The sequence below is a fragment of the Polypterus senegalus genome, chromosome 6 (genome assembly GCF_016835505.1).
Source record: "Polypterus senegalus isolate Bchr_013 chromosome 6, ASM1683550v1, whole genome shotgun sequence".
Taxonomy (NCBI): Eukaryota; Metazoa; Chordata; class Cladistia; order Polypteriformes; family Polypteridae; genus Polypterus; species Polypterus senegalus.
The window spans coordinates 182,515,654-182,637,549 of NC_053159.1; the positions used below are offsets into that span (position 1 = coordinate 182,515,654).

The 121,896-nt window shown below is 36.1% G+C and overlaps 9 protein-coding genes and 1 long non-coding RNA gene across 13 annotated transcripts; 9 read left to right on the plus strand and 1 right to left on the minus strand.

Annotated features, from left to right (window-relative positions):
* The first annotated feature begins 3,216 nt into the window (after positions 1 to 3,216).
* hoxd12a (homeobox D12a) lies at positions 3,217 to 4,733 on the plus strand. 2 transcript variants are annotated; one of them, XM_039757695.1, is made up of 2 exons: positions 3,217 to 3,979; positions 4,455 to 4,733. In XM_039757695.1, exons 1-2 carry the CDS (start codon positions 3,391 to 3,393, stop codon positions 4,691 to 4,693), a joined length of 828 nt encoding a protein of 275 aa, XP_039613629.1. In that variant the 5' UTR covers positions 3,217 to 3,390; the 3' UTR covers positions 4,694 to 4,733. The 2 variants fall into 2 exon arrangements, with proteins under 2 accessions (XP_039613629.1, XP_039613631.1); XM_039757697.1 differs by having other exon boundaries at positions 3,220 to 3,949.
* Positions 4,734 to 10,601: 5,868 nt separating this feature from the next.
* hoxd11a (homeobox D11a) lies at positions 10,602 to 14,186 on the plus strand. The gene is made up of 2 exons (XM_039757693.1): positions 10,602 to 11,748; positions 13,413 to 14,186. The coding sequence occupies exons 1-2, from the start codon at positions 11,142 to 11,144 to the stop codon at positions 13,643 to 13,645; spliced, it is 840 nt and encodes a 279-aa protein (XP_039613627.1). The 5' UTR covers positions 10,602 to 11,141; the 3' UTR covers positions 13,646 to 14,186.
* Positions 14,187 to 19,641: 5,455 nt separating this feature from the next.
* On the plus strand, positions 19,642 to 22,696 carry hoxd10a (homeobox D10a). The gene is made up of 2 exons (XM_039757692.1): positions 19,642 to 20,474; positions 22,080 to 22,696. Exons 1-2 carry the CDS (start codon positions 19,736 to 19,738, stop codon positions 22,352 to 22,354), a joined length of 1,014 nt encoding a protein of 337 aa, XP_039613626.1. The 5' UTR covers positions 19,642 to 19,735; the 3' UTR covers positions 22,355 to 22,696.
* Positions 22,697 to 26,776: 4,080 nt separating this feature from the next.
* Positions 26,777 to 29,390, plus strand: hoxd9a (homeobox D9a). The gene is made up of 2 exons (XM_039757698.1): positions 26,777 to 27,517; positions 27,846 to 29,390. The coding sequence occupies exons 1-2, from the start codon at positions 26,968 to 26,970 to the stop codon at positions 28,088 to 28,090; spliced, it is 795 nt and encodes a 264-aa protein (XP_039613632.1). The 5' UTR covers positions 26,777 to 26,967; the 3' UTR covers positions 28,091 to 29,390.
* A 3,948-nt stretch (positions 29,391 to 33,338) lies between these two features.
* On the plus strand, positions 33,339 to 34,550 carry LOC120531878 (homeobox protein Hox-D8-like). The gene is made up of 2 exons (XM_039757703.1): positions 33,339 to 34,025; positions 34,169 to 34,550. The coding sequence occupies exons 1-2, from the start codon at positions 33,602 to 33,604 to the stop codon at positions 34,456 to 34,458; spliced, it is 714 nt and encodes a 237-aa protein (XP_039613637.1). The 5' UTR covers positions 33,339 to 33,601; the 3' UTR covers positions 34,459 to 34,550.
* Positions 34,551 to 49,003: 14,453 nt separating this feature from the next.
* On the plus strand, positions 49,004 to 77,153 carry hoxd4a (homeobox D4a). Of its 3 annotated transcripts, XM_039757702.1 has the most exons (4): positions 49,004 to 50,739; positions 51,219 to 51,315; positions 63,972 to 64,049; positions 77,068 to 77,153. In XM_039757702.1, exons 1-3 carry the CDS (start codon positions 50,277 to 50,279, stop codon positions 63,994 to 63,996), a joined length of 585 nt encoding a protein of 194 aa, XP_039613636.1. In that variant the 5' UTR covers positions 49,004 to 50,276; the 3' UTR covers positions 63,997 to 64,049; positions 77,068 to 77,153. The 3 variants fall into 3 exon arrangements, with proteins under 3 accessions (XP_039613636.1, XP_039613635.1, XP_039613634.1); XM_039757701.1 differs by lacking the exon at positions 77,068 to 77,153 and having other exon boundaries at positions 51,219 to 51,817; XM_039757700.1 differs by lacking the exons at positions 63,972 to 64,049; positions 77,068 to 77,153 and having other exon boundaries at positions 51,219 to 51,892.
* hoxd3a (homeobox D3a) lies at positions 77,152 to 93,822 on the plus strand. The gene is made up of 2 exons (XM_039757699.1): positions 77,152 to 77,603; positions 92,830 to 93,822. The coding sequence occupies exons 1-2, from the start codon at positions 77,168 to 77,170 to the stop codon at positions 93,576 to 93,578; spliced, it is 1,185 nt and encodes a 394-aa protein (XP_039613633.1). The 5' UTR covers positions 77,152 to 77,167; the 3' UTR covers positions 93,579 to 93,822.
* A 1,425-nt stretch (positions 93,823 to 95,247) lies between these two features.
* Positions 95,248 to 98,030, plus strand: LOC120531879 (homeobox protein Hox-A2-like). The gene is made up of 2 exons (XM_039757705.1): positions 95,248 to 96,223; positions 97,121 to 98,030. The coding sequence occupies exons 1-2, from the start codon at positions 95,878 to 95,880 to the stop codon at positions 97,789 to 97,791; spliced, it is 1,017 nt and encodes a 338-aa protein (XP_039613639.1). The 5' UTR covers positions 95,248 to 95,877; the 3' UTR covers positions 97,792 to 98,030.
* A 2,397-nt stretch (positions 98,031 to 100,427) lies between these two features.
* LOC120531881 lies at positions 100,428 to 102,324 on the minus strand. The gene is made up of 2 exons (XR_005634176.1): positions 102,237 to 102,324; positions 100,428 to 100,519 (listed from the first exon to the last, which is right to left on the minus strand). It is a non-coding gene; the product is annotated as an uncharacterized LOC120531881 (long non-coding RNA).
* Positions 102,325 to 102,418: 94 nt separating this feature from the next.
* Positions 102,419 to 105,296, plus strand: LOC120531880 (homeobox protein Hox-D1-like). Its single transcript, XM_039757706.1, has 2 exons — positions 102,419 to 103,086; positions 104,063 to 105,296. Exons 1-2 carry the CDS (start codon positions 102,513 to 102,515, stop codon positions 104,377 to 104,379), a joined length of 891 nt encoding a protein of 296 aa, XP_039613640.1. The 5' UTR covers positions 102,419 to 102,512; the 3' UTR covers positions 104,380 to 105,296.
* The last annotated feature ends 16,600 nt before the right edge of the window (positions 105,297 to 121,896 follow it).

A 121,896-nucleotide genomic window follows, 5' to 3' on the forward strand; every position in this document is an offset into this window, starting at 1 on the left:
CCAGCTTCAACAGCTCCTACAACTTGACACTGCTCCGAGGGTACAACGTAGGCTATAAAAACGACAACCTCCGCAGCTCTTTAAGTCTTATACGTGGTTGCTTTCCGTGGAGGTTTTTTTTTGGTTATTTGATACGCTACATGGCATTATTGGATTTCAAATATAATACTTTATATATCGCGTGATGAGATTGGCACGCCATCTGTCTTTAATGTACATCTCTGTGTTCGTGCGTTTAAAATAAACACGCTTAAATCCAATAAAAGAACATATATGTTTTCTAATAAGTTATAAAACATCGCTGACTTCATTAGGAACGTAACATTTTCTGAAACAAAAAGGGAAATGAGTAAATAAATCGGTATTGTGATAGCCTGTAATTATTTCTATATGTACTTTTGCCAACATTCTGCTTTTATTTATTTATTTATTTTATTTTATTTGTTTTTCATTCACATTGCAAACAATTAGAAAGCAATGTTAAAGAGCATGCCAGGTGTGTGTTCAAGTGGTCGTGTTTTCAGTAATTTAAACATAAATCTATCATTTTGATTTTTAAATTGCTGAATACTAGATTAAAATTAAAATTCTTTGAAATCGCGCTCCTTTAATTGTATTTTACATGGAAATGTGGTTCCTCATAGGACAAAGAAAAAAAAAATCATAATTCTGCGAAGGGTTCTTTAAATATGAAATTAGTTATTTTGGGCTTTGAAAAGGTTCCCAGTGTGTGGACAAAACAGAAATCTTTACTTGCTGATCAAGAGAACCTGAACGCATGCTGTGTTGCTGAATGAAGAAAGAGTTCTTTTAAATTTAGGGGCCCGATGGTATTTTAAACATTTGCTGTCGTCTATTCGTGGCTGTTTGTGGAACCTGATAGGGAAGGTTCTTTCTGAAAGCTTCATCTGGATGGCTCTTCTGGGGACCGAAAATGGCATCGCTGTGAAGAACCGCTTTGGAGCCTTTATTTTTATATCATGAAATATTGATATGTGATAAATGATCATTTTAAATGATCAATGGTCGCCTATCAAGAAAAAGAAATGCCGAAAAAAGAAAAACCTTTTGTTAAACAATGGCAAATATGTGGGTGTTGTCTTCACTTAACAAATAAACTACGATCTTTTCTATAGAGTGCAATTACATTTATGTACATATGCATATATATATATGTATGTATGAATGTATGTATGTGTTGTACGAATGTATGTATTAATACAAAGAGTCCATTTTGACCATGCAAGCTTTTTTGCTCTTTGTATTATATATTTGGAAACGCCATAGTGACTCTCAGTTCAATGCATTTCACTCTTGAAAATCCTGATTCTAAAAGGGCACTTAACTATGTTGTGTGGACCCGCGAAGAGCAATTGCTTAACAAATGGCTAATAATTCCTGCTAAATGACAAACCATTTCAGTCTGTGAAGTGTTTTTTGAATGTAGAATTGGATCTTTGGGTTTTTAAAAAAGGTTATATTAAGCGGACAAAACAGAAATCTTTAATGTCTAGTTAGGCAAGATAATAAAGAAAACATTAACTGGACCTGTGAGACTGTATGCAGCAACAGTTTAAAATCACAATTTTTTTATCATCTAATCATAGTCATTTATGGAACCTGTAGGGAATCTTAGTAAACCAAGGTTCCTTCTGGAAACTTCATGCGGATGGTTCTTTAAGGAACCCAAAATGGATACCTGTGCCATCGCTATGAAGAACAGCTTTGCCACCTTTATTTTTAAGACTATATGGCATGATTCAAGAACGTGATTATAACCACTCATATTTACAATTTCTATGTTTTATAAGTTAGGATCAATGTGAGGATATATCTGAAAAATCACGCGCAATATATACAGCAACCATGAATACAACCATCACTCCAACATATTCCCACACTCCAGTCTTGTCTTGTCTTGTCTGTCGATCATTTTATTTCTTCAACAAAGCATTCAATATATAAAAGAAAACTGTTTTGGGAATTTATTTTTTATTATTTCTGTGTGTTGGTAACAATGTTGGATGATCTAAAATTTAAATAAAACACAGTTACTCGAGAAATTTGTGACGAACGACGTTCGTTTTAGAATTAAACTTTTGTATACACCAGAGACGCACTTGAATAGTTAAACATTGTATTTTTTAAGATACGTTTAATGTTTATGATTTGCATCAGAAAAAAAAAAACGGAATAAAATTTAATTCGCTACGAGTTTTTAATTGGATGATAGATAGATAGATAGATAGATAGATAGATAGAATCTTAAAAGGAAAGGTGCTAGAATGGCTCTCCAGAGCTATGGCATAGAGGAACCATTATTATCTCCCAAAAGACTCATCCACATGAAGATTCCAGAAAGGCCCTTTATTTATTTAGATCCGTAATAGAACAGTAAATGACCGCGAAGAGATGATACCAGATTCGTGAAATACCAACAAGTTTCTGATTTTAAAAGACTCTTGCTGAATTCAATACTACAGGCTAAGTCCAGGATTTCTTGATCTTTTAGTGTCCTGCTAGACGGCCTACCAAATATTAAATATGTATATATATAACGCTGTAGTACTATAGGGTGTTGTACCCTGTTAGCCATTATGAATGTAGAGAAAAGCCAAGCAAACCTTTAATTGGCTAACTAAAAAGATTCTTGTCCTAGTGTGTGTATATAAACACAGGGAGCTCCAGTTTCTGTATTACATCTCGCCTGAAGAAGGGGCCTGAGTTGCTTCGAAAGCTTGCATATTGTAATCTTTTTAGTTAGCCAATAAACGGGGTCATTTTGCTTGGCTTTTCTCTACATATAACGCATAAAGCATGAAGTACCAACTTCATATGCAAAGAACCGTTCCCAGAAAGAAACGGTGATATGTCAAGCAAAGGTTCCAAGAGGAACCATACAACCCAGTAATCCTAAAGTACCATTAAAGAACCAATATAGATAGATAGATAGATAGATAGATAGATAGATAGATAGATAGATAGATAGATAGATAGATAGATACTATAAAAGTACTGTAAATGTAAATTATATAAGGTAAATTGTGCAATAGATGGAAATGCATTACAAAAATGCACAGATAATTGAACCACACTGTAACAGATAAATTATACAATATATACACCAGATACGTACGGACAGACTGACACATACCTAAATTAAAAAAAAAAATCTTGGTTTAATATTTTCAATAAATCTTTTATTTTCATAATTTTGGAGCTTGAATGTTAAGAAAACTCTTAAGCGTAAAGCGTAAACATAGGTGGAGTAATTTTTCTACAGCTTTGCATATCACGTGTAGGATCCTTAGCCAATCGCCAGCTGCAATCTTCCAACTCCTGAGTAACCGCTAAAAGGGCAACAAGAAGCTGCTCAGCTGTTCCTCGGAAATGTGTGAGCGAAACATCCTTAGTCCTAGTTATGTGGGCTCGCTGTTGAATTTCCAGTCATCTGATTCTTTCTATTTCCCTGGCATTCGTGGAAATGGGGCCCATCTTTCAGGAATTCCACAGATTCCTTGTACTCGCAGAGATGTGTATCCTCTTCCATGGAGTTCCGCTAGTTCGTGCACATCCTCTACTAGTAGATCAGTGGCGGCTTACTCACAAGGACTGTTGGTGAGCTCAGTGCCACTCACCAATAATAACACCGGCAAAGGGCAATTGGACGAACCCAGTAAGTACTACTTCCAGGAAACAGGCAGCCTTAAATCAACGGAAAGAGAGACGTCGTTTTCAAGTCACCAAGAAAATGCATCTCCTAGCAGCGCTTCTTCCGCAAAGTATGATTTCTGTAATATGGATAACTGTCTGCATGCTACATCATCTCATCGCGAGGTACAAACCGCAAACCAAAGCACAGCCGAAGCTGGCAAGCAATCAATGAGCTTGAATATGACAATGCAGTCACGATCCAGTCCGCCTTGCAGCAGGGCATCCTTGTCAGAGGGTAGGACAGCTTACAGTGTTCGGCAAGAATGTTCGTGTGTTTATAAACTCCAATGTACTATGAAACTGTACTACGTAGTGCATGAGTTTGGGTGTGTGTGCGTTTGCGTGTTTGCATATTTTTGATGGTGAATATGGTGATTCTTTAAAAATGAACTCTATCTCTAAGTTAACCTTTACCTTTAAAGATGTCATATTTGTATAAAAGAGCAACATTTACTAAATCTATCTATCTATCTATCTATCTATCTATCTATCTATCTATCTATCTATCTATCTATCTATCTATCTATCTATCTATCTATCTATCTATCTATCATATAGTGCCTTTCATATCTATCTATCTATCTATCTATCTATCTATCTATCTATCTATCTATCTATCTATCTATCTATCTATCTATCTATCTATCTATCTATCTATCTATCTGTCTGTCTGTCTTGTTTTGCAGATAACCTATAAAGAGAATGTATATAATCGTGGATTTAATTTTATTTTTCTTTAGGCTTGCCATGGTGTCCGACCCAAGTAAGGTCAAGAAAGAAGAGAAAACCTTACTCCAAACATCAGATTGCTGAACTTGAGAATGAGTTCCTCATGAATGAATTCATTAACAGGCAGAAAAGAAAGGAACTCTCAGATAGGCTATATTTAAGCGACCAACAAGTTAAAATTTGGTTTCAAAACCGAAGGATGAAAAAGAAACGTTTAATTATGCGGGAACATGCACTTTCGATATATTGAAGCTACGCAGTTCTGGAAAAGAACGCAAAGACGTGTAAGATGGAAAATGAAAAATTGAAGACGATTGACATTATCGGTATATAAGCACAGCCTGCAAAAATATGAAGTGTATAAAAATATCGATGGTGTAAGCGACGAATGCATTGTATTATTTAATCAAGCATGCAGTCTGTATGTAAATATTTTTGACTTGGACAGAAAAGCATTCTCGTGCTGCTATAGAATGAAAATGTTTTTTTTTCTTTCTATATAATTATGTACTCTATCTTCTTATTCCTTTAGGTGTCTTTTTTAATTCAACCATAACAATAAAAACATGTATTAAAACCTCTGTAGTGATGTTGGATTTCATCATGAATGTGACAGATAGGTGTGCATATATAAGAGAGAAATGCTTCTTCATTTGCCTCTTAACCTCTTGAATTACTGATATTTCATTTGTATCGCGAACAACGCAAATACACATATGTGTTTTTATGTATTAGTATATTTGCATACCCATGTCTTCTTTTTTAGAATGGTTATCTGATTGCTGGTATTCAACAAAAATAATATTTATTCATATATTCAGATTACTTAAAAAAAACGGATAACTTTAATGATTAATGCTGCGGCATTGTGACATCAGAACAGCTTCAAAAGAAAGAAAGAAACTTGTTCAATTTACTTACTTGAATGTATGAAGGCCGACTACCAAAACTAAACCTTAAATTTTGACACATATGCTTACAACACCTTCGTCTACTGAATCGTTATCTCTGACTGGCGTATTTGCTGTCAAGTTCAAGTTAACTAACGATGGACTGCGCTTTTTACATGTTAGTTAGTTGTTCATCACTCCTTCTCTTCCAAGCATACACTTTGCTATCTTGGTAAAATGTGTTTATCAATATAGATAGATAATAGATATGAAAGGCACTATATAATAGATAGATAGATAGATAGATATTAAAGGCACTATATGATAGATAGATAGATAGATAGATAGATAGATAGATGTGAAAGACATTATATAATTGATTCGATCAAAAATAATTAAATGAGTGAAACAATAGATAGATGATTAAATAACTAGATCGGGAAAAAAAAAAAAAATTGTAGACAAAAAAAGTGATTAGAAAGTTAATTACAAGATTGGCAAATACAGATATCGAGGACCGTGCTGAAAGGGTGAAACAATAAAAAAATGCAGAATCACAGTGTTAAATGAATGTTTATAGTGTTACGGTTTTAAAAAAGTTTCCATATATGCACTTTGAAGTGTTAATTCAGCACTTGTGATTTTCAACAACTCACTTATTAATTTAGTAGAAGCAAACGGAGTGACTGTAAAGATGCTTCTGTAGAATACACCGTGCATACTGCATTTATTTGAAGGCCTGAAAGTTAAACTACTTTATAGTTAAAGCAGTTTTGAAAACTGTGCGGACATAACTGAGGAAAATATAAGTCCATGTTTCATGTTTAGCTGATTGAAAATGTAATAGATAAAGAAAACAATGTTATTGATTATAGAAATTCACAGCGAATTGACGAAAACATTTATATTAATGCACAGAAAGTTCGGTAACAGTATACTAGAGATCCATTTTCCGGATTTGTGTTTTTATTTGTGTAAAGAGCGTTTGCTGTTGTGGTTCGCCTTTGTGTAGAATTCTAAAGGAAGACTTTCACGTATAGGAAGTACGTAACAGAAAAAGGGGAATTCGACTTTTACACTACTGTAGGCTTTTTATGTAGCACACTGTTTTACCATTTCTTAAGCGATGCTAATATAAATAATGAAAAAAAAAAAAAAACGACATTTGATGCAAAAATGGACTAACAGTTGAAATGAAGAAGCTACGATTATGTTGAAAACAAGCCAACACAGTATTCATGGATAGGTGTTTATACGGGTGTGCAAACGATCTCACACAAGGATATAAATAAGAGTGCTGTATTCATTGAACAGCAAAAACAACATATTTCTAAAATTCGACACATGTGGGAGAAAAAAGTCACACATTAAAATAGCTTATTTGTTGCTAAAATGTTGTAATAGTTCTTTAAGCTTTAAGGCTTAAAGCTAAAGGTTTCTGAGTTTGAGAAACGGATAGACACACCAATCCAAAAGAAACTGAGCAGATGATCAAGTATACGGTAAATTCTGTGACGTTAAAGGCAATGTTTTTAAATTAATAAATAGATGTATTTATGTGTGTTCTATTTTCTTCTTCTTCTTCTTCTTCTTCTTCTTCTTCTTCTTCTTATTATTATTATTATTATTATTATTATTATTATTATTATTATTATTATTATTATTCGTCGCCTTATGCTGTTTATGTGACTAAATTCCATATTCGAGTTTTAATGAATTTTGGTACGTACTGCCTTATGTCTCGCTTTAGATGTGTACTATGAAATCTTCAATCGAGCAAAAAAAAATTTTGAAAATATTAAACCAATATTTAAAAAAAAAATGTAGGTATCTGTCAGTGTGTCTGTACGTCTGTCTATCTGGTGTATATATTGTATAATTGATCTGTTACACTGTGGTTCAATTGTCTGTGGATTTTTGTAGTGCATTTCCATCTATTGCACAATATACCTTATATAATTTACATTTACTGCACTTTTATAGTATCTATCTATCTATCTATCTATCTATCTATCTATCATGTTAACAATTCTTCCGTAACGTTATTTCCCGTAGTATATTTGAGCAGTTGAACTACAAATAATTTGAAAATAAAAACGCGGTATCCTTCAGGTCGTGTCTGTGTTGCACGTTTGAAAACCACCACTGAAAAAGCGGAAATCACAAGTAGGAAATCAGACACCGCATAACACGTGCTTATGTGTCCGCAGACAGAAATTGTTCAGCATGGCTTTATATGCACTTAAGGTATCAAAAGAAAAAAAAATGCAAATTGAGCAATGGAAAAGATTCATTCTTCACATATCCCAAGGAATCCTGGAAATATTTGCAGTTTGTTTTTCTTTGTGCGTTAAAGTCATTTTCCAATATAAACTATTCTGTAAACGATGCATTAAAAAGAAGACATGTTTAAAAATAATAAATCGTTACAGGTACTGTAAGAAAAATCAGATCACGACCAGTCTGTTAGCATTAATGTTTTCAAATAAGTTTGCAGTGAAAAAAAAAAACAAAAACCCGTTAATTAGACCAGGGCGATTGCACAGACTGGGTTTGTTTACAGCAGCTATCAATTTCGTGGTAACGTTCTCAGCCAAGTACCAAAGTTAAGGTCAAGTTAGTGTCCTTGTAGAATTTACATTAAGTTCTAGAAATCTATGTGGGGGGGATTTTTTTCCTTTGCTTTGCTTCTTTTTTTCTTAATTTTTTTTTTCTTAATCGAATATAAAACGACTAGCTTTCTTCTGCATGGATCATTATCTTGAATAAATGGTGGAGTGCTGAAAATGCCGAGGAGCGCGTTTTAGTAAATAATAAAACGCTCATAATATACATCCACGCAAAGTTTTAGTTGCTTTCTTTCGAATAATGAAAAACTATAGGATTTACATTAAATTAGAAAATGATATGTGTGATGGAGGCAGAAATACACGTTCAAATTTAATCATTTTATTATTATTTAAAATAAATCAATAAAGAGTTTCCATTACACTATCGTTTTCATCTATAGAATGCATTTTTATTTTTAATGAAACACACCATTAGTGTTCAGAAGACGATTGCTTAATATCTATCTATCTATCTATCTATCTATCTATCTATCTATCTATCTATCTATCTATCTATCTATCTATCTATCTATCAAAATATTTGAATCCCATTTTGCACAGAACTGTTCTTTTAGTTATAACGTTGCATATATATGTTCAAATATTTTTGTTTACAGACAGGACATTCAAATTCAGCACGTTAACAACTGGAGATGCCACTATAAATGTACGCTTTTCTCTAATTGCTTTTAGGAGAAAAGTATCTTATAAAAGTACGACTCTTTTGCAGTTACTTAATAAAGAAGCCCGGGATTTTTCTGAAAGTGTGCTTTACGTAAGTCGTACACTGAACAGGTAAAAAAGCACTCTTAACTCTCAAAATATTTTTCCACTCTAAAGACTTTGTGTTTAACTGTCTGTAAAGCTGAGAATCTGCGGTGTTCATTCTGTCAGGAAAACAATAAATACGCAAGCTCTTCCTTTGGTCTGTGTGCAATAAAACAAATTGTCTAGTGACGGATATCTGTGACTGGCCGACGGTGCATCGTCTGAAAAGCACAGACGTTCAAAGCCATGGAAGTTGCTTTGTACTTGGCAGTGTGAAGATAGCGATTGAACCTCGGAATGGGCCTTTGGTATAAAGTCTCAAAGAAGGTGTTTAGCGTCTCTCTTTGTACTTTTTAACCTTCGTGTCTTTGCCAGATTTGTAGCAATGGAGCTAATAATAATATATTCAACTTCGTCAAATAAGGATGACTTTGGTAAAGTACGCATTTCATCATTTTATAACTGAGAAAGTTTTAATTCGTTGTTTGAATCTGTCATGAATAAATGTGAATTGTTTGTTTAATTGCATTGATATATATATATATATATATATATATATATATATATATATATATATATATATATATATATATATACAACTATTTTAAGAGAACAGTCGAACTTTGAAACAAAATGTTATTTCATTTTTCGAGTCTTAGCAGGGCTATTTCATTAAGCAGTGTTCTTAAGATAAATTAAAATGTGATCTATCTATCTATCTATCTATCTATCTATCTATCTATCTATCTATCTATCTATCTATCTATCTATCTATCTATCTATCTATCTATCTATCTATCTATCTGTTGTTCCTTTCATATCTATCTATCTATCTATCTATCTATCTATCTATCTATCTATCTATCTATCTATTATAAACATTTTTACGTTTTACGTACAACAAAAAGTAATACTATTTCATAAAATGTGAATGAAAAATCTAAATCTAAGTCTTCATTTAATATAGACTGTTTTCTGTTAATATGACTGCAATTGAATTATTTCTCAAATAATTGTTTAAAATTAATTTTCTATCTATCTATCTATCTATCTATCTATCTATCTATCTATCGACAATAAAGTCCGTTACATATTTATGCATCTATACCATATATTATAATTTTTTACATGTGTATCTATTTTCAGTGTAATAATAATACTTTTTTCTATTTCTGTTTCTTATTGTTAATGTTTACGTATGATGAACGACTATAGATCATTAAAAAGCTTACAGGCTTAACACTTTGTGGAATAAAACAAAGAAGAGTGTAATAAATCGCATCACGTTATTTTCAGTTTCTATCTAATTACCCACATTGTTCTTTACCGTTATAATTTGCAAATGATATTGTTTATTACACATGACTGTAGCTTACTGCATGTGTCATTCATTCATTCTAGACATTTTTTTAAATGATATTTTTCTGTTTTTCCTTTTCTTTCTTTTTTTTTTGTTAAACACATTGCGCTACACTCTGTTTTTGCTATAGAAATTAATGTTGTTGTTCATAGATAAACAAGGCGAGTTGTTTTTGGCTCAAATCAAAATACTGTGATATGAAATGTGTCAGTAAATAACGATTTAGAAATCATCAATGATATGGAAATTTATATATATATAAATATATATAGGTCATATATATATATATATGGGTCATTTTGGCTTTTGTTTTTGTACTGTATTTTATTCTAAATTAACACTTAAAACTACAGATAACGAGGTTTTATTTTTTCCTTGGATGTGATTTTTTTTTTTTTTTGCCATTGCTCTGTTAGCATACATGGTGCACATTTTTTCCTCAACTGAGCTAGCGTTTACTGGCGAAACAAAGCGTTCCTACTTGCATATTTAAATTTCAACGTCCTCCGCTTTTTTTTTTTTTTTAGTCCAATCTAAATCTGAAACCCAAATGACGCCAACAAGCAAACACGCGGAAAAAAAAGGGCCAGCAGACTGGGGAATCAGCGTCTCTAAATGGTTCTCCAAATGGTTACTAGTGATGGGATTAGTTTTTGCGTGTACGGCGACTCCGGGTAAGATATTTTAGCACAGAACAGAAAATGGTGCAGGATGTGTTAGCTTGGCCTCGCTTGGTCTGAGTCAGTGTGCTTTGCCAGTGTTTGTTTAACGCAGACTGTGAAAATACCAGATATTTAGACTGGATTTCCGGTATTGCTCGGCAGCCAATAGCTTTTCTCCAATAGTATCACCTACACGCGCGTTTAAAGATGGTTCAAAATGACTGATATTGATATATGGTAATTTGCAACAGTGATCACATGACACTATTACCTCAAGAATCGATCAAGATGAATTGCGCGTCAGCTTACGTTTCCGATTTTTTCCCCCCTTTACGGATCCCGGAGTAATAGATGGACAAAGTTTAGCGCACAGCCCTGCCTGTTCCCTCTCAGAAACACAAAAGAAGACATGACGGAGTTTGACGATCGCAATAACTGTTCTTCAAATATGTATCTGCCGAGCTGCACCTACTACGTGTCTCCGCCGGATTTTTCCACCATGTCATCTTTTTTACCACAGACTACTTCTTGTCAAATTAACTTTCCTTATTCCACCAACATCACGCAGATGCAGCCTTTCCGCGAAGTTGCGTTTAGGGACTACGGACTTGAACACCCAAGTAAATGGCACTACCGAGGTAATTATGCTTCATACTACTCGTCTGACGACGTTATGCACAGAGATTTAATGCAGTCGACAAGCAGAACGGAAATGATCTTCAAAAACGATCCCGTCTATAATCACCACGGAAGCGTCAACACATCTTGCAATTTTTCCTCCAACGTTGGTAGAAATGGTGTTCTTCCTCAGTGTTTCGATCCCTTTTTCGAGGCTGCAAGCAACCAGCCGGAGAAGTCAAATGCTGAACACTCGAGAGAAAAAGCCGCTGGCGATTTTCACGGGGACGCAGTCTGTGTGAAAGAATCCACGGAGGAAGACAAACAAAGCACCGTGGAGAACGCTGACGAAGAGTCCTTTTCATCGAACTGTGCGGAGGAGAAGGGCAGCGGAGCAAGTAGGTATATCTGAAATTGAGAAAGGTTAGAGGACAAGTCCGGCACTTTGTCGCTCGGATTTTATGTGAAACTTTATAAGCATGCAAATGATTTTTATATACCCTGTAAGATTTGCTTTGCTGTTGTAAAACTATTTACGATGAGAAAACAGTTTAGGTGGGCTTACGGAATATTTCTAGGGCATTATAAATCACTTAACATGCCCTGTACCTGTTTTGAGCGCAAATAATTTCATGTAATAATTTCACCATTCACAGACCAGATTATTGAAAGCATTTCTTGTGTGCTAGCATTGAAAATCACAAGCGACATATACAATCATTTTTTGAATATATCAATCTGTCTACCTACACACACAAACATGCACTCACAAATACACACACATACTTGATCTCGGTGTTAATCGAAAGTTTATGACATGATATGCTCTGCAAAAAAAAAAGGCAATAAAATGGGACCGTGGGTCTGCGTGTTTCACTAGTAGATAGATAATTTCATAATTATCTTATCGATCAGGTCCAATTATTTACATTTATTTATTTTTTAATTTTATTGAAATCACACAACATTCAATACAATTAGATCAATTTTATAAAAATAGGATTGAATACAAATCAACCTCCACCCCTGAGAAAGAGGTTATTTACATTTATTTTGCTCTAACATATACAATTTCAAGCAATACATATCTATCTATCTATCTATCTATCTATCTATCTATCCATCTATCAACACGGATATGTGTAGATACATATTTTGAAAATTATCTTATTGATCAGCTCGGAATATTTGCAGCAATGCTTGTATGCTGATATGTAAGGTCGATCGTAAGCAATACGTCCAATGAAATATTTTCTAATATTAAATACCTGGAAGCACATGCAAGAATATACATCTATACGTACGTATGTATGTATGTATGTATGTATGTATGTATGTATGTATGTATATATATATATATATATATATATATATATATATATATATATATATATATAGATAGATAGATAGATAGATAGATAGATAGATAGAGTTAAAAAAATGTATTGTCACACATTTTGACAACTCGAAAAGTAAAGGTTAATTTTAAGATCACAATCAAAAATATGCACACATTCACACCAACACACACACGACTTATTACTGAACTGTCCTTTAATTGCTACACATGTCCTTATTACTGCAGTTTAACTGAAATGATATTGTTAAATATTTCATTTAAATATATATTTTCATAAAGCCACTGTAAGAACAAATAATAAAATGCTCATTTTATACATATACACATACACTCTCTCTCTCTCTCTCTCTCTCACACACACACACATACACAGACACACAAAATAGGTGAACACTAATAAAAATATATAAATACGAGAGTTGAAAAGTCAATAATAAGATACAGAAGGATATCGGAAACATTACAAAAACAAAAAGTGAGCTTGTAAAATAATACTAGAGGTGAATGAATTGGTTCTGTACGGATAGATAGATAGATAGATAGAAAGGCACTATATATTAGATAGATATAAAGTGTCATGTGTACTTTATAATAAACAGAAATTAGCGATGCTCATCTTGGTGTGAACATATTTTGCTGTGTTTTTTATTTTTTTCTGTCTGGTCTAACATCGTGCTTACAATTATTTTGCTCTGCTTCTAGCTTCTTCAAGGTCAAGAAAAAAGAGATGCCCCTACACGAAATACCAGATCAGAGAACTTGAACGGGAATTTTTCTTCAATGTTTACATTAACAAGGAAAAAAGAGTGCAACTGTCCAGAATGCTAAATCTCACCGACCGGCAAGTGAAAATCTGGTTTCAGAATAGAAGAATGAAAGAAAAGAAAATGAACAGAGATCGACTGCAATATTTCACAGGGAATCCTTTATTCTAACGAGTGAGGGGAGACGGAGGCACACGTTTCACCCAAAAAAAGGATAAATCGGATGGATTCAATTACAGTTCTTTACTCCTGCGGTGTCAGTTTCTGAGTGACTATAAGTGAAACTCACTATTTGAAGAAAAACAAAAATCACCATCTATGCAACAAAGTAGCTTGTGACATTATTTGTTCAACCCTATTACCTCAAAACATAAAATAAAATAAAATAAACGAAAATTCAAAGGAAAATTCTTCAGAATTACTCAGAAGAAAGCTCACTTGTTCTTTAAACCTGCTATATCGGAACTCTTTTGAACTTATAGAATGTTATCATTTGAAATAAATTAGTATTTTTTTGGTTCTCAATGTGTATTTTACATCCAGAACACTGATATGTCAGTTCAGCTATATTTATTTACATTTACTTACGCTGTCTTATTTCACAGACAAAAAAGATGTCTCATAATGTATTCTTTTAACTCTGTCTATTAAATTTTATATCATGGAAGCATGTGAACTTATGCAGTATATTAAAATAACATTTAAATAGGCAGCAGCGTCTTTTGAGTGTGCATTTTTTCGCACCGAGTTTAGCGCAAAACATCTTTAAACATGTGTAAAACCGTGTTAGCATAAAAAGCACATGGCTAAATAAATTAATGATTATCTATCTATCTATCTATTATATAGTGCCTTTCTATCTATCTATCTATCTATCTATCTATCTATCTATCTATCTATCTATCTATCTATCTATCTATCTAATCGCGCCATTGATTAATATCAAGTAATTATAAAGCATATACTTGGACGATTTTTTCCATGGCCCTAATATGTGTAAATACGGTACTGTCTGTATAGAGCCTTACACACTATGGACCTATCTAGCTACGAGTAGCTTGAATCTTTCTTTCTTTCTTTCTTTCTTTCTTTCTTTCTTTCTTTTAAAACACACATCAACAGTTGAATAACAAATAAACAAACAAAATAGATTAAATGTTTGCAATTACAAAGTTTATCATGCTATTACGACTGAAATTGTCACGGTTTAGGGCAGTAATTTACTTCTTTGTTTAATTTAACAATTCTATCTATCTATCTATCTATCTATCTATCTATCTATCTATCTATCTATCTATCTATCTATCTATCTATCTATCTATCTATCTATCTATCTGGTATATGTTCACCATTAATTCTAACGTAAACAAAATAAGGGAAAATAACGGTTACTAATATTTTCCTGACGGACTTACAGTAAATGTCGTAAATATGTTTGTACCGTCACCGCTATCCGGATTATTATTAACCAGCTAATGTTTCAAAATGTTTTTTACTTTGTCTTTGAACTTTCGTAACGTCAAGGTCATCCCCTTTAACCTTTGTGTACAACTTGGCGCCTCGTGGCTGTTCGCTTCGTGAGGTGACCTGCTCCAAATTGTGTACGCTCTGCTGCTGCGTTAGAGGTGAGAGCGGGTAAATGGCTCCTAAATTTGACACTTTATCTCTTTTAAATGTTTCTGGCACATAATTATACCTATTTTAAATTATCATGTGGTTTTAGTTGTAAACATATCCTTAATTGCAGCTTCAGTCCATCTTGGTAGGGAATAAAGTTGCGGAATAAAAGTACAATTGTTTATAGTACCTCATAATTATATCCTCGCAGGCCGTGCATACAAACCAGAAACTGATTTTTTTTTTCTATCGCGGCTTTATAAAGACCAGTTTCACTGTATTAAATACAAACAGTTTGAAGGATGTTATTTGATACATAAAGGGCTTCCTGAAACAATCATATAATTTCAAAGATAAACAAGAAGAAGAAGAACGTAATAATACATAAATAAATACTAATAAGAAGGTAACGTAGTTGCAAATAAACAAATAAATACATACATAATGGAGAAAAAGGCACAAACAGACCAATTAAGGTACATTTAAACCTGAATATTCTTTTCGTAATTTTAGAAATGCATTTCTTTTAAAAAGGCACTAGAAACTTTGTCGCTATACTAAAAGAAATTATCTTTCTTTTAACAGTTCTAATGTCACAATGCTAATTTTCTTCTTTACAGTTATGCATTCTTTCAGAAAGGTGAAATGTCGTCTCATTAAATTTCATTAAGTGTCGACAAAACAAAATCATTTGAAAGTTGAATAGAGAGAGATGAATATTAATGTTTTACGCATTTCTTTAATATATGCTTTGTTGGCTGGGATCCACGAATGCAATATTTTTAATCGCCACATGGTGGCACTTGTTACCGAAAAAGGCTGAAATTACACGTTCAGTTGTAGGGACTGGAATGTTTAAATTTGTGGATGGTGCTGCATCCTTGATGAAAATCCATTCGCCGGAATGAAACTATTAGTACGGGAATGATTTCACAAATAAACGCATCTATGGCTATAAAACGAGCTTCTTCAATAGAAATGTGTATATTTAAATATCTATAATTAACCAAAACAGCCATAAGTAACATCGTTCGCTATTTTCTGAACAAAATTCCAAAAGCAGTAAATGCGAGTAATGGTTTTAAAAATGAAAAATGAAATATATAAACATATGTATTATTGTATTGAATGTGCAAAACATACAGCATTATAAATTCAGAGACATTTCGATTTTGAATTGATAAATAAATAACTTAACTGAGCCGTTTCAGTTTAATAGCATTGGCCCAGTTTCTAGTATGTTGTACAAAGTTTTGATGTTAAATACTGGACATCTTCCTTCAAAAGAATAGGAAGGAAGATTAAATGGAGGAACTTGAAACGCTCGCTGTCTTTAATTATGTGTAAAGTTCTCTCATTGAATTATAAAGGTTTCTGAAAGTCTTACAAAATGTTGTATTTTTCCCTGTACAAATGCAAATTATATTTCGCTGAAACATTGTAACGTATGTTTTGTGTTTTCTAAAAAAAATACTAAGTGCATTACAAATATATATGAAATATATATAAACGGAACATCTGTATGCATCTGTGACACTGTCACGGAAAAGCAGCAACGCAATGGACTGCCTTTTGGAGTTTTTTATATTTAGTTTTGATTTTCCATTAAAAACATCTTCTCGCAATTTCGGCGTTAAGTAAATTATACAGCAAAAGCATACATTTCCTCTGTTTCTGTCAGTTTATTTCTATATCTATATCTATGTATATATCTGTATAAAATTACAGCAACTATATAAATTTTATTCCAATGCCTAAAAATGAAGTGGAAGTCTACTGATAACACATACGATTTGCATCTTTCACCCGGGATATTTATTTACTCTGTTATATAGAAGATAAGCAGACAGACAGACAAAAAGATAGATAGATAGATAGATAGATAGATAGATAGATAGATAGATAGATAGATAATGAAAGGACTATAGATAGATAGATAGATAGATAGATAGATAGATAGATAATGAAAGGACTATAGATAGATAGATAGATAGATAGATAGATAGATAGATAGATAGATAGATAGATGAAACGTCTAAATTTCTTTTGACAGACAACAGTCTTGAACTATAAACCAGAAGAACGTTTTTATTACATTCTAAACAATAAACTATACACGTTAGTTTAAGTTTAAAAAGAAAATATTAATTAGTGATCCAGTAGAGCAGTAGATTTGAAATAGAAAAAAGAAGAAAGTTTTTAGTGGAATTAGCATGTATAACTAATTTGTTTCTGTTAGAGCGAGTCTTATAAGAAAACATTATGTAATGATTCCCAAAATTGAGATCTATCTATCTATCTATCTATCTATCTATCTATCTATCTATCTATCTATCTATCTATCTATCTATCTATCTATCTATTCCCAAATTATTTTCGAGTCAATAGAAATCATGATTCATACTTTTATGATAAATAATTATAATCAGTTCTCGTTACGTATGGGCAACACAAACAGCAACAACAATAACAACAACAACAACAACAACAACAAAATAATAATAATAATAATAATAATATTCTTCGAAATTCAAAGGGCCTAAACAGGAGCCACGGAACTGAAATTGCCTCACTCTTTATTTAATTATTATTATTATTATTTTTTTTTTCTGAAAGTGCGTCAAGCTTTCAGCGGTAAGAGGAAATTGCTATGTTTTTTCTCAGTTTACGGATCTTTTCAAGAGAAAGTATAAAATATATACTGTGAAACTGCAGTTGTATTTAATCCATAGAGATCAGTACGCAAGATGTTGTTCATCGATAATGACTCAATACATTGCGCGTAGGGCATTTTAACCAAATAGAAATAAGTAAGACATGCAGAAGACTAATATTTATTTCTTTTCTTTTCTTTTTTTATCACTAGAAGACTGATTTCACGTATTCAAACGTAAAATATTTCCAGTAAAAATAAACATCGATTTTTATTTTTAATGAATGAATTTCTTTATTTTTTTTGTGTCGATGGCTCCAATGGCGCGTTGTTTACGGGTGGATTTGTAATTTATCTCTAGTAAGGAATTTACAGTAACATCACCAGCATATAATGAACACTTCAGAGTGTATACATGACAACAGTTCTCAATGCACACACCTTTCGTTGCTAATTTAACACTCTCAGATTTATTTTCACGATGATGATTTTGCTAGGTGAAGGCTTCAGATGGAGCTGGAAAAACACGCCAGCCTGCGATTTGTTTTCATTAAATAACTGCAACATGATTTTACTTTTCCGCAAAAGCGTCTTTTTTATTTTCAGTTCTTTTTATACAATGTTTTATTTTTAAGGTGGACTTTTGTATATGTAAATAATATTATAATTAAATAATTTATCCTTAACGAGTATTTTGAACTTATATCCTTATTACAAAAAACATTTCCTAAATAGAGGATCTGCCTTTTGTATTGTAAATTCAAAATATGTATCGTCAGACTTAAAACGAAGCAATCATTAACTATTACAGACTGAACAATTAAAAGTAAATTTGCGTACCAGAAATTGCTTTTATAATTTCGTTTTTTGTGTTAAAACAAAATGGCCTTTTAAGTCTACACATTTGAAAATCGATAATATAATTTCCAATAACTCATATAGCGAATACCATTATGCGAGAATGTAACTATTAATCTTATCCTTTACAAAGTCAACATTGATTTCTTAATAAAATACCCTCAACATCTAAGATAACTGGAGGTGTAACTCTCAGAAAAGATTCAAGACAGAGAAAATTACTAGGAAGCTGAGGAATGCAGATGAGAGTTTTATTGATCGGGCTGATTCACCTTAATACGTATTAATAAATTTAACCACCTTTCCTACACACACACACACTCGAAGTATGACAAAAGCAAATACTTTTAGCGAGTCTGTAAAGGAAATTTCAACACAAATTGTACTCGAGGCTGAGTTTACTTCAATTTAATCTAAAATATTTCTAAACGTTGATGAAAGACATTTATGTAAACCATAAATGACCGGTATAGCTATACACCTAGATAGATAGATAGATAGATAGATAGATAGATAGATAGATAGATAGATAGATAGTTTCTGTCTGAATGAAGATCACACACTGAAATAGACATTTGAGCGTATTATTTGCGGATAACGGTCCGGATATTTCCCCCAAAAGGCTTCGAACTGGTTTCTTGTTTACGAATTTCAAATTCCATTGAACCCAGAAACACACACTAAGATATGCTGCAGCCGCACACACACTCAAACACTCACACACACACACACACTGTAAAACATACCCCGTGCTCTTAATCTTTATTATTTTTTTTTTACACTGGACATGGATCCTTAAATAAAGCTCATCATTGCTTCTTGTTTCACGTGTTATGAAAAAACAGAGGTGCATTTATTCTTTTTTTTTTTTCCACAGCACATCATTACGCTGATCTGAAATCAATTTCAAGTCTGTGTTGTAGGTGTCGCTGTTGACCATTACTTGAAAGCCATTTCACGCAGCACCCGATCACGTGTTACGAAAGGAGGCTGCGTCTCAAGGCCATTTTCAAATTTCATTGGTTTGGCTGTCATGTGGCAGTGCAGAGGTATCCTGCATTACACTGGGATTGTTATGCTAGATATGTCAGCCTACAAAGGACATCTTTCTCCTCTTTAAAATCATCTCCAAAATGTCTTTTCCCAACAGCTCACCCGCTGCTAATACTTTTTTAGTAGATTCTTTAATCAGTGCTTGCAGAAGTGACAGCTTTTATTCCAGCAGCAGCATGTACATGCCATCCAGCACAGAAATGGGAACTTATGGGATGCAAACCTGTGGACTTCTACCGTCACTCGGTAAAAGGGGAGAAGTTAACCATCAAAACATGGGCGTTAATGTTCATTCTTATATACCTCAAATAGACACTTGGGTAGATCCGACCAGAACGTCTAGAGTTGAGCAACCAGCAGCTCAGCAGATGTCCACATGCACGTTTACAACTAACATTAAAGAAGAAAGTAATTGCTGCATGTATTCTGACAAGAGATCAAAGGTCAGCGCTTCAGAAATTCCCGCCTACCCGAATCTGATTCCCGAATCCTGTTCTATTGATAATCCCGAAATACCCGTTCCGGGATATTTCAGACTAAGTCAGACCTACGCCTCTGGAAAAAACCAAGAGTTCACTAACGCGGCCGAAACGAGTTCGAATACAATTCTGCAGCTGAATCGAATCAATCCCAAATTGCATCTGTTTCCTCACTCTGATGCGGAAAAGAAAATTAACGAAAATCCAAGTCACAGAGATTTAGCCAAGACACCCCCTTCGATAGAAAGTCCAGATTTAAAGACGAGTTTACCAGAAGACAAGAGCTGCTCTGCTGATGCGTCTGCGTCGAGCCCCGAAACAGCAGACAAGGACCCGAAAGGTAGGTGCAAAATACCGAGAGGACCGCCTGACGGTGGAATATGAGCGCGCGGACCTCGTAAAACCTGCTTTAAGAGCCTGAGCCGGCCGTCACGCAAAATGTAGTCTTTAATGAATGCTTCACATATCTTACATATCTTACTACCTGAAATACAAGCGCGAGGAGATTTTTAAATGATATTTGTTTATTGGCGTTTTTTTTTTTCGCTTGTCCAAAATATATAGTATAGTGAATGATTTGTGCAGCACAATTTCATCTTAATTCTGAATTCTGTTTGTTCTCTCTCTTTATAATTTTATGAATTCTATCTATCTATCTATCTATCTATCTATCTATCTATCTATCTATCTATCTATCTATCTATCTATCTAATCACATAATTGATTAATATCAAGTATTATAAAGCATACTTGGACGATTTTAATCCATGGTACTAATACGTGTAAATACGGTACCTACTATATCTATCTATCTATCTATCTATCTATCTATCTATCTATCTATCTATCTATCTATCTATCTATCTATGCTTGTGTGTATAGATGTGTATACGTAGATAGATAGATACATAGATTGAGAGATAATTTCACAATCTCCCGCTTACTTACTTATATTATACATAATACGTATACATAATATAAATATATACAAATGCATATACATGTACGTGTAAATATTGTCTTGAAATTGATGGTATTTTTTAATAAAAGCGGTTAATATCATGTATTTTAAATCTTATTTTAAAGAAGCTAGCTGCTAAATACAAATAATACTCTGGCAGTGCCTATTACCAGTATTTGCTGCATGAAAATCCTGATATATAGGATTATCTGTGTGGATTAAAACACACACATACAAAAAAAAAAAAAAAACTAGAAAAATACAACTTAGTAGCATTTTTGGAATTTTTTTTCTTTAGTTTTCTTCAGTTTTGTAGTTCAAATTTTAATTATACGTAATATTGAGTCTTTGGTGACTTCCTTCTTTACGAAAATTGCGTAAATAGCACCGGTCTGTACCTTTCTTGTAAGAGACTTGATAAAATGATATTTGAATATTTGAATAGTATAAGACTCTGGATGTAAGCAGGCCATTCAGGCCAACAAAACTAGGCAGTCCTGTCCACTTACTTTTTCCAGAATACAGAATAACTGTTGTTATCCATAGGCTTCCTTACATATTCAAATAACTTCACACGGTTAGTTTTCTGTGTGTCTGTGAGGTGTCCGTCTTAAGTCATATCTGTTTGGTAAGAATGATTTTTAGATTCTGTTGGCTTGCTTAAGTTTAAGTAATCAGCCTCTTAAAGAGTGAAATTGTTGTCTGTAGTAAAACAACACACAGATGCGATTCGTGCTGTTACAATGCCGTTTCCATTTTGTCAGGGCAAAGATGCTCAGTTGAAAAGTAACAAAGCTTGAAATCACGAGAATTTTACGGAATACTGCCTCAACTTTTACACAGGTTATGCCTTTACTTTTTCATCGTTTATGTCAGTTATATTTTCTGAATTTTTTAATTTCCTGCAGCAAAATCTAAGAGTCTAAAGTATAACCAATTAAAATGTAATATAATAAAGTTCTCTTTTTTTTCCCTTCTTAATAGAGAGTAAAACCGATGAACCGACGAGCAACTGGTTGACTGCAAAGAGCGGTAGGAAAAAACGATGTCCTTACACCAAACACCAAACTCTGGAATTGGAAAAAGAGTTTTTATTCAACATGTACCTTACCCGAGAGCGCCGTCTAGAGATCAGCAAAAGCGTGAACCTCACCGACAGACAGGTCAAGATTTGGTTTCAAAATCGCAGGATGAAGCTCAAGAAGATGAGCCGAGAGAACAGAATCCGAGAACTGACCGCTAATCTGACCTTTTCGTGAGTTTGAACTCGGCCATTTCCAAAAATCTTGATGGACATCATGTGTTCTTAGATGCACTGGGGACTTTAAAAATGGATTTTCTTTTTCATATTGGGATATCTCAACTGTCATTTGCCACTTTCCCGTCCGTCTTCTTTTCAAGCAGACTTTAAAAGTAAACTGTGTAATAGCTGAAATGTGTTTCACACAGGGTATGTGACGACTGACCTTTACTGTCTTGTCTTCAGTTATTGAAATGTAGTAGCACATATAACGGGATTTGTACTCTTATGTTCTTCTTCATTTTGGGCACAGTAATGTTACCCAGCTGTACTATAAGATAAGAGCTTCAAGTTTCATATATATATATATATATATATATATATATATATATATATATATATATATATATATATATATATATATATATATATATATAGTTGCAAGGAAAGAAACGAAATGAAGCACATATTTAATGGAAACATAAAACACTGCTCCTTTGAAGACTCCACATTAGTTAAAGTTAAAATATTTCATCCCTTTGTTAAATGTGAACCAGATATAGGATTATCTCTGTATAGTATATGTTGTAAATTGTTAATGTGCGTGCACATCTTGCATGGATTTATCGCATGTATATTGAAATAAATTATATATACATGTCTTCGTGTCCGAGCTATTGAAAGCTTTAATTCAAAAATAAACCTTGTCCCGTTCCAAATTTCATTATGTCATTTTCATTTAAACAAGCCAAATTGTACCTATAGGTTGATCATTTTGGGCATCTAATTGACCACTTTTGTAAGTCTCTTCGGATAAAAGCGCCTGATTAGCAAATGGAAATGGAAATGGAGATCTCATTTGAAGTATTGGTCTCACAGGACACACAACACCGAAACCCTGGAATGCACGCTTTAATAATAATAATAAAAAAAATGTACTCTTTACAAGAAGTTTATACAAACATTATATCACACAAATATCTCCGCGAGGTACTTTTCAAAAATCCACGAAGTTTATTATAAAAGAATTCACACAGAAAATTTGCCGTAACTGCTATAACGTAAAAGTAACTATAAAAAGTGTATTGAAAATGAACATTTAAAGTACATCATATATATATATATATATATATATATATATATATATATATATATATATATATATATATATATATATATATATATGTGTGTGTGTGTGTGTGTGTGTGTGTATGTGTTAATTTACTTGCAAAATTACATTTCAAAGTAATTCCATATTTTACATTTCACATTCACTTTAAAATTTAAAGATTTTGCTTGGTAAATAATTCCGATTTTCACTGTCAAGAGAGCTGGATTGGTCTGAATGTTATCACTACATAAAGTATACTTTCAAAATTTGTTACTTCTTTTCCAGTGTACAATATTAAACACATTTCTATTAGATACAGCTAAAAACTCACATTAATGAAAGTACAAACAAAAACATTAAAACGGAGCATTACATTTTAACAATCAAAAAAAAAATAAAAATCCCACATTGAAAGATAATTTAAAAAATCTCCTATTTCAGGCATATTTAGCATACAAATGCAGTTTATACAGAAAGAAATGTAACGTCACGTGTTTTTAGATGCAAATTCGAAGGCACAGAAATGCGCACGTAAACAAACAAACATATATATATGTATGGAACTGTAACACGTGTGTGTGTGTATATGTGTGTGGCATGTGAAGTTTATCAAACAGTTTGATTGTTTGAATCTTTTTATACGTATTTAAACAAAACACGCTAGGGCGTTGCACATCTGTTCTTGTTTCGCCCATAAACTGAAAGTAAAATTAATTTTAACTTGAATCATTTTTATTTGTGCAATTATAGATAGATAGATAGATAGATAGATAGATAGATAGATAGATAGATAGATAGATAGATAGATAGGAAAGTTGTCAGTGTTAAATTAACTTTTGTAATATTAAAGTGACCTTTACAAATACATAAGACGTGAATTCAAATAAACACAAATGCACACATAAAATAACACACATTTAGGTATAAATGAAGTATATTTATGTATACACGTTATCTATGTGTTCTCATATAGCTTGATTGTTTACATAACTTTTTGCCTATACACACAATACACATTATTGTATCGTATATATTTTGTAGTTTGGTGCTTAAAGCTGGTGTGAAATTGAAATTAAAATTGATTTAAATCTTTTTTTTCCCACTCAAGATGGATATAGCATAGTAAAAATGGCAGTTTTAAATTAACTTTTGTAGTGTCAAAGCAATCATTAAAATTGTAGGGTTACTTTAGATTTTGCTGAGAGACAGATCACATTATTAACATTTTTCTTAAGAACACTACATAACGATACAATCGTGCGAGCATTCTGGAAATAAAATAACACGATACTTCAAACTTTCGACTGTACCCTTAAATCAGTTGCGGTACTTTAACATTAACATTACTTGTAAAATAATAACTACATTTCATTACATGATTGTTTACTGCACAAATACAATTAGATAAACACTATGCATTTATTTATGACAAAGTTTCCAATAAAAAATTTTAAAGTGCTTTAATATAAATTGATCAAAGGATATGCATAATTTACCACATTCATCCTTGTATAATGAAGCTAGATAGATAGATAGATAGATAGATAGATAGATAGATATTATTACTACAATCTCATCCTCTTCCCATATATTTCCTTATTATTGCCCTTTGCCTGAAATAACACGTATTGCAAACACTTCATCTTAAAAATACAGTAACAGCAATCTTCATTCCCATTGCACATTTTTCATGCAAAGATCGTTGTTCAAAGTCCTTTGGAGTCAAAGAAAAAGTTAAAAAAAGAATAAAATTAAAAATAGATACAATTAGGTATGAACCAATGGCAAAGCAAAATAAGTAAATAACTTTTACTGCACTGCTTTGCACTTCTTAACGTTGCTGTTGTGGGAACAAATAATACGAATCTGTCCATTTTTTTTTTTTTAGTTTGTTTACTTTGTTTATAATTTATGTTCCAGTTAAATGAGACACGAAAATTTAAATTCAGGAGTTTACGATGAATTGAAAATACTTCCCAATTAAAGTTTACATAAAAAAAAAGGAAAAAAGGCGTCGAGAAAGATGTCTTAGTCAAAAAACAGGTAATGTATCATTCAAATGTCCACATTTGTATCAATTAATTTTGATGCTGGACACAATGCTCAAATTAACATTAACAATATACTTATTTTATTTACTTAATCCTCATCCATCAAGGAGTCTAATTTGCAATAATGAAGGAAACAGTCCACTGGCGCTGGAACACAAAGTCAAGCACAAGGTTCCTTTAAGAGTTTCTCTCGAATTATTAGTTCCAGAGCTTTACGCAGTGTGTACTCGCGGTCCGCTCGCCTGGTTTTGATTGCCTTTGTTTTTCAAAGTTAGCCTTCGACTTAAAACCATTTCTTTTTCCCCCAAGCAAACGCAATAGCAATGAGAGGCTGTCGGTGGTATCCCTAAAGGTATGATTTTGAACCGTTTCTGGTTTTAAGCATGTGTAGTTTCAACAGCGTGCAGTGTGCTGCGTAAGTATAGAGGGATTTATTTTGAATTGTCTATTAAGAAGTCGAAGAGCAATAGTCGCGTACACAATCCACGTATACGTGTGTACGTGCGCGCGAGTGTTAATTCTGATTTGAACATTCCATTGTGTTAAGTTAATAAGCCAAGAAAAATGCCACGAACGCGCCGAGCCAAACGTATCTTCATGTCTTTAAAATAAATTAATATGTAGAAATCCAAGGGCAAGATAGCCAGGTTTGGGTTTTCAGGCACGCAGCGTATTGCCACTGTATAAAACTACTTGGTTAAGCCAGGAGAGTCGGTTGTATTAAGGCTGCATTAATGCATAATCAAATGCACCTCATAAACCTTTTATTGATAGACATAAAAACATTACGGTGGTCGTCTGAAAAAAAAAAAGCCCAGTCGGTGCATAGAGATTTGTGTGTTCGTGTCAGATCGCGATGAAACAAGATATGCATTATCTTTACATTAAGAAACATTTAGAAAGTAAACAAATAGGTGTAATACGAATATTAGACAAAGCAAGAAGGGAGGCTTCTCTTTACGCGACTGTAAATTATTGCGTTTGGCTTTACGAGGAGCTGCAAACGCCCAGTTCATAAAAAACATATTTTACAAGCAGAGTGTGTACACCGTACATTATTACGAAATCTCGTTAGATTTTACACTCATTTGAAATAATTTGCTCAGAGCAGCATTGCCTGGGCGCTGGTTATGAAATAAACGGGAGCATTAATCTGTCGACGTAAAGAAATAGTCCCCAAACCCCCACTGTCTGCAGCAGTAAAAGTTCAAAGTGGCCGATGACTGTGAATAACTTAAACATGTGCTGTTTTATTTCCATTAATACTGTGTCGTTGATGTTCTTTGAATAAAACGTCGAAGTTAAGAATAGCTTACTCTGCGGATTGATTTACTCACTGTATTGGTAAATATCGTCACGTGACCGCTGTAACCAATGGCTGTAGATGTAGTGCAAAAAATACTATGATTGTTCAGAGGGAAGGTATCTATAACAGTGTAACCTTTTATATGACTGCGAAGGGATCCAAAAATGTCCACGAGTGGTACACTTAGTAACTATTATGTTGACTCTATAATAGGGCACGAGACGGAGGATGTCTATGGGACCAGGTTCGCTCAAGCAGCGCATAGCACGACCTCGAGGCCATCAGGTGTAGGAGACAATCCCGATTTTTCGTCTTGCAGCTTTGCACCCAAATCTGCCGTTTTCTCGACCTCCTGGTCCTCGGTTCACCCACAGCCCACTGCTGCAGTTTCAGGAATCTATCACCCTTACGTGCATCAGTCGCACCTCGCCGCGGCGGACAGCAGATACGTGCGCTCTTGGATAGATCCACTGTCCAGCTCCGTTTCGTTTTCCGGCTTCCACCCGAACAGCCGGCATTACGGAATAAAGCCAGAAACTTTGCCTTCCAAGAGAACTGAGTGCTCTTCGTATGATGTGCAGACGCCCAGCCTTTCAGATTTCACATGCGGCTCGTTTTCAGAAAACAAGGAGAAGGCAGCCAAAGAGCCCACCAGCACCGACATTTCCAGCAACAGTGAGTCCAAAGACGAGAAACAGCAACAACTTGACCCAAGTAAGTAAAAGAAATGGCTCTTTGATTTACAGCCTAGAAAACGTTCGGCTTCAGTGTGCAAGGCAGAAGGTTTTACAAACCTATAAAAGTGTCCAGACAGCCCGAAAAGCTACAAGCGGCTATAAAATAGCCATATTACGTATGCAAGTACACATAATCCTCCCAAACAAGTCAAATGGGCAGCCGTAATAGACAGGGATTTTCTTTTCTTTCATTTAATATTGCTAGACTCTAGAATCATTTACACCATCAGTACAACGCAGGTTTAACTTGCATTTTTTGTTAATTGATCTGATTCTGACATTATTTATTTATTTTACTCTTTCAGGCAATCCTGCGGCAAACTGGATTCACGCTCGCTCAACGAGGAAGAAGCGTTGTCCTTACACGAAATATCAGACACTCGAATTGGAAAAGGAGTTTCTTTTTAACATGTACCTCACAAGGGACCGTCGTTACGAAGTTGCTAGAATTTTAAATCTAACTGAGAGACAGGTAAAAATATGGTTTCAAAACAGAAGAATGAAAATGAAAAAAATGAATAAAGAAAAGGGCAGTAAGGATCAGCAATAAGAAAAGAAAAAGAACTTTTATTTGAAGAAGAAGAAAAAAAAAAAAAACCTCAAGAACTTGTTCATCTCTGTCGATACCAGTTATTATTATATATATATTTTTTTTAACCAGGGGCTCCTGTGATGATTTTAAATTTGAACTGGCTGCTCTTCCTTACTTATGTTTTTCTTTTTTTCTGCACGTGTTTAGCAGCTAAAATGCTAATGCCGCATTGGGGTCTGTTTTTGATAGAAAATGTATGTGTTTGCTATATTATTCAACATGTGGTGCCGATGTGTGTGTGTATATATATATATATATATATATATATATATATATATATATATATATATATATATATATATGCACATCGCCAAAAGATAAATTCTCTTTATTACATTGGGAACTGTATCAATTGTTACAAAAAAAAAAAATACAAATTATGGATAATAGTCTGCGGCACCATGAAGTACCACAATACCACTGGACTATGCTTGTTTTTAAACATACTTGTTGTTTACAATATATTTTGCCCCGAATCTGGACGTAAATGGCATGTAAAATTTTAAATAAAATAAAAAGCCGGGTATGTGATGGTGCTACACATGTTTACCTGCACACCCTTTCTTTCACTTGTGCCCGCTTTGTGTGTCACATACACTTGTCTTTGATTGGGTTTCTGTTGCTCTTTTTTTATTATTATTCCCGTTTATCACTGAGCAACGTCCATGTAAATTTCACGATCTCGAGTCTTGTTTCTTACATTTTGTCTTGTAAAGCTAAAACCTTACTGATAATTGTTTCGCCATTTTCAGGTACGACCGAAAACATGCATACAATTCATTACAATTAGAAATGTGTGCTGAAATTTACTATTCGTTTAATTATTTTCATGAATTAAACCAGCATCATTTGGTCTTCAATCTATCGATACTTCATTTTTTTTTCTATATGTAACAGTAACAGAAAATATCTTAATTGTCCACATTTACAAATAAATAAATTATATCTGTGGACTTGTCTATACGTGTTCCAATAAAAGCATTTTATGACCTTAATTTTGTTGGAGGGATGGGAATGGGGGGCTGGAGGGAGGGAAGGAAGGATTAGCCTATCATTTAGGATGTTGTAAATGTGGCGGATTCGAAAGCTGCAAGAAAGAATCTCATGTCTTATTGTACATTCATGAAAAAAAAAAAGTATGGCAATATATGTTGAGTGTAAAAAAAAGTAATTCTTGCATGGAAAACTGTTATGCATGCTTAGTATTTCTTGAAATATACAAATGAAATTAAACGCAGATAATATATTGTGTTCATTACGTTACCGTGTTCATTGCGTGGTGTTCACAGTTTTATTTACGCCCACGACTCAGTGTCAGGTTTATAATAAACACACAATAATTTATATGACAGTCACCGCTGTTTTTACATTAATTTAAAAGTCGTTTGTTTTATTGCCATTGATCAAATTTAGTAGAGGTTCCGTTACCCAGCAGAATTGTCTTTGCACACTTATGGAAACAATGACTTCGTAGACACACTTTTTAAGAGTACGTTTTATCACCAAGAGAGCTCATTTAACACGATTTCACTGGGTAGGTAGGTTTTTTTTTATTGATATTGCGTTATGTCCATGTATTTAAATCAAGGAAATGAATCAACAGCTAAAAACTAAAAAAAAAAAAAAAAAAAATACAAACAAGCAAAAACTCGCCAAAATGATAAAGTCATAAGTAAAGGGTGAAAAGAAATGCTGTTCTTTAAATTGTGATGTGCGAACAGATAAACCGCCGCGTTCAATGACCTTATTCTTAATGCTGCCGGGATTAGAGTGCTGCGAGGAAGCAATAGCGCGTCTTTGAGGCACTCTCAGTCAAAATCAGAACTGTGGCTGCTTTGTTTGGGTCCAATTCTGATAACAGTGGTTCTGAGCAGGAATGCTCTTTCACAGTCTGCGTTTATTGTTCTGTAATGATTTTAGAACAGGAAGGAATGGGGTTCAATAAAGTCATCGAGGTGGCTAGACGTCTGGCTTTAATGAGTTTATGGGTGCACGCTGTAAGTCCACTCTCCTTTGAAACCCACTCATTTGTGTGTTTGCGTATGTTACTGACAAACAAGAATGCTTTCACGTTGATAAATGATCTGCTATCAGGAAGCAAGGAGGAGTAAAAGTGCATTTTTTATTGAAATGTCCCCGAAGATGTCACGAGTGTAGAATGAGATTTGATATTCTTGTCAATAGTCCATGATCTTTCTATAGGGATTTGAAATTGTGGAAACCTGAGGTGAAATTGGAAGAACCTGAAACAAACTAACCGAGACATGTAGTTGAAGCAGAAACCCTGACAACCTTTAAGAAGGGTCTGGATGAGATATCGGGACAGCTTAGCTATTAACTAAACAAACGAGTCTTGATCGACCGAATGGTCTCCTCTCGTTTGTCATATTACTTATGTTCTAAATCAAGTATATTATTCTGAAATAGAAGACGCCTCAGCAGTTAAAAACGGTTGAATAATGAATGGAAGAAGCAGCAACTTCAGAGGCATTCTTGTCAAAGCTAGTAATATTACTACAGTTTAACTCGACTAAATGTCTTTTGGTTATTTTAAGTGAAAACGAGTGTTTGCTTATGTCCGCAGGTAAGTGCATTTTACATGTTACTTCTTATCTATCTATCTATCTATCTATCTATCTATCTATCTATCTATCTATCTATCTATCTATCTATCGTATTGATTTTATGCGCACATCACGTTGACAAGTTCTAAAAATGCAAGTATTTATACACATACACACACACACACATAGATAGATAGATAGATAGATAGATAGATAGATAGATAGATAGATAGATGCTTTATTTTCACGTATCAATTCATCCACATTTTAATCTCCACATTACCTTAAGGACTCCCTTGAATTTTAATTCAAATCTGTGCTTCTTTTGTGTCACTAGAGGGAGCCATTGGCCCACAAACTAAGACATCTGGACTGGCGTCAAATGCACTGATTACCACTCTTTGTGCTTCATATGTATTGAGGATAGTTATTGCAGAAAACAATAGCTTCATGGATTATATTTTTTTAAAAAACATTGTAAATATGTACATTCAATGTAATGATACTTTTCTCTCTAATTCTGCACATATATTCAATAAATAATGAAATTATTGTTGAAGATAATTGGTTCATGCATTACATTTTTAAACATTAAAAATCTGTAAAATCATTGTAGTGGTACAGGTTTGGGTGGTTAAATTCAATAATTAAGGATAATTATTGTAAAATGTTATTGCTTTCTGCATCACATTTTTAATCATTATAAATCAGTAAATTGGATGCACCTATGCAGTGTTTGTGCCTATTATCAATAAGTTAGGTCAGTTATTGAAAAAGACATTGCTTTCTGTATTACATTTTTAAACATTATACACCAGTAAATTCAATATGCTGCTACTTTTATTCTACGAGTCTTTATGCTTATACTCAATAATTAAGTACAATCATTGTTAAAGATGTCATTGTTTTCAACATGACATCTGTAAACATTACGATTAAAAAAAAATACAGTGTACGATACTTTAATTCCATAATTTTGTGCAAGTCAACAAACTCGTAGCAGGAACACATTTAATCAAAATAAGAACCAGATTCACATTCATTGGCCAAATATGCTTGCATACATATGGATAAACGTATTTTCTAGTTAAATGTAGTAACGAAATAGAAAGCAATTTTCATGACCATTTTCCATTATTTTAAATGAACCACCCATGCTGTTTCTGCATGTCAAAGCAGCCCTTATTTCGTGAGAAAAGCGGCTCTAACACATTAACTAAATAACGCTTTATTTTATGTTTCGCATATACCATTTAGAGATCACTTTGAACGGAAACAAATTCTTTTCATTAAGGAATAGATAGATAGATAGATAGATAGATACGTTTATTAATCCCGAAGAATATCCTATCTACAACCCCATATGGAAATATTCACCATGACCCTGCGATAGACCGCACTTCGATAAGAAAAGATCAGTTTACATTTTTGATCTGAGAATTTCAAATTTTACATATCAGTATTAGGCCGTTACACTGTTAAACTATGCGTACCATTATAGAGAAGTTTAATTTTACAAAGCAATTTGAGTTTCTAAAAATAAATTATGGAATAAAATAATATTTATTCTAATTGTTTATATTATTTGGCTGACGCCTTTATGCAAGCAACGTATAATAATCCAACCAAAATAAACAATCTACCAAAATCATTAAAAGTATACACATACATACATAAACAAACGAACAAAGAGACAAATAAATCCTCATGAGGTTAAACTAAGCCACAGAAGCCGTGTAGAAAGACTAACTCGGGTTCTTGCTGCATTTCCCATCAAGTTCGTTCATATATTTCCTGCTTTTTTCCCTTCGGGGTCACTTATTGAAATTCTAGATCCAAGTCAAGCTTCATGCTCTCCTGAGCTCCTCTTTTAGCATAAGGGCGTCTTCCAAGGGTGAAATAATGGGAAACGTATTCACAGTCATGATTTTCATTAGGTAGTAATTAACTGAACTATTTCTACGTTGGCTGTTTTTTTTTATTCACCTAGTCAAGGATGACCGTTCTTGTCCTATAATAATAATAATATATATATATATATATATATATATATATATATATATATATATATATATATATATATATATATATATATATATATATATATATATATATGTAGCTGTATATATTATGGTACTTTAAACTTTATTTTTTACATTATACTATTAATCACGATATGATGAGACCGAAGCGAATTAGATAGATAGATAGATAGATAGATAGATAGATAGATAGATAGATAGATAGATAGATAGATAGATAGATAGATAGATAGATAGATAGATAGATTTGTACAGAGGTAAATGGGGGTAATTTTAATGTCAGTGCCTTACGTTTGGAAAGTGCATTGCCCCAATTGCAATGTCTAGGCACAAATCCTTTATTTATTGCAGCATGTCAGCATGTCAAGGATTTTTTTTTTGACCTTGAATCTAGTCTCACCCAGCTCTTTGAGAACATATTTATGCACATAATTAGTTTAGCATGGCGCTATTGCGTCGAACGGCGCAGGTATTTTGACTTGTGTGGTTCGACTCCGGCAGTTGCATTGAATTGTGGTACAGCCGCGGTGATATATTAATCCGCCAATTATCTTACCCCAATCTGAATGCTTTTTTTTTTTTTAACAAAAATATATTCAGATCACAGCAGACGGGAGTAGTTTGTTTGCCTCGGGAACAGTAAATGTAAATCGAAGCTAAAGATTTCCCAGGCTGTGTGAACTTTTCATTCTGCTGTGATTAAAAGGCGACCGCCTTAGAGCTTTTGAGATTGCGATAATATTGCACACCAGAAATCCCTGGCCACTGGACTGCTGTAGAGACTATGAGTACAAACTAGAATATTTAAGGGTATTTCACGTGTTGGTCATTTCCAGTGGTCTGGAAAGCAGCTAGCTGACCAGATGAGTTCTTACTTTGTAAATCCCTTCTATTCCAAGTACAAGTCTGGGGAAACGTTAGGTCCGACGTACTACGACTATCCTTTCGCACAAGATGTAAACAGTAGGCACGCGGTGGTGTACAGCAGCGGAGCGAGCTTCCAACATCCTTCTTCTCAGGTTCAAGAGTTTTACCATCCTGGGGCCTCGACGATACCGAATGCAACATACCAGCAGAATCCGTGTGGGATCGCGTGTCACGGTGACCCCTCGAAGTTTTACGGATACGATAACTTACAGAGGCAGCAGCTTTTTACGACACAGCACGAGGCCGAGCTGGTACAATATCCTGACTGTAAATCGTCTAGCGGTCATACTGGCGAAGAACCAGATCATTTAAATCAGAACCCTTCGCCTTCTCAGATGTTTCCCTGGATGAGACCTCAAGGTTGGATTGAAATAAAATACTGTACTGTACTGTATAACGAATGACTATTAGAATTGATCGCAGACATCAGCTTTGTGTTGTGTCTGGTGATATGAGTCGGATACCTCTGTTGTCTAAAATAAACTGTATCTCATTTTTCGCAGCTCCGGGCAGACGAAGAGGCCGACAAACTTACAGTCGATTCCAAACTTTGGAGCTCGAGAAGGAATTTCTCTTTAACCCCTATCTCACCAGAAAGCGAAGGATCGAGGTATCGCACGTACTAGGTCTCACCGAGAGGCAGGTAAAAATCTGGTTTCAGAACCGAAGAATGAAGTGGAAAAAGGAGAACAACAAGGATAAATTTCCCTCTGCGCAGGCAGACGAAGGAGACGGAGTGAAAACGGAGAGGGACAGCTTTGAGCAACGCGAACAGGGGCAGGAGACAGACTGACTTTATTCAGCTATACGTTCTTTTAAAATTGGTTATCGGGTCACAGACATGCACTTGAATTTCTCATTAAAATGTATTGTGCCTTAAATGAAGCCACGACTAGGCCGTCCTTACAAATTTCATGGGTTGAATAAATATACTGAAGACCGTAGTGGTATGTGGTGTATTCCAAACGTGTTTGCCTTAAGCCTTAATATATATATATATATATATATATATATATATATATATATATATATATATATATATATATATATATATATATATATATATATATATATATCTGAAAGAAAGAAAAAGAAAATTATTAAAAAAAAAAAAACTTGCACCAAAAACATAATCATCCGAATGAACCCCGAGGACAGAATGTATTTATTTATAATTCACAATAGCATACTTGAAATTGCTTTATTTGGAAACAATGTCGTGCTTAGACTCTAAAGAAGTGAAAAAAAAACCCCCAAAACTGTAAAACCGTTAATTATGTTCTTTCATTGATGTATATGTATATTTCTATATAATATAATGCAATTAAACCTAAATTTCATGTTATTTTCACAAAGTGCCAACATATTCGAAATTTCATTTGTATGAATGGTAATAAATATATTTGGTAAAAGACGCTGTGCAAAGCAGATATAAGGAAAAAAAATCAAAAATAAATTCAGTGTTTTCTAGAAAAAATATATTCCAAATTAAATGATTTTTCTTTCTGTATGACCAGTATTGTTTCTCTTTTTTTCTAATATGTAATATTCTATACATTGAAACCAAATACGAAAATTTTTATTGTTGTTGGCAATTATCAAAAATTATATCTAATATTGTTTAAGACAACAACATGTTCATAAACAGAAATATTTTGAAGAAACTGAAAACATTTTGTACTCCTTAGTAAAAGAATAATGCTCTTATTTTTGTTATGCTCTTTATGTAAATGTTTTTATCTCTATACCATTCTTTTTTATCTATCTATCTATCTATCTATCTATCTATCTATCTATCTATCTATCTATCTATTTATTATATAGTGACTTTCACATCTATCTATCTATCTATCTATCTATCTATCTATCTATCTATCTATCTATCTATCTATCTATCTATACTTTCACGTGCCTATTTATTTCTTCCGCGTATTGGTTTACTCTATGCTTTACACTCTATGAATGCAACGGTACTAAAATGGCACTTCACTGGGTCGTGTGGTTCATCGTAGACCAATTGCATAACAAGCAACCATTCTATTAAGAGGATCTTTAGAACTGAAATTGTGCCTTTTGGTTTTGAATAAAATCCTCGTTTATGGATAAACAAGAAATCTTTAGTGTCCGGTAGTTGACTTAGCCAAGACCAAGAAAACATGAACTGAACTTGAGTGGCTGTATGCAGAAAGAACCTTTTTAAAATCATGAAGCGATTGGCATTTCACAAATTTGTTATCATCTATTCGTGGTTATTAATGGAATCTGTTACGGATCAAAATAAGTAAACAACGTTCTTTCTGGAACCTTTATGTGGCTGGCTCTTTTGGGAACTAAATATGATTCCCTTATAGCATTCTTCTGAAGGGCCACTTCGGCGCTGTTATATTGAAGAGAATGCGTAAATTTTGTATCTTTAATGTACGGGCTTTAAAATCTGATAAGCTCATTAGTGACTACTCTATCCTTCAGTATCTTTATATTTACTGTATTCATTAATATTTAAATATTTATTTATAATGTTTTCCACCTATTGCTGTATTTTATTATCAATAACAGATTTATATGGTAATCTTTTCTGTATTCCTTATCTATCTATCTATCTATCTATCTATCTATCTATCTATCTATCTATCAATTAAACAGTGCCTTTCCTGTCTGTCTGTCTGTCTGTCTGCCTATATTTATTGCAGGGTAGGTTTTAATATTTCATTTTTCTTTTTTTACCCTCCCGAAATTATTTTGTTTATTTAATGAACAATCGAATTTAGTCTCAAAATTAAATAATACATGGTGTGAAATTCATAGGATAATTTGTTACATTATGACATAAAAATAAAAAGAAAAGGCATAATAAATCATACTTTCAAAAAAAAATACATATATAAATATATTCCTTTTTTATTGTTTGTTTGGTTACTTGTATTTTAATAATGTATAGTTAAGAGTCGTCATTGTCCGCAGTCGTTTCGGGAAATATGGAGAAATCAGCCATATAAGAAGTAACATACGCAACCGTTATCATTTAGAAAAGAAAAAAAAAAAATCAGATTTCCAGCTGGCATTGATTTTTAGGCATCTCAATAAATATAAACGCAAGTCTATAAACATACACTCGCACTCTTTAACACGTCCTGACTAAAAAAAGGGGTTTTATAGGCTGTTAGAACCATGATTTTAAAAGTCATTGACGAATAATAACTTTCAACAAACAGTTCAGTAAGATGTTTTCGATTAATTCACTCTGGTTTACATACAGCTTTAGATTGGTGTGATTCATTTTCAAGAATAAATAAAGGTGATGGCAGTAGCGACAATGCAAGGTCGGAGGGATGTGTTAACACAGAGTCACGTTACCGCTAATATTTCTGTCGCAATTGCCGAATTTCCCGGTTAAGTATTCTGAGTATTTTCAGAAATGTTTGTCGCAGGCGTGTACATAAAAAGCTGCTTTTATATAAAGAAAATTAGAAGACTCGGGTCAGAGATATATATTTTTTCAATAGCATTTTTCAAAATCGTTGCTACCTGAATTATATATATATATATATATATATATATATATATATATATATATATATATATATATATACACACACACACACACACGATAAATTGTATCATTACTTTAAAAGACAAAATTGTAAAGTTCTATCTATCTATCTATCTATCTATCTATCTATCTATCTATCTATCTATCTATCTATCTATCTATCTATCTATCTATTTTGCGACTTAGCAGCAGCTGACACGTAAATTAAAGTTCACGGTGCTCTTTCATGGGAAAGTAGATGGCGTTTTCAACCATTCTGCTCCAACTCCGACAGGAATTGCAGTAAATTCCTTTTTGTTAGAAGAAAATTTACAACTTGGTAATGGACCTTTTTATGAGCAAGTTTCGCTTATCATTGGATAGCTCGAGTCATGTGCATGAAGTAAACGTCTTCATGGCTCTTTTCCTGATTTCCCTGGCGATTTTTTCCCTGCATTCCGCTGTTAAAGCGCCTCTACCCGTCCTTTTCTGTCCTCTCTCGCTTAATATTGCCATTTTTAGCGTCAATAGTTTAGCATTTTAAAGGACAGTAACCTGTACAACGACTTCATTTTGTTTCCGTCCGGCATCTTACCCACTCACTCCTAAAAGAGCATAGTTAGCTGTTTATTTGTCAAGTTGTCGATAAGAAATTTGCGACTTACTAATATATTTTTTGAAAAAGAGATAAGATAACATTGAAAATGGATTATTTGTGTCACTTCCGGACAATGCTGAAACAGCACTTTCAAGGTAAGTGTAACATTTACGTATTTGTTCTTCGCGTACGTATGTTCCAAGAAAGTTATATTAATGAGGAGAGAAATTGATTATTTAAGACTGTTTAAGGTTGAATGATTATTTCCGAAACTTATGTGAGTTTATCTTTAAAGGAAACTATATTTATTAGATCATTTTAAGGGCTTTACAGATGATGACGATGATATGATGGTTATTATTATTATTATTATTATTATTATTATTAGTAGTAGTAGTAGTAGTAGTAGTAGTAGTAGCAAGTTTTATTATTTTTATTATCTTACTTTGAAATATTTTGAATATCTTGCTAATTGTAATATTTTGAAAGTTTATATGCTGTTATAGTTTTGGAAGTAAACGTTAGCAATGCAATGTCAATGCAACTGAACTCCACAGCTGTCACCGTGCACTTATAGATCCTGTCCACATGTCTCCTTTATTTTTGGTGTTGTGTAGCACCGCTAGGTGTTTGATACTTCAATATTACAAACATGCTGAAGAATATCATTGGAATTATTTGTTTGGAAAAAGAATTGTCCAGTCAGTGAATTTGAATACCGTTTAAATCTAGTTAAAAATGAACATTTGGCATTAATGGCAAGCAAATATAATACGGAGGGCAAGGAAACCAAAGAAGTCTGAAGAACATTTAAATGAGAATAAATGGTCAATTTTGACTTGAAAAATATTACAATGAAAATGATTTTAATTTTCTTTCATGTGTGAATCTGAGAAAAGGCTTAGCATGCACACTATAGAATGCCAAAAATAAATGAGCACAATAGAACAGAGAAGGCTCACTTCCGTCTTTTCTTTGAGTGTTCGACTCTGTGTCTCCATCTTTGAGAGTCTCTAATCATACTGGAATATGTTGACACAAATGTGGGATTGCTTAAAGAATTTCTTGAATAAATTATTCTTTTGTTTAAAATGATTTGTGATCAAGTGTTTGTGGACTGCTATGCAAAATCTATCTATCTATCTATCTATCTATCTATCTATCTATCTATCTATCTATCTATCTATCTATCTATCTATCTATCATCTAAAAAATTGCACTAACTTCAAATCCTATTTAATTTTTGCAATTATTGCTGAATTATGCTGCTTAGATTTTTAATTGTCTGAAATCTTTCTGCTGATGAGTGTGTATTGTGAGAAGGATATTTTTCTTTTTGAAGGTTATTTGCTCGGAGTTTTGCTCAATTGTGTCACTTGCTGTTATTCTTTGATTATTTGAATATTTACAATTTTCTTTCTCTTAAACAGAACACGGAATGACCATTTTGTAAGGCTCTCCATAGCAGGTCCTCTATAAATATTAGAATGTGCACGTATACCACTTTAGCAAGCAATTTATATTTGCAGGTATTTTACTATCTTCAGGTTTACATCGAGAAAACAATGCAAAAGTACAAACTTTGCAGTTCGGAAGCACCACTTTAGTACTGCTAGTGTGAGATTTGCAGAACAAAGGCAGTATTTCACTTCCTTTTGGCAGCCAGCTGTTAAAGTATTTACAACCTTATATACTGCAATGCGGCAAGGGACGCTCCATGCGTGTTTGAAAAAAAAAAGGGAGGGGGTGAGTCACCGGGTACTTTTGTTTTCATCTTCTAGTACTTTTTTCTTTTTTTTTTTTAGTAATATTACTTTGAGTATCACACGATTGTTTGGACAGCGCATCTTTTGATGAAATTAGTAATAGAAGATTCATCTATTTTAAAAATGCAGTCCACTCTAGTCCAAAGTCAAACATTTTACAATATGTTAAATCTTTCTGGAAACATTTTACTGAAGTGACGTTTTAGGTTTGTTACGATAAAGGGTGTAATATGTTACATCGGAGGTGTACTCGCTGCCATGGTTTGTTAAATATAGATGTATATTGTTTTTCATATACAGTATTGGAGGTAGCCTAACCTGATTTCTTTCATTGCTACTCTCACCGTTCACGATGTTAAATTAAAGAGTCTGACCTGCGAATCAATTTGAATATTTCGCAGTTGACATGTATAACTCTAAACCCAGCGCGAAAGTAAAGTAGAAATAAAGCAGTTTCAGCTTCATCAACTAAATATTTATGATGCTATGGAGATTGTCCTTAGAAAGATGACTATTTGGAAACATATCAAAGACATTTAAGCGACAAAAGCACCATGGAGTTCAGTTATTAGGGAATAGATCGCAAAAAGACACTTTATGCAAAGATAGCAAAAAGTTACGAAATGTTTATTTATAGGATTGTAACAAGTGTACTTGATAAAAGAGCGCAAACCTGAAGAAAGGGTGGATACCTGAAATGTTACAAATAATGTGTTTTTCATAGCGCTTTATTGGGTTTTGTGGTTCCTCGTTGAACCATTTCTGGGCAAAAAAACATTTCGTTATTGGAAGGGTTCCTCGTATATGAAATGGGTTGTTTAAGCTGTGAAAAGGTTTCTAATATGTGAATAAAACAGAAATGTTTACTGTGTAGTAGACGACCTATACAGAATCCTAATAGAGGAAGAAAAACTGAACTTATTCTACGTTATTGTATGGAGGTAGAGACCTGTTCTAATAATAATAATAATAATAATAATAATAATAATAATAATTATAATAACAACGTAGTATTTCATAATCTGTTATCATCTGTTCATGAGTTTTTTATTACACCAGCTACGGATCTAAATAGAAGGCTCTTTCTAGAACCTTCATGTGACTGGTTCTTTTGGGATCAACAATGGCTCCCAACCATTGCAATGAAGTACCATTTGGGCCCCTTTATTTTGAAGAGTCTGCCTAATTTTAGGTTTCAGTCTATAATGTAATGTTTTTAGTCTCACGTCTGACAAGCTTGATTGTGCCTTTTTGAATCTCTCGGCGTACGTATAGATTTACTGTGTTTATTTTCCTATGGCATCGCTCTGAAGAACCACTTTGGCACCTTGGCACTTTTAGCGTTGGTAATCACAACGAAACAAATTACTCAGCTCCGGATAATCAGACCACCGCCTCTGTGTTTATTATACGTTTGCTTTCTCTCTTCACAGTGTGTGAAACGATTAAACACTGATGAGTACCAGCTTACTGAAATGCAAGCCAGATCCCTGCTGCTAAAGATATTTTTTGCTTTAGCAAAATTTAAAATCACATCTTGAGAAAAAAAAAAAAAACACACACACACACACACACATTTAGTGGATATCCAGGAGACGGCGCTGTTGGACAAGCATCCCATAAACGGGCATTCAGCGCTCTCGGTCACCTACTGCAGAGGACATTCAAGGAGATTTACGTCAGACAGCTGGATCACATGACCTTATATTTCATTTACTTCAATGCGACACTCGACGGATATTTCGTCTTAAAAATGCCGCACTCTTTATACATGCATTGTAGAATGAAACCTGATTACTAACATGAAAAAAAATAAATCATTGTTGTGACCGTGCCAGTTTCAGCCATAATAATGATATATACCTCATAATTGTACCCATTGATTACATTTTATTCTTTATTTTCATTGCAGATGCTTGATCTGATTAGAAAGAAAGAAACTCCTCGCAGATAGATAGATAGATAGATAGATAGATAGATAGATAGATAGATAGATAGATAGATAGATAGATAGATAGATAGATAGATAGATCGAAACTTTCAGTTTTAGTCTTTAAAGAATCATATATTTACGCAAAAATAAAATAACGAACAAAAACATGTTTTCAAATATGAAGTGTTAAATGAAAAAAAAACAAAAAAATAAAAAAAATCATCCATTCTTCTGTCTTCATAGATAGATAGATAGATAGATAGATAGATAGATAGATAGATAGATAGATAGATAGATGAGTGTGACACTATATAATAGATAGATAGATAGATAGATAGATAGATAGATAGATAGATAGATAGATAGATAGATGAACGTGTATTTCATGACTCTATATGAACAATTGTACTTATTTATGACACATATTGTATTCTGCACCATTGCACTGAAAAAGTTACAGGTGGGGCTGTCTGCCTCTCCACAATTTGTGCAGAGTTTGTTTGTTCTTCCAATGTCCGCATGTGTTTTCCTTTCGGTTCCCGAAAGGTGGCATATTAGCTCAGCTGGCTACCCTAAATTGTCTAAGTGCAACTGTTTGTGTTTTTAATGGACTGGCTCCCCATCCACTGCTGATTCCAAGCTGATTTAAGATGTAAACATTAATGCACAGTTGGATATCTATCTATCTATCTATCTATCTATCTATCTATCTATCTATATAATCAAGCAAAAAATATTCTACTTTAAATAATAATTAAAAAAAAATTATATTAATTTTAAGGACGACATTAAAGATGCGTGTCATATTCATGAGTATTGCTTGTTTATGTATAAGAAAATATAATCATACTATAGGAAAACATACATATACTGGAAATACATAAATATATTACTTTTATGTGTACACAGACACAAATGTTTTGATTGTTTTCGTGTGCGCTCGACTCTTTCATATGCAGCAGTACTCAATGCTCCTAAAGCAAAATCTATCTATCTATCTATCTATCTATCTATCTATCTATCTATCTATCTATCTATCTATCTATCTATCTATCTATCTATCTATCTATCTATCTATCTATCATATAGTGTCATATCTATCTATCTATCTATCTATCTATCTATCTATCTATCTATCTATCTACGGAGTCCTTTCTTTCTTTCTTTCTTTCTTTCTTTCTTTCTTTCTTTCTTTCTTTCTTTCTTTCTTTCTTTCTAATTACTGTTTTTCGTATCCACCAATCCACCCGCCTATCATACGTGTGCTTACGTAATATGAAGACAAGGGTCTTTGGGGCGGTCCTTGATGGGTGGGATGGCAGCACAAGAGTTTCTGCACATGTTGGACTCCGACTTATTTACTATTACAATGGTTTTGCTCTTCCCAGTACTGAAACAATATGCAAATAAGTAAATAAATAAATAAATAAATAAATAAATAAATAAATAAATTGGGGTTTATGAGTGTGCGCTGTCCTTTTAATCAAATGCAAGCCCTTTTCTTTTCCATATATTTTTAGTAGGTACACGTGTTGAAGAAAACACATTTTCTTCCAAAATTCAAACACTTCCAGAATCCCCTAGATATGGAAATTACCGGCAGCCGATAATATAGAAGTTTCGTTCTTGCTGTTGCTCTAATGGCTGTATTTGATTAAAATTACTTCTTTTATTATTACAGTTGTTCGGAGAACAATTTACTTTTGTTTTTGACCCTCCTGAAAAAGAAAAACAAATATACTTTGCGGTTTAAGAACTTTCTGTATATTTTCCCATCAGACTGATGCCCTTTTCTCCTTTTCTAATTGCACGTCTGTCCCCTCCTCATATTTATGTAAAGACACCCAAACGCCGCACTTTCTTCAAGTGACGCTGATAGCTTTTGTCTTTCCATTTACAGCTCGACGATTTTTTCACTTGTTTGTTCTCAAATCCCCGCCTGTTTTTCACGGAGTTGGATTTTATGGTTTTATTACTTTAAAACTTGCAGGTCCTGAAGGCTATAAATTAACATGATGTAAAAGTCCTTCACACATGGAGGACTACAAAAGCTTTTATCATTAAAAGACCGGAAACTTTTTTTCTCTCACACATGTCACAGTAGAAGTCATTTGCGCGATGTGTTTTCAACATGACTGCGTTTTTTTGTTTTTTTTTTTTCATCGTACAAGTAATTTTAATGTATTATTTATCAGTAAATAGATATGCATAAACACCAAACCTATAACAGATATATTCACTGCTTCTTTCTCCCGCTAATGGTGGGATTATGCATTCAGTTGAAAGCTACTACAGGCATGTCAATTCAACCATCATTACCGAGCAAGTTTTCAAGTTTAAAGGTTATTTATGGTACTATGGGGCCGCGCAATGAATGGCTGCAGAGAAGCACGTGATTCCATTAAACTTTGTTTTATGGCCAGGGAGTTGACAAGCCAAAATATAATTCACATTGTATATTAGCACACAAGTGCAGATGGTTTCGCATTTCGGAGGGATCATAGAAAATAGAAGGTATCTCATTTTGTAAGCTACATCATGGCTGTGCGTCTCCGTAAGCTCCTCGATCTCATCCACATTCAAAGTAAGTTGCTTCATACATAACTACGCGTGTGTATCTATGATGGAAAGCGAGATTGGGACAGGGATAGCAAGATAAAGAGGAAGCGGGTGTTTCTTTTGGTCGCTGTGGTTGTAAGGATAGCACAGTTTAGTAATGAAATGAACTATAACTATAGAGCAGTGATGCTGCTTGAAAAAGTATACTACACAGTAAGAGATTCGCTTCTGTCCTAAAATTTTGGATACCGTTTGGTAATGAGAACAAATTGCGCTATTCACCAGATTTTAGAGGTGCACGTGTGTCTCCTTTTTTGATTGGGCCAATTACCAAACGAAATAAGCGCATCTGTGATGGATATGACAGTCTGGGAAAATCATGTGCTTATGTTTTGTTGAATTATTATTTTTTTTTTCGTGGAGAAGGAGATGTTTGAAGAATTTACAATTTTATAAATTATTGGCTATGTGTGAAGTAAAAATTATAAATCAACAATTTTCCTAATAAATAAAAAATAATCTTCAGTTTTGGTATACTACAGTTCCTATTTCAACATGTTACCTTTATGTTAGCATTTGATTTTCCCTTGGTTCGTTACCTCTGTTTTTGACATTTTCTACTCCACTAATAAGCAAAACCCGGATTTATCTTCAACGTGTAATCACAGAAGAACCCGCACATTCAACTCGTCATTTAAAATATAACCATATAGAGAAATAAATCTATTAAAAGAATAGTAAATGCATCAGCTACGTCAGTCTTGTCGAAGATATTAACACGTTTTATTTAATGTTTGATTTTTTCTAGAAGGAAATGTTAACTTAATGCCAGGCATATAAGACTCTGCACATTGAACTGTTCCAACCTGTTTGTGTTTTCCTCATTTCGATCAATATAAAACGTATAATTCAGATCACAGAATGGCGTTCTAAAATCTAAATGATTTGTTATGTCCTATTCGTCTTATTAATCACAAAGTAAATAAGAACTGTAATATTGCAAAATATCGCTGTTTTCCTGTAGCGCCACCCAGCGAAGTTCATGACTTCACATACAAGTTTATGTAACATAATTAGATTCGTGTATTTGCAAATATACTTACATTTCATATCTTATTTAAGGTCGGGGATCTAATGTTAACATTCAATTTTTTCGATTGTTGGGGGGGTGGGTTTGGGGGGTACACTGAAGAACATGACGTATTTTCATATTCACATTTTCCCTTATGCTGAGCATATATTATGTTACACAACTGTGCAATATGGCGATTATTATCTTGCAAAATTTACAAAGAACTGGGCGGTTTTGAATTTAAAAATCATTCCAGTCTACTGAAGTTTTCAGGATTTGCTTTTGTACCTTTCACTTTTCCGATAGACACATCAGTTAATTTAGTTCACAATAATGGAAGAACATATTTGGTCTTTATTACAATCAGTGAAATTAGATAGATAGATAGATAGATAGATAGATAGATAGATAGATAGATAGATAGATAGATAGATCCAGTTAAACCTATATGCTTTTACATAAATGTTACCATTTCATAAATAAAAACTAAATTCAATTTTCGCCCCCTCTTTATATACAAAAAAGAAAAAAAAAGTGAACTGGTCTTACAGTTCAAATAAAGGGCAAAAATGTGAGTGAAGTGGAAACAAAAAAAGCCCCGCAGTTGGACGTTCGCATTTTCATATTTATTAGACGTGGTGACCTGCATTTCACCTTATTGCACGACTTGTTCAGACGGGTCAAAGCCAAAGAGCAGCGCGGACGAACAAAGGAGTTAAATTTTACCTTTCATTCAACTAGTTCCATCTTCTGATTTCGGAATTTCACGTAATGTTAAAAAGAATAATACGAAATTTGTGATATCATATGGTTTGTATTTCTTAAACCAGATTTATAAAATATATATTTTTACAATCTAACTACATTTAAATTATTTTCAATTTCTCTGCCGTCGACCGTCTATCTATCTATCTATCTATCTATCTATCTATCTATCTATCTATTATATAGTGCCTTTCATATCTATCTATCTATCTATCTATCTATCTATCTATCTATCTATCTAAACAAACAAACAAGCAAACAAACAAATAAATACATAAATAAACACATACATACATGAATAAATAAGACAAAATAAGAGAAATAGATAGATAGATAGATCTGTAGTATTTTATTTATTTATTCAGTAATGTATTTATTTATTTATTCCTATAGATAGATATAAAGACAGATAAATGGATAAATAGATTTTATTTATCTTATTTATTTATTTATTCATATATTTATTAATTTATTTAGATAGATAGATAGATAGATAGATAGATAGATAGATAGATAGATAGATAGATAGATAGATAGATAGATAGATAGATAGATATGAAAGGCAATATAGATAGATGCTTTATTAACCCCGTTGGATTACAGAGTTACAGGAGAAAACTGAAAAGATACAATTATACATAAAACAATAATGATCACAACCTAAAGTATACAAAAAAATTGCACAAATAGTCATATAACAAGAATTACCTATAAGTAATTTAACAAGGTGTAGTCATTTACTAAGTGAAAAGTGATTATATCTGCTAATTCTTCCAGTTACAATTTCGCAGTACATGATGTCCGTCATTCACTATATATTTTATCACAGAGAATTGCAGGAAAATATACAAACATTTAAGAATCGGTTTCACGGAACACATCAGCCGTTAATCTACTGTAATTTTGTATATCATGAACGTGTATCTATCTATCTATCTATCTATCTATCTATCTATCTATCTATCTATCTATCTATCTATCTATCTATCTATTATACAGTGCCCTTCATATATAGGTCTCTTTTATAAAGTGACTTTCACAGCTATATATCCATGTATAGAAAAACAGAATAAAAAAAATTGCTGAATATTTGACGAAGACTTTAAATTTATATTTATACTTAATATAGCGTATCTATAATTTTAAGACAAGACACGGCATTTTTAAAATTTTCGTTCATTGCTGTAACTGACTATAGTTTGAAGTGATTTGCTAGGTTGGTGATGTTATTGGTTTTCTTTTTTGTTTCTGCAAAAACATAGTGCTTCTTTTAATGCAAAAATATCGAATGTGAGAAACTGCTTTCAAAACGTAAATCATGCGAAGTACAGTAGTTCATATAATATTGATAAAAAATAAAATATTGTTAAATATAAATAGTTTAGATTTCTTTTTAGGTTTAGTCATAACTGAAAATTTCGTTATTCTGAAATGTTTCTTTTTATACGCGTTCATTGCAAGGCCAGGCTGACCAGTGAGGTCTGTTATCGGACGGGTCAGGCAGAATTCATGAACTTTTGTACTCTTAATGTGCGGCTGTCGAGGCTGAAGAAAATAATGAAACGTTGTGATATGTTTGTAAATGATTTAGTATGACCTCATGCCCTTTAACCTCGGTCTTAAATATAACTGGACTATAGCCAACGTAAGAGAGTTGATACGCTGACTTATTATTATACTGCCTCATTGTTCTCCGGTGCCGTTAAATCATTAAAATATATACGGTTTGTTTAATATCTTCATCTATGTCTAGTCAGAGGTTTTGTCGTTATGAAACAATTAATATAATAACGTATTTTTTTCAGACTACGAAGTACAGCTGCTACTACTATTATTATTATTATTATTATTATTATTATTATTATTGTGAATATTTATAGTATAAAGTTTATTATGAAAATTTTTCAACATCCAAAATAGTAAAAGGGAACCTCCCCTCATGAGGCCCTTAGCCATCTCTGTTATTTTGTTCATGTATTACATTTGCTTTCGTTGGTTCCGGCTTCTTTTTAAAAGTTTGCATTAACAATAATAGTTTTTCTAGGATTCAATTTCACGTAAAGTGTCAATCAGGAAACTGAGATAAACTTGGAACGTGTTCGTATTGTACGTTTTCTACAAAACAAGCAGGGCTTATTAGGATTTATATACTTGTTGACAATTATGAGAGATAATGTTAACATATTAATAATACAGCAACAACATAGGACACCTGGCTAAGCGTGAGGGTTTAAATCGAATTTATCACGTCGTCTATATATACCCTGTAGAACCGAATTTGTGTGATATTATCACAGTCACAGATTCGATTCTAGGGGAGTATATGGTCGACGCAAATACTTCATGTAAATAAAGGAAAAGATAAAAAAAAAGATCCCGCGGTACTATAAAAAAATAAAATAAAATAAAAAAACCTTTTTGCTGTACTTCCAAAATGCTTTGCAATCGGGGCTCCTTTTTGCTATTGTAGGCGTAATACGATGACATATTTTACTGGGTTACAAATGTTCTCGTTTATTAGGTTATCCTCGACCGAGTAATTAAATTTGCTCTTAAAATAATTTTGGAGGCACTGTTGGTGATAAATTTGTTACTGTAAATTCTGCAATTATAGGTTTATGGTGGCATGACTGCCATCACAATAAAAATAACAGCAGTAGTAACAGTTTAACTTAGTTTAGCTTAGAATTTGCTGAGGCTTAATATTAACAACAGCAAAGTGGCAACAATATAACTTTGAGCAAAGTGTCACACAGATAGGGAGTTAGAGTAGTAAGTACGTAAGAAAGAGAGTAAGTAAGCAGATAAATAAGTAAGTAATAATAATAATAATAATAATAATAATAATAATAATAATAATAATAATAATATCATTATTCTTTCTTCTTATATTAGTTTTGCTGTTGTTAATATTATTAGTAGTAGTAGCAAATGAAGATTTGTATTAATATAATCAATGTTAATAATAATTAATAAGAGTAGTATTTTTATAATAATAATAATTTATTATAGAAGTTGCAGAAGTAGTAGTAGTATTTTATCCGTATTACTAATAATAGTAATGGTAGTGGTAGTCATAATAGTAGTATTATAGTATTAGTAGTAGTAATGCTGTTTCATGTTATAAATAATTTTAATAGCAGAAGTAGCATTCTTATTAGTATAATCAACAGTAATAGTAAATAACAAAAACTGACTGTGTTAACACTTAAAGTGTAAAAGAAACCTTAAAAAAATACCCACACACATATGGAAAGTGTGCACTCATAGACACATTAAGTGTCAATTTTACACTGTAAATTTTGATGTGGATTTTTATTATTATAAGTAATGGTATTAGAAACAGTATCATCATCGTCCCCATAAATCAATACATTCAGCCATAACCTCTTGCATCCTTTTATCTTATGTTTAGCTCATCTTCATTTTCAAAATACGATCAGCAATTCTTAACATAATTTGGGAATAAACGCCTGTTTCACCACAGATGACGACACCGCAATATTGAAAGCACAGGTTCAGTTATTCAATTGTTTGGCCCTTTTCATACATATTGCAGTACCATGTAATAGATCATCTTATCTAAATTTGTACTGAATTTTGTCCACTATATTCTAATTAAATTCGATTCCATTTACTGCCAAATAGACGCTGTTACTTTTCTTCAGCATCCCCCACATTTTCAACATCATTTTCTTATTAAAGGCTTGCAAATAAAATATTATTATTATTATTATTATTATTATTATTATTATTATTATTATTAGGTCTGTTGTCGCTGTTTTAAGACTGGCGTTGCCCCCATATTAAGACTTCTATTCCTGATTTTAATTGCTCGTCTTCTTGTTTGTGCTCAGTCAAATGAGATGATGAGATTCTGGTAACTTTTGGATGACCCCTTCATAACAAAGACGATGCCCATCAATAGTGGTCATCCTTTATTCACCACTTGCGTCTGCCATGGATCTTTTAGTTCTTTTTGTTGCTATGAGAGCATTGTGGCCAAACTTTATTAGCATTCTTGAAATAAACATTTTAGATCAGCACCTTCAATAAATTATTTAATGTATTATTTGTTCGTGCGCGTTCTTGACTTGAGTGTGAAGAACACATTGATGGCTAAGGTTTAATTACAGAAGGGAGCTAATTATTGCAATACATGATGAGTCAATGCTTTCCATGGTGTCTTTTTGGAAATGAAAATGAAAATGCTCTTTTTTTTCTATAAGGGATATCATTTTATCATGCGTAATCGAAATATTTAGTGAAGTTTGTGAAAATTGCTACAAGCTGTATACTTATGCGCTAATAGACTCCCTTCTTCTTCATTGGCTAATTCAGTCACATGGTGTCTAACTTTATTCAGTTGACAGCAAGTAGGAGGGCTTTATGGAAGGAGAAAAAGACAACTCGAGAAAAATTAGTATTTTCTACCTTCAGAAATTAATGGCCATGAGTTCGTATATGGTGAACTCCAAGTATGTGGATCCCAAATTTCCTCCCTGTGAGGAATACTCACAAAACAGCTATATACCTGAGCAAGGCTCGCAATATTATAGTCCATCGCAGGACACTGATTTTCAGCATCCAGGGATCTATTCACGGTCAAACTACGAGCAGTCCTTTGGCTGTAACACTGATCAGGGCTCGCCAGTGCAGCCGCGGGGTCATGTGCAGGAACAGCCCAGCCTACAGAGCCATTTCACAGCTCAGTCTGAGCAGCGCCCACCGGTTCAAATTCCTAACCAACGCTCCTGCAACCTACAACAAAACGCCAAGAATCCGAACGGGATACCAGCCAAACAACCAGCAATAGTTTACCCCTGGATGAAGAAGGTCCATGTCACCACGGGTAAGCCTTATATATATTCTTTTTTTTTTTTTTCATTCCATTTAAGTCTCTCCCCTTTTGGTTACTCCTGTCATTTTTTTTTTCTTCTTTTTTTCTTTTGGAGTCATCCAGTGAAATATTTATAGCAGCTTTTGAAGGGACCGCCAATTACACCCATCATAAATTTTTATTGCTTAGGAAATAGGCCGCTAGCCATGTGGACGACTCTCTTTACAATTGAAAATTCCATTATGGCATGATCTCTTTAGCTCTGCTACTGTTTTGTGAAGTTGAGTTACTTCAATTATAGTGATTAAATAGTAACGTTAATCCAGACCAGTTTAATTGTATTATTATTATTATTATTATTATTATTATTATTATTATTATTATTATTATTATTATTATTACTGTAAGTACTTCTTAAAATCTAGTTTGTTTATTTATTTGTATCCTCAATAAATGGCGGGGGTCTAACAGGAGTTTTCTATTTGCTTCAGTGAATACAAACTACAATGGAGGCGAACCCAAGCGATCACGAACTGCATACACAAGGCAGCAGGTTCTGGAACTGGAAAAGGAATTTCATTTTAACAGGTATCTCACTCGGAGGCGCCGAATTGAAATCGCACACACTCTGTGTCTTTCTGAACGACAGATCAAAATTTGGTTTCAAAACAGAAGAATGAAATGGAAAAAAGACCACAAACTTCCAAACACAAAAGGCAGATCTTCCAGTATTTCAAGCCAAAACTTACAGACTCTTGCAAAAGACAACCAGACTGATATCACGACTTTATAAGCTGGACATCATTATTTCTTTTCTTTTTTTTTTTTTTTTCTGTACCCTGTAAATAAAAAGACAATTCTCTAGCAGAATATGCATGTTCCAGAGACATGATACCATTTTATTTTGTTTTCTATCATTTCTGTAACGATGACGTTACACGGCAGCATACAAATAGAATAATACAAGAAATAACGGTTCAGAAGAAAAAGAATTGGGGAGACTGGACTTTCTCGAGAGCTCTTACCCTTTTCAACGAGAGTTTTGGTGAAAATGGTGCAGAAGATTTGAAAGAAGATTTACTTCACCGAGGTACCGTGTGTCTGCTAGAAACCCATAGTATATTGTATTGGACAATTTGACAGGTCATAATTTTATAAAAAAAAAAAAAAAAAAAAGGGTCCTGTGCTGATTCTATCTTCCGTAACATGTTCTGTACAATTCTGGTTACAAAATCTGCTTCGGATTTTAAACAGGTATGGGATACCGGCCTGTTACTCCCAGTATTTTATTTTATTTTTTACATTTTTGTGATGTTTATTGTGCTGCTTTATTAAATGGATTGTGTTTTGTGATCCATTTGCGCAGATAAAAAAATAATAATAATAATAATAAAAAGAACCAAAACTGTTGTATATAATTTTAAATAATAAAAGTAAATAATGCACATGAAAACCATAAATGCAAGATTTCCGAATGTATTTTGTAAGCGAATATTTTGAGTGGGCGGTTGTAATGTAGCTTGAAAACGTGTTGAAATTTATTATTTAACATGAAATTGTATGCAATTGAATCCGTTTGTGGTGATTCAAGAGGAGATGCCAGATTTCAGTCAAAATATTTTGAGAAAGAAAGAAAGAAAGAAAGAAAGAAAGAAAGAAAGAAAGAAAGAAAGAAAGAAAGAAAGAAAGAAAGAAAGAAATGTGTTTTGTTTTTATTGTGAAAGCCAAAAGGAGTTGCCAAATTCGAATGAAATATATTTTGTTAAGAAAGAAAGAAAGAAAGAAAGAAAAGCGCTTTGTTTTGCTTTATTTCTATTCTGAAAGCCATAGGCTTGGATGTCCTAACACTCTCAACATCGTTTGCTTATTTAGAGCTGCAAAACTTCCGAGACATTTCTCGCTGACTTGTGAATTGCGTAACTTGCGTGTAAATCACGATCTGGCATGTTTTGACTTTATATACATTTTAAATTGCTTACACGCCGCTCTTTGAGAGTGTGGTTTGGAAACATGTGGGTTTGTGCTGTAGAAACTTCTGTTACGTATTTGGATTAAAATTTTATTTTTTTAAGAATAGTCGTGTGTTTAGTTGTGTGTCTGTGTGTGTCTCTGTGTGTCTGTGAGCAGAGGTGACTGAGCATGAAAAGAAAATATTAATTCCGAATATACATATAAGATACATGCCCAAATGCTGTTAGTTTGTTCCTCTGCGTCACTATGTCAAATATCAGAAACTTGTACGTTGCAGTATATTTTAATAACGCAATATCTTCTAGTTATTTTTGATAGATACCAGTTGGTAAGAGGCTAGTTTGAAAACAGAAAAAAATAAAATAAAATAAAATAAATAAAAAATAGTAATGCTAACAGGCCCAGTTAGAGTTCTTTGTCTCTTTAAAAGAGATTTTTTTTTTTCCTTTCAGAAGACGGTGGTTGAACTGAAATAGAATATTAACGTCATTCTATTAACGATTAATATTCCACGATGTTTCGCATCATTGTTCTCTGCGACAAAAAGCGAGGAATTCACGCATAGCAGAGATATTTTCTTCTTGGTGCTTCACGTTGAGCAGATGAAAAGGTATTTTTTACTGAAGTTCGGCCCTGAAACAGAAACAGGTTCATCCAGAGGACAAATTTTCTATTCGATTAGCTGTATTTCAGCCGGGAGGACTGACCTATAAACCCTTGACCTGATGGACCCTTCCATACCCTTCGCCTTTTCTGTTTGAGGCAGAACTCACAATCAGCTTTAGTAAATGAGTTTCTTTGACATATGGACTGTACTGTGGATCTCTGCCTCTCTTCTCTCCTTTTTTTCTCTCTGTCTCTCTCTTTCTCCTTTTTGCGGTAAACAGTACAGATAGGTATTCATTTACGCGAAGACTTAGCTTTTACATTTTAACACTTGCGCGGCGAAAGTTCGAGGTTTTGAGTCATTTTCTGTCTCCAGCAAGGTCAGCGTGTAACAGAAAACAATCATTGGGTGTAAACACAACACATGTTTGAACAATGTCTGGCTGTTTGTGGTCGCCTATAGCCCACAATATCCCAAACACGGCACTTAATACAACTTTGAAAATGTTTCTGACCATTATCAAATTATAAGAAAGGATTAGTGGACAATGAGAAAATATTGTCTGGCAGTTATGGGACTAAATTGTATCTTTTAGCGCAGCTTTCCCTGTCTAGGACTAGGGGACGGAATGGTGTGTTAGTGTGGCGGAGGGCAGCGAAGAGAAGAAGAGGGACGGCCGAGATTGGAAAATATAATATTTAATCCGTTTAAAATGGTTATCGCCTGAGGAAAATGAGTATAATCCCAAAACGACGTGTGAGTTAAGAATGGGCCCAGTTTTGGGGGGAGCGTTTTCCTGAAACGATATTTACAAACAATTTATTATGCTAAAAGACCCCCGAATATCAGTCAGCGGGTTGAATAAATATCTTAAGGAAGCGCAATAAACATTTCAGTGTTAAAATTGAAGTTTGCACAGCACAGCTCAAAGTGTAATGTAAAAATTGAATCAATATACATCTCGCCTGAAGAAGGGGCCTGAGTTGCCTCGAAAGCTTCCATATTGTGATCTTTTTAGTTTGCCAATAAAAGGGGTCATTTTCCTTGACTTCTCACGACATTCATAATGGCTAACACGGGACAGCACCCTAGTACAGTCTATGGGTTGAATATGCATTTCGCTTTGCACTGCATGCACTATGAAATTTAAAATTATGTAAAAATGCATCAATATCAGTCAGTAGGTTGGATATGCATTAGGCTTAGATGTACATAACATTTAAAATTAAGCTCTAATGCATCAATAACAGTCGATATGGCGAATGAATGAAGCCCCCCATACTTTAAGACTCACGTTATGTTTGCTGTGAAGTGCTCAGTCTGTTTTAGGATACACGCCACCCGGATTTTGAAGCGAAGTCTTTATAGTGCTTCGTGACGTTTAAACCTACCGTATATTTAAAACCAGTATTAAAACTGGTGTCATTTACGTTAAAATACTATCATTTTATTTTTGACCATCACAGGCCTATATTGTGCTAAAATTGCGAAACAATAAAATTTGAAAACGAATACGTGCACTGCTAATGATTACCGTTTAAACGGCATGCGGGTATAGTTTGTAACTTCCAGCCAAGCATTTTCCTGAAATCAAAGGTATAATTGCAAAATAGCAGAATGACTGCTTGGTGCATTGCGAGCCCCTGTCTGCCCAATGTGGTATTAAGTTCGTTTTTTAACAATTTCAAACACTTTTTTTTTTTTTTTCATATAATTGCAAAGTAATATACAACAACAGTCTGACGCTTTAAATTATGGCACACATGCGCACTTTTAATGACATACACAGTATCAGAAATTTGAGCTTTCTGTAAATTCTAGCAAGTACGTTTCTCAATAAAATGATATACTTGTAAAGTTATGGAATAATTATTTGATACTTCGAAAGTCCCTCTTTACACAATCTGGTATATGTATTTTTGAGCAACTCTTTTATCATATACAATTGCAAAGTAATAGAATAATAGCTCAATGTATTGAAAGGCACAGCATAGTGTAACTTTACTCTTTAGCCATATGAAACTCTTTCATCGCGTGATTGCAAATTAACAGAACAACAGATCAACGTATTAAAAGCCCCTCTTTACACATATAGTACAGCTTCATTTTTTTTAGCAATATAAAACCCTTTTGTCATATTGTCACAAAGTAACAGAACAACTGCTCCAAGTTTTAGAAGCCCTCTTTCCTCAAAGTAGTGCAACTTTATTTTTTAGCCATATAAAACCCTTCTGTCATATTATTGTAAAAATAATAGAACAGCATCTCCGTGTCTTAAATTATACACGTACATGTATCAGAAACGTGGGCATTCTGTAACTCCAAGGATTTTCTTCTCAATAAAAAGAAACATTTACAAATTAACTGAAAACCGGTTTGAGACATTAACAGCCCCTTAACACGTTATTTTTTTAAATAAAATTAAACCTTTTTTTTCATATAATTGCAAAATAATAGGACAACTGATGTTGTAAAAGCCCCTCTTTACACAACGTGGCATACATTTACTTTTCAGCATAATAAAACTCTTGGATATTTAACTGACTGCACTTGTTTTATTCACACCTATACACAAAATTCTTTGGTGGAAGGAAGCCAATTCTGCAATTTGTCGAGCAGGTTTGGTTTGTGTGCTTTAAAGAGAAGAGTAATACTGAGATAAATGATGCATGAATCTCCAGTGTGAGTGTGTGTGTGTGTGTGTGTGTGTGTGTGTGTGTGTGTGTGTGTTTATATATTTTCATTCAGAGGCAGAATCAAAATTCACTTGATTGGCTTGGTACACTAATGTGTACTATAGTGTTGGTATAGCATTGATGCGATATACAAGGATAACACAAAATATAAAAAGAATAAAATATGAAAAAATATATCATTCTAAAAGGAGGCAAAAAAAAACGATAATAAACCTTGAGACAGCAAGCCACACCTGTAAATAAAAACACGCATTCAAATCAGTTAAATTCAATGTAAATTGCTGTCTGGAGATCCGGACAGAACAGTGTAGGCCAGTGCTGTGGTTCATACTTGGACTAGCGCCCCCAAACTTGCAGTTGAAAAAGGAGAACTGCACGTTGTATTTGCGAGATTCTTTTACCTTTCAATAATCTTTTCATGATAAGTGAGACGAAGCCTGTAAATTACCAATAATCTGGTCTAAAATCACTCGTAAAGGACACGTAAATTGTAAAGATATGTAATGTAGTTGGTTTCCTCCCTTTCTCACTCGGCCTCTTTTCTGTCTGCACGCACTTACGATACGCATGCTCCTGATAATCCACTCAAGACCACCTACTTAGCTATCTGGTTGTGGAAATAATACAGATCATGCAGGTGAATTGCCCAGGCTATCTATCTATCTATCTATCTATCTATCTATCTATCTATCTATCTATCTATCTATCTATCTATCTATCTATCTGCACACGTTCATTGGCAATTTGTAATTTAAGAAAATGCTAATTCATCAAATAGGGAATCATGTAAATGAACACAAACACAGTGGGTTTTTGTAATAGTATAATTTTTTATTAGTTGTATTGGCAGTAGTATTATTATTATTGTTGTTGTTGTTGTTGTTGATATTTTTAATTATTTTTTTATTACTCGTTGATGTAGTATAGTATTGCTATTGTTGCTCTGGTAGTGACAGTGCTCCTGTTACTATTAATGTAGCTTGATATGAATGCGAGCAAGCGTATAGTCTACCAGCAGAGAGCTACGACAGTGAGCCGTAGTGAGGTTTAATGGCAGATTCATTGTAGTCCAAAAATCGGCCATATTTGATTCGCAGCAGCTCATACAACACCCCCTGTCTTCTGCGAGACAGCAGTTTAATATCTACTCAAAGTATGCAGCTCGAATACGAAGATTTAAGCAGGAGACCATAAGAATGGCTTTTTTACTTGATTTGACCACGTGGTTTACTAAATAATTAATGCAGCACGTCCCCTAGAAACACGACATCGTCATTAATCGGCCAAGCAAAGGACTTTATCAGCCTTGAAAACTGAAGAGATCCCAAGAATATAATATACTAACCGTCCGGTATCCTACGCTACACTAACCAGCTCTTTTGTATAGCATCTGAACAAATGGAGGCTTGGTAGGTAAACATTTAAGTTTCATTTTGGGTAACGTGTTAAATGAGCTAAACTGTCACATGTCAGATAAATAGCGCCCTTTGGTTCTTGCTCCGTGTTTCCATTTGGCAGTCTGATGGGTTAGCTGTGTAATGACCTTTATTTCTGAGACCCTTGTAAGAATTACTTTCAGTGCGGCTGCAGCTGCTACCGCTTAAACTATACCGTTAGTAATGATAATTGAAGAGTAACAAAAATTCAAATACTCAACAGATTGGCACGAAGAAATGATAGTAACACAAGATCGTATAGCTTATCACCTTTATATCTTAGAATATTCTGCAGTGCGCTTTTTTTTTTCAAAGAAATCAGGCAGCGGTACACAATAGAGGTTTGTTAGATGTGCAGAAGGGCCTCAGAAATTTGAAAGATGCCGAATTGCTGTCTTTGGTGCAGAAAAATAAATATAATAAATCTTGATTTGATTTAAATGCACCTTATTTGTAGCGTCTGCATCTAAAACTGTCACTGAATCCCAGCGCAGCATACCTAGAATGCTAGTGTTAGCCTTAAGTCTTTCCTGATACTAATACAAGTGTGCTTCCCCTCCTAACAATTTAAGGATAAGCTTACGACGCAAATTTGGCAGGTTGAAGACAGATGAAATTCTGTCGTAATTTATTATTTGAAGTGTTAAAAGCAGTCTCTCCCCGTTTTGTATGAAGGCCAAGAGCAAAGTTTGCTGTGCTATGAATTATGCATCAATTACTTAGAAAACAAAATCTGTTATTGTGACGGTGACTTCGGATTTGCGCGAGAGTGATATCGCGCTTTGAAAATGTGAGGTGAAAAATATGCGGAGATAAAAGAAAACGACACAATGGAAATAATATCTATCTATCTATCTATCTATCTATCTATCTATCTATCTATCTATCTATCTATCTATCTATCTATCTATCTATCTATCTGTCTGAATAAATAGTGTGTTGGATGCCCGTTATTCAAACAAAGAATTGATATCATTTAGAAAAGTAAGAAACGCGCACAATATAAGTTAAACCAAATTAATTATATTTTTATTTAAAACGGCGTTTATATTATTCTAAAGGGAAGGCATGGACTGTAGTAGTACAGTTATAAATCATCCGATGCAATCCTTGAAAGGGTGTTAGGCTGCTGGGGGCCGGGCGAAGACTGTAAATCTTTCAGTTTTATTGCCCTATGACCATATGCTGCGATTGGAAAGACAAGTTTCATTTTCTTCTGAGCTGATTTTTTCCCCGTTCCTCCTATGGTGGATGAAATTGTCACTTTCAGCTATCATTTTTCGATTTTTTTCCTTTTTTTTTTTTTGTTTTTAAATTTTGTTATGGGTTAAGAAATGCACTCAGATGCAGGTCACCACCGGAAGACATTCTATTTGAAATGGATATGATCATTGTAAATAAATTGCTGCTTTATTTATGACCAGTACCTACATCGTGGAAAGCATGTGCTCTGAGGTGCAGTTGCTTTAACTGTTTTGCATGAAGAATTTATTTTTTAATCGGATTTGCAAATTTAGAACTTCACAAACACTCAATGTACAATACACTTTGCATCACACAAGAATAATAACCATTTTAAATACAGAAAAGATAAAAAAAAAACGTTTTCTTCTTCGCACTGGTTTAATGAACATCATTTAGCAAAATACCAGTCCAGCCGCGAAAGTTTAGTTGGTTTACAGATAATGAAACTTAACCGTAAAATCGCCCGTATTAAATTAGCACTTTAAGTGTATATATGGGTTAATTTTTCCCTTATATACTACTTTTAAGGTATCCTTTGACACTGTAAGAATGAATTTAACACTCATAATTTACCCATAGTTCTCTGCAAAATATTTTCATTCATGTTAAAATTCATTTCGGAACTGAAATCGCACTATAGAATGCATTGCCAACAGTTTTGCAGTCATATAATTTCCCATTCAGTTATATCAGATTTAAATTGTTCAAAATAAGAAAGTCTATGGCAATAATCACTTTAAAGGTTTCGAATATTGCCTGAGTATTGTTATTATAAATATCGTGATTTAGCAAGAGACATATCCAGTGCGTAGATAACGAGGAAAAAAACTGAAGCTTATGCGTCTTCATAGATTCTTGTAGTAAATCTTCGTTTTCTGTTTTCAATCCTGTGAAAAGAGTGCCAGAAGAAATTAGACAAAAAAAAAAAAAAAGAAGAAAAAAATAAGAAAAGAAAAAGCAACACGTCGTATTTATCTCAAAACAGATAGTTAATAAGCAGCGTAAAAAGGAATATGCTTAATTTCCTTCATTTTTTTAAATATTGTTTTAACGGGTCATACAGATCATCTTTTATGTAAGTAGGTAAAAGTGCACGACATTTCTGACTTTTCAGAAAATATCATATATATGTATATAATAAATATGTCATATACACATATATGTGTGTATAGGTCTGTATGTATGTATATCAGTTAGACTAATTTTGTATAAAACCTGGATATCGATCAGTATTTTTCACATTTAGTATTTTCACGAAAGGCTTTGTGCAATTCTCCTTTCTGCTAAGTGTTGCTAAATTATAAAGCGCCGTTCCTCGATGTGATGACTTGTTAAAAGCTGCTTGTGCGCCAGCGCTTTGTTAAAGTTCCTGCCTCAATCAGTACAATCTGGTACACCGATCACGTGAACAAATATGCTTGTTTCTGAGGCATCGCCTTTATTTGTCATTATAAAAGGTTTCCGATACAGTACCAAAATCATAATTTGTGACTTTAAAAATTATACCTGGTGCTGTAAAAAAAAATTTGTATCCCTGGGTGGTTGATTGCAGGCGATATTTTAGGTGAGGGGTACAAAAGTGTATTCGCATTTTATTGGTAGTTGAGTGTGAGTAGGTTTCCATTCTATCGGGAATACTGTCTGCATTGGTACATGGAAATGTCTGTGAAACCGCAAGATCAGGTTTAGGACGTTATTGTCTGCAGACAAAGGGTGAAGGATATATTCTAGAGACTACAGGCGAAGAAATTGAGACCGAGGAGCACAGGTTCATGATAAATTGATACGCAGGTAAGCAATTGCATGGCAAAATGCAACCTTTAACAATTGGTTTAAATAATTCCAGGGAATAAATATGATTTACTACATTTAAAAAGGGGGTATTTATTAATGTTGCAACCGCCGGCACAGCACAGTAAATGTAATCTGAAAACCAAAAAATGATAATTTATTGGCAAGTTTACGATTTTTAGCAATCTGAGCACTTTCGAAAGGTTAGACCGGACATTTGTCCCAGACATATATTTAGATGTCGTTTTTTAGCTGATTTTGCGGTTTAGTTCAAGGGAAAAAAAAAATAAAACCGAAGAGGTGAATGAAGCGGCAGAACTTTTCATGGTGTCATATGAAAAGTTAGATCGTAAATCACATTAATTTGTTGTCTTATCATCGAACTGCATTTGTGTTTTGATTTATGCGACTTTAATGTTTATTGCCTTGTATAGCCAAAAAGGTATATATATATATATATTTTTTTTTTCTTAAAAGTACTGGTTCAACCTAATTCCAGCGCAATTGTTTTTTTGTTTTTTTTGTTTGTTTGTTTTTTTACCATTTGTATGCATTTAAAATAACTTTTCCAGGTTTTTAAGGGCGAATTATGCATTCGCTTTTAGTAGAGTTTTCCACGTTTCATTGTAATAGCGCATGTCTATTAATTAAATATTTATTGAAAATGTGTCATAAGTTCGTTTTTGTTAACTTCTGAATTGGTTTGTTTTCCGATTTTCTATTACATTTTGCAATATTTAACCATGAAATTTACTTGGCTTGAATATTCCCTTTTGAATTATTGTTGGCAGGATTAGCTACCTTGGTATGTGTTACAATGTAAGCATAGGACTGAACTTAATTTCAAATGTAGACTAAAATACATTTTGTGATCAATACATATACACAGACATGTTAGGAGTGTTGTTTTTTTTTTTTTTTTAATTTATTTCAATATCGTTACAATATAAACACACGCATTAAAATACAAAATGTACACCAGGCACAGAGTGCGTGGGTGTTGGGTACACACCACACAATGTATGGATTGTGTATTTGGTATTTTGATTTTTGGGGTGTGATGCGCTTTATTAAACGCTCCCCATATAATAAGGGAAACATTTTTTTTTTTTTAATGAAGAGATCGCCACAACTTCCTACGCAGCTACTGGCCTGCCAAGGCAGCAAACTAATTTAGATTAATTTGAAAATTTTTGGATATCTTTTTATACATTTATTTTTGCACTTTTTAATTTTATATTTGTATTTATTTCTGCGCGGTTAGAAATTTAGAATTCGTGATGGGGTTCATTGTTTCCCTCCACGATGCCGCTTCTATAAGAAAGGTAATAAGAATGGCTCTCAGTAACTCGGCAACAGGGCGAAACACGGCCAGCGTTTAAGGCGTGCAAAGTTCATTAAAAAGTAACCCGAAAAATATTTACAATAAGAAAGAAGGCAAGCGGAAAAAAAAAATACCGGACGATTACAGGAGCTGCTTGGGAATCGTGTCTTTAAAAAGTATCGCACGTAAAGAAAGAAAGCGGTCCAGTTCAAACATTTAAATAAGTGGCCGCAAGAAATGCGTGGGCGACCAACACAAAAGATCGAGAAATTCGGCGACAACAAATGAACAAATGAAGAAGAGTGCCGTAAGAAAAAGAAAATATCGTCCCTGACCGAAGCAAGTATGTCTTACCTGCGTTTACCATCTCCTGAATGAGTATTTAAACATACAATTGATGATGAACTGATTTATTAGCAGCCTCGCGCGGCGTTTAATATTTCAAGTCGCAGACCCGCAGACCTTATGGCGAGCGCTCCCTCTCGCTAGAAACTTCAGCTTTAATGTGGCCATCTTGCAGATAGTACTTTTGAAGTGATATACCTTAAGGGGCTGACTAGGCATATAAAAGACAATACTGAAAAGTTATGCGATGAGTTGCTTTGTGATCTATTTGCAGCACTTCCGTTCGTTGTTCATTAAACGGTGAGTTATTGCCTAACATGCCAAAGGTCATGTAAAAGGCTTATGACTGCTAAATATTGTCGGTTTAATTGCCAGCTATGCAATGTCGAGATCTGCTACTGCCGTTTCACATCTACACACATATATATATATATATATATATATATATATATATATATATATATATATATATATATATATATATATATATATATTTATATATATGTACATAAGTTTATATTTATATATATATATATATATATATATATATATATATATATATATATATATATATATATATATATATATATATATATGTGCATAAGTTTATATATATACACACGAGTCTATATATAAATATATATATATAGATCTCCACAACTATATATATATATGGGGTGAGCAAAAGTAGGATTACAGTTGTCCGTTTTGGAAAAAGAAATGCAGAATATGTTTATTACAATAGCTTTATTAACTAATGAGAATGTCATAATGGTACAGTACACTTAAGAATACGTTTAACAAATAATAATACAAGAATAAAGGCTGTGTTTCACATACTCACAACTGTAAACCTATTTTGCCCACTCATGTGTATATATATATATATATATATATATATATATATATATGTGTGTGTGTGTGTGTGTGTGCAGACTATTACAATAATTTGAATCTATTTATGAAGTAAGTTATTGAGGCTGGCTGAATGTAAATAACGAGTTTTGCTTTAAAAATATCTGGGATATCAGACAGTCGGTCAGACAAACATACATACAGATAGATAGATAGATAGATAGATAGATAGATAGATAGATAGATAGATAGATAGATAGATAGATAGAATACACATTCTTGAAAGAGAGATATGGCACAGTAGCAAATAAACTGAAAAAGGTAGATACACACCGATAGTCATATAACCAAAAATTAGTAAATAGGTAAGCCAGTAAAGTAGCTGAGAGATGAATGCACAAATAAATAGATAAGGAAATACGTATACATAAATATACAGACAGAGAGATACGAAAGTCTCTAATAAGATAGACAGACAGATATTAAAGACAGTACTTAAAAGATGAAGCTAAAAAATAAATATGCCATTAAAATAATAAATAGGTTCTGTAGGCCCCAAATATAGATAGATAGATAGATAGATAGATAGATAGATAGATAGATAGATAGATAGATAGATAGATAGATAGGTGACATAATTTGAGACTACGCATATGCAAATCAGCGCTAAACTACTTTAAGTAGACCCCGTTTAGGTTCCTTGTTTTCCAGCATAGAGTAGCCATGTATTTTTAATTCTCATTTTTTACATAAGAAGGTCACAATTTCTGAAATTTCTTAAGATGGGTTCTATTTGCTAGGCCACTGTCAGGTTAAACCACAAAATGAGGTTAAGAGCAGCACTTGGTATAAAAGAGAAGAAAAGTTAAAAGTTACAAGTCCACCCAGATTCAATTAACAAACAAGCCCTTTGTGCGTGGCTGCTTTGATTTGCCGATAATGTCTTCCCATTTCTGTCTTTTCTTGTTTTACAGGCTTAAGTTTTACCGCTCCAAGTAATGTAAACAGCGTAAAGGAAAGAGTAAAAGCCTCACCAAACATATGCTATTGTGGTAAGTTTTTATTTTTGTTATTATTATTTAAATTATTGCAGAAATAAGACATACACAGATCATGTTATCTATTAATTTCGGTGATGGAAAAACAATGGAACGAAACATAATTCTACAGAGGACCATGATTTAGCCATTTAAAATTAACATTTGTTTAATGTTGTAGCTTCAGGATTGGAGCAAAATGTATTCGGTGAGTCTGAGAAGAGGTAAAGGATCCAAATGGGCTTTTTTTTGGTTAAATGGTCGAAAACATCACATCTGAAGAGCGCAGATAATCCCATTTGGCGTTACCCCGTCCACTTGGCACAACAAACGGCTCTTCGGGCGGCTCCTGAAGTCTCCAGAATTTCATTTCGATTTTGCTTCCTCTCGTGAGGTTCATCACTCGCTGTGTGTTTATTTTCTTCAGCCGCTTCTCATTTCCAGGAATCATGCCAAGCTTGTATTTTATTGTTTATATTTTTTTCATTATTACAAATGTGCTTAGCTGCTGACTTCCGAAGTACTGTTATAATAATAATAATAATAATAATAATAATAATAATAATAATAATAATAATAATAATAATGACCTCGCTTTCCAAATAGAGATGTTCGTTTAAGCTTTTAAGATTTTTTAAAATATCCAGAAAGCACACGAGAATATTAGTTGACGTAGAAACACCATTTTAAGGTTAGTTTCATTAATGCATTACCACGTTTACATGTAGGACATCCTTGAAAAAATAAAATAAAATAAAAAATTAATATATACAGATTGCATTAACGGTTACATATAAAATCGTTCGATTAAAGAAAGAAAATGAAACAAAATAAAGGAAAAACTGGAATATATATTTGTTAAATTCTCCGCAGATATGAAGAACTTGCCAGAATGCCTTAGTCTCATAGACTACAGTTTACTTGGAAAGTAAGGCGTCGCCATCTTCGTTCCCGAATAAGCGTTTCTTATCCACCATACAGATAATCCATTACAGGATACCGTATACAAGATAAATAGATCTCCTGTTTTTCGAGATGTGAGCAGCCAGAGACATAAGCCAGGCGACACGAAATTACACATTGTGTTAAGAGTCGGTCTTCGCGAGCTTTATATATAAAGTTTCCTTCCAGGCTGGTCAATGAGAACTTGCGGAGTAGGGGATTCTTTTGCCGGCCTTCCTCCTACGCGCTGCCTGCTTTACACTTCTGAAGGTAACAAGTCTTGGGAAGTGTTTTTCTTTTCATTCGTTAGTGAAGCGTTTATGACCATAACACTAGCAGTCATAAATTTTACCGCAGCCCACAATGACAGGTGCATTGATATGCGCTGCAAGGAAGGACCTGAGATCGGAATAAAGTAGCCTACTGTATTCAGCTAAGCCACTCTTCAAAGCCATCGCTCATGCTCGAAATAGACTTATTAATTTTTTTATTTTTTTTTTAAAGAAAATGAATCGAAAGTTTGGGCAGCTCACAATGCAATGCATAAAAATGAATTTTGAGTTTTATATTCAGCTACTACGCTTTGCTCCTTTTGCACTACCCCATTCCATGAGCTGCACTTTGTTTGCTTGAAGCTTGCCATTTTTATAGAGAAACGTTGAAAATTAGGACCAAAGTGACACTTTTTAGCCCAGAGTGTTAGTGTAAAAAAGAGGTCCAAACAAAATATGGAGGGTAGGCCTTGTGATTAGGAAATAAGCTCTGGTTGACACCGCAGAAACAGTGCATGTAATATTATATATGTTTATTTGTGTTGGGAGAGATCTGAAAAAACAGGGTCCCCGAAACAGTTGACTATTGTCTAAGTGATTTATAGTCTGCCGTTGTTTTTTAAAGTTCAAACAAAGTTCAGACAGATGCCCACATTTAATTATAAAATACATTTGCATTTTCTTTTTTCTGTTTAAGAAGCATCCGTGGTCTCATTTTGTGTTTAATATTTGTATTAGAGTCTGAAATCTTGAAATAAAAAGACTTTTTACTAGCTACGTTTGTCGCAAATAGGCAGGGACGTTGCTAACCCACTGCTTTACTTTGAAAAAAATATCAAATTAATATTTTAATAATGTGATGTGACATATATAGCATTGAATCATTTGAAACTATTAAAAAATAGTAAATGAGAGCTGTTATGGTGAATTAATTTTTTGAGAATTCCAATATCCATGAAAACCTGAAAGGAAATAAATATCAAAGTGTTTATTTTCTCAAACAGTATTTTTCTCCAGGCTTATTTGTGATATTCACTGTGTAGACCCCCAGCCTATCGGAGAAATAAAGAAGCTTCTAGAGCTTTGAGCTGCTGATTCAGGCGTTTTGCTGGGTGTCTTCAAACAAAGAATAGTTAATGGGCTCAAGTTAAAGTTTAACTAATTTGTTTCTATCCATTGAAAGTGCATAAAAGAAGAAGCTTGTGAGAACCGATTTGAGGAACACATGCCAAGTTAAAGATTACTGATTCACTGATTATTTAAAAAAGAAAATAGAAAAGTTCTTTTTTTTTTTAACTATAGGAAAACTCAAAGAAATCCTTAAGAATCACGTTTATTATACTGCAATAGCTTGAAAGTACATTGATGATGCCTTTCAAAATGTTTTGTATCACTTGTAAAAAACAAACAAAAAAAATTATATATAGTCCAAATAATTTTATATATATATATATATATATATATATATATATGTATAACTTATAAGAAAAAAAGGACAAATTAAAAATATAAAGCTGACCCTGCTGTTTCCAGCCTTTGACTGACCATTAATTATTCCGCCATTTCTACATATCATTAGATGACATTGGATTCCTGCTCATTGAAATGACTCTCTTTAGCTGATCAATTGGATAACACACAATACTACAACACAGCATATGCACTTCACGTTAAAGGATATTTTCATAAATTTGTGAATTTCTTGGGAAAATCAAGCTGCCAAAAGGAATGCAGTATTAAGCTCATGTGTTGTCATGCGAGATTCAGTACAATTAGGATCGGCCTAATCATACAAGCCTTGTACAGTGATAAGTAAAATAATAATACTTCAGTGTGGCGTAGTGGTCATGGCTTTAAACTTTAAACCCTGAAGGTGTGGGTTCAGACCCCATTACTTACTCTGTGTGAACGTGAGCAACTCGCTTCGCATGCCTGTGCTCCCAAAACAAATGAAATGGAGCTAATTCTAAGTGTCAAACTTTGGATAAAGGTGTCAGCCTAACAGCAATAATAATTTCTCCTATAAAGTGAAATTTAAGTTTCGGCAATAATATAGCCTTAAATTGGGTCGATAAGGTTGATTGGTCGTGGGTGTCTTATTTGTAAAACTAGAATCAGATCCAGGGCTGGTTTTTGCTTTTTTCCTTGGTTCCCTATGAAAGTGAACAGGAATAAGTGTGTGCGTATATATATATATATATATATATATATATATATATATATATATATATATATATATATATATACCCAACACACCCATTTATTATATTTACAATATTTACAAGTTAGTGCACAACCCAGTGCCTCCAGCACCGATCTCCCAAAGTCCAGGCCTCACAGTTTCTAATGCCTTCCTTCTGGCCGCCTCCAGTCCTCTCTCCAGCTCCGTCCTCTTCCACCCGACTTCCGCTCTCGAATGCAGGGAGGCGGCCCCTTTTATACCACCCTGGATGGGCTCCAGCTGTTTCCCGGCACTCCTCCTTGGACACGCCTCCGTGTGGCGGAAGTGCCGGCTGCGCACCCGGAAGCCCTCCGGGTGTCCCCATTCTTCTTCCCCCCCGCCACACCCGGAAGTGCTGGGCTCCAGGGTTCTTCAGGCACCGCCACGGGCACCTACAGGGTTGGGCTTCCTAGCCCCCTACCCGAGGCCACCAACAAAACCAAGGCGGTCGCCCCCTCGTGTTCGGGAGGATGCACCAGCCCTCCTCCCGTCCCCTCAGGCATCCCGGCTGGGCTCCACCCACAGCCGCCTGTGATAGTATATATATATATATATATATATATATATATATATATATATATATATATATGTTAAAGTTGTCTGTGAAGGGCTCCCTGTTTAAACGCGGCTGCCAGTCATGAACTGGGCCCTTCATTGCACAGCATTATGATTTTTTATAAGGGAAACAAAATTACAAAAGAAAACCCTTGGACATTGATTCGATAGGAATGACTTACTCGGAATCACTGTCCAAATAGTAATTATGTGGTGGTGTGGGAGCATTTCTGCTTCTGTCCGTTCACAGTCCGTCTCGTTTTCACAACGCTATCATTTCCTCTCACGATGTCTTCTCAACCTTTCTCCAATCTCGCAGGTTGCTTTGTGGCAATCCAAAGAGTAAGGCAATATACACGGAGCAATGGTTATAAAAGGGGGACACATAGGTATCCAGGCTCTTTAAAGCATAAATAAGGATCACTTCACTGACATGTGAGCAAGCCACGGTACAACTGTGAGACGCGCAGCACACACCGGCTACAACGTAAAAATAATAATTTCCAGAACGTGCTGTTACGTTGTCATTCATTTTACCCACTGTCTTTCTTTCATTCATATGTTACGTAGGCACATGCCTTTTATCTTCGGCAATCTCATTCTCTAACCAGGCCTCAGGAGCTAACCAGTGTAACACTGTCCACCACCACTTTCGTTATTCCGGCACATTGTTGACATCCGTGAGTAACAACAACGTACTAAACTGGAAGGTGGTCTACGCATGCGTGGAATTCGCGGACAAACAAAGATCAAGATCTAAATGAAGATCTCTTTAGTTAATTTAAAGCACAACAATTTGTTTAGTTTGAATGTCTGTGTTTTGAGGTGTGACTGGCGTACTACAGTCTTCAGTAGTATAAGCCTGGAGGAGATTCTTAATGCAATGTCTATGTTTTAGCGGCCTCTCTACTGCCATCTAGCGCTTCTTCTTCTAATTCATTCGCGGACAAACAAAGATCAAGATCCAAATGAAGATTATATATATTGAATTTTAGTTTTTTGTATTGAGTGATTTAGCATTCAGGCCTATGATTTAGCATTCAGGCCTTAATATTGAAAATCGCCTGAACAGCTTTTGCTTTTGTTCTTAGAATCAATCCAACTATGCATCCATAAGAACATACAAAGAATATAAGAAATTTACCATAGATGAGGAGACCATTGAGCCCATTTGTTGCTTGTTTGTTTAACTAATAGCAAAGCTGTTCTCGTATCTCATGCAGATCTTCTAAGAGGTTGCCAAGGTTTCTTCTTTTGCTCCATGTCTCTGTAGTTTTGCTCCAGATTCTCACAGATCTTTGAGTGGAATAGAACAGAATTCAATGGAGTATCTTTTATTGTCATTGCATTGATGCACTGGGTGTGATGAGGATGGAGAGGATTAAAAAAGAGGACATTAGAGGGTCAGCTTGAGCTAGATGGTTGGGAGACAAAGTCAGAGAGGCAAAATTGCGTTGGTTTGGACATGTGCAGGCTGTGGAAGGAAGGTCAGTAGGACCACCACGACAGAATACATGTGTGTGAATGAGAGGGAGGTCAGTGGACTGGTGAGGATGGAGGGAGTAGAGATGGTGAAGGTGGATGAGTTTAAATACTTGGGATCAACAGTACAGAGTAATGGGGATTGCGGAAGAGAAGTGAAGAAGAGAATGCAGGCAGGGTGGAGTGGGTGGAGAAGAGTGATTTGTGACAAACGGGTATCAGGAAGAGTGAAAGGGAAGATCTACAGGATGGTAGTGAGACCAGCTACGTTATATGGGCTGGAGATGGTGGCAATGACCAGAAAGCAAGAGACAGAGCTGGAAGTGGTAGAATTAAAGATGCTAAGATTTGCATTGGGTGTGACAAGAATGGACAGGATTAGAAATGAGGACATTAGAGGGTCAGCTCAAGTTGGACGGTTGGGAGACAAAATCAGAGAGATGAGATTGTGTTAGTATGGACATGTGCAGAAGCGAGATGCTGAGTATATTGGGAGAAGGATGTTAAGAATAGAGTTGCCAGGCAAGAGGAGAAGAGGAAGGCCTAAGAGAAGGTTTATGAATGTGGTGAGAGAGGACATGTTGGTCATGGATGTAACAGAGCAAGATGGAGAGGACAGGAAGAGAATGGAAAGTGATGATCCTCTATGGCAACCCCTAACGGGAGCAGCCAAAAGAAGAAGAAGAAGATTGAGAACAATACAAGATTTAAAGAAGTGCTTCCTGGCTTCAGTCCTTAATGCACTTCCTGTTAATTTCTACCAGTGTCCTTTGAGGACGTGATTCACCATTCAGCTATTAGAATTCTACTGGATCTACTTTATCATTGATTTTGAGAGTTTTGAAGACCTGGATTAAGTCCCAGTACAGTCTTCTCTGTTCCATCCATCAGTCATGAACCTGCTTAATCGAGTTCAGGGTTGCGGGGGACAGGAATCTGTCCTGAAAAGTACTGAGAACCAGGCAGAGACCAAACACTGGATGGAGGAATACCAGTCTGCCACAAGACACACAACTTGGCACAACTTAACCTGAGTTACTACTTAACTTAACCTGAACACACTTTTTAATCAGGTTCTTTAGTGGCATTTTATGGTCCTTTACTGGATTGTATGGTTCCTTATGGAACTATTGCTTGGACCAAGCACTATTTCATTCTGGGATGGGTTCGCCACATAGAAAGTTGGTTCTTTGTCCTTTACAAAACTTCTTAATATGTAGAAGAAACCTGAAATCTATCATTTATGGCAGACTATCGAGCAGGAAACTAACAGGTTAGGTAAAACCTGGACTCACCCTGTGTTACTGTACATATGCAGCAAGAGTCCGTTGAAGATTATGGCCCATTGGTATTTCACAAATCTCTTCCCATCTGTTCATGGTTATTTACAGTAGATAAATAAAGTTCTCTCTGGGACATTCATGTGGACAGGTCTTTTTGGTACCAAAAATGGTTGTCCTATCATGTCGTCGCATTGAAGAACCACTCTGGCTCCTTTACTTTTAAGAGTGCAGATCCTACACCCTTAAACATACTTGCTCTTTAATGGCATCTTATGGTTTTTACAGGGCTGCGTGGTTCTTTGAAGAACTATTGCCTTACAAAGCGCCATTTCATTCTGGGAAGGGTTCTTTGTGTATAAAATTAGTTCTTTTTGGCTTTGAAGGGGTTCCTAATATGTGGACCAAACAGAAATCTTCTACTTATAGAAGGCAACCAAGCAGGATATTGACATCTGGAGAACACAGGAACTTAGCCTGTGTGATTGTATGCAGTGGATGTCCTTTTAAAAACCGTGTGGTATTTCATAAATCTGTTATCATCTGTTTAGGACTATTTATGGAGTGTGCTACGGATCTAAATAAGAGGTTCTTTTTGGAAAGTTCATGCAGATAGTTCTTTTGGAAACCAAAAATAGATTCCCTACGGCACTGCTCTGAAGAACTGCTCTAACATTGTTATTTTTAAGAGTGTAGGAGAACATATAAACTTCACAGACAATGTAATCAGGCTGATATTCTTACCCTGTACTCTGCATCTGTGAGGCCGCAGTACTAACAACATCTCCATTATGCCGCCCTCTTTAATTTACTAACATGACAAACCAAGTAAGGGTGGCAGGGGACCAGATCCTATATTGGTGGTACTGGGCTTGAGGCAAGAATAAGCTGAGGATGGCGTTCCAGTCCAGGCTCACCTAAATGCCCACATTGGCTCACTTTTAATGGCCAATCAGCCTAATACACACATGTGTCTTAGATGCTGAAGGAAGACTAGAGTGCGTGAAGAGAAACCAGCACCAACAGAAGGAGAACATGTAAACTCTACATAGACAGTGAAACGACACACCACATTCAAACCCAGGACTTTGAGGCGGTGATACTTCAGTGCTAGGCATCTTTGTTCTAATACAATAATTGCTACTTTGTAACATCATCTTGATATAACATTTCATAACATTGTCAAGCCCACTTAACAGGAGACTTTACCCCACAATAATATTTTGTGGTAACTGGCCGTAGGTACAAAACCCAACACACGTTTATTGATATTCACCAATTACAGGGCACACACAATCCCAAAACTCCCCCAAAGTCCAGGCCTCACAATGAGTCTCTCTCCTCTTCAGGCCGCCTCCACTCCTCTCCTCCAAGACTCTGTCTATTCCGCTCCCGACTCCAATTAACAAATGGAGTGAGGCGGCCCCTTTTATACACACCCAGATGTGCTCCAGGTGCCTCCCGATTAGCTTCTGCCAGCACTCCCCAGTGTGGCGGAAGTACCGGCTGCGCACCCGGAAGCACTCCGGGTGTCCTTGTTCTTCTTCCCCCCAGCACTTCCGGGTGTGGCAGAAGTGCTGAGGACCAGGTCTCTCCAGGCATTGTGGCGCCCCCTGGTGGTGACCATGGGCCCCTATAGGATTGAGCTTCCAAGCTCAGTTCCCGTGGTCCCCAAAGCCACTAGGGTGGTCGCCCCCTCGTGGTCTGGAGGAAGCGTAAGCCCTCCTCCGGTCCTCCTGGGTGTCCCGGCTGTTACTTATCTCATGTAGTTTGATGGCTGAGAAAAATTGTAATGTCATGTTTTCATAGAAGATGGAGATAGCAATGTTTCTGATAGAACAGACATCTATGGTGAGCAACAGCCAACTACAGCAAAGAAACTTATTTTTTTTTGTCAGTGTTTGGAGTTGGGAGGTACTGGCATCTCTTCCAATTTCTACATAGAGTACCGGCACCTTATATTAATGTACCCATGTATTGTGGTACTCAAAACGTAATGGGGAACCCTCACCCTGCTCTTCAATTGAATGCTGGTATATTACTTTAAACAGAATACTGCCAGTAATTTGGTTCCACTTCAGGCACTGATTTGGGAAACCAGAGCATATCCCAGTAGTATTAGGTAAAAGACTGGAACGATCTCTTGACAGAGCGCCATTACATGACCTTGAATTGCATTAAATGAATACTCCACCTAAAAATAATATTCTTTGTATATGTTACTAACACCTTGTAGTTTGTAGTGGACATAAATGTTAATGTTACATGTTCATAGAGAATGGAGATAGCAAAGTTTCTGGTAGAACAGACATCTATGGTGACCAATGCTGGTTTACAGCAAACAATGGAAAATTGTCCATGAAAAAAATCCCCATGTCTCAAGTCAACCAGTTGTATGCTGACAATGAGCAAAACACATGCCTTTTTTTGTTAAAATGTGGTGAATAAATACTTCCAGAAAGTCAGATCAGTGCACACAGAGATAACAAGTTCAGATGGGAACGAGCTTGTTGTGAACTTCTTGTCCAGCAAATGAGGGGAACAGGCAGATCCTCAATTGAAAAGGTTCGTCCTATGGAAACGCATTTCCGCTGTGTGCACCGGAAGTATATATTTAAAGATTCTTTAGCAAAAAATCTACACATTTTGCCTGTTGTGAGCATACAACTGGAATGACTTGATGCTCATTCTATCACAAGGTTTGTTATCTCCATTCTCCATTAAAACATGAGATTAAAATATTTTTTGGCCATCATTACAAATCATAAGGGGTAGGTAACCAATAAAAAGAATATAATTTTCAGATGAAGTATTCTTAAAATACAATTCAGGGCCAGGTAGTGACACTCTGTCCAAAGATGATGGTATCAACATTCTACCCAATGCTGACGGCAGGCCTGACCTTGGGGTGCCTTGAGTACTTGTCGATTGCAAATGTGAATACGAGGGCACCAATCTCCAAGGGGAGCCCTTTCCTGCTTGTTAATTTTATATTCATTCTCAAGGGCGCCAATGTCCAAGGTGAATATATGTTGATTTTATATTTGTTTGCAAGGGTGCCATACTCCAAAAAGTTTTTTACACACATCAATTTCATATTCATTTGTGAGGGTGCCAGAATCCAAGGGGAACCCAAACTCGTTGATTTAATATTCATTGGCAAAGGTGCCAATCTCCAAAGGTTCTCCTCACTTGATGATTTCATATTTGTCTGCGAGGACGCCGTTCTCGAAAGGGCCCCCCACTTCTGCTCGTCAATTTCATATTCGTTTATGATGGCGCTGATCTCCACTCCTCCTTCACCAGTTTCAGTTATGGATCCAAACATGCAGATCTACATGGGGACTCTCTTTTGGATGTCTCTTTTTGGGTGCTTGCAACCAACACTGCCAAGGGGTGCAATGTAGAATACCATCCATCCATTATCCAACCCACTATATCCTAACTACAGGGTCATGGGGGTCTGCTGGAGTCAATCACAGCCAACACAGGATGCAAGGCAGGAAACAAACCCCAGGTAGGGCACCAGCCCACCGCAGAATGTACAAAACAATACAATACAATACAATTTATTTTTTGTATAGCCCAAAATCACACAAGAAGTGCCGCAATGGGCTTTAACAGGCCCTGCCTCTTGACAGCCCCCCAGCCTTGACTCTCTTAGAAGTCAAGAAAAAACTCTCAAAAAACCCTTGTAGGGAAAAAAATGGAAGAAACCTCAGGAAAGGCAGTTCAAAGAGAGACCCCTTTCCAGGTAGGTTGGGCATGCAGTGGGTGTCAAAAAGAAGGGGGGTAAATATGACACAATACACAGAACTGAACAACCCCTCAATACAGTATAAAAATAAAAATATTACAAGTATAAGAATTTAGCAGTAGATGATATCACATACTGCGGTGGGCTGGTGCCCTGCCCAGGGTTTGTTTCCTGTCTCGCATCCTGTGTTGGCTTGGATTGGCTCCAGCAGACCCTCGTGATGCTGTAATTAGGATATAGCAGGTTGGATAATGGATGGATGGCTGGATGATATCACATAATAGGATTTGGATTTGTTTAGCGTCCTGGAGACCTCAGCCATCAAGCTGCCTCCCCTATTGGCCATTCCACAGCTGAAACAGCGCTGGGCCAGCCAATCCAATGAAAAGACCCCTCTACCCGACGATTCCTGTGATCTTCCATTAGAGATGACTTTGCCTTAAGCAGGCAGAACAACTTGGCAGGTGGGCAGTGGCACCAATTGCCACATTTGAATACCGAGAAGAGAAACAGAATAGGTGAGGGTTAGTAACAAATTCTAACTATCATGTTACTTATGTTTTAGTGCTAATGACTAACAACAGAGATGCAGTCTGTACAGTTAATCAGCAGCTCTAGTCAGGGTGTGCTAAACTGAAGTCTGAAGCCTGGATTTGAAAGCTGAGACCAAAGGGGCATCTCTTATAGTAGCTTTTCAGGCCATTCCACAGTTTAGGGGGTCCTGTAACTAACAGCACAACCCCCCACTGTTATTTTATTAATTCTTGGAATCATAAGCAGACCGCCATCTTGATTAATGTACGTTCTGGTTTGTAAGTCATGATAAGTTCAAACAATGCACCCTTGAGCCTGCTGATGGGATAGGTGCTAGTTCACCAAAGATTAAAATTGTTTTGCTCTAAGTCAAGGTTTGGTCACCATTGATGATGATGATGATTCAATTAGAAATTTTGTTATCTTCATTTTCTTTGAACACATGAGATTACATTTTTTTCTCATTCTTCAATACAAAGGAAATGGGGTTAATAATTAATAAAAAGAAAATCATTGTTTAGGTGGATTATTCCTTTAATGCAATTCAAGGTCACTGGTACTCCATGGGCATCACGGTGGTGCAGTGGGTAGCTTTCCGGGTCCTCCCTGCATTGTCCCCGTGTCTGCAGGTTAGGTGCATTGGCAATTCTAAATTGTCCCTAGTGTGTGCTTGGTGTGTGTGTGTGCATGCCCTGTGGTGGGCTGGCGCCCTGCCCGGGGTTTATTTCCTGTGTGAAAGCTGGCCCGGACACACACAGACGGACAACATATTTTCAACCCACACACTGTTTATTTACACTATTTACAATTATGAATATGTGCACTCACAACCCCAGTGCCTTCAGCACCGATTTCCCCAAGCCCAGGCCACACAGTCCTGTGCCTCTTTTCTCCTGGCCGCCTCCAGTCCTTCCTCTCGCTCCGTCCTCTTCCACCCGACTTCCGCTTCTCACTGAAGGGAGGCGGCCCCTTATATAATGCTCCCGGATGAGCCCCAGGTGTTCCCGGCATTCCCTCCTTAGCCACGCCCCAGCGTGGCGGAAGTGTCGGCTGTCCTCCTGGCAGCTCTCCGGGCGCCACATAAAGTCTTCCCCCCAGCACTTCCTGGTGTGGCGGAAGTGCTGGGCTCCAGGGACAATTAGGCACTGGGGCGCCGCCTGGCGGTGGCCACGGGTCCCTACAGGGCTGGGCTTCAAAGCCCCCTACCCGAGGCCTCCTGCATAACCAGGACGGACGCCCCCTCTCGGTCTGGAGGAGGCACACGCCCACCTCCGGTCTTCCAAGGCGTCCCCGGCCAAAGACCACACGGGGTAAACTGGCATCGGGACGCCGCCTGGCGGTGACCACGGGTCCCTACAGGGCTGGGCTTCCAAGCCCTGTACACGTGGTCCCCAATATAACCAGGACGGACGCCCCCTCGCGGTCTGGAGGAGGCACAAGCTCTCCTCTCCTCCTCCTGGGTGTCCCGGCCGGGGACCACACCTGCCTTGCGCCCTGTATTGGCTGGGATTGGCTCCAGCAGACCCTCGTGACCCTGTAATTAGGATATAGCAGGTTGGATAACGGAGGGATGGATGGATGGTACTTCATCTGGTGGTGATTCCAGCTGTCTACTGAATGCTGCTGGGATAGGCTTCTGGTTTCCCCAAGCCCCAAAACTGGATGGTTAACTTACTAAAACAAAGAGGGTGTACAGTAGTGCAGTGATTAGTTCTGCAGCCTCACAACTCCATAGTCATGGGTACAAATTCTGGCCTTGTCACTGTCTGTATGGATCTTCTGTTTTTCTCCTTGGGTCCTTGTGGATTTTTCTCCAGGTTGTATTTTTTTTTCCCACATCCCAAGCACATTACTTTATGATACTTGATGAATCTAACTTGGCCCGGTGTGTATGAGTGTGCCCCGTGGCACCCCATTCAGGAGTTTATCTTGTGTTATAGGTTCAGAGGATTTGAAAATCATTTTTACGTGCTTTTCCTTTTTCTTTCAGATTTGAAAAGCAACAAAGAGTGGAAGATTCACCCCACGTGACATAACCAGTCAATGCTTCTGGGCCAGAACTCCAAAACCCCAGAGCTGTAATAGCCAACATGCAGAAAGCTGCTTACTTTGACAATGCCGGACTGTTTGGAGGTTACTCATATCCGAAAACCGATACGTATGGCTACAGCACTAATCATCAGCCGTACCCTCCTGCTAACATCGAAAATGATTTCCAAGGCTCTGTTTGTACAATACAAACACCCGCCATCAGACCCCCAAATCACAAAACTGGTGAAATGAATGGCAGCTGCATGCGAACAAGTGGCAGCCAAAGTAGCAGCCAAGCCAGCAGTATAAACGAGCAACAGGCACCCCCACTACCAGCATCACCGCCAAACTCAAACAGCACCACCTCGCAGAAAAAAAAGTCATCATCAGGCACTTCTTCTAACCCCGTCTCATCAGGTATTACTAAGCAGATATTCCCATGGATGAAAGAGACACGGCAGAACGCGAAACAGAAGAGCAACTGCACAACTTCAGGTACTGAGTTCAACTGTTCATTTCTCATGATGACTTTTACTGTTGTAGGGCCTAATGACTTTCTAAAAAAGGGTTATGCATTATTGAGACCACCGAGCCATAAACCATAGAGATGTGTTACGGAGTGAGCATTCAGCATATACCAGTAATGCAGGGGACAAAGGTGTTGGCTTATCTCTGACAGAAAATGTGTAATTTATTCAGTGTTTCCTCGGGGATGCATTAATTGTCATTGGTGTGCTATAACAAGGCGGGCAAGTTATTACATATAAAGGTCATTCCTCAATTAGGAGGGAAAATATGTAAATATTGCCCACCAAAGGCTATAATCATTAATAAAAACACAGGATTTGTTTTCTTACTTTGCAAACTAGTTCACAAATGATCTGCTTAGAGAAACGGCAAGAAAGACAAATTATAGGCATACAGTTAACGGAGGATTTTACATAAAAATACCACAATTTGTGATATGAGCAAAGCCTCATTTTCTGTACTAAGAATAATCGAGCATCTTACTGTAATATCTACTTTTACTGAATGAACAAAAATTAAACTTTGCACTATAAAAGTTAACGTCCAAGTGACTGAGGCCTTTATTATCCCGTGTCAGAATGTAGCCACCTGTAATTTGTTAAAAGGAATTTGTACCTGCTGCATCCCAAAAACGTTCAGAATAGGCTGGTTTTAGACTGTCATTTGTCTTGAAGTGGGTGGCACAGTGGCACAGCGGTAACACTACTGCTTCACACTAAGGATGCCAAAGTTTGTATCCTGAGTCCTCCCTGTGTGGAGATTGCATGTTCTTCACGTGTCTGTAGGGGTTTACTTCCACAGTTCAAAGACATGCAGGTTAGATGGATTGGTGATGTTAAAATGCCCCTAGTGTGTGTTTGGTGTGTGTGTGTGTGTGTGTATGAGTGTGTGTGTGATCAACTTGCAATGGACTGGTGCCCTGTCTTGGGTTTGTTCTTGCCTTGCACCCTTTGCTAGCTGGGATGGGCTCCAGCCTCCCCTCCCCACAAACTAACCCACCCCACCCAATTGTGATCCTTGTCTGGATTAAGCAGATTAGAAAATGACATGTCTTGTTTTAAAATGATAGATATGCCATATTAAGTATAAATATCAATTTAAAGTCTTCTTCAAATAATTAGTATATCATTATATGTGATTCTGTATTTCCATGAATGGATATATACAGTAGATGTGAAAGGCACTTTATAAAGGAGACCTATATATGAAGGGCACTGTATGATAGATAGATAGATAGATAGATAGATAGATAGATAGATAGATAGATAGATAGATAGATAGATAGATATTTTAGTATAGTTGGTAGGATAGATAGATAGATAGATAGATAGATAGATAGATAGATAGATAGATAGATAGATAGATAGATAGATAGATAGATATCCTGGGCAATTCACCGGCATGATCTGTATTATTTCCACAACCAGATAGCTAAGTAGGTGGTCTTGAGTGGATTATCAGGAGCATTCGTATCGTAAGTGTGTGAAGACAGAAAAGAGGCTGAATGAGAAAGGGAGGAAACCAACTAAATTACATATCTTTACAATTTACGTGTCCTTTACAAGTGATTTTGTACCAGATTATTGGTAATTTACAGGCTACATAGATAGATAGATAGATAGATAGATAGATAGATAGATAGATAGATAGATAGATATTTTAGTATAGTTGGCAAGATAGATAGATAGATAGAAAGACTGCGGTGGGCTGGCGCCCTGTCCGGGGTTTGTTTCCTGCCTTGCACCCTGTGTTGGCTGGGATTGGCTCCAGCAGACCCCCGTGACCCTGTAGTTTGGATATAGCAGGTTGAATTCTTTTTTTTTTTTCCAAAAATAAATCCTTGGCCACCACTATAAACTACATGGAGTAAGTAACTGATCAAAAAAATATAATTTTTGGGTGGAGTATTACTTTGCAAATTTTTTCTTGGTTAGATTGGCTGCTGAAGTTCTCCTCAGGGTTTTGACTTTGACTTCTTTTTTTAATCTCCAAATCTTGGAGATTACATTAGATAGATAGATAGATAGATAGATAGATAGATAGATAGATAGATAGATAGATAGATAGATAGATAGATAGATAGATAGATAGATAGATAGATAGATAGATAGATAGATTTTCAATAGTGAATGGCCATCCATCTTCTGAATGGACAGGTAACCTAAATTTGTTCTCGAGGATAACAAGGCAGAAATCAATGCAGATGGGAGCAGAGACTATCCATACAAGGAGTGGAAGATGAGTCCGCATGCTAAATGGGCCAACTTCATTTAATGCTCTACAGGTTCACTATTAGATTGATAGAACTTTATTTTATTGGACCTACACTCTTAAAATTATAGATGCAAAAGTTGACCTTCAGAGCAGTAACCTAGGGGAACCATTTTTTTTCCCAAAAGAACCATCCACAGGAAGGTTCCAGAAAGAACCTTTATTTATTTAGATCCATAAAAGGCTCCATAAATAAAACAGTAGCGGAGAGGTAATCATACTCAGCGTTCAAGGTTCAAATCCTGTACTGGTCATTGTCTGTGTTGAGTCTTCACAAACTCCCTGAGTCTATGTGGGTCTATGAACGGAAGATGTGCAGGCAGGGCTAATTACCCTTTCTAAATTGTTCCATTGTGGGTATGAGTGAGCTCTGTAATGGACTGTCATGTTGGAAAGAGTTGGTTAATGCCTTTAGCCCAGAATTTGCTATGACAGGTTCTGGAACACTACAACTCTGAATCAGATTAAGTAGGACTGATAATGTTATTTTATGTGTATACAGGTCATAGACAAACACACACACTATATACACTTGTATATATAAGGGACAGGCAAAAGTAGGTTTGCAGTTGTTTATATGGAAAAAAAGACATGCAGGTTATGTTGATTACAATAACTTTATTAACTTTATTAACTCAAAAGAATGTCATAATTGCACAGTGCACTTAGGTACAATCTTATAAGAGCTGAAATTACTGGCCTCATGTACACTCAACTGGAAACCTACTTTTGCCCAACATAATGCACTATATAAATAAATGTACTGTGTATATATATATATATATATATATATATATATATATATATATATATATATATATATATATATATATATATATATAAATAGATAGATAGATAGATAGATAGATAGGTGGCACTATATAATAGATAGATAGATAGATAGATAGATAGATAGATAGATAGATAGATAGATAGATAGATAGATAGATAGATAGATAGATAGATAGATAGATAGATAGATAGGTGGCACTATATAATAGATAGATAGATACTGTACATATAGGTATTCTGGTTAAGCAATATATACCGGTCTCTATACTAGAACATGTAGTCTGTGTATATGCATATCTTTATGATTAAAATGTATATTTTTTTAGTTAATATGTGTGTATATATATAAATATACAAGTTATAGAGTTTGGGTTGGTGCTGATCTGGTTAGTGCTGCTGTCTCATGGCACTCCAAGTTTAAGTCCTGTGCCTGACTCTTATATTTGTGGTCTCATTCAGTCACTTCAATGTCTTTGGTCCGAATTCCACGTTTGTTTTTTGTCTGTGTCCAGATCTTCCAAATGCTTAAAGGCATTGATAAAGTTGATCCAGCAGAATTGTTTCACCTAATAGTGAATCACATATTTGAGGGCACCAATGGAAAATTAGGGGAAGCACAAGTTAGGACTGAAGTTAGGAAGCCCTTCTTTACTCAAAGAGTTGTTGATGTCTGGAACAAACAACCAAGTCATGGAAATAAAAAGAGTTTGAATGAGATGTCCGTACAGCTTAGCTATTAGTTAACAAATGAGCCTGATGGACTGAATGGTCTCCTCTCGTTTGTCACATATCTTATGTTCTATATTCTTATGTTTTTATGCGTCAGTCTACACATTCTCGCCTTGGCTATGTGAGATCTTCTAGGTACACTGCTTTTCCTCCCAAAGCCTAAAGAATATACACATTAAGTTAACTAGCAATCTTTAATCTTTACTGAACGAGTGAGTATGGACAACTGCCTGACATCCCATCTAGGCTTCTTTCCTGCCTTGTGCTTATTTTTGCTAGGAAAGACTCTGGCTCACCCTGGTCCTGTAACATTAAAAGTGATGACAGAAAATAGGTTTATGTTATAGATATTCAATTTACCCTGAATTAGAAAAAGAAGGCGTAGAACAGAGTTGGATGGATGGATGAATGGATAGAAGAGTGGATGAACCTCATCTTAAAACTTTCTTCTAGCTTTTTGATGAAGCAGATTAGGATGGGGATCAGCAGGCCTCCTAGAAAGCAGCAATCTACGTGAGTTTATATGGCAACTCTGATGTGAATGACTTGATTTCACTTTGAATTAAAGTAACAATTTACTTGAATAAGACTTTGAGCTCCTTTTGATTTTTGTTTTAAACTACTATTGCTGTACTATGACACAACACATTGGCACAGTGTTTGGCACATACATCTCATGGGTCCTGCGTCTGGGGTTCAAATCCTGTGACTATTCACTGTCTATGTGAAGTGAGTAATTTTCCTCCGTGTCTGCATAGCTCTTCCTTTAGATACTCTGTCTTTCCTCAAATCTACCCTTCCCAAATAAAATAATAAAATTTCATTACATTTTTACAGAACTTTTCTAACCTACTCAAAGTGCAGTGGGGAACCACTGCGACCACCGCCAATTTGCAGCAATCACCTGAATGATGTAAACGGCAGCCATTCGAACGCCAGTAAACTCACCACACATTAGGTATTAGGTGGTGAAGGGGTGAGAGATGTAGTTAGCCAAAAAGGGACAGGAGATGATTAGGGGGTCAAGAATGGATGTGGCCATGGTGGACACATCAGGGAACAAACTCCTTGGGATGGGAGTGTGGGATCTTAAAACTCACTAAATTAAACTCCAGATCCAAGGACCTTTTATGACCACAGAGAGTGAGAACCTTAATTTTTACATTTCATCCAAAGGACGTAGCCAATTGTTACAGCACAGTCTCCTCATAACTGCACGGGAGCACTGAGATCCACACACAACCATTCTTCTGGCAGCAACCCGATATTTTTTTCCTGGCCGAATCCATACTTGCTTAGCTTTAGGGGGATTACCTGTTCGGAAGTGCAGGTGCTACGGCAATCATGTGCGTTAAGTTCTCTGAAGACTCCTTATTAGTTCAGCATTGTCAGGATGGTCTCCAGTCCCAACGCGAACTAGACAAGAGGGTGTGTTTTGTGTATTCCATCAAGTTTAGGCTTCAGGAGACCTATTAATTGTCTGTGAGGAGAATGCATGTCCTCTCTGTTTTTGCACGAGTTTCTGTCCAGGCATGTGTTAGGTTAATTCACCCTCAACCCTGTGATGGACTATCCGCCAATCCAAGAATGACTTTTGTTTTTCTCCTTGGAGAACAATTATGTATTATGATTATTAGGGTTGTGCTGTTTATATTGAATCAGGCTGGAGGAATGGTGCATCATGGTGCAGGTTAGTGGCACAATGCTTAGCAGTGCTGAAAAGACCTTTGGAGACCTGGGAAGTGATCACGGCCGATAAATGAAATGGTGTTTGCACTTTCTCCCTGGGTCTTAAAGGGCAGTGCCCATGTATTCTGATTTGTTTCCGCATTCAAAAACACGCAGGTTAGGCTGATCAGCTGACAGTTTGTGTGTATGTGTGTGTGACTGTGCCATGTGACCGACTGGTACACGGCAAAAAAAAAAAAAATGAAATCTAAGCAAGTGGAAAAGCATTTACACTCACCTAAAGGATTATTAGGAACACCTGTTCAATTTCTCATTAATGCAATTATCTAATCAACCAATCACATGGCAGTTGCTTCAATGCATTTAGGGGTGTGGTCCTGGTCAAGACAATCTCCTGAACTCCAAACTGAATGTCAGAATGGCAAAGAAAGGTGATTTAAACAATTTTGACGGGCCGGTCTGAGTATTTCACAATCTGCTCAGTTACTGGGATTTTCACGCACAACCATTACTAGGGTTTACAAAGAATAGTGTGAAAAGGGAAAACATCCAGTATGCGGCAGTCGTGTGGGCGAAAATGCCTTGTTGATGCTAGAGGTCAGAGGAGAATGGGCCGACTGATTCAAGCTGATAGAAGAGCAACTTTGACTGAAATAACCACTCGTTACAACCGAGGTATGCAGCAAAGCATTTGTGAAGCCACAACACGCACAACCTTGAGGCAGATGGGCTACAACAGCAGAAGACCCCACCGGGTACCACTCATCTCCACTACAAATAGGAAAAAGGGGCTACAATTTGCACAAGCTCACCAAAATTGGACAGTTGAAGACTGGAAAAATGTTGTCTGGTCCGATGAGTCTCGATTTCTGTTGAGACATTCAAATGGTAGAGTCAGAATTTGGCGTAAACAGAATGAGAACATGGATCCATCATGCCTTGTTACCACTGTGCAGGCTGGTGGTGGTGGTGTAATGGTGTGGGGGATGTTTTCTAGGCAAACTTTAGGCTCCATAGTGCCAATTGGGCATCGTTTAAATGCCACGGGCTACCTGAGCATTGTTTCTGACCATGTCCATCCCTTCATGACCACCATGTACCCATCCTCTGATGGCTACTTCCAGCAGGATAATGCACCATGTCACAAAGCTCGAATCATTTCAAATTGGTTTCTTGAACATGACAATGAGTTCACTGTACTAAAATGGCCGCCACAGTCACCAGATCTCAACCCAATAGAGCATCTTTGGGATGTGGTGGAACGGGAGCTTCGTGCCCTGGATGTGCATCCCACAAATCTCCATCAACTGCAAGATGCTATCCTATCAATATGGGCCAACATTTCTAAAGAATGCTTTCAGCACCTTGTTGAATCAATGCCACGTAGAATTAAGGCAGTTCTGAAGGCGAAAGGGGGTCAAACACCGTGTTAGTATGGTGGTCCTAATAATCCTTTAGGTGAGTGTATATCATGACATTAAATCTTGTTTTCCTTATTGTAAGAATTATTGACTTATCAAATAACCTGTACTTATGATTATTTAGCTTACTTTAAGAAATCTTGTCAAGTAAATTGTGCTTACTCCATTGGCAGATTTTCCTTTGCTAAATAAAAGCAAAACAACTTCCATTTAAATTTTTTTTTGTCTAGTTTTTGCATAAGCATTTTTTTTTTGCAATGTATCCCATTCCGATCCTACCCTGTGCCAAATGCTGCCAGAAAAAAAAACTCCTGCCATCATAGATGGCAAACTGTGGTTGACAGGTTTAGAATCTTGATAGATGTAAACGGTACAAAAATAAAATCTATGATTTTTTTTTGAAAGCAGAGTGTGTGATACATTGGAGAAATATACATGCACAAATATTCTCAACAGACGATTGTTATAAAAGAATCTGTCATTATTTAAAGAGACTGCTGGAGCCAATCCAGGCCAACACAGGGTGCAAGGCAGGAACAAATATGGGGCAGGGTGCCAGCCCACCACAGGGCACACACACACACCCACACACCAAGCACAGACACTAAGGACAACCTAACCTGCATGTCTTTGGTACTGTGGGAGGAAACCCACGCAGACACAGGGAGAACTTGCAAACTCCACACAGCGAGGACCCGGGAAGCAAACCCAGGTTTCCTTACTGCGAAGCAGCAGCGCTACCCACTGTGCCACCGTGCTGCCCAGGGACAGTCAAGTACAGCAAAAACATATTGCTTAAGGATGTAATTATTTGGCTGAAATGCATTCTGACATTTGAAAACATGCTAGCACCCACCTTCATGCCAACAGCCGTTGAACAGACTGACTTTACATTTGTTGCCCCCTGCAGCACTGAGCAATGATTCACACTACAATATGCTGAACTCCAAAGCTTTTATTGTTTCTGTTTTTACACATTCAGCTGATTTATCGAGTGGATTTAAAAGCAAAATGGACAAATGCTACACACTTAGTAATCCTCACTGTACATTAATAAAATGTTAGTCAGTCATTTTCTAATGAATGTACAGGATTGCTGGAGCCCATCCCAGCTTGCATAGGGAATGAGGCAGGACCAAACCCCAGACAAGGCACCAGTCCATTATAAGGTGAAAACACACACACAAACCCTCCCAGCCACAAACACGGGCCAATTTATTATGGCCAGTCAACCTGAACTGCATGTCTTTGGACTGTGGGACGAAACCGGATCACCCGGAGGAAACCCGCACAGAGAACGTTTAAACTCCACACAGGAAAGTCCCGGGACACGAACGTGGGTCTCCTCACCGTGAAGCAGCGGCGCTACCACTGCACCACCATGCTTCCCCAAACAGAAAAATATTTAATTATAGGACAAACTTTTTATTCTGTAAAAAGAACCTGCCAGTGTTTGATCCATTTTGTTTATTTAATATAACAAAGGAGGCTGCACTTTGTTGTTTTTCTTTTGATTGATGAAACGTTTGCCTCTTAACAAAATAAATAAACTTATTTCTGTACCTAAATGATATACACTTAACACACACATTATATATATATGCGCTATGTATCATAGTTTGCTTGCGGTACTGATTCATTTGCAGCGGGGCGAGGGGAGTGGGGACAGGGCCCTCCTCACTCACGTGCCAGCCTCGGGCGTATGTTACATCCACTTAGCTCGTGAACAAGAACTACTTAACGGATTTACATCGGGTTTTTTTCTATGATTTGCTCAAACATTCCGGCTGATTTTGCAACTTCTCTCATTGTATGCACTAAGAATCATAGTCATAGATACATAAATATATATTTATATATATTTGTATGTGTATGTATAGGCTGTAATCAAAGAGGTTAGGAGCTCACACTGATACAGCGCATTGCCACACCCACCACAATGACAAACCAACTCAGGATCCCAGATTAGGACCCAAGTGCAGCCATGCAATTGGTGACACCTCGGCACCACACCAGTTCATATGGAGTGGAACCAGTGGGAGGTTTTTATGGCTGCCACCAACCCCTAGGTTTTCCCTGCAGGTTAGAGGGCCTACACGCAGGGCTGGATCCAGAACAGAGCAATTGCAGGTTAAGGGCCTTGCTTAAGGGCCCAAAGAAGTAGAGTCACATTTTGGCATTTACGAACTTCCGATTACCAGTGCAAATACCTTAGCCTCAGTGCCACCACTCTGCTATGTAATGAAAAAAAAAAAAATAGAAAAAAATCAAACTAAAAAGTGTTGGGGTATCAAATGGTAACCACATTTAATAATGATGGTTGAAAAAACAGGCAAAATCTTCTTCTTTTTTTATCGGCTGCTCCCGTTATGGGATGCCACAGCAGATCATCTTCTTCCATATCTTTCTGTCCTATACATCTTATTCTGTCACACCCATCACCTTCATTTCCTCTCTCACCCATCTATAAACCTTCGCTTAGGCCTTCCTCTGTTCCTCTTTCCTGGCAGCTCTATCCTTAACATCCTTCTCCCAGTATACCCAGCATGTATCTCTCCTCTGCACATGTCCAAACCAACGCAATCTCGCCTCTCTGACTCCCAACCGTCCAACCTGATCTGACTCTCTAATGTCCTCATTTCTAATCCTCTCCATCCTCATCACACCCAATGCCAATCTTAGCATCTTTAACTCTGCCACCTCCAGCTCTGTCACCTGCTTTCTGGTCAGTGCCACCATCTCCAACCCATATAACATAGCTGGTTTCACTACCACCCTGTAGACCTTCCCTGTCACTCTTGCTGATACTCGTCTGTCACAAATCACTCCTGACGCTCTGTTCCACCCACTCCACCCTGCCTGCACTCTCTGAAAAACAGGCAAAATAAATAGCACATAAGGGTGCAAAACAATTGGCATACTACCAGTGAAAACAATATATATAGATAGATAGATAGATAGATAGATAGATAGATAGATAGATAGATAGATAGATAGATAGATAGATAGATAGATAGATAGATAGGCACTATATGATAGATAGATAGATAGATAGATAGATAGATAGATAGATAGATAGATAGATAGATAGATAGATAGATAGATAGCACTAATTAACAGAAATATAATGTATGCATGAAAAGGAACTCTATAATTGATAGATAGATTTGAAAACCAATACATAGACAGACAACCAGATAACCCATAAAGTGCCATTTTAAAAACTTTATTTTAAAGGGTCTATCTATTTATATAGATAATAGAGAAATATAAATTTATAGATATATAGTTAAATATGCATGTAGAGAGATAGATAGATAGATAGATAGATAGATAGATAGATAGATAGATAGATAGATAGATAGATAGATAGATAGTGTCAGGGTTGCCAGGGGCCACGACCCGGCCGGGACGCCATGAGGGACCAGATGTGGGTCTGTGCCCACCCTGGATCACGTGGGGGTCGACTTCCTGGTTGCTTTGGGGGTCACGGGTTGAGGGCATGGAAGCCCCACCCTGCAGGGGCCCGTGGTCACCGCCAGGAGGCGTCCCAATGCCTTGGGGACCTGTTACCTCAGCACTTCCGTCACACCCGGCAGTGCTGGGGGGAAGATTTAGGTGGACACCCGGAGAGCTGCCGGGAGAACAGCCGGCACTTCCGCCACACTGGGGCGTGGCCAACGGAGGAGTGTTCCGAACACCTGGAGCTCATCCAGGGCTGTTATAAAAGGGGCCGCCTCCCTTCATTCAAGGCTAGAGTCGGGTGGAAGAGGACGAGGCAAGAGAGGAGAGTGGAGGCGGCCCGAAGAGAGGTGTTTGTGGCCAGGACTGTGTGTTGGGGTTTGTGCACTATTGGACTTGGTCTGAGTGACCATATTTGTAAATAGTATTGTAAATAATAAACGTGTGGTGGTGACAAACAACATGTCCGCCTGTCTGTGTCCGGGCTGCGTCCACAATAGATAGCACTATTTAACAGAAATATAATGTATGAATGAAAAGGAACTCTATAATTGATAGATAGATTTGAAAACCACTACATAGACAGACAACCAGATAACCCATAAAGTGCCATTTTAAAAACTTAATTTTAAAGGGTCTATCTATTTATATAGATAATAGAAAAATATAAATTTATAGATATATAGTTAAATATGCATGTAGATAGATAGATAGATAGATAGATAGATAGATAGATAGATGTGAAAGACACTATATAATAGATAGATAGATAGATAGATAGATAGATAGATAGATAGATAGATATGAAAGGCACTATATAATAGATGGATAGATAGATAGATAGATAGATAGATAGATAGATAGATAGATAGATAGATAGATAGATAGATATGTTGGTTAAGCAATATATACAGGTCTCTATACTAGAACATGAAGTCTGTGTGGAGCTTCTCAACTCCAGGGGGCACACGTGTATGACTCTATACATATACAGTATATATATATTTTGCCCAGAGGGGACTGGGCGGTCTCAAGGTCTGGAATCCCTACAGATTTTATTTTTTCTCCAGCCGTCTGGAGTTTTTGTTTTTTCTGTCCCCCCTGGCCATTGAACCTTACTCTTACTCGATGTTAATGTTGATTTATTTTGTTTTATAATTATGTCTTTCATTTTTCTATTCTTTAATATGTAAAGCACTTTGAGCTACTGTGTGTATGAAAATGTGCTATATAAATAAATGTTGTTGTTGTTGTTGTTGTTGATATATACAGTATATTGCAAGGGGTACAAGCAAGAAGAGTAGGAATCACTTAGAAAACCCTATTTAATAGTTTAGGGGTATGCACTGGTAGCATGTTGCCACCCACCACACGACGAACCACTTGGATATATATACTATAATATAATCATACATATGCTAGGTATCCCCTGCCACTCCACCCGTGTAGTAGTGAAACAGGACAATGACGAGGGCTCTGCCTGGCTCCCCACTCCTGAGGTCCCACTTCCTGCAGCCTCTGTCTTGGATTAGCGTTCATATATAGGCCCTGCAAATAAACTATGATTCTTAGCGTAATGAGAGAAGTCACAAAATCAACCGAAATATTTGAGCAAATCATATAAAAAAACCTGATCTAAATCTGTTAAGTTGTTCTCTTGTTTGCTAGATAAGATGAGGTAAGGTGAGCTCTGAGGCAGACACGTGAGTGAGGAGGGCCCTGTCCCCACTCCCCTCGCCCTGCTGCGTGTCTCTTGGATTCATGCAAATAAATCGGTACCGCAAGCAAACTACAAAAGTCGCAAAATCAACCAAATGTTCAAGCGAATTATGGAAAAAAATCCCAATCTAAATTCGTTAAGTAGTGAAAGCGGACAGACATACAGACAGACAAACAGATGTGGGATTTGATGTATATATATATATATAAAGAGAGAGATTGTAGGGGAGATCATCAAGAGGTAATGTTAGAAGTCTGAAGTGCTTGGAAAGCTCTATTTAATAAGCAAGAGAATTTGGCCCGCATCTGGCAATAAACAGAACAAAATGAAAGGGGTCAATTGTCCAAGTATGCAAATCTCCACGGAGTCTTCCTTCTTATAGGTGACACTCTCCATGAAACCAGGGTTGAGAATGATGATGAGCTTCCAGTCGCATAATCTCTTAAATTGGTCTTGGGGCAGAATTGTGAAGCTGGAAGCGTTGCCATACATCATAGTAGTGGTTTTTCTGGGCTGAGGAAAACAGAAGGGACTCACATACAAATGGTGCAACCTGGTCTTCCTTCAACCATACCTGTGCCTCTGGAGCCAGTCAGTTGCATCTTGCTTGTGTCACAATATATAGAAACATACACACTTCCACACTCACATGTATAATATATAGAGCTCAAAAAGTAAAGGCAAAACACAAAAAGAACACTAATATATTTCTGATTTCTAGCTGGCCATTATTTGAACATGCACCGGTTAGAAAGCTTCCTTTGCTTTATTAAGTGCAATGTCTAATATTTGGGTACAATAGTTCAGTGCTTTATAGTGCTACTTCACGTTTCCAGATTTCTGGAGTCCATTCTCTGTGCAATTGCTGTGTGCGTGAGATTTATGTGCTCTCCCCGTGCTTGTCTGGGTTTTCTGCAGCTGCTCAGGTTTTCCATCCACATCCCTACCCTGTAAACATTAGCATTAATCTTAACTCTAAATTGGCCGACACTCTTCAAAATACTGGTTCTCTAATGGTGCTTTGGGTTGTGTGATTCCTCGTAGAGCCATTGCTTGATAAAGAACCATTTCATTCTGTGAAGAGTTTTTTGGATATGATATTGGTTCTTTGAGCTTGGAAAAGGTTCATGCTGTGGAAAAATAGAAATATTTACTGTATGCTTGTCAGGCTACAACAGATCAAGAAGATGTGAACTGAGCCTGTGTAACTGTATGCAGCAAGAAAATCCTGACACACTGATACTTCACAAATCTGTTACCATCTGTTCATAGCTATTTATATAACCTGCTAGGGATCAAAATAAATAAAAGGTTCTTTCTGAAACCTTCATGAGCACAGATCATTTAGGAACCACAAATTGTTTCTCTATGGCGTTGCTCTGAAGAACCACTTTGGCACCTTTATTTTTAAGAACGTACTGTAAGTGAGGAAGTGCATGTAAATGTGCCCTGATACAGACTTGTGTCACTTGCAAGTTACGTTCTGACACGGACTTCATGCATCTGGCTGCTATGACACTGCACTGGATAAAGGGCTTTGGAATATTAAAGAATATGTTACGATATTTGCTTTTAAACTATTACAAATATATTTTGGATACAAATACTAGATCAGGCCTGGCTCCAGGTGGTCATTTAGACAAGCTAAGCCCTCCCCAGATATCATGTCAACCCCCCCACCCACACTGTTAGGTATAAAGTTACTTCATCATTTCGTGTTACAAATAATCTTATGCCACCCCACAGACAGTATTTCGGACACTCTGCCTTAATATTTTGGTCTGGAGCTCAGGCTGTGCTAGATATAACTGTAATATATCCTGAAGACTGACAACATTTATAGTATTTATTTGCTTGGCCCTGCTTGATCCCAACATTACACACACATTATAGCAAAATTAAAAATAACTTAAATATAAAACAGAAAAATATGAATTCAATAAAAATGTGAAAAAATAAAGAATATAAAGGATACTTTTATCTTTCTATCTAAATATTCACATCGATCTATCCAAGTTATTAAAGAAGAATAATTTCGAATTTATGATCCAACTTCAAAGTCATGCCTCATTTCATTTGCTTGTACATTTACTGTAATTATTGAATGCTTTTACTGCTGTAGGAAGGCAGAAAACCTTTTGAGTTTTTGAATTAAAATTATTTTGAAAGACGCCAATGTGGTTAATTGCCTTCATTAAATGGACACTACATTGTGCTAAAATCCCTTGATGTAATTCTAGAACGCTATTTATCATTCATCCCTCCATCCATACATCCATTTTCAAATATGCTTATCCGGAACAAGGTCTATCCTGCCAACTATACTAAAATTAATATCTATCTATCTATCTATCTATCTATCTATCTATCTATCTATCTATCTATCTATCTATCTATCTATCTATCTATCTATCCCCATTTTATGTAGGGTCGATTTGCTTGAATAACCTTCTCCATGCAGCTCCATCCTGCACTTACTTAGTCAAACATTTTCCTTCCTTTCTATCCATAAACAGTAAAAACCTCTCTGTTGACCTATGCAAGGCTTTCCATGTATATCTGGTGTCGATAGATAGATAGATAGATAGATAGATAGATAGATAGATAGATAGATAGATAGATAGATGAGTGTGACACTATATAATAGATAGATAGATAGATAGATAGATAGATAGATAGATAGATAGATGAGTGTGACATTATATAATAGATAGATAGATAGATAGATAGATAGATAGATAGATAGATAGATTGCCCCTAGGCCGAAATTAGGCTTTTTTTTACAGAAACGTAGTAGTTAAGGATATGGACTTCAGTCCCTGAGGCTGTAGGTTCAAATCCCGCTAATGACAGTGTGTGACCAAGAGCAAGTTGCTTCACCTGCCTGCCTGGAAAAACAACAGAAATGTAAGAAAATGTATCTCAAATTTTCTAAATCGACTAGAATAAAGTGTGAGCCCAGTACTAAGTAATTATAATGTATCTACTCATGGTCTAAACGAATGTTTTTTTTTTGTTTTTTCTGTTCCTATTATTATTATTATTATTATTATTATTATTATTATGATTATTATTATTATTAATAATAATGTATTTATATATTTTGCAGGAGAAACTTGTGATGACAAGAGTCCGCCAGGACCGGCTTCAAAGCGAGTCCGCACTGCGTACACCAGCGCCCAGCTTGTTGAACTGGAAAAAGAATTTCACTTTAACCGCTATCTGTGTCGTCCACGGCGCGTCGAAATGGCCAATCTTTTAAATTTGACTGAACGCCAAATAAAGATCTGGTTTCAAAACAGAAGGATGAAATACAAAAAGGATCAGAAAGCGAAGGGTATAATGCATTCTCCCATTGGACAATCCCCAGACAGAAGCCCCCCGTTAAGTGGTTCAAATCACATTGGATATTCCAGCCAGATCTCGAACGTAAACAGTCTTAACTACGATGCTCCTTCACCGACTTCGTTCGCTAAACCGCAGCAAAACATGTACGGCTTGGCAGCCTACACGGCACCACTCGGTAGCTGTCTGCCGCAACAAAAACGGTACCCGGGATCGGAGTATGAACATCATGCTATGCAAGGTAATGGCGCATTTGCTAATGCTAATCTACAAGGCAGCCCTGTTTATGTTGGGAGCAATTTTGTTGATTCCATGCCTGCTTCAGGTCCAATGTTCAACCTTGGCCATCTCCCCCATCCTTCATCCAGCAGCGTGGACTACAGCTGCGCTGCTCAGATCCCCGGAAATCATCACCACGGACCTTGCGATCCTCACCCAACATACACAGACCTGACTTCTCACCACGCACCTCAGGGACGGATACAGGAAGCACCCAAACTGACGCATCTCTAGTGGGCTGCGAAGATACTGCAGTAATGGCTTCTGTATTTTTATTACCTCACTAGTCTGAAGTACTTTATAATGATGTTCCATGAAAACCAGCTGTGTACATTCATACCGAACTCCCTGCTTTCAGCAGCTGTGTTCCTCTGTGAGACTAAAAGAGGCCAGATAAGGAATGTCTTTGTAAGCTGATGTAGTGCAATGCGCAACATATATTATGGACTAAAAAAAACTTACAAACAAAAAAAAAAAACAAACAACAAAAGATAACAATAATAAACTATAACATTTAAATTGAAAGGTAAGTCCTGTAGATCTGGCAACAAATAATAACTTGACAGATTGGGATTTTTATAAACAAAAGAAGTAAATCTCAATTCAGTGATGTTTTGGTCTGCATTTCGTCTAACTTCAGAGAGCTTAATTTTTAAATATATATTTTGTTGTTTCGTTTTTTTATGAATGTATGAAAGACATTGAAGTCAATATATGTATCTTATCAGTTTAAGGGGAAGCAACGTTTTTGTACCATTTATTAATTTATCTTTGTCATTGTATTCCTGTGAACATTTGTAGATTTTTGATGCTACATGCATTTGGTCAGATGAAAAAAATTCCCTTTCCATTATATTTCTATTATTTAGTGAGATTATGCAGAAATAGATGAAAGATAGTTAAAAAGCAGTTGTTCAAGTGGCTGGTGTCTGTAGTTTTTTTGTAAGGGTTAACTCTGGCAACAAAACCTGTAAATCATTACTATAGCAATTTTAAAAAATGTGACATTAAACAAAGCATTTCTAAAACACGTATTTATTTAAATTGTCCGGTAATATAGAAATCTATATATATATATAAATATATATAAATATATAAAATCATTTAGAATAAAAAGTTTTATTTATTTATTTTATTTATTTAATTTATTTCCTTATTTATGTCGCATCTATCTATCTATCTATCTATCTATCTATCTATCTATCTATCTATCTATCTATCTATCTATCTATCTATCTAATTAATTATTATTTTCTATCTTTAAGTTAAGGTTTTCATTTTTAGAATTTTACGCCAGCATGTCCTTTACTCACGCTTATGTACGTTAATTCATTAAATATATGGATGAAACTTTAAATGCTTAAATTGATTCAACCACCCAAAAATAATTATAATACTTTATGAAATGTTATATTTTAGTGTGTTGAGCTTTTTTTGTAAATAAAGTGTAAATTTAACGAAATAAGGTTATTGTTACTGACTACATGAGATACCATTGTTTCAATTCAAGTTTCCCCCGATGCAGATTCCATTTTTATGTTCACTTTATTTGGTGTTTTTAATTTATGTTTTTATTTTATTTGTGTGTATTTGTATGTTTGGGAGGGTGTAGTGTTTCACGAATTAACTAAATGAATTAAGGGATGAGTGTACGTAACAGGGAAGAAGCCTAGTGATTAAAGGTTTATTTAAAAATGTAATGGTTGTAAATAACGGACAGCTCCAACAGCTGCACTCTCCGCCATTCAGTCAGATTTTCCTTACTTTGAAATCGCACCCACACGATGCACCGACTCTAAAAAGCCGTCTCTCCCACGGATCCTGAAACAATGGCATTCCAAGTCAGAGTTTGAACCAACAGAAACCAGAAACAGAAAACCAAGAAACCGATTTTTTTTTTTTTTTTTGGTGTGTGCTATCTATTAGAATTAGAATTTTATATCGCTTTAAAATACTCGACTGGTAAACCTATTTAAATCCAATGAAGCAATCCGAAGACGGCCCAGCGCCAGCCCTCCAAGTCAGAGTAGCTATAAACCCCCAGCTTGAGCTCTTTCTTCTGCTGCTTGACACTCACTACCTTTGTGACAACGCACAAGATTAATTAATTTGTCTTCCTCGTTTTCCAAGCAAAGAGGGGTTTTGATTAATTGCAGACCAGTTCGCACTTTTAAAACACTCATCACAAAATTATCAGGGAGAAATACAAATTATGATTCAAATCAAGAAAAAGGATACAGCCGCGGATGTTAAAATAAACATATTCCTTATGAATTGTCCGATTCTCTTAGAATGTTCTTTTTATTGCTAACTCCTGTCATTGGTCCGGAAGATCATGTGACTGTAAATTCATTCCCCCATTTCATCGCTGTCCCCGTGAATTCAATATAGGCATACTTTAATAAATGCTAGCTAGCTAAATCGTTTTAGAATATTTGATTTGATAATAAACAAGCTGCTATTGTGATTAGGCAGGAATTAAAAAAAAAAAAGAACATAAAGAAATAAATACACCGAACCGTTGGAAGCCGCTATGAACTGTACTTTTGAGCGAGAGGTTGGATTTATCAACAGCGAGCCTTCTTTAGCGGAATGCCTCACATCCTTTCCTCGTCTGGGCGACACATTTCAAAGTTCATCAATCAAGCAGTCATCGCTTGCAGATTCAACACTGATTCGCCATCCCTCTGAACGAGGCATTGCTGCTCTGAACTCTGGAAACTCATATCAAAGGGAAAGAGACCAAACTTCGCAAGATGCTGAGAGAGGAGGTTTGGATGGCATACCCGTGGAATATGCCTGGATGAAAGAGAAGAAAGCGCATAAAAGAAAAGCAAACTCAACGACGGGGACTCTGTCCTCCGCATCTTCAAACGAAGGTTAGTGAAGCACAAGTGGTACCTTATAGTCTAAGAATTTATTTAATGCGATACAGATAGATAGATAGATAGATAGATAGATAGATAGATAGATAGATAGATAGATAGATAGATAGATAGATAGATAGATAGATAGATGTATTTTCCAGGGCTCTTTAACAACAGCTATAACTGTGTTACAGTTGTGTAAGAAGGGTTCGGGATGAAATAGGACGGGAGTACCGCACTGCATAAAATGCACTATGCCATTTTGTGTCGCTCAGCAGGCCGCCATCTTAATGTACAGACATACGACCTCATAGCACAAATCATGTAAGCTATTGGTAGCCAAGCATCCATATTTAATATAGCGCCTTTCGCCTTTCTGGAATGTCATAGTAAATTTTACAACTTATGTGACAAAGAAGAATACCCTTGGAGTGAACCCGGATTATGCTGGCACCACAGTAAAGCAATATATAATCCTCCAGTGAATGGGGGATGGGCGAGGGGTTAGGGGTTTATGTGTTTGTTGCAGGTTGATGTGGCACAAGAAGGAAAATAGCTTAGTATATATATATATATATATATATATATATATATATATATATATATATATATATATATATATATATATATATATAAAGAGTATAATTTAACCATCACCAAAAATCTATTTTCCTCTCTTCATCGACATTTATGAAAAATGCCATGAACGTCGATGAATGAGACGGCTTTTATAGTTAAAATATTAAGTAAAAAATCAAAATATAAAAAAAAAATTGAGAAAATTTCAATTTAACACAAATATTTTCGTTTTGCTGAACGTTCAATAAAATGACTAAGAACAAAAGGCCCTATGTGGGTGCTGATATGTCTGTGGGAGTCTGTGTAACATGTCCCCTCCTTCTGTTCTAGACAATGAAGACTATGCGGACAGCTACACATGCTGTAGCCCCATCGATGGTTCACGACGACTAAGAACAACCTACACGAATACTCAGCTGCTGGAATTAGAGAAAGAGTTTCATTATAACAGATACCTGTGCAGACCACGCAGAATTGAAATCGCGGCTTTGTTAGATTTAACAGAGCGGCAAGTGAAAGTCTGGTTTCAGAACAGGCGCATGAAGCATAAAAGACAGTCGAGATTTAAACAAGGGAAAGTATTCGAGGAAAAACACTCTTTTGAAAATAATGCCGATGATCAGCAGATGATTGGGAGCCCTCGGGCTATGTTGAACCAAGACTGCGGAGAAAACAGAAGAAGGGGACTCGCCAACAACGATAATGAACTGAATGTCCCGGGTCCTTTTTCAGAAAGTTCAAATCATGAAGAGTTGCTGATGACAAACGAAACCGATTTTTCACTTACTAACCTGAAAAATTATCCATCTGCTACTGACAGTCCTGAAAGTTTTATTATGACCACTATGGACGATTTGGACTCACTTTCTATTGAACCTTTGACTATAAATCCACCAAAACTATCGGTGTTTGACAATGACCAAGAAGGCGTTCCTTGTGACACCTTTAATTTTTTGGTTGAAAGTATTTGCACCACGGAATTCCATCAATTATCGTTATAAGGTTTCGATAGATTGTTTTGTTGTAATAGCTTAATCCGAGTTACATAGCAGATTCACCATTGTTAAATTACTTCTCATCCATGTTCAAGTGACCCTTACAAGTGCACAGCCTATAAGGAAACAAGTGTCTATGTGCACACTTTAAGTAATAATTTAACCTTGGCGAGTTTGCTGTGTATTATCATTCTTGTTGCTATCTTTCTTCTTGTACAGTGTTTCAGAAATAAATACTAAAGACTGTAACGACTGTCTCCATTGTTTTCGTTTCAATATAAACAATAAAATACTACTCGTGCTCTTGTTTAACCGAATAGTAAACACTGCAGACATCGCACGCATCTATCTGTCTTGTGATTAAGTTGGCTGATTTATCCTGGTTACACTGGTCACATGGTGACTTGCTATTGATCATCTATCATATCTATCCGTTATAAAATAATTGTCCTGTTCTTACTTTTAATCAATTCAATCTATTATATAGTGTTTATCACATCTATCTATCTATCTATCTATCTATCTATCTATCTATCTATCTATCTATCTATCTATCTATCATTGGTAAACAAGAAACAACTTATAGTTGTTTTCTACATTAGACTAATACCTCTTTGCAGTTTTCTTTGGGAGTTGTTTGGAGTCTTGCTATAACATATTCATTTTTTATTTTTGGGATAGATGTCTCTACTATTCTGCGGTGGGCTGGCGCCCTGCCCGGGGTTTGTTTCCTGCCTTGCAACCTGTGTTGGCTGGGATTGGCTCCGGCAGACCCCCGTGACCCTGTAGTTAGGATATAGCGGGTTGGATATTGGATGGATGGATGTCTCTACTATTATGTCATAATAAAAATAATGAACCTTAAAACATGTGTGTGCATATTAACTAACGAGACAGAACAGATAAGTGTATCGTAGTATTGATTTGGGACAATGTTTGTTGTACTTAGTATATTTTGTTGTACTCAGTTTCTTTCTTTCTTTCTTTCTTTCGTCTAAGCTAACATTGTTTGCAATAACAAGTTGAACTTGCTCGACATAGTCCATTACTAAACTGAAAAATGATTCGGGTAAACATTGAAAGCACACAGCACATTCGCCAATTTTAAACTTAAATCTTAAAGTGCTAAAGTAATCCTTAAAGGATTCCATATAAAGTATGAATATATAAGGATCTGGGTTCAAATCCAAGTCCGTCATCTATCTGTTTGGTTGAAGCGATTTGAGATTTGACGGCCTATATATTGCACTGCATGCTACCAGGATGGTTTCAAGCGCCCTGTAACCATGTATTAAAAATATTTATTTTTTATATGGATGACACCTTTGTCCAAGGCGACTTATAACATTTGATAGATACAAGTGGTTACATTTTTTTCCCTGACACGTGAAGTGACTTGCTCATGCTCACACAGTGCGATCAGCAGGATTTGAACCCCCAAACTCAGTGTTTGAGGTCCAAAACCTAAGCTATGTTCTTCAATGTAGTCATTTCTTACAATGAAAGTATTTTAATTTACAGAAACGTATTGGAAAACGATTTTTTTTCCATCATTCGTTTAAAGACTTTATAACACATTATTTTGGTATTATACATATATAAAAATATTTATTAAACAAGAAAAAAAAAAGATTGATTTATATTTAACGTTTGCACGTTACTTATGTTGACTGGGCACATACAAACATACGGGTGTTTATGCGCGCACATGCGTAAGTGGAGATTAAACTGCTTAATTTTTTACCAACGATATAATTTGAAGGCTAAGGCAACACCACTAAACGAATTCAGAAAATGGACATGTCACACGGTTGTTTCATGACATAGAATTGAAAATTAAAAGGCATGAATTAAGTTCTTTAATTGAACCAAATGTTGTTTGAAATGTAATGTGGTAAACATATAGTCATCCATCCACTCTCTGTCTATCAAGTCATTATCAATCCAATTCAGGTTATTTTTGTCAAGCGCTCTTCATTGAGGGCAGACGCAGAGCGCTGTGACAAATTCTCAGGTATAGGCCTAACGCAAGTTTTACTTTTACAAATTGCTAGAAACAGAATTAGTACAAGTAAAAGACACAGATTTGTTAAAACACACATAAAACAAAGCAGAACTAATTAACATGTAGAGAAACCAGCCCTATCTGTCCATTAAGTAATTGTTGAATTATGGTCAGTTATAAAACCCATTTAATGGGGGGAGCGGGGAGAAGGAAATATCTAATTATATGCAATTGATTCATATTTATTAAGCTCTGCTGAGCCTCGAAAGTGCAGGGAAAGCGTATGTGTTTATTATGGGAGAAGAGTTTTAAAAGATTTCAACTTGTTCTCATTTTCCTTTGTTATGATTCCTTCAGTCAGGGTGAACTGTCGGAAACCACGTGACCAGAGGGCAGGCCCCGATTTAGATTTGGAAGTTCAGGGGGAAACCAGGAAAAAAAAACATACAGAGATTTTGTTTACTTCTGTGACAAAACATATTTTTTGTAGTTGGGCACAAGATAATCTGTGAAAGTAAAGAAAAAAAAAAAAAACAAGATAGGATCGGGAGACGAGGTGGCAATGGTGTTTTGCTGCTGCTGCGCAGTTGTCAGTGGGGTATTATTACGACTTCATCAATCATTTGCTTGTGCACTGTTTTTTTTTTTCCAACGACAGCCATTCCTCCTCCTTCGGAACAAAGCAAGGCCAGCTGGGATGCGCTCAGCAGAACCCGCCAAAAGATAAATCTGAAAAACAGAAATCACAGTATTTCAAAGCAGCGTTATCACGCTCCAGTATATTCTAAAACCAATCTGTCACATTCTCATTTCAGGAGATTGCATAGTCAAAAAGAGGAATCTGAATTTCTCGCGTTAGACTTTCCTTGGCTTAGGTGCAAATAGTCCATTTAACACACGCACACATTAAAACGGACGCACATTGTAATCAAATACAGCTTTATGGGGATAACTATATGCCATTGTTGTTATATTACATTCCAATTTAACACCAATGGCCATATAACAATAACAGCACATAAGGTAAAAAAAAAAAATAAATAAAAATGATCTATCTCTAAACAATGTTACCCTTAAAAATATGAGGACATTTTCCTTGCTGGAAGCGTCTTCCCTCAGTCCTTCAATCTGGCAGGAAAACACATAATGCCGGCTCTGTCTCACTTCTTCACACGCACACTTGGCTGCCGCTTTCCTCACCCTCACACATAATAACACACACACCCACACACAAAACACACGACTCCTCTCTTTCCACATAATAAATACACAAATAAAATACAATAAATACATTCAAGCACTCTGTCACACGAGGCGCCTTTCGCACATGTACGATGTAATATATTTTATAAATGCGCTTTTGAAATGCATATAACGGAAGTAAAATATAACTAGTTGTTATTAGTCATTTGATCTAAAGTTAAATAACTGCATATTACTGTAAGAGTATTTGAGCTCCGCAGTTTGATCGTCTTCTTCGTGCACAGCAGGATTGCTGGTGTTAAACTGACAACAACACTAACAAGTTTTATGTATTCCAAAATCATACAAATGAACACTAAAAAAGTGCATGCATGAAAAAGACTCCGTAACAGACTTTTAAATGTTAAACACTGTAAAAGTGAATTTAATACTGGCGATTTTGCAGTGTGTTTGAAATCATTTCAGAAAAATTCTAAGATGATAAACATAAATTGTAAACGTATAAGCTATACAACAACATGAAGTTGGAACAGCTGCACACATGAAATCTGATTTCAGTTATAACACGGACGACATACTTTTAAATTTATTTACACGACTGTACTAAATAATCAACAAGAGACGTGTAAAAAAAAACAGCTTAGGGATTTAATATTGATGGACGTACAAGCATAAAAGTTAGCTCAGACTTTATTGTATAACTGGGAAAAAAATGTATTTTTCAAGTTGATCTGATCACCAAAGTTCGAACAGGCCCATCTTCGACAGTGTCCGTGCAGGATTTTAAAATGAACTTGTTTTAAAATGTGATTTTTTTATTTTTGCTTATTTTTATTTGGCATCAATGAAATAATTCTTTTTGAAAGAAAGAAAGAAAAAAATCAAATTCTAAACGTAAAATTTTGCATTTTTGCTTTATATTTTGCATCAATTAAATCAACCACAATACTGTTTGAAAGAAAGAAAGAAAGAAAGAAAGATATGAAGGCATCTTTGTGACCAACCTATTTACGTTTCCCTGAAAAGTATCAAGGATCGTTTACATTTTTTACGGGCAAAAGTATATACCAATTTAAATATCGTAAAGGAATTGTGCGCGTGTAGTTTTATAATCAACCGTGCTGTTTAAACAAAAACTATTAACAAGGCACCGAATTTCTTCCGCCACACACTCTCACAGGCACACACTGTTAAAAGAGGAAAAATGACCACCCATCAGGCAGGCCCTGTAAACCTTACTTACTTCTTAGTTCCCGCTTCTAAATCTTCAAAAGACTGCTATGTCCATATCCTTCAAGAAAGTAATCAGACCAACAAAGTTTCCCTACCTACTGCTGAGAGAAGCTTAAAACGTATGCGCTCAGACATAGTGCCAAGTGATTGGTCACATGCGGCACATGACCACGCCTGCTCGTCATTCCCTAATATTTACATCTTGAGCTTAGGAAGTACAGTATGTAATCAGGAACAGTAAGCGAGCAATCATTCACGGTAGAGATAATACACTAGACAGGCGGAAATGAACAATTATTTTGACTATTTTTCGAGCGGAGACATCCTGACTTTGTCCGCCAAGTTTTGTCATTCCGAGCAGAGGCCTTTTCCTTCGCGATATGATTCCTTCAGCAGGGAGGGAGTGGGGAGCACTCCGATAGGTGCAAATTGTCACGATCAGCAGCATGTTCGTCCGGTATCTGCAACAAGCTTCCCTCAAGGAACTTTTGGATTATCCTGTGATGGCAGTCCAACTGCTGCAGACTTCAGCTTTCTAGGCCAAGGGCCAGAATATGATTTGGCATACGAGACTCATAACGAAGCGAATGACAGTGGGGCACACGTCCAGTGCATGACCTCTGCAAACTTAGGAAATGGATTGTTTTCACTTATTCACGGGCCGTCTGCTTTAGACCACAGAGAGCAAGACAATTACAACCAGTATCAAAGAGAACCTCACGATTTTTATCCCGTAAGATTTGAATCACATCCTCCTTTAAATGGAAGCTACCATAAAACGAACCCAATGAGAGATGAATCACAACCCGCTTACGGTACATTCGAGTGGATGAAAGTGAAAAGGAGCAATGCCAAAAACAGTAAGTGGGGTTTCCTTCATTAATTAGTTGTAATGTACATTTAATGTCGTGGTTTGAGTTTTATTTCAGCGAAATTTGCAAGCTGTACGGAATTCTTTACTAAGTCATAACGACAAACTCAATAACCCGATGAAATGGCATCCCGCCCGGGATTGGCTCCTGACTTGCGCACTTCCTGCCTTGACGAGATGAGAGTGTATTTGAAAGTATAGAACATTGATGGGTATATTGACGAATGTTTTGTGACTGTACAAAGAGACTGACGGATCTTCACGTGATGGACAGTGGTTTGAGAGAAAAACACAATTATCGTTAGTACTAAATTTATTAGGTTTACTTTCCTCCCGTGAGAACGGTTTAATGTCCTTGTTATTATTGTTATTATTGGTAATAGCAGTAGTATTGCGGATGTGATTGACATTATACGTCACCTTGACACTTAATTTTTTAACACTGTCCTTGCTTGAACCACACTGTTAAAAATAACGGTTCTTTAACGGTACTGTGTGACTCCTCGTGGATCGGACCCATTGTTAGACAAGGAACCATTTCATTCTGGGAACGGTTCTTTGCGCTTAAAGTTGTTCCGTTGGGTGTTAAAAGGGTTTCTAAAATGTGGATGAAACAGAAATCTTGATAGACTACCCAGCAGGATATACTCACCGACCGCAAGAAAACCCGAATTATAGCTTGCCATATTGTATATATTCCCGGATCCTTCATGTAGATAATTCTTTTGGTAATCAAATATGGTTTAACTATGGAAAAACTACTCTGGCCCCTTTATTTTAAAAGAGTATATGCAAGTCGTTTTCTAATTTAACCATGCAAGGCATGTTTACAGCTTGTAGTTATTTTGAAACTTTTGGTTTCTTCTCAACTGTAGCTTCGCTTGGGTGACTGGATGCATACTGTATCGCTATAAAACAATTATTTCTTCTGATTCTGATGTATTTCTTGTCACATTGATCCTCAGGTAAAGCGAGAGAACAAGGGAATCCTAACCCCTCTGCTGTAGCCCGAACCAATTTCACGACGAAACAGCTGACGGAACTCGAAAAAGAATTTCACTTCAACAAATACCTGGCCAGGTCGAGGAGAGTAGAAATCGCCAACACGCTACAGCTTAACGAGACTCAGGTGAAAATCTGGTTCCAAAACCGACGGATGAAAGAGAAAAAGAGAGAAAGAGACGGCCTGGTACCACATTCTGGTAAAAATTCCGAAACGTCTGCCTCTGAAAACAATTCCCCAACTTCTTCGCCATCTAATTCTCCAAAAATGCTGGCTTGAGAGTGGTCGTCACTCCAGGTAGAACTTTTGGTATGAAATCATGACTGCAGAAGAATCCAAAGACAACTTTTTCTTTTTCTTTCTTTCTTTCTTTCTTTCTTTCTTTCTTTCTTTCAAACCAAATTGTCAAGTGTAATCAACAAATGACGATTTTACGTTTTCAAATTGTTATTTAATTTTCTATACCAAATTATATTTTATTATTCTTTTGTACTGACTGCTATATTTAATTGGAACTTGAAAGGGATTTCATTTTTAGTTTTCAAGATAATCTAAGGCTCTTTGCACTATATGTGTTGATAATATGCTAAATTATGATTGTATATATGTATATATGGTGCGGTTTACGTATAAGTTTGTGTTGCTCCAGCAGTTGCCTCTAACAATGAGCTCATGTCGTATATTTTCCATATGAATATTCTAATGCAACATGATGCTGCCTTACTAGACTTAACAAATTACTGTAACCTTGAAAATGTGATATGCGACAACAAAACCAAAGGGCTACAGAAACCTGAATGTAAAAATCACTGGTTTCGCTTTTTCATGATTGCTGTTTGGCATTTGTGACTACAGGGTTTAATTGTAACAGTTGCACAGAAACGTAATTTAAATTCAACAAATATTCAGGTTATATAATCCGTGCTTAATGATGTCTGCACTATACGCCTCAGGAGGAACAAAGACCAATGCTGCTATTTAATGGAAAGCCCTAGCAGTATTCTGTACGCGATGTTTGGTCATTTTTTTCAGACACCGCCTTCTTATACTATTTGTTTTTAATGTTCATTGATATTCTATAGGAAGCTACTGTTAACCAATTGTACAATACTGTATGTGGGGTCGTGTGGTTGAACACGGGAACTTGGTATTAATATTTCATTTTTTTCATAATAAAATATAAATCGAGGCATCAATTCTATCCTGTAATTGTCTTTTATGCTTACATACATTGCTGACACTGGGAGTGGCAGTGACGCAGCACAGTACGCTCTTAAATATCATGAACCCTTAATAGCACTTAATATTGTGTGTTTCTTCATAGAAATGTTTCTTTACACAGAAAGGTATAATTTTGGGACAGGTTCGTTGCACATGATTCTTTGGACTTTGGAAAGGTTCCTAATATGTGGGCAAAAAGAAACCTTTAATGAAAAGTATAGGCTTATGAACGGGGATACAACAGATCAAGAAAACCTCATCTTAGTCTGCGTTATTGCATGCAGTGGAGCCCTTCAGAAACCAGAATCCATTGGTATTTCACACAACCATTCATGGCTATTTATCAGTCTAAATAAATGAAGGTTCTTCCTAGAATCTTCATGTATGTGTTCTTTTGGGAACCAAATGGTACATCTACATGGCATCAATCAGAAGAACCACTTCGGCACCTTTAAGAGTACTTGGCCTTCCAGTTCGATTCCGTTTTGTATGAATTGTACTGCACATAAAAATGTTCATTGCTTCTTCTCAAAAATTACGATTATAGGTATAATATGGGCAATTGCAGTACAATTCTTGTAATTAGTAACACATTTTTTGTGAAGAAATGAAGGGAAATACTCTTGCCATTCCAGACTAAGTGCAGTAGTCTTAATTATATGTCAGGTTGTGCGAGTTTGATTGGCTGCTTCACTATACAATAAAACTCAAGTTTCCAAGAGCGAGGGTGCTTTAAGCGTATATCTTCACAAGCTTAAAACACAATCGTCCTTCCAGTAGTGACAACGCAGACTGCCTTCAAGCTTTCGCAGAATTCATGCCGGTAAAAGAAAAGATGAAAGAAAGAAAAAGGTTCACAATAAGTCTCATTTCTTTAAAAACACGCATGAATATTTCGCGTTTTTTTTAAAGTCGTTTAAAACTAGGCAGGGCGACTCGAAAATATATTATGTACGGCAGAAGCCAAGTCTCTTAGGGCTCGCCCAGATACTCTCTAAAAGCTTTCAGTAATTGATTCCAAAAACCGCACTGACAGACATAAAGGGTGAGACGTGGAGTGAAAATAATATAGCAGAAAAACAGACAGATAGATAGATAGATAGATAGATAGATAGATAGATAGATAGATAGATAGATAGATAGATAGATAGATATGAAAGACACTATATAATAGATATATAGACACATTCATTATAATAGATAGATAGATAGATAGATAGATAGATAGATAGATAGATAGATAGATAGATAGACAGTAAAGGCACTATATAATAGATATATAGACACATTCATTATAATAGATAGATAGATAGATAGATAGATAGATAGATAGATAGATAGATAGATAGATAGATAGATAGATAGATGCTGACACCTTTCAACTCAATATAACAATTCAATTTACTGGTATTATCAATCAGGTCACACATTAAACTGAAATGACCCGTTTACATTTGCGGCATATACAATACCCACTCTTGGAAGTTTCTGTGCTAATTAAGTTCTGTGAAACCAAAAAAAAAAAAAAATCACCCCGCGTTAAAAAATATCAAAGCATTCTTTAATTTTGAAGCTCCTTTTTTTATTTGTTCTGACTTTTGATAACAATACAATCAATAGGCTGTTATTTAATTATTCTGTAATTAAAAATCAATGATGTCTCCAGTATAGGCAAAATTTGAAAGTATATATTTTCGCTGCACTTTAGTATGCTTGAAAGCTTTTTGCCCCTGGCAGATCACCTCTTCTCCTACCCCCACGAAGATCGGCGGGGATCACCATTTAGGTCTATAGCCTCTTATGTCAGGTCTCCTTTGTGTTGGGTTACACTGTCATCCTCTGATCCTCGGCTGTAGTACTTCGTCAAGCCTTTGATGATCAGAGTTCAGTAGGGGATTATCATAAGAACAATAAGACAAAAAGTGTCCGGAGATGTGACTTTATTGTGAAAAGTCACAGTTGCCGTTTGCCCTGACTGTTGTTACATAGGCTCGACTTTTATGGAACGGAAGAGCCCTTCAGTCCTGACTCTGCTTGAAGGAGGGTTGTGAAGAGGTTAACCATTCTATTCCAAACTCCTCCGCCCCCCTGCCTGAGATACGAGTTCAAGAAAAGTTCACTAGGAACAAGCAGACTGATTTCATTTTAAAAGTCCATATATTCTCTATCGAACCTTCCGTATTGATTATTTTAATTAAACCACGTTCTGTGCTCACTCGAAGAAAAGTCTATTACTAACCTTGAAAATAGTTGTTTGCATATTTATGGTTTTTAGAAGCAATCAGCCTTATAGATTATAGGTACAAAAAGCAAATCTAAAATGTAAGTTCAGCGCTCAGAGGAAAAATGCGAGAAATAACGCTAAAGCGAACGTACATCTTTCATAGAGTCCGATACACGTCTGAAATTAGCTGATCAGTTGTAGCGCACGTACACTACATGATGTCTTTATTTATAAAGGTGTGATACTTTCACTCTGCAATCCAAACTTACATCGGTCATTAAAAATTCTTCTTATCATTATTAATGTCAGTTTACTGAAGTCTTTGGTTCCTCAAAGACTCACTGCCTGATATGGGTTCTTTGCATGTGAAATTTGTTCTTTGCGCTTTGAAAAGATTCCTAATGTGTGGACAAAACAGAAATGTGTAACGATAGCAGACTAAGACTTTAAACTTCATTATCCCATGCAGAGGGAAATTTGTTTGCAGCAATAAAGAAGAAAAAAAAAAAAAAAAACACAGGCTCAACGTTGGTATAAATAAGAATAAAATGCTTGTAACTCTACAAATAAAAGAGTTCTTTAATCTGTTGATATCTGGGAACCTAAGCCCGACGACAAAGAGAACGGCTGCTGTCTGGCCTATTTGTGACACAGCTCGGTGGGTTTGCTGCAAGCCTGCACTTTAACAACTAATTTCAATAGGAAAATCTAGCAGGTTACTGACTGATCAAGACACCCTGAACTGAATCTGTGTTATGCTGTAAGTGTCCTTTTAAAATCAAGAACCCATTGCTATTTCATAAATCTACTTATCAACTATTCATGAATGTTTATGGAGCCACACTACTAAAAATACTAGTTCTTTAAAGGCACTTTATAGTTCTTTACTGAGTCGTGAGATTCCTCGTGGCTCCTTTACTTGACAAAGCACCATTTCATGGGATGGGCTCTTTGTATATAAAGTTGGTTCTTTGGGCTTTGAAAAACTTATCAATATGCAAAATCAATCAATCAATCAAATCTTTAACGTATAGCATGCTGCCTAGCCGGCAGGATACTAACAGATTAGAAAAACCTGAACTTACCCGTGTCATTATATGCAACAGCAGTCCTCTTAAAATCAGAAACCCGCTATTATTTCACAAATCTGTTACCATATTTCCTTGCTTTGTTTCACTTTATGGAGTCTGTTACAGATCTAAATAAATGGTGTTTTTGTTTTTTCTGAAGCCTTCATGTGGATGGCAAGTGTATTTCTAATAATACAATTACAGATCTAAATAAATAAATGGTCTTTCTGGAACCTTCAGCGAATGGTTCTTTTGAGAACAAAAATGGTTTCCCCATGGCATCGTTTAGAAGAACCCATTTGTCGATTTTATTAATGTAAATTAATATTATGTGAAATGTGAAATAATTTAAGAAATATTTGGTTTATGCGCCTACCATTAATACGATTTTAACGAAAATGTGGTAAAAAATGTAACCAACTTTTTGATAACGGTGTAAATCTTTAAATGCTAAGACGCATCCGTTTACTTTAAATCCTGCGCAGAATGAATGAATGAATAAATAAAGAAAGAAAGAAAGAAAGAAAGAAAGAAAGAAAGAAAGAAAGGTGTCAGAGCAGTTCTTCAGAGCTACATAGGGGAACCGTTTTTGGTTCTCAAAAGTACCATCCGCTAGAAGGTTCCAGAAAGAATGATTTATTTATTTGGACCCGTAACGGCGTTCATATAGTCAATAAGTATGACTAGACGGCAACAGATTTGTGAAATACCAATATACCACGATTGTAAAAGGATTCTTACTGCTATACAATCAAGCAAGTCAAGGTTTTCTTAATCTCTTAGGTATAGCTGCCATACACTAAAGATTTCAGTTATTTTTTCACATATTAAGATTTTTTTTTTTTTTCTAATCATAACGAACTATTTTCATATGTAAAGAACCCTTTCAAGAATCAAACATTTTTTTGCGAAGGATTGTTTGCATACGAAATTGGTTCTCTGGGCTTTAAAAAGGGCTCATCAGGTTAGACAGACTTGGTGGCTGTGGGTTCAGATCTCACAACTGACCCTGAGTAAGCTACTTCACCTGCCTGTGCTCCAACAGGGAAAAGAAGAAGAAGAAGAAGAAGAAGAAGAAGAAGAAGAAGAAGATAAAGAACCTTGGATAAAGGCTTCAGCCAGATAATAAGTAATAATAATAATATGAACCCTTTCATCGAAGAATACTAACAGAGCAAGAAAAACCTGAACTTATTCTGCGTTTTTCTCATTTTAAAATCATGAGCCCATTCGAATTTTACAGATCTGTTATTAACTTTTCCTGATTTTTAAAGACAATGTTATGGATCTAAAAGTTCTTTTGGATACTTCATGGGGATGATTCTTTTGGGAGCGAAACTTGGTTCCCTCTATGGCACTGCATTGAAGAACAACACTAGCACCTTTAATTTTAGGAGTGTTTTGCCGTCAGAAAACAGAAACGCCAATGTGACCGTTTAAAAGTAAAAGACAGCAACACGATGTATTATTATTACGCGGATGACCTCTTTATCAAATTCGACTATACGCACCTGAGATGCAATTGGTTCTATTTCCTATGTTTTTCGAATTGGACCGCATAGTTGAAGTCAGTCAGTCATTGTCCAACCCGCTATAACCTAACACAGGGTCACGGGGGTCTGCTGGAGCCAATCCCAGCCAATACAGTGCGCAAGGCGGGAAACAAACAGCCATGCTCAATGTCACACGGCTTCAGTGGTGAGTATTGAACCCACAATTTCAGTGTTTGAAGTCAATAACTTTACAGCACTATACAACAAACATTCACACATGTATCTCCAAATGTAGTGTAAAATCCCCCAAAAAAGGTTCTTGCTTCAAACCCAATACTTCTTCAGTTTCACTTGACCGTGTGCTGAATAAAAGGTTAAGAAAATAAAAGGCTGGATACAGTTAATTAAGCTTTTATATTAATCATTGTCCTTTCACATACGCTACACGGAAGCTTTGTTTATCGCAATTTCAAACTAAAATCTCTTCTGACCTCCTACACCTCAAACATCTTCATTATTAGGTATTGTTGTTTACCGGCTTGTTTCTGATAAAGAGTTCATTAAAAGAAAACATAAAACATACACACATAATTGTGACCACTAAAATACCAAGACATATCCTTAAGTAAAGAAATAAATACACATAGATACACTTTTTAAATAAATTACGTTATTAATGCGCCTAAAACTCTGTAAGTTAAACTGATTATTATGATAACGGGGTCCAGCAGGAAACAAATGCTAATGCGTGTAAACATGAATACTGTTATCTAAAGGAATATATTGCAGATAAAACAGCCAACTGACAGAAAAAAAAGCAAACGCCGTGTGGAGTTCTAGTCGTGGCTGAAAGAGCAGACTACACTCCGACCGGCACAATCGGGGTACGGAACAGGAATAATGATAAACTGATTGACTGATATTTCTTTTACTGTTCATTTATTTCACATACATACACACACACATTGAAGCTCCACACAGAGCTGAACCCCTAAGTGTCATGGAGCTACACCACATGCAGTCGTTCTTGAAGGACCTTTTTATAATTTGAGCGAACTGATTTTGATATGGAATGAGACTACATCGTAAAATATTTTAAAGATGTGAGGATTGTGAACTCCACGTCCTTTGATTGTCAAGCGGATTCAATTTAAAATGAACTTCATAAGGAAGTTCAAGAGGCTGGACATTTGATTAATAGTCGGCCTTGACATTTGTTAAAGTCTGCAACTCAGCGAGAATATTTAGCATCTACAATCACTAGGGATCAAAGTCGGGAACTTCTCTGCCTGGGTGTCTTTTTCTAATCCCCAGGCTTCTAGAATCAAGCGAATCGTTCAATCACTGTGAAGACATTTTCTCCCCCACATTGCTCATAATATTTATGTCAGCTGATGCAAGACTCACACGTCTCTTTCATATTTGTAGCGAACTCATCTCAGGCAGAAGAGTTAATACTTCGAGCATAATTCCTTTAGTTTCTCAAACCCTGCATTTGTCCCAATCAGATTAGAATGAGTGGAAAACCATTTGTTTTCTTGACAACACCTCTGCAACCTTTCGCCGACATCTCAAATTACAGTCGCCATTTATTCAAACACACTTCTCGTTATTTAATTGAGCACAATAAAACGGAAGGCAATAAAACATATACTTCTTACTGTCGGCTGCTTCTGGACAGAAGTTAAGATATGAATTTAACTTTGCACTTTAAGAATCAGGCGACGGAGTAAAAATATGAGCCAATGTTGGAAACGCTACATTTTTAAACAACCTTTATTTCAATCACTTTACATTATACGTTACTTTTTAAGTATCAAATTTGTCACGAGACATTCAATGCAAATATATTGGAGTCACCCGTAGAAAGACATCCTTAGATAGATAGATAGATAGATAGATAGATAGATAGATAGATAGATAGATAGATAGATAGGAAAGGCAATATATGATAAAAGTAGTAAAAGACTAATTGACAGGTAAGGCACTACATAATACAAAGAATGATAGATCGGTTGTCTGACAGACACACAGACGGACGGACGGACAGACAGATTTATAATACAAGTAGTGATGTATAGACAGATAGATAAAGAAGACACGATATAATAAAAGTAGTGATAGATAGATAGATAGATAGATAGATAGATAGATAGATAGATAGATAGATAGATAGATAGATAGGAAAGGCACTATGTGATAAAAATAGTGAAAGACAAATTGACAGGTAAGGCACTACATAATACAAAGTGATAGATCGGTTGTCTGACAGATAGGCGGACGGACGGACAGACAGACAGATTTATAATACAAGTAGTGATGTAAAAAGAAGACACGATATAATAAAAGTAGTGATAGATAGATAGATAGATAGATAGATAGATAGATAGATAGATAGATAGATAGATAGATAGATAGATCGATAGATAGGAAAGGCAAAATATAAAATACAAGTAGTGCTAGATAAAGTAGTTGAGAGAATCTGGTGGACAACCCGTTCCACCAGCCAGAGGCTTGGAATGAGACTTGATACCAAGACAGAGGATGTGTCACCAAACGCCGTTCATCAGCAGGACGTTATGGTTCTTTCTAGTAACAAGGACTGGCAAAGAGGCATTTCCTTCTGGGAATTTATTGTTTTGGGAGGGTCTGTGTGGGCTCAGGGGGCTTTGAAAAAAAAACTAATATGTGAACAAAATAGAAATATTTTGTTGGCGTCCTATAGCAGGATACTGACATATCAAGAAAACCTGAACTTAGCCTAAGTTATTATATGAAGTAAGATTCTTTTTAAAATTAGCAGCCGATTGCAAATTTGTTATCAGCTATTCATATATTTATGGAGCCTCTATCGTCCTAAATATATAAAAATTCTTTCTGTAAAGTTCATGTGGATGTCTATTTTGGTAATCAAAATGATTCACCTATGGGATCGCTCTGAAGAACCACTTTGGAATGTATATGTAAAGGCGTGTAATCCTCCTGTAAGTTTCTAATCGGTTTATAAGAACGCTTTATGATGCCTCGTGAGCATCTCGTATTGATCAAACATGAAAAATGCCGTGGGTACAAACAATTTCCAATCATGCGTGATCACGAGTCTTAAAGTGCGCGGCGGTTACTCAACTGTTTGCAAGTGCCCCTATCTTCGCGTGTTTTCTCACGTATTTTGGCTTAAAACAGCATACGATGTCTACAACGAAACTGGGAGCACAAACAGTCTTCTTTGTTATCTTTTTTTTTTTCGTTTTGTTTTGTCAAACTCCATCCAGGTTGGAAATCCTTCATAGTCCCTCATGCGGAATACTGACTGCAAAAAACAAACAAACAAAAAACCCTTCAGCCAAGTTGTTAAGCACAGTAACTATTCATTGACTCATTCGGTGTTTATCAATTAACATATAGTCGAATTAGATCACATTTCTAGGCACATCTTATGAACAGTAATTGTCAGTTCGTTGTGACGTCACTCACCTTTTCCTTGACTGTACAAATTCATCTCCTCTGGACGGTATCAGGAAATTCACTAACGAAGCTGTTTATTAATTTTGAAATACTAGCAATTTTATTTAGAAAACTGCTCAATTAAATTATTGGGGGCATTTTTAATAATTAATGAATCAAACTGGATGCGCTTGTTTTTACCAACTGTGAAAAAAGTGTTCCAGTTTCTCTTTGTTTAGTTGTCTTCTTCACTGGTATTTTTTTTTAATGAAAAATCGATTTAAGAATTATTAAACAAATGCTATGGGTGGCATGGTGGCGCAGTGGTAGCACTGTTTCCTCACAGTTAGGAGGCCTGAGTTTGCTTTCCAGGTCCTCCCTGTGTTGACATGTTCTCTCCGTGCCTGCGTGGGTTTCCTCCCACAGTCCAAAGACATGCAGGTTAGGTGCATTGGTGATCCTAAATTGTCCCTAGTGAGTGCTTGGTGTGTGTGTGTCCTGTGGTGGTCTGGCACCCTGCCCAGGATTTGTTCCTGCCTGCATGTCCTCTCTCACCACATCCATAAACCTTCTCTTAGGCCTTCCTCTTCTCCTCTTGCCTGGCAGCTCTATCCTTAGTATCCTTCTCTCAATATACTGAGCATCTCTCTTCTGCACATGTCCAAACCAGCTACATGCTTTAACACATACAGGTGCCGGTCATAAAATTAGAATATCATGACAAAGTTGATTTATTTCAGTAATTCCATTCAAAAAGTGAAACTTGTATATTAGATTCATTCATTACACACAGACTGATGTATTTCAAATGTTTATTTCTTTTAATTTTGATCATTATAACTGACAACTAATGAAAGTCCCAAATTCAGTATCTCAGAAAATTAGAATATTGTGAAAAGGTTCAATATTGAAGACACCTGGTGCCACACTCTAATCAGCTAATTAACTCAAACACCTGCAAAAGCCTTTAAATGGTCTCTCAGTCTAGTTCTGTAGGCTACACAATCATGGGGAAGACTGCTGACTTGACAGTTGTCCAAAAGACGACCATTGACACCTTGCACAAGGAGGGCAAGACACAAAAGGTCATTGCTAAAGAGGCTGGCTGTTCACAGAGCTCTGTGTCCAAGCACATTAATAGAGAGGAGAAGGGAAGGACAAGATGTGGTAGAAAAAAGTGTACAAGCAATAGGGATAACCGCTTGGACCTTGGAGAGGATTGTGAAACAAAACTGTGGGGGAGATTCACAAAGAGTGGACTGCAGCTGGAGTCAGTGCTTCAAGAACCACCAGGCACAGACGTATGCAAGACATGGGGTTCAGCTGTCGCATTCCTTGTGTCAAGCCACTCTTGAACAAGAGACAGCGTCAGAAGTGTCTCGCCTGGGCTAAAGACAAAAGGACTGGACTGCTGCTGAGTGGTCCAAAGTTATGTTCTCTGATGAAAGTAAATTTTGCATTTCCTTTGGAAATCAAGGTCCCAGAGTCTGGAGGAAGAGAGGAGAGGCACAGAATCCACGTTGCTTGAGGTCCAGTGTAAAGTTTCCACAGTCAGTGATGGTTTGGGGTGCCATGTCATCTGCTGGTGTTGGTCCATTGTGTTTTCTGAGGTCCAAGGTCAACGCAGCCGTCTACCAGGAAGTTTTAGAGCACTTCATGCTTCCTGCTGCTGACAAACTTTATGGAGATGCAGATTTCATTTTCCAACAGGACCTGGCACCTGCACACAGTGCCAAAGCTACCAGTACCTGGTTTAAGGACCATGGTATCCCTGTTCTTGATTGGCCAGCAAACTCACCTGACCTTAACCCCATAGAAAATCTATGGATATTGTGAAGAGGAAGATGCAATACGCCAGACCCAACAATTCAGAAGAGCTGAAGGCCACTATCAGAGCAACATGGGCCCTCATAACACCTGAGCAGTGCCACAGACTGATCGACTCCATGCCATGCCGCATTGCTGCAGTAATCCAGGCCAAAGGAGCCCCAACTAAATATTGAGTGCTGTACATGCTCATACTTTTCATGTTCATACCTTTCAGTTGGCCAACATTTCTAAAAATCCTTTTTCTGCATTGGTCTTAATTGATATTCTAATTTTTCGAGAGACTGAATTTGGGACTTTCATTAGTTGTCAGTTATAATCATCAAAATTAAAAGAAATAAACATTTGAAATACATCAGTCTGTGTGTAATGAATGAATCTAATATACAAGTTTTACTTTTTGAATGGAATTACTGAACTAAATCAACTTTGTCATGATATTTTAATTTTATGACTGGCACCTGTATACTGTAACTAGCCACCCAACATGTCTACACCCGCGTATTAGTGAAACAAGACAGTGAGGAGGACCCCGCCCGACTCCCCACTCCTGACATCACTCTTCACCCTCCTCTCGGCCCACAGCCTCTGTCTCAGATTAGCACGACTATATCGCTCCTGCCAGCAAACTATGATTCTTAGTGCAATGAGAGGAAATTATAGAAAAAAAAAAGATCTAAATCCGTTAAGTAGTTCTCTTGTTCGCTATCTAAGTGGAGTTAAGGTTACGCCCTGAGGCAGACGTGTGAGTCACGAGGACCCCGCAGCCCGATGAATCTCTCTCTGATTCACGCTAATACATCGGTACTGTAAGCTGCAAAATCAACAGAACGTTCAAGCCGATTCTAGAAAAGAGACCCGATCTAAATCTGTTAAGTAGTTCTCTCGTGATAAGCAGACAGACATACAAATGGGTCTAAGAAAAACTATAAGAAATTTCATGCTTGGACCGCGAAATTTTTAAAACTGTTTCTTAGCGAGCACCTATGGGCCAAGGGTAACCTACATTCTAAATTTCAAGTCCCGAGTCCTCATGGTTTGGGAGATTTTGTGATGAGTGTGTCAGTTGTGTTTGGCTTTTATATGTATGAAAAGAAGATTACAAGGGATGTGCCTAAGCCACACTTCGTATCAGTTTTTTTGGGCAAAAAGAACTGGATAAAGCTACTGAAAGGCATGTGTTTAAAAAGTCAAAAATAATAATTTAAAAGCAAGTAAGCGTATGCTGTGCTCTGGCAGTTTTCTAAATTGAGAATATGTTGGAAAGATTGGCAAGACTGTGATTCACAAATCATTAGCAATTACGATTGATTGCACAGATTCTAAAAGCAGCTCATTCCAATGGGCCTTGATTTGGTGTTACATGGATACAGGCCACAAACACCTGTCCGTTGATGTTTGTTTGCTTTTAATGTTGGCTTGTTAAATACATTTTGGCTTTTATTATATTGCGTGTGATGCCTTGCCTTGTGTTTGTGTATTGAGCACCAGTGGTGGAAATACCCAGGGGCACCATAGAGTCTTAATTTGGCCCTGCAACAATGCTTATTATTTTTTTTTAATATAAGCATTAAAGATTGTATATTAATTTTCAACATCATTTAGTTTTAATTTACTTGCTTACATATATCGTGGTCTTATGTGTTCATAATAATTATGAACGAGCAACTTGGCGTGCGCTACGCTGCGCGTTGGATGACCACAGTTGAAGGACTCAATCGTAAGGACCTCTCGTCGGGTGTCTCATTGGCACGCTTTTGCGTCTTTCTTTCGTGATCACGGCCTAATCTGTCTTCTCTCTCTGTAGGGGTTTCAGTTGCCTTTCGTTGTGCGGCAGAGACGCGTCGTTGAGCTAATCTGTGTGAATGCTGAGTGTCCGTTTCTTGCGAGCGTCTGTCACGCCTTTGCCTCTTTGCTTCGTGATCACGCTGTAATGTGTCCTCTCTCGCAGCAGCAGGTTTAGTTGTGTTTCGTTTCGGCATTGTTCTGTAAGGTCTCCTTCGTACAAGTGCACATGGGTATCTGAAGACGGAAAGGCATAGTGAAACACACGAATTGGTGACCAGAGGAACCATCCAACTCAGACGCGGGGCTCGAAATACTCAAGTGCACATGTTATTTATAATTTAATTTTTTTTTGTTATGAACTTCCCCAAAAGAGTTGATCCCTGTAAATAGTTAATAGTATATGAACAATATAATCTGTTGTAGTACGGGCGTTAATTAGCGTCACACCTCATAAACTGCATACACCACGTGTTTGGCTGTAACGCCAGAAACGCGGTGGACGCTGTAACGGTAGGTTGTGGCTTCTGTTTCTTTCGTGATTTTTTTATTTCATTTTATTGATTATTTAATAGGCAGAGGGGAGAAGACGTTAATGTGACGCTCTGTCTATTTCTTTACTTTTGTTTTGAAAAGATTTTCGGGAACAGGAAAAATAAAAGCAAAGGGGAAAGAATGGAGGGGGGTAAGCAGGAATTCTGAGAGGGGACGGACTGGGGCTTTTCTACGGGGCGGCTATACAGCCAAAAGGAACGCGGACACGGACACCGCGCTGGGCTTTTATTATATGGATGCTTTAAAATACCATTAGTTTTTTGTCTGGCACCTCCTGACTCACCAGTATGAAAAACACCCCACATATGATATATCGTTTGACTTGTCTTAATGTTTACGCAAAGAGTTGTGGAAGTAAAGAACAATCTACCAAGACATGGAGTTGAAGAAAAAAACCTTGGCAACCTTTAAGAAGAACCTGCATGGATGAGCTAATGGGACAGCTTAGCTATTAGCTAAACAACTGGGCTTGATGGACTGAATGGTCTCCTCTCAGTTATACTTATAAAAGTCACTGAGGTTTTTGGCAATGCCCCTATTTTTGGTCCTCAAGAAGCAAACCCCCCACCACGTTTAGGCCATTTTTGGACCAAATTTTGTGCTGCAAATTACACCCTTATGATAAATAGTAAGCCAATAGGTGTCTTCAGCAAAAATGGATGACTTGAAGTTGTGCATGCCACATCAACTGACTCCAGGGGTTTATTCCCTAATGGGCTCTAAAGGGTCAAATTTACTCCTTATGACAAAACTTCCAAAAAATGGGGATCGATAATACTACTTTGTGGAGTATTTTGAGGTTGATGATCATGAATATAATCATATTTTTGACATTTGATTCTTTATTGATGGTCCTAGCCCTCCAAGAGTCACTCACATAAAGCTACAAATGACAAATTTCAAACATAAGCATGTGGAGTATTGTTTTATGCTATTTCGAGGTGGATGAGCAAGAATATGATCATATTTTTAATAGTTAATTCTCTACTGGTGGTCCTAGCCTCCTAAGAGTCACTCCCAGGAAGTTAAAACTTTCAAACATAAGCATGAGGCGTATCGTTTTAGACTATTTCAAGGTCAGTGATTACAAATATGCTATTTTTGATCCTTTACTAGGGGTCTAGCCATCTATGGACCTCTATCAGAAGGTGAAAAATAACAATCAAGAAACATTTAAGTTGAAGCAGATATTTGTAATTTTTGAAATATATGACACAACTGTTCTTCTTTATTATGTGCTTTTATCTCATGAAGTAAATCATTACATTTTTTAATGTGTCTCATTTTAGAACAGCTAACACTAATTCAGACTTTTTTCTTCTATATTAGCAATCCCATCAATCCACTTTTTAAACTTGCTTTATCCTGAGCAGGTATATGGCGATGCAGAAACCAGTCTCAGCAAGTGTACAGTGAAAGGTAGGAGCGATCCCTGGGCAGACCACCAGTCCACCGACACACACACAAAGTAGGGGCAGTTTAGCCTTGCCATTTCATTTAAGCTTAAAACTTACCAGTTAATTCAGTTTAAAACTTTCACATCCCAACCCACCGCTGTTACTTCAGGTGTGCCCCTGGGCTCTGTCCTGGGGCCTATTCTTTTTATTATTTATCTTCTTCACCTTGGCAATATCTTTTGAAAACTTAACATTAATTTTCATTGTTATGCTGTTGACACCTAGCTCTACCTTGAAAGTAAACCCACATCTTCCTTTCCGCCATCTTCCCTTACTGACGAAATTAAATCCTAGTTTTCTTCAAATTTTCTTAAATTAAGCAGTGACAAAACTGAGGTTCTCCTCATTGGCTCAAAATCATCATTATCTTAAGCTGATAATCTTTCTCTTGTGACTGATAACTTCATTGTTTCCCCATCACCTCAGGTTAAGACTCTGGGTGTCGTCCTTGACAGTACTCTGTCTTTCCAATCTGACATTAATAACATCACCCGGTCTGCTTACTTACATCTACCTAATATTAATCACATTGGCCCTTCTCTCACTCCCCATACCACTGCCATTCTTGTTCATAGTCTTGTTATTTCTCATCTGGACTACTGCAATTCACTCCATTTTGGTGTTTCTAATAAATCTCTTCAAAAGCTTCAGCTAGTCCAGAATTCGGCAGCTCGCATCATTACTCGAACCTTATCTATTCACCATATTACTTCAGTCTTGCAGCAGCTTCATTGGCTCCCGATTAAGTTTCGAATTGATTTTAAAATTCTGCTATTAACATTTAAGGTCATTCATAACCTCGCCCCTCCATATCTGTCTGACCTTCTTCATGCTGTCATTCCCTCCTGTAATCTTAGATCCTCTTCCTCCATCCACCTGACCGTCCCTCTCGCCCATCTAACCTCCACGGGAGCGGAGCATTCAGCTGTTCTGCTCCCAAGCTTTGGAATTCATTACCTTCTGAGCTCAGAAATATCGAATCATTTAACCTTTAAATGTAAACTTAAAACACATCTGTTTAAAATGGCTTTTTCTTTATGATTACAGTGGCTTTGTTTGGTTTTAATTTTTATATCTTCTGTTTTTTTTCTGATGTTTTAAGATGTTTATAATGTGTCTTTTTATTTATTTGTTGTTTGTTCGGTGTCCTTAAGTTCTCAGAAAGGTGCCTTGCATAAATAAAATGCACTATTATTATTATTAAGCTGCATGTCTGTGGACTCTGGGAGGAAACCCACATGAACACGTGGAGAACGTATAAACTCCATGCAGGGAGGACTGGGGAATCAAACCCAAATCTCTTTGTTGTGAGGCAGCAGCACTTTTGCTACATTCCATTTACCCCTGAAGTCAGATGTTGGAGGTGGGAATGATGTCGCACTCAAGTTGACCAAGTCCCAGTAAAACATTCAGAAAACCAGTATGGATGTGTCCAGGAAAACCTTTGTTATAATTGCTCCATCGGAATAGCTAACAGTTGATAACAACATATTATGCAGTATTTTGCACATCCAAACACTGCAGCAACATAACCGTGGATAGAAGTTGAACAGTGCTGTGTGTATGTCTGATTTAATGAGACAAAAACAGACAAAAGTACTAATAAATAATATAATATTACAGCTTTTCCTAAAATTTGCAGTTGGAAATCTGACTTAAGGAGGAAATTCCGACTCCCCAATTCAAATGGAACGCAGAATAACACTACACCTATCAGTGATCCCATTTTAGATAGATAGATAGATAGATAGATAGATAGAAGGCACTATATGATAGATAGATAGATAGATAGATAGATAGATAGATAGATAGATAGATAGATAGATAGATAGATAGATGTGAAAGGCAATATAAGATAGATAGATAGATAGATAGATAGATAGATAGATAGATAGATAGATAGATAGATAGATAGATACAGTGGTGTGAAAAACTATTTGCCCCCTTCCTGATTTCTTATTCTTTTGCATGTTTGTCACACAAAATGTTTCTGATCATCAAACACATTTAACCATTAGTCAAATATAACACAAGTAAACACAAAATGCAGTTTTTAAATGATGGTTTTATTATTTAGGAGAAAAAATCCAAACCTACATGGCCCTGTGTGAAAACGTAATTGCCCCCTGAACCTAATAACTGGTTGGGCCACCCTTAGCAGCAATAACTGCAATCAAGCGTTTGCGATAACTTGCAATGAGTCTTTTACGGCGCTCTGGAGGAATTTTGGCCCACTCATCTTTGCAGAATTGTTGTAATTCAGCTTTATTTGAGGGTTTTCTAGCATGAACCGCCTTTTTAAGGTCACGCCATAGCATCTCAATTGGATTCAGGTCAGGACTTTGACTAGGCCACTCCAAAGTCTTCATTTTGTTTTTCTTCAGCCATTCAGAGGTGGATTTGCTGGTGTGTTTTGGGTCATTGTCCTGTTGCAGCACCCAAGATCGCTTCAGCTTGAGTTGACGAACAGATGGCGGACATTCTCCTTCAGGATTTTTGGTAGACAGTAGAATTCATGGTTCCATCTATCACAGCAAGCCTTCCAGGTCCTGAAGCAGCAAAACAACCCCAGACCATCACACTACCATCACCATATTTTACTGTTGGTATGATGTTCCTTTTCTGAAATGCTGTGTTCCTTTACGCCAGATGTAACGGGACATTTGTCTTCCAAAAGTTCAACTTTTGTCTCATCAGTCCACAAGGTATTTTCCCAAAAG

What these genes read in the sequence shown, in the direction of transcription:
- hoxd11a (XM_039757693.1), top strand. Translation starts at nt 11,142, where the DNA reads ATGACGGAGTTTGACGATCGCAATAACTGTTCTTCAAATATGTATCTG. An exon ending in GGAGAAGGGCAGCGGAGCAA is followed by an intron (nt 11,749 to 13,412) that starts GTAGGTATATCT and finishes CTCTGCTTCTAG; the next exon opens with CTTCTTCAAGGTCAAGAAAA.
- hoxd12a (XM_039757695.1), top strand. Translation starts at nt 3,391, where the DNA reads ATGTGTGAGCGAAACATCCTTAGTCCTAGTTATGTGGGCTCGCTGTTG. An exon ending in TTACAGTGTTCGGCAAGAAT is followed by an intron (nt 3,980 to 4,454) that starts GTTCGTGTGTTT and finishes ATTTTTCTTTAG; the next exon opens with GCTTGCCATGGTGTCCGACC.
- LOC120531878 (XM_039757703.1), top strand. Translation starts at nt 33,602, where the DNA reads ATGAGTTCTTACTTTGTAAATCCCTTCTATTCCAAGTACAAGTCTGGG. An exon ending in TCCCTGGATGAGACCTCAAG is followed by an intron (nt 34,026 to 34,168) that starts GTTGGATTGAAA and finishes CATTTTTCGCAG; the next exon opens with CTCCGGGCAGACGAAGAGGC.
- hoxd10a (XM_039757692.1), top strand. Translation starts at nt 19,736, where the DNA reads ATGTCTTTTCCCAACAGCTCACCCGCTGCTAATACTTTTTTAGTAGAT. An exon ending in AGCAGACAAGGACCCGAAAG is followed by an intron (nt 20,475 to 22,079) that starts GTAGGTGCAAAA and finishes CCTTCTTAATAG; the next exon opens with AGAGTAAAACCGATGAACCG.
- hoxd9a (XM_039757698.1), top strand. Translation starts at nt 26,968, where the DNA reads ATGTCCACGAGTGGTACACTTAGTAACTATTATGTTGACTCTATAATA. An exon ending in ACAGCAACAACTTGACCCAA is followed by an intron (nt 27,518 to 27,845) that starts GTAAGTAAAAGA and finishes TTACTCTTTCAG; the next exon opens with GCAATCCTGCGGCAAACTGG.
- LOC120531879 (XM_039757705.1), top strand. Translation starts at nt 95,878, where the DNA reads ATGAACTGTACTTTTGAGCGAGAGGTTGGATTTATCAACAGCGAGCCT. An exon ending in CTCCGCATCTTCAAACGAAG is followed by an intron (nt 96,224 to 97,120) that starts GTTAGTGAAGCA and finishes CTTCTGTTCTAG; the next exon opens with ACAATGAAGACTATGCGGAC.
- hoxd4a (XM_039757701.1), top strand. Translation starts at nt 50,277, where the DNA reads ATGGAAGGAGAAAAAGACAACTCGAGAAAAATTAGTATTTTCTACCTT. An exon ending in GAAGGTCCATGTCACCACGG is followed by an intron (nt 50,740 to 51,218) that starts GTAAGCCTTATA and finishes TATTTGCTTCAG; the next exon opens with TGAATACAAACTACAATGGA.
- LOC120531880 (XM_039757706.1), top strand. Translation starts at nt 102,513, where the DNA reads ATGAACAATTATTTTGACTATTTTTCGAGCGGAGACATCCTGACTTTG. An exon ending in AAGGAGCAATGCCAAAAACA is followed by an intron (nt 103,087 to 104,062) that starts GTAAGTGGGGTT and finishes ATTGATCCTCAG; the next exon opens with GTAAAGCGAGAGAACAAGGG.
- hoxd3a (XM_039757699.1), top strand. Translation starts at nt 77,168, where the DNA reads ATGCAGAAAGCTGCTTACTTTGACAATGCCGGACTGTTTGGAGGTTAC. An exon ending in GAGCAACTGCACAACTTCAG is followed by an intron (nt 77,604 to 92,829) that starts GTACTGAGTTCA and finishes TATATTTTGCAG; the next exon opens with GAGAAACTTGTGATGACAAG.